Genomic DNA, 130,594 nt, shown 5'->3' with positions numbered 1-130,594 from the left:
AAATTTGTTCCTACCGCTGGTTTGTGATTTCAACATAAGGTCACAAACTTCCTCATTTTACAGCTTAACAGTCAGTGGGGGATATTTCTCTCCTCAAATGTTTTCAGAAATGTATTTTAGTGTACTGTTTATAGTGCCACACTTACGTCCTAGGTGGCTGCCTTTACCACCTATAGAAAGATCTGCAACTGACTGTTGAGCTGTAAAATGAGCAAGTTTGCAACCCCATGCTGAAATCACAAAGCACTCCCCACCAGCTGGAGCAGACTTTCTCATTTTACACCTAAACAGTACACAAAATATTTTTCTGAAAAATTTACAGCAAGAAAAAGGCAACGCAGTCACAGAATCTTGATACAAGTTTAATCAGCGCTGTCTGTTAAAACAGTTCGACCGCAGTGATTGACGTCTTTGCCTCATGTGCTGCTGTCAGAATATAGCTACAATTATAAAATAAAAGTCTGTCGTGGTGCAAAGAAAGTTACCTACTGTAGCTTTATGTGTTTTTAACATTAGCCAAAAACATTTTTATGTTACCCCAGTCTATTCTGTTATTTTCTATCCTTAAAGAGAGTGGTCGTGCTGTTGTGCCTCTAACGACTGGCTTTTATGACTTGGAATGGAAACATGCGCTCAAACACACACAAATACACACACCCAAGGCATAAAGCTTGTGTCATAAAGGGGGATGATAATGGGGCTTATCTCCTGTAGCTCCACCTTTTTACCCTCCACCCTCCAAATATATATTTAAACACTTTTTCCATTTGTCTTCTGCGACATTAGATGCGGGAAGCTGAGCTTCACGGGTACTAGCTAACAATCATCACATTTTCTTTTTCACAGGAGAAGACTTGACTGACAGCACCTATTTGAAGAGATTTTTTTTTGTTTGGAGCAGCAGCTGGGATTTTAGTTATTTTTGCCTTTTTGAGCGACCTCCATCTGCAGCCATCATGTGTACCGGAGCCTGTTCTAAATTCATTGCCATCCCGCTCTACATCCTGGCTTTGGTGTCCATCATCTGCAACATCATGCTCTTCTTCCCTGACTTTGATACAACGTATGCAGCGGAAGACCGGAAAGGAGAGGATCGAATCACGGAGGAAGTCAAATATATGTCGGGCCTGATTGGAGGAGGAATCATGGTGAGAAGATGAACATTCAATTTATTGTTTTCAATGGTTAAAGTTTGGTCAAGTTGAAGTAAATACTTGCTTAAAAAATAAAAGAAAGGTTATTAAAAAACATTTGTGAGTGATGAGATGTGATAAAAAAGTCATTTTTCAAAGCTTTAGGAGCATTTTACTCATCATGCCGGGTGTGACTCAGCCTGCCGAATCTGAATCTGAGAAAAAAACTGATGACGTCGCAGTGAAATCATCAGGGCTATCTCAGCTTGGACATTAAACCTGTTACATAAAGGGGGGGGACAAACTACTGTAAGACATGGAGTTTGAAAGACATGTTGCATTATGGGAATTGTAGGATTTTTTTTTGGATGATGACCCATACTAAGGAACTAAGAGTGCAGATATCTCAGCCTCTGCATGTTTGATTTTGCCCATTCTTTTTTAAATATACATCTGGCTGGTTATATAATGTTATGAAAATAATACTAATAATGGTAATAATGGTACCTCTTTAAAGTCAGTTAAGTTTATTTTGCGCTCGTCCAATTTAGACTTGTGCCCTTGTCTTATGCTTTATTTGATCTTTATTCAGATCTGTAGACCAGTATTTGCTTAGAAAACATTGCTTTCACTTAATTTTAGAATCTAACCCCATTGGGCTTCACGGTCTCACTTAATTAATGTTTCTTTGACCCCGTTTCCGTTTTTCTGCTACATTAAATATGTCTTTGTTGTTTCTTTCTTAAATCTTTTTTCAGGTCCTCATTCCTGCCATCCACATTCATCTGACCAGTGCTAAGAACTGCTGTGCCAACCGCTGTGGGGTAAGTGTGGGCAGTATTTCTAGTGTTGCCGTTTGTCTCCAGCCTCTTATTATCTCCATCATATTGATATATTATCTCCTAGGTGTTTCTGAAATACTGTGAAAGCAAAATATTCTTACTCTTAAACTTTTCAGACACAAAATTGCATATAAATGTAAATCAATACAGTGCTAGAACGAGTCAGACTCCAGTGCTGGAATGAAAAAAGGCCCTGTGGTAGGCAGCGATGTTCTGCTTCTACTGTATGTCCCACACTTTTACACTTTTTGTAACGTATTATATCACATTATATCATAGCTGAGTTTATTATAATTGCAATTATTGTGTAAAAGTGGCTATTGTAATGTAATGCAATGTAATTTAGACTGGGACAATCTACAATAAAACATTGACCTTATATAAAACAAAATGCATTGTACTAGTTTTTAGCAAAGCTGCTATGTTCCTATGCAGGTAGTTGGAACAAATGAATTAATGACATAATTTGATTAAATAAAGTAAAAAACATAAATTCATAAAATTTTACAAACATTATTATCCTCATATCCCACCCCACCTAATTATGACTGTTACACTTTAGGTAAAAAATTGCCCAGATTATAATAAAAAAATGATAAAATATAGCCTTATATAATATAGAGTCAAGGCGTTGCATAAAAGCATGTCATATATGACAAAATCAATAAAAAAACAATTAAAAAAAGCCAAATTTGCAGTTAAAAAATACAAGGAAAAGGAAAAAGATATAAGACAAAGTATATCTGTTTTTTTTAATAACATTAGCTCCACTGTGTGTTCTCCATGCAGATGTTCCTGTCCATCGGTTTTGCAGCAGCCGGTGTAGTGGGGGCCATCTACAGTCTGAGCGTTGCTGCCCTGGGTCTTGCTAACGGGCCAACATGCCTCTACAAAGATCCAGACACCCTCAATCAAAAATGGGGGACGCCCTTCGCTAACACGTACGGGCAGTCTTTCTGTGCAGATGTGACACATTTTATGCGATCGCTGTGGTGTTCTCCTGTTTATTTTTGACCGTTTTTCTTGCTTTGCAGTAATGGGAGTTACTTGTCTGACAAGGAGTTGTGGAGTTGGTGTATACTTCCCCAGAATGTGGTTGAATTCAACGTGGGCCTGTTCTCCACCCTGCTGGTGGCGGCCTGCTTTGAGCTCGCCTTGTGTCTCATCCAGATGGTCAACGGGCTGTTTGGATGTATCTGTGGCACCTGCGGCGGCAAAGAGGTGAGACCGGGAGGATCTCAACTAGATCTCAGTGCTGCTACCCAGCTAGCAGGGAACATTCCCACAACATTGGCTAATGTTACCTACAGGTTGAAATCATGTTTCAAAGGAAACGTTTTAATCTATAATGTTCAGAGATTGTTTTAAGGATGTTTACCATTTCAAATAATGTTCCTGTAAGGTTAAATGCTGATGTAAGATATAACGCTGTAACTGCAGCATTCTGACGATGTTTTGGTAAAGTTGAAGGGTGACAGATCATGTTCTTTTATAAAATGTTTCCACAATGTTATGAGAAATGAGAAAAAAAGGAAGAATGCTTCAAAGCAACATTCAGAAAATGTTATTGAGGACTGAGATTACAGTGCTTTTTGTTTAAGATGAAAATGTAATGTAATGGGTTATTTCAACAACAAAATTAACATTTTTTGATGTTTATAGAGAATGTTGCCTGAACTTTAAGAAGAACATTCTGGGAACATAAAGAAAACTTGCCACTGAAAACCTTAGTTAAACATTCAGGGGATGTTGTTGTACCATTCTCAGAACATTTTTAGAACCTCAAATTTCTAGCTGGTTAGGCTTTTGTGACACAGCCAAGTTCTTGGTCAAGTTGAAAACAACAATACCATGTAATTGTGTCTTACGTGTTGCCTGGCACAAATTTGCGTCTATTCCTGTCTCGCCGTGCAAAATGTTCAGTACTGTTTGATGTGTACACTATCACAACTAAACCCTGATGCAGTGTTTCAGTTTTTGAGTTGCGTGCCAGCTGGCAATTTTTGGTTATAAGAACATTTTGTTGTGGGTTGAACCTGCAAACTTGCAAACTTAAACCATTTAAGAATTTTCAAGTTGTAAACTAACCCCTGTTTCTCTGCCTTCTCTCAACAGTAAATTGAAGCACAAAACACCATGACTTTTTGAAGAAGAAATGACAGGAATCACCATCGTCATCGACTCAGTCGTCGCCATCATCTTCATCATCACCGTGATCATAATCTGCTGCACCAAGAAGTAATGACATTATGGTTGAAATGTGTTTTTCTTCAAGAGGAATGACTGGGATTATATATATTACACTGTCTGTCTATTATGTGTTTCATTATTCTCAGATTACACTGATTGTAGTCTGTGAGGAAAAACTGATGTATGCTGTGTTTGTATCTGTAAATTTGTATGTTTAAAATGTTTTTTAAGAGATCTCTGAAGATAAGCTGGCGGAGATACTTTTTAGGGACTGTACTTCATTTATCAGAGTTAGGGGGGTGGCAGCAGGGTGTCCTCGTTTTTTGTGACCCTCCACTGCATTACCTTCCCTCTATCAAAAATAACCATATTTCACAATTTCTGGCTATGATAAATTGTGTGCTTTTGACGATTTAAAAAAAAAAAAAAAAAAAAAAAAAGCCTTTAAAACCCTCTTGTGGGTTTGGTAGTTTTTTAGAGTATTTAAAATAAATACAAAATATAACCATTTAAAGTTAAATGCCCCATCCACAAAAACCTCCTTCCCTGGGGCTTAAATATTGTGAAGGTAAGGTAAGTGTGAAGGTAAAATGAGACCTCCCTAAACCCCAAAATAATAAAACATACCTTAAATAAAATACTTGTGATTTGATTTGGTTATGTCATTGTGTTTTTGGTCAAATAATCTTAATCTTATATAATCTTAAATATATAAATATTCACACCATAGATGCAGACAAAACAAAAGTGATAATCACATGTTAATAATGAAAATAAGCCTAAACAACAAACCACAAACAGCATGTTAATTAAATAATGCATATTATCAAATAATTAAATTAAATAATGCAAACTCATCTTTCTCATTTCTATACTTTCTATTTCCCAAAATAAAACTATGTTACTTGTTTTTTTTATCATCATATGAACATTTTTACAATGCATAGCCTACCTAATTTTTCCTTATACTATGTGTACGTACTCCACTACTAAAAATATGCAGTCCGAAATTTCTTCAAGCTACTAAGCAAGTCACACAGTTTCCATTACAAAAATGACGAAAAGGAATGACCCCGACGTGATTTGAACACGCAACCTTCTGATCTGGAGTCAGACGCGCTACCGTTGCGCCACGAGGTCCGCACTTTCGTATCCAATAAAAGTTATAATAACGTTTATACCATATTTTAGGAAATGACTTACTGATTTTTATATAGAATGATATATATGTAAATTTATGATGTTTTATTACAGTAAAATTTACATCTTTATTCATTACGGTTTGAAATGTTGTTCATGTATAAACCGCCAGAGGGCTCTCTCTATTAAAACATTGCCTGAACAGGCTTTTAAATCAGGCAATAAATCAATACTATACATCCATGCATGGCCAACAGAAACCAACCCGGGGATTTGGGATTTCTCCTCAGCTTCAGGTAATATATTGTGTTAAACAGTCACATTAGACCTGTGTTTTGAGAATATGCATCAAATTATGCTGCAGTTTTTTGATGAACTCTTGTTTCCTGTCGACTGTGATCTGTTCCTAATGATTCATTGAATCACAGCTGTGTTAGTTTGGGGCACTTTAAGATTTGGACTCCGTGAATCCTAAATTATGTAAAAATCTGGCAGTATATAACCCAAATTAGGGACTGTTTGTTATTTATGAGGTGGTGCAAAACAAGAGAGACTCCTCAAATAATTTTTGAAGCACTGGGGAGGGAGTTATGTTTTTATGTGCTTCAGGGAGGGACGTTTAACTTTAAATGGTTGTGTTTTGTAATTATTTAATATTCTCTCAGAACCCCTAAACCTGCAAGTGGGTCTTAAAAACATGTTTTCTTTAAAAATATCCAAAATCACACCATTTGTCTCAGCCAGCGACTGTAAAATACTGTTTATTTATGGATGCATTTTCATTCAGTCACTCAGAGGGAGTGCAGAGAAATATATTTGTAGATTTTAGGAGGGTGATGATATAAAAACAAAACAAAAAAAAATAATGTCACACCATAGGCAACCTCTTACTCTTGTAGATAAAGTACAGTCCTTAATGCAAATTTGTTTGTTTTTATAGAAATCATGATGTTTTACTTGTGTCTTTAGTTCCTTTATTCTCTCACAGTTAATATTATTATTTTAACATCCTGCAGTGGCGCATCCCAAGGGGGGACAAAAGGGGGCTGAAAATACTGAAAGGTATTTATTTATTTTTTCTTTTTGCATTTATTATTATAATTGGACAGCTGAGGTGAGCAGGGGGGAGAGAAGAAATGACATGCAAGGCCCACAAGGTGGAGTTGAACCCCAAACTACTGCAGCAAGGACACAGCCTCTGCGCTCCACCAAGTGAACTATGGGCACACTGTTATTGCAACATTCGGAAGATGTTTTGTCGATGTTGAGAGGTGACAGATCAACGAATGCTCTTTTATAAAACATTCCCACAATGTTATATGTGAACAAAGGAAGAACATTTTCAAATCAACATTAAGGATGAAGATTACAGAACATTTTTTAAGAAAATGTAATGTGATTGTTAGCAAAAATGTTTTTTTTTTTTTTAATGTTTATAGAGAATGCTACCTGGACTTTAAAAGTAACATTTTAGGAACTAAAAAAACAGAAAGAACACTTGCTGCTGAAAAGATTACTAAAACATTGCAGTGGTTGCATTATACCTCTCTCAGAACGTTTTTAGAACCAAAAATTGCTAGCTGGGGCCACCTTGCTTCATTCCAGGTGGATGTAGAAAGTGGCTTAGGGTGTCACAACGGTATGCCAAAAACATTGACTGGGTGGATGTGTTTGACAAGTTTGAAATATTCAGTTATGATTTTGGGCTTGGATAAGCCAGCCCAAGACTTTCTTTGGCCCCATCTGGCCACCCCATATGAAAAATCTCTGGGGGCACCCCTGACATTAGGAATGAGGATGTGTACACTTGTTGTTTGACCAACTTGTTTGTATTCTTCCGGTCTTGAGATGGTCTTGGACATTTTTGGACATTTGATTGGGAGAGGCAATCTGGGACAAACAGTTTATAAGAAAAAAGATAAACAAACCAAAAGATAAACAATGTGGAAAAATATCTGAAGCTAGAATGTAAAAGTTGTAGCTTTTCCCCAAAACAGGTCTACAGAGAATAGTCGACCTACATGAAGACAAACAGAGAGAGAGAGAGAGACCTTGAGATTGGTTAACTTCCTGTGCTGAATCTCCCACATCGAGTGAGAGAGACATGAGTATGTCAGTATGCTTAAGTGACAGACACGCATTCTCTCTTTGTCTTCCTCTGGATCTTCATCTCTTTTGATCATCACATAGGTAAAGTTGCATTTTGAGCTTGCTCTATATTTTCTATATGGCCTATATCAGCACTTTTAGTTTCATATCTTTTAATCTGTTAAACAGGAAAAAAGCACTTAGTTCTGTGGGAAATGACTCATTTGCGAGTGTTCTGTTACGTTATTGCGTGACAATCAAAGTTGTGGAGATGAATGCTCGGAGATGTGAGCGCGGAGGAACTGTTAGTGATAGATAAATACAAACCAAAAATCTAGAAACCTAATTGAAACAGATTCATCAAACTTTTTTTCATTTTTATTCTTTTTTTTCAAAATTTGTTTCACATAAAACCTGTAATAGATTAACAAACAAAGAGATATGCAAATTAAACTACTCAAATTAAAAACTAAAAGTTTTGTGAAACAGAGTTACATTTTCTGTAAATGAGGCCATGGAGAAGTTCATTTTTGTTGCAGAGGGGATCAGTGCAAGTCACACATGCGAGTTCTGCTTTCTGCCAGGAACTGCAGCACTGAGAAAAAAAAAATCTTGTTCCTCTTAAATGCATGGTGAATGTAGTTTTCTGGATGTTAAATAAGACCACATTTAAAAAATACACTATATTCTATGTTTTGGATTGAACGTATTGGATGTTTGATTGTAAGTATCAGTACATATGAAAATTACAGTGATTCTTCCACATGATCCAGATGATGTTAGGGACATTTCTTAAATTAATATTGATATATGTTGTATTGCATATATAATATTTACAAGGTACAAGGTAGATATTTTAGTCTTTTTTTAAAATGAGGTTGAAAAGAAAAATAAATTAAAATTTGTCCTTAAATCATGCTTTATTTGTTGAGTTGTTTATTTTTTATAAACAACAAAACGTATGAGGCCTATACTTTTATATAGCCCACATACAACTTTAAGACCTTTGAAACTGCAGCAAACTGGCTTGATTTCTTTCAAAAACATTGTAAGAAGGCAGTGATGGAATAAGAAATGACCAAAAATTAGCCAAAAAAAGTAAAAAAAAAACAAAAACGGAAAAAAACCCCAAACAAAGCAAAACAAAAAAACAACAATGACCTAGGAAAAGTGCTTTAAACATGACCATTTTGTAACATAATTTTAAATATGTAAATTATGATAATTAGACACATCATTTTTCCTAGAATTTTTCTTTTTTGTGCCTAAACATTTTTTCCCCCTAGCTTTTAAAAAATATTTTCTAAATGTACTAATTTCTTGCAGCTTGTGATACATGTATTGCCAAGTTGCCCATTGCTGTTTTCCATATTTTAAAAGAAATTGCACTAATGGGCTTAGAATTTAAAGCTTTAAATACTTCTGAAGGCATCTGAAAGCAGCTAAATGTGATATTGCTGCGGGTTTCAAAGGGTTAAATGTGTGTGTAACCTTTAGCCTTTATAAAATACAAACAGGTAAACTGTACTGTTTTTCTCTTTTCCCCCCTCTTTTTTATATATATAATTTTCTAATCTGCTAATTTCTCGCAAATTTGTGCAACATTTGAAGTTGCTCATTGCCTGTTGTCCCATGTTTTTGAGAGAAGTTGCACCAATTTGCTCAGTATTCAAAGATGCGTCTGAATGCGGCACAAGAAAGGAGAAGTCGCTGCAGGTTTCAAGGGGTTAAACCACATAACAGAAATAAATAGTCTTAAAATAAAAGCTAGCAGAGAGAGTGTAAAGGAGAAATGAATAACACTGAGAGTAGTTCAGACGGACACCTTGGTGCCTTCTGTGATTCACATGCAGCAGCAGATGATCACAGGCAGTGATAATCTTTGTGGGCTGTATGAAGAGTGAGTGAGTTGATGTAGGAAGAGAATACCGTATTCAACAGAGCGGTGAATAACAGCAGCTACAGCAGCAGGTAAGCCCCCAGCAGGTTTTTTAGGGAGGAACTGTCTTAAGAGTGAAGATATTTCTCATACCACACAGTATCATATCATATGGTGATGAAATGTCAAGAAAGCCAATATGTAGGTTTCACTTCATCAGTCAGTCTGAGAAAACACCCATGTCTTGTCATATACTGTAAATGAAGACCTTTGATGTCAGTCATATAAACTCATAGTGAAGTAGGCCTGTGCAGAGCTGAAAATGTTATTTTTACAACAACAGTGTATGACATTGCATTGAAAACAATGTTTATTGTGAAAGGAGCCGCTCAAACTGATGAACTCATAGAGAATTATCACCTGAATTTGCGGCTCCCTCTGAGAGTCAGCTCATGTTTTAGCTGTCCAGCTGAAATTTTACTCTAATTCATTTATTTTGTCTAGGACATATTTTGAAAAAGTGGTAAATGTTTAAATTGCCTTTATTATTTTACTGCACTACTTTATATAGTGGCTAATATGAATTCATTAATATTTCTTTCTTGTATCATTAATGGTCTAAGTATTCAGTAAAAACCACACAGTACAGTGAATATTTCTCTTGGTGTTGGTGGAGACCAAAAACAGAGCTAAAACAGAGTGAATATTTGACTTACACTCATCAGGTGGGCATAAACACGATTTATAGTGGTACTCTGTAACTGCTGAATGTGCAAAGAAGCAACTGTTTGCCATTAAAGATGATGATAGGTCATGTCAATGTTGTGTTCACAACTGGTTTCTACTGCTGCTACATGAAAATTTTTACTTTTTTGAAAATGCAGATTTAAAGATCAAAGTGGTGACCCACACACAGGGAGTTTAAAACGTGACTAAGGAGTCATAAAAAACACTCGTTAATCTAATTCAACTGACTATAGCCTTAATTTTATAATAATACTTATTCTGTATTAGAATTATTAACAATATTCTTTTAATTACTTGGAACATTGATTATCCAGGGATTTAAATCATTTTTGCTCATACAAGTGTGGACAAGAAGCCAACATAATCTGAAAAAGATAAACAAGCAAGGAAGTGTTACAACACACTTTGGGTGTTGGCAGAAATTTGAAGAGCGGGCAGATTTCAAACCTGATACAGTACCCATAAGCCAAGGATGCAACATTGCAGATGAGTAGGAAGTGAGTCAAAAAGGGTGAGGTGATTCAGCTAAAAATGATAATTCAAGACAGAGATAAATGCTTTCTTGCACCTTAAAGATTATTTTTTGGGGGGCTTTTACTTCCTTCAATTGACAGGACAGTGTGAGTCTGAAAGGGGAGGGGGCATGCAGCAAAGGGCTGAGACCAGATTTGAACCCACAGCCTCTGCAGCAAGGACACAGTCTCTGTATATGGAGCACCACTTTATCCTGAGCTACCAGGCACCCCTTCCTTGGACCTTAGATGGTGTTCTCATCTAAGGTAGCCCTCAGTGAAAACACCCCCCTCATTCATCTCAATGAAGCCAGTCCAGTGAGGATCTTTTGTGGTGTTGGACACAAGAATTAAGTATGAAGAGAGGAAAAGTCTCTGTATGATGGAAGGGTGGCGGTGGGTCAAACAAACAGGAGACTGCTGTTTGTGTCCTGTGTGAAACCAAAATTCTACATAGTTATATGACCTTACCGACTTCTGATTACGTTTACTCCAAATTTAGCTGTATTTACCTGATTTTATGAAGTTGGTGCAACTTAAAATTGATAAGTGAAATGAATGTGTTCTTTCTAGGTGTTGGCAACCTTAGTAAACTAAGTTAGTCTGACTTGATCAAAAAAAGAAGATATTGCCAATGATGAAGTCTGGAGATCTTTGAGTTCAGTTTTGTTACCATTGTCGTTGTTTCTTAAGCAGCAATGATGGGTAGACGATGAAGAAACCTCCGCTGACACTGACTTTGTTGTAATAAATTGATTCTTATGCAACCAAGTTCAGCATCCACCAGGCACCATGGTCTGCCTGGGAGAGGATTCAGGACCAATGTGAATCTCTCTCTCTTACAGCTCATGCATGTGTCTTATATAGGTACAAGCATCTACACATCTATCAGTAAACATTCCTTCACCTATTGTGTTCACTCACAAAAACCCCAAGGGGACACATTCCCTGTAATTTAAGCCAGGTGTCCATACTCCAGACATCAGACCCCAAGGCCTAACCATCCCTTAACCTCTGATCCCAAGATAAGACCCATATAAACAGAGCATAATACACCTCACCATATTTAAGAAAATACTAATTAATTGACTAGTTTCTAACCAGCAGAATATAGCACAGTAAACTCAGTTTACTGCAGTTGCTAAAACTTAGAGAGATTGTTTAAATTGAACTTGTCATATTTAAGTTGCAACAACCTAAAAAATATGTAAATATTACTAAATTATAAGTAAACTTCACAGTTATATATAAAGGGAACATAAATTAAGACTTATAGTTACATACATTTTTTAAAGCAATTGGTTTCCTAGATTTTTTAAAAAGTAAAATCAACTTACATTGTAGTTATTTAACCATAAACACAACCTCCTTAACTTTTTTTTCTCTAGATTTGACCAAGTGATTTTCCTAATCAAACCACAACCATTTCCCAACAAAACTGCAACCGTCATATTAGACTTTGCATTGGTATTGTTTTTATTTTACCAGCACTTAATTTTAACCAAGTTCATGCCTAACACTACATAATGCATTGTTAAGCTCGTAAGTCAATTTCACGTATTTCTGTGGGACTGTGTTGTGAAATGCAGAATGATTGTCACTGCAGGACCTGGTCATGCTTGTTCATTGCATTCAGCACTATATTTCAAGTTCCAGGAGAGATAAGGTCCAAAAAGAATGTCATTTTTCTGCAAAATTTTGTTCAAAGTTCTTCAAAAGTAACATTTAAGTTACTGTATACCTGCTACCCTACATAAAACAGTCTTACACACAATGCCACAGTTCTTTAGATCATGGCTTGATGCTTTGGTGTCAAACCACTGACTTCTTGACAGAAGAACAGAAGAAGTGTCATATATGTTCACAACTACAGAGCCACAACCCTGACCCCCCTCTTGTGTATCTTTGCTGCTTAGAGAGGACATACTTACTCTCATAAAGACTTTCTAACCCATTTTTTTCTCTCTTCCGTATCTTAGGTCATTATGTCCAACAACATCTCCACTGATTGCCACAACAGCACACAAGTCGACATCATTCCCGTGTGCATGTACTGCTTCATCTTTATTGTGGGTCTGATTTTTAATGTCTTAGCGTTGGTCTTTTTCTTTAGTCAGACCAAATCCAGATCACATACCATTGTCTACATGACTAACCTGGCCTTAGCAGACGTACTGCTCATCCTCACATTGCCCATGAGGATCTACTACCATCTGGGGTATGAGGGCCTTCCTCAGCGGCTGTGTGAGATCGTTGGTTTGATCTTGAAGGCCAACATGTATGGGAGCATCTTCCTCCTCACTTGCATATGCTTTGACCGTTGCATGGCTGTTACCTTCCCTATGTCAACTCGTGTCAAGGAAGGGAGAAAGAAAGCTCCTCTGGTCTGTCTCGGAATATGGATATTCACCTTTGGTGCAAGCCTGCCCATCTACCTTTCCAAGCAAGAAAAGGTGCAATGCCAGTGTTTTGATAGCTTGCCGATCTATTCCATAACACCCGTGATAGCTTACACCACTCTGTTTGTGGGGTTTGGTATCCCACTACTAATCATGCTGATCTGCTCCTGGGGTTTGGTCCGTGCTGTCCGAAAAAGCTCTGTGGCCCAGACCAACCTGGTGGACAGCAGAAAGATCCAGAGGATGATTGCCACCAGCATCCTCATTTTCCTACTGAGCTTCCTCCCATATCATGCCACCCTGGTTTTCCTCTCTCGGTATAAAGAAAATATAACATGCCGAATGCGGGCTGCATACAGTTACAGTCTGATTTTGGCATGTCTCAACACAGTACTAGATCCCATTGCATACTACTTTACCACGGATACCTTCAGGAGCACGCTAGACATGGGCGCTGTTTGGAGGATGTTGCCTTTGAATAGTCAAAGTTCTGATTTGAACAACAGGAGCAGAGCGCCTAATGGCTAAAGGACTTCTGATGCACCACTCAAGGGACACTGCCGTCCAAAAACTTCATGGCTGGATGTCAACAACTGTCGCCTCTAATTTGGGGATTGTATATAAGGGTTATCACTGTAGATAGCATCTCTTGGTCAAAACTATAACGTGTTACTCAGCTCAACTTCTCAATCAACAGTAGGTTGAGAGATTTCATTTTTTCCAAGGAATGACTGACTCAAGCTACCCACTTAAATCATTAGTGAAATATAAGAAAAAATATTGCCGTTCAATTTGAGGACAAACCGCTAATTGTAATTTTACTAATTCCTGTTTTGTATTTGACTTTTGTTACATTTCATAAGCTACATAAACACTTTGTAGGAACAAATTTGTACAAAGTGTTGTCTGAACGCATTAACTGTACAATTGGGGAAATCATGAACACTTCTAGACCATGTCTTCTTGTTAGATTGTTGGTTATATAAAGTAACAAAATGCTGGACACAGCCTCACTTCCATATTCAGAAAGCTGTAACAGGTGGGGGTTTGAAATGCTGTTCAACAAACCAACATCAATTGGTTCAAAGTCTAATGTACCTGTAGAACCCAGAGAGCAATTACATCTCCAACACCCAACAAATGATCTGCTCTATATTTAAATCTAGTTCCTTTTCCAGGTGACTGAGGTGAAAAGGTAATAGCCAAGAAGGCTGCCCTCTAAAGTGTCCAAGAGCCAAAACATTGATTTTCAACTACAGAAAGCTATAATACATTAATATTGTATGTGTTTTGAATTTTTATACTTGTATTTTCTATCACTTTGTATATGCATTTTTCATGGAAGTCCACCTGGACGAATGATTCTGAGCCAATAAATGATATAATATGCTATTCTTTTTTTTTTAAACTATGTTTTTTTCCCTTATAATTTAATGTTATATTAGCTATCAAGCCATAGATTAAGTCAGCTGAGATGAAATCAGAGTGACTCTTAAAGCTACAGTTGGTTACCTTCTTAGTTAACTTTACAAAAGTGTATTATTTATAACTGTTACTATATCCTGACAGTACATAAGATCAATAATCTTTAAATAAAATTGTCTCATCTCATCACCTCTACCTCCTCATAGTGCTCCTAATGGCATTTGCAAGAATCACGTAAAAAACAGATCTGAGCTGAAAAGTCTCAAACACAGCTGTCACTTATGTCTATCACTTCTCAAGAACTGTGATCAAACTGTCAAACTAGGCAGGACTGACCAAATATGAATGATGATTCTAGCACTTCGTTGCCTTTTTCTCACCTCAAATATTTTCAAAAACATATTTTAGTGTACTCTTTAGTTATAAAAGCCCAACGTTTGCTCCAGCTAGCCAGAAGGTGACATTTTTAATTTTACAGCTACCTTCCCAATATTTGGGTTCCACACAAATAATTTCATATCATTATTAAGTAGGTTGTTTACTAAATTGTGCACTATTTTTTGTTGGCGTACATACAAACGGTGCATGAAACCTCCTGAATAGGTGGCACATTTCATCACACATTTGGTCTGTGCAGACATAATGGCACCAAACCCGTCAACCTCAACCTCAACCACTGTGAGAACAGACTTCAAGACGCTTAAAAACGGAGGAGTGACTTCTCACGCTCAAAAAGAACACGAATAAGGAAACTGACTATAGAACCTGACTCTGACTAACCAGAACTGAGAAACTTAAAGACTTTCTTTCATTTGAACAAACTGCATATTTATCCAAAGAACCCTTGGGCGGGCAGAATTTACTTTATTGAAGCTATTAAAACTGGCCTCAGATAATATCGACAAATTAAGTCTGTTGGACTTCTGCTTTTTTACACCCCTTCCTTAAGCAAACCTCAAGTAGAAAGATTAAAAAAAGACATATGTCTACATCTAAGGCCTGAATGTGGCCTAGACAGTTCATGTAATTCATTTCCTAGAACTCAAGCAGATGGTCAAAATTAAAAGCATTTGATAAATACAAGATTAATATAAAAGGAAAGCAAAAGAGTATTGCTACACGACTGTCACAATGAAACTACACCAGGTGTAACCTGAGAACGACAATGTCCTGAATACACATCTCTGAGTTGTAATAATGCGTTAAGCACATTTATTAGAGGCCTTTTATTTTTGCAAACCTTTTGAGTGATATGAATGTTTTGTTTTTGTGTGTGTGTGTGTGTGTGTGGCTCCTTTTAATAGTCGGTTTTAAGTGCACCCTCTGTGTTGTTGCTCAATAAACCACTGCACCTGATCACATGTATGTGAGGTTAACCATATCTGGTCTGTCAGCTGAAATCCAGGTTAGTAATTGGTGGGCTGCTAACAGAAGTGTAGTGTCATATACATACATTTACAGTATATACCAAGTATTCGACAAACAGCCTAAGATGCTTATTGCCGTACGTATTGCAGAGCATAGATGTAGTCAGTCATGTTACAATATTCAATCTTACAATCTATGTCATTAAGTGCACTCAGGAGAACTTTGCTTCCTCAGCCTTCTCACAGGCAACATGTTTGTACCACCATGGAGAGAAGTTCTGTCTTCAGGGAAAACTCGCTGAAAAAACCTCTTCCATTGATAACTTTAGCCTATTCCCATTCCCAGGTTGTCATATACCAATGCCTGGTCATGTCCCTGGACTTGCAATATTGATGCCAAAGGTGGCCTTTAGGGTCTTTTTGAGACGCAGGCACCATTTTTTCAACTAACTCCAAGGCAAATCCATTTAGGCAATATTTGATGCTTAGAGCATGGACATAATATAAAAAGTAAGTGTCCAGTAGAAGGGGCGTGAGGGAGGGGAGTAAGACTTTCAGCCAGGAGACAGCAGTTCATGTTCTGTTTGAAACAAAAAGTCTGTTGTTTTAACGTAATGTTCTGCAACATATTTACCTATGTTCTGTATCATTTCCAGAATATCTCTCCACTACATTACATATTTTATATGTACAGAGCTGGAGAGATAGTCTCTTAACTCTGAGACTTTTACATGTTTGAAATGTATACGAAGTGTTGTTGTCTATATTTGTACTATCATGAAAAGATCATCTGAGAATAAGTAAAGTGTGAGTGAACTGGTTTTTGGGTCTGATGTACATACACAAGTCCAGTCATAGGAATTTAATGCATATCTCATCACTTATATCTCGGCTGAATGTCACAACAAAAGAGATAATGTTGCACATCTGGAGATGGTAATTTGTGTCTACTCTGTGTGGAACATTAAAAAAATTCAGTCACCAGTGCTGTGTTCAAAAGTGTATATGTGCAAATCAAATTTTCAGTCACACTAAGAAATGCCTTTTGCCAGAAACTACACAACATTATAGACCATAGAATATATAAACTAAATGGATCAATTTATGAAGAAAAAAAAATTCCTAGTACAATGCATTGTAAAAAGCAAAAGTCAGTGTTAAAACACATACAAGAAAGAGAAGTTAAGCAGTGTGCTTCAAGGACAGGAACACAGTGTTTGCAGAGTGTGGTAATTTGCTGCCTTCTGCTTTTGCTCGTGAGACTGATAGTGATGTTTGTGATGGAGAAGCACAGGTTATGCATGTCTATGGTTTCCGGTGTGTGACGCTTTTTTGTGCGCTTGTCTTGTTTGTGAGTGACCTGAACAAATAAAGACACGTACCCCACTTCCCCTAAACGACTTTTTAAAAAAAGAACATGTTTGGAAAGGAAGTGGGTTTACTTATGAGGAGAACTCCTTTGTGGTTGTGAGGGGTGCCTGCTTTAACCCTTTGAAATGTGAGCGAATTGGCTTGATTTCTTTAAACGACATGGGAGGAAGGCAATTAGCAATGAAAGAAGAAATGACCAAAAAAATGAGTAAAAGGTACAAGGAAATTTCCTAAAAATTGTAATAAATAAATAAATTAAAAAGAGAGTTGAAAAAAGAAATTACCTTTAGAAAAATTCTAAAAAATTATCTAAATTTTGGAAAATAATTTTAAAAATGTCATTATAATCATTTTAAATGTAGTTTTCCCCCAACTTTTCTCTTTGTTTTCTTCCTTTTTTTCTAGACATGATTCCCAAGCTTTTCAACAGTTTTCTAAATCTAATTATTTCTCGCAATTTGTGGAACATTTCTCACCAAGTTGTTCATTACCTTATTTCCAAATATTTTTTTAAAGTAATTGCACCAGGTGACCTTGTAAAAGTTTGTGGTTTCCTGTGTGTCATGTGTTTGTACGCTTGTGTTTGTGAGTGAATAAATAAAGACACGTACTCGCCTTCACCTAAATTACTATTTTAAAAATGCACATATGTGTAAAGAAAGTGGGGTTACTTGTGAGGAGCACCCTGATGTGGTTGTGAGGGGTGCCTGCTTTAACCCTTTAAAATGTGAGCAAGTTGGCTGCCTTTTTCCCTAGAGTTCTAAAAATAGCTTTCTAAATCCAATTATTTCTAGCAACGTGTAGAACATTCCTCACCAAGTTGTTCATTACCTTTTATTTTTTGAAAGTAATTGCCACAGTTGACTTTTTGAAATGCACACAGTTGTAAAGGAAGTGCATTTACGCATAGAGAGCGACCCCCTGTGGCTATGAGGGGTGCCTGCTTTAACCCTTACAAATGTGAGCAAACGGGCTCAATTTCTTTCAAAAACATGGGAGGAAGGCATTGAGCAATGAAAGAAATTACCCCATAAATGATCAAAAAATAAGTTACAAGAAAATTACCTGAAATTAAAAAAAGAGAAGAGCGAAAGAAGAAATCTAAGAAATGACCTGAAAATAGTGCCAAAATAAAATAAAATTAATATATGATAACAACATATATACATTTTTGTAGCACAGTATTAAATATATAGTTTAACCATTATCAATATACTTGTATCTCATGTTTTCCTAGTTATTTGACAATTTTGTAATGATTCTCTCTTTGAAACTAATTTTTGGCAATTAGCAGGACATTTCATGACAAGTTGCTGATTGCCTGTTTCCCAAGTTTGTAAAAAAGAAAAACAAACAAACAAACAAACAAAGAAATGACCTTCAAAAAAGACCTTAAAATTATAATTTGTAAAAATAATTTTAAATGTGTAATTATGATAGTAATAAATGCAGTTTTTCCCTAGACATTTCCCCCCTAGCTTTTTAAAAATAATTTTCTGAATCTAATAATATCGTGCAATTTGTGGAACATCTCTTACCAAGTTGTCCGTTACGTTTTTCCCCACGTTTTTCTCAGTATTTGCACTGCTCAGAGTTCAAAAGGTTAAATACTTGTAAGAGGCATCTGAAAGCGTCTCAAAAAAAAAAAACAACTGGTGAATATTCTGAGTGATGGTGACAAACTCTCTGTGGCAAAAAATGTCTTAAAATGCTCCATTAGACAGGAAGTTTTCTGGTTTAAGCAGACAATGTTACAAAACATTTAAATATACTCTGCGGTTTCCGATTATATGATTTCGTAATGTTTCTAGTAATAGTATTACATAATATTTCTGATAATACTAGTAAAATCAAAAAAAAAAGCGGAAGGATAAAATCAGAATGAGCAGAATACATAGTTACAAATTACAAATTAAAAAGCCATTGAGATAATATCAATAAAAATATAGCTAAAAATAGTGCATAAAATGCAAGGAATCAAGGAAAAATAAGACATTTTAAAGAGGTGCAGCACTCAATAACTATTGCACTCAGCAATTCTTATTTGCCATTATTTTTTTACATAATTCTTTTTTGGCCACCTGAGGGCAGCAGAGACAACAGCACATAATTGTTGGCATGGTAACCTGCAAACCACAAATATGTTACTATATGTTACATTTGCAGCTTTCATAGGCATCATATCAACATTTCTGAAATGACATTGGAAATGAGCTGACTTTGTCATTACCTGCCAAGCTGCAGAACTCTGTGAGAGAAGAACAAACAACAAAATCAGATGTCCTTTGCTGACCTGTTGCTGTTTTTACAGCTTCAAGTGCTCTCACAAGTGCTCTCCAAACCAGGCATTTTCAGCCTTGACATGATCTATTCCGAACCATAACGTAATTTTTTTAATGCCCAATCATAACCACACATTAACTACAGCAGTGTTTAAACATAAAATTCGACAAATCTGCTGCAAAACCATCCTTTCAAAAACTCACTTGTTCTCTTTGACACTTTGTCTCTGATAAAAACAATTTAGCCTATAAACCAGGGATACTCAACACCCTTTGCTTGGGGGCCACTTTTGTAAAATGACAAGAGGCCAGGGGCCACTTGCAGAGGCCCCATACATGATTCTATGATATTAAGACATTTCCAGGATTTTAGGACGTTTCTAGGATTATTGCTTAGGACTGCAGGACATCTCTACAGTTTTGGGATGTTTCTGGGATTTTATGACATTTCTAGGATTTCCTCTACTGGTACTTTTTTGATGAACAAGCTCTATTTTTATGCTTTTTAATGCATTCTGGCACCTTATGTAGCCTTAAAAAGTTAAAAGTACATCAGCAGCTCCCAGTATGAATCATTCAATTAGTTATTACAAAATGGTTGGGGGGCCACCTGGCACCCTACTGGAGGCCAGATTTGGCCCTCATAATTAATGTAATTCCAGTCTCATGGTGTGTGCATTATAGAGGGTCTGCAAAAACCCACTGAACATACTGAGATAAGAGGCTAAAGTCAAAAATCCTTTGAATGTGACAGGGGCAGACATGTCTCAGTGGGCTGCAGCAGACAAACCGGAGGGGGAGGTCGGCTACTAAAGTGGCCTGGAGGCGCTGGCAGCCTGGAAGGGGGGATGGAGGAGGAGGAGGAGGAGGAGGAGGTCAGGAGGGATTGTGGAGGTTTCAGATGACCGCTCCGCGCTGCACACGCTCCTTCTGCGCCAGACCGAGAAACGGAACTGAGAATAGCCGGTCTTTGTTACCAGCAGGACACGGTACGATGTTTGTCTCCGCGTCCGGGAGTTGGAAAACAAACCGGGGAGTTTGACAGACTTCAGCGGGGCTCTTCTGCGGCTGGAATCCCGCTGCAGAGCAAACACAGAGCCCGAGAGGAGGAGCTCATTGTTTATATGCACACTGCTGTCAGGTTTTACCACACAACACCACGTCGACGGCGCTCTCAGACAAGGTGAGTCCTCTGAATGTTTCTACGGTAACGCTGCGGGACAGGGTCGCGTGCGTCAAAGCGCATATAGCAACATAAACACCGGTGCTGTGTGGAAGACTGTTACTCCGTCAGTATGTGGCCCCCAACTCAACCCAACCCAAACAAGTTATTTTTTAAAATTGTTTGACACTTATCATTTTTTTTTGGTTTTCTTACAAATCTAAGTGTGTTTTATTGTGTTTAACTTACTTTAGTACTTTTTTTGTGGAGGAATGTATCCAAATCCTGTTATGTTTTTATTTTTTTAGTACTATTTTTACTTCGACATACATAGCCTAATTCTATTTTGAATTATTTCTATAATGTACATATCCCTTTTTTGTGTCTTTTATCTATTTTTATATGTGTATTTGTCTTAGATTTTTCTCTCCCCCTCTTTTTATGAAACATTCATTTGTTTTTTATGCTATATTTTATATTATTTAAACGGTCATTTGACAACAACAACTTTTATCAATGCACCCAAAAAATGGTAAGCCATAATAACTACATACAGTAACTGATCCTTTCTCTGTCTCTCTGGAGCATGTGGATTAAATACTTTTAATTTAATTCAATTTGATTTAATTTTTATTTTATTTCTTTTCTTTTAATGTAATTTTATTTTATTTTATTTTATTATTAATTATATTTTTTTCCCCAAAATAACCACATATGTTTTTACTAGGGAAAACTTGAATTATTTTACACTCAACTAGCCCTGTGCACCAGTGCCCCCACCAAACCTAACCACTGAGGCGGGAACTATGCATTAACGGGGACAACCACTTCGATGCAACACCTGTTGGGACATTCAGGATATTGCCCTTCAACATAAATTTCACTTTGATTTTAAAATGCTTGATGGGTTCTCTAGTAATTATTATTCATTTTTTTCTCTGTGTTCTAAGCCAACATGATTTTTACATTTTGTGAAATAAAAAATGTGTTAGTCCTAAATTATTTAATGTGTGGACCTTGACCTTATGGCAGAGGAGAATCTGGACCAGTTGGAAACCACTAGTCTACAACAACCCCATTCGCTGCAATGCATGCAGATAAATAGCCTACTGTATGTGCCCACATAAGAGTTGTTTTGTTCTAAAGGCTTTGACTGGAAGTGGCCTGTGTCATGTCTCTCAGAGGGTCGCACTTCTGTCTGTTACACTAACTAGTTCACCCTATTAATCACTTGTAAGGGACTTGTAACTTTTAATGAATTAGGGCAAACTATTGGACCTACAAACAGCATAGAAGTTGATTTGTCTTTTTCACTATTTGGTTCATTTCTAATTGTCACTGCCCTGCTTGTCTTGCCTGTCTTAAACACACACAAAGCACTTGTCGGCTTATTGTCCTGGCATTTGGTCCAACAGTTTGGGATAATCTTGTTTGACTGATCCTGTAGCATTAACCCGACCTGACTGGGCCAGGTTAAACCTAGTGCACCCAGTTACTGGATGAGAGGACCAGAAGGGGGTACAATCACAGGAAGAGATCAGTGTAGTAGGAATATTTACTGGGACATAATCTGAGTTGTTTCTCTTTATTGTGCTGCGTACAGTTAATTTACTCTTTCAAGGCACATTAATTATGTTATATATTGAAAAATACTATGAGTAAGAGTAAGATAATGGGCTGTAACTTTTAGCCTATAAATTAATGCACTTTCATTATTTAAAGTAGCTTTTCCACAGATTCAACTTAGTTAAAATAATAATAATAAAAATTAAAATGATAATTATTATATTTGAGAAATCGACATAAAGATAGGTAACATCTGTATTATAGTGGCCAGTGGTGTAGCGGTTGTTGATGAGGTGGGTGCACTTCTTGGTGGTTGAGTATTACCGAGGAGAAAGTGTGTATATACTCTTCTATACATTCCAATGATTATCACTTTTAGCCTCTAACTTAATGCACTTTTATTGTTTAAGTTGTTGTTTGTCTCCAGATTTACCTACAAAGCTTTGGGAGACTGATTGGTCAATTATCAAATGAATGTCAAATCTCGTGTCAACATAGTTAAACAAATCTTTTATTATTATATACTATATCATGTTATATACTCCCCTTTACATTAAAATGGCTTTTTGGCTGATAGCTGTATACAGAGGTGTGTATACCTGCATATACCCTCCACTACACCAATGATGATGGTGATTGATACAGTAGCGAGCACTTGTTTCATAGACTTTTTCTGCAAGTCCAGTGGCGTAGCACCACATTTTGGGCTCTGTGTCTCTGTGGGCCCCCCACCCTTCCTCTCTTGATTCATGTCTCTCATGCACCTTTTGACATTTTTTATACGAAATCTGTTTCTTTTCTTTTTTGGAACCTTAATTTCCCTTTCTTGGGGAAAGAATTGAAAGTGTGGGTTAATGCACGTTGGTAAGTTATCACTCGCTGCTTAGAAATGAATCCGTTGTTGTTTATATTAATCTTTCTTTGAGAGTCTTTTAAGTTTTTCATTTATTTGATGGTTTTAGAGCATGTTAGTTTAAGACAGAAACCTGAACAGCATTGTAAAAATCAGTTGTAAAATCATTGGAGTGAAACAGAAAGACTTTACTACTTACTGTATCCAACAAATCCTACAGAAGGCAGCAAGTGTCCTGGCCTCCCGCAGGGCTTGTCCTTGCAGGTGAATTTTCTCTCTTGCCATCAGGCCATCATTATGCAATACCTGCTTGCAAAACGAACCACCATTCCATATCTTTTATCCCTTCCACAGTTAGATTTTTAAATTCCCAGTTGGTGTTAAACACCCGTTTATTTTATGATTTATATTGTCCAGTATATCAACTACTGGCACTTAATTCTCATCCTGGTTTCCTTGGCTTGTGGTGCACTTGCCTGGTTGTTTATTATGAATGCTACTTTGTGTGTTTTTGTGCATGTATTTGTGGTATTAACATGCGTCTCTTAACTAAACTGAAATGAACTGGATTGAATTAAATTGAAGTGAATTAAGTCTAGGGGTGGACCAAACCATTTTGCATCTTTAGAGTTAAGAAGGGCCTCAGAGAACTTCCCCTATTTTTTAATACAGAGTTCGGTCCTTAAATCAATTTATTCACCTAATGTTTATTTACCTATGCCTCTAATTATTTAGCACTGAAAAAAATTAAAGACTTCTCATTCCAGGCTTTTCGAAGGCCCCCCTTCCATTGGGGCCCTGGGTAATCAGTCCCGCTTTTTCCCACACTACCCTGGCACAGTGACTGTCTTTTATGAGGCTGCCTCTGTTTATCAGAGAATTCATATTTGGACAGTTCTTGCGGGAATTGTCTTTAGCATTACTGTTTCATGAAGCTGATCCTGTTGTGCTCTGTTTAATTGTAACTTTGCCTTCAGTGCATGAGTACATTCTCGGATGTGGTGTAAGAAAATGTACTGTGGTGTTGTAGTAAGGGACTGTGCCACCAGGCGGTGCTGTCTAACTTATCTGATGAGATGGACATAAAAGAGAATACTGTGCTGTGTAGCTTTGGGCAAGTTGTTTAACAGATGAAAACAAATATGACTTAGAATTACAATTACAAGTAGCTTGTTTGTGTAGTCTTGGTTGGGGTTTGAGTGTTGGCTTTTTATCCCTGGTGTCTTGTAATTAGGTTGTCAATGTTTAGATGTTTAAAATGTTGCATTACGGTGATGAATGGTCATTTTGGAATGTGGGAATGGGAGGATATGTTGAAATACCAATGTTTGGGAAGTTACAAAACAGTTGGGGAAGGAGTTTGAAAGACTGAAATCTAGGGTGAGGGATATAAACTGTTGCCTAACTATCATTGTGTGCAACTGGGTGAGAGGGAAGAGAGTGTGTGGTGGGGGGGTGGGGTGGGGGGTTCCTCTGAATGATTCAATGGTTCATGCATGGGTTCAGCAAGCAACCTCTGCAATTAAATAAGATCCAGCTATGCATGCATGCATGCAGAGATTTGACTGTGTGGTCTGCAGCCCGGGGCCCTCTCCTTGGGGATTTGCCAACAAGTACTTCCTCCTCCACCTCCCTCAAAAGCACACCAACAATCAGATAGTAGACAAACTGATACAATCGCAAAAAGAAGACAGAAATGAACACACATGCACTGTGTGTTGTGTTGTGTGCTGCTGCAGCCCACGACAGTTTCAGAAAGCAACTTGTGCAAGTTTGTTTACATAAATAGTTGTGGACAGTTTATGGGATTGGCTCAGTACAGAAGCTCATGGCATTCACATAAGAAAAGATACTGACCAGATTGTCATGATACCAGCGTTTTAAAAAACAATACTCCTCTTTAGATACTATGGCAAAAAAAAAGAAATCCTTGGCACACAAAATAGGATTTATGGCAGCAAACTTTCCATTTTGGTTTTGTGTGTGTGTGTGTGCATATTTGTGCTTTGTATCATACTGTGTGCCATCTCTAAATCCAGACATTTTTGCGGGTCCTTTAAAGCAGCGTGGGCAGAACTCTTCATGCATTCTTTTCTTCCTCAGCAGCAGTTTGTGGAGTTTGAGTTGCAGGATGGATATTTGGACAGTTGATCAGATCACAGCTGCTCAGATTAATGGATGAGAGGAGCAGCTGCTTAGCTGAGAGGATGCAAACTTTCAACTTATAAGTTTCACTCTCTCTGCTTCTGGTGTTCTGCTACTCCGTCTGTGCCCAAAGCACACTCTGCGCTCCGAGATTGTGGTGCAATGTATAACTGTACGGTAGCCTAGAAACCCTATCAAAGTATTGATATATTAAGAACCATAAAGGGGAGGAGGTAAGAGTAATAAGTTGATTAGCAAAAAAGATGACCTGTCATAGATGTGTCTGTTTCACAGTCAACGTGCAAGCAAAATTCTACATTACTCATTAAAATACATTCATAACCCAAATAGAAGCATGCACGTAGTGTTGTGTGCAGTGCCTTTACACCTGACAAGCAGACCCAAATAGAATCTACAGATTTATTTATTTATTTGTTTGCGGTGATCCAGAATGAATACAAGTATTTCCAGAAGTCTTTACAACTTTTTTTTGTTTTGCTTATAATTTGACGTTATTTTCAAATCTAAAATTTGTGGATATGTCATCAGAATTTTGGTTGGGTGCAGACTCCCTGGTTTATACACACTGTGCAGCACCTCCTGTTTTTGACACAGTGCAATTTTCTGGGCCATATGGGTAAGGTGGAGGAGGACGAGGGGGAGGAAGGGGAGGCTAGTCAGGAGCAGCTGGTGCTGCGCTCCTTAACAAAGGCAGCAGTTAACCGATTAGAAGCTTTACCTCTAAATTTAGAACCAGAGCAGCGTCTTGCTGCGCACACACTGACTCTGCATCAGTGCTGATCTGGATTGTGTCTTAAAGTTGTTGAGCAAAACCAGTGCTCACTCTGCATTGATTGATGTAATACCAGATTGCTCTTTTTGTCCTGCACTTCACCCACTGAGTTAAGAAGTGTGTCAGTGTCTTGTGTCCACACGCAATGTGTACACCCTAAGGCCTTAAAGAAAACTCAGCGTGTTTACATAAATAGTGACAATGATCTTTAGAGCACACATTGCAAACAAGTATTCTTGTATTCTCATTTAGCACCCCCATGCAGTGTGAACACTCTAAAGCCTTAAACAAAGTCAGTGTGGACACTGAGAAATTAATAATGATCCTCCAAGTACACACTGCATATATGTAGAATGATTGATCACACCAGGCTTGTACTCTTAATTGTGGAGGAATGTATCCAAATCCTGTTATGTAAACCATTTATATTGTACATTTGTACATTTTATGAGTTTAATTTGTGGCAGAAATTTCAAAACTCCTTTACATTTCAGCAGGGTTTCACACACATTAATTTTATTTGTGGCGTCCCGCCATGATTAAAATATCTGCTGCCACAAAAGATTTTCTAATTTTGGAGCTGGACTGCTCAATAGGAGTGCTGTAGAAATATATATACCGAATTTGTGCACTCTGGGCACAGATGGAGTAGAAGAACATCAGGTGAAACTTCACCATTCATTCTGCTGGTTCTTAGAGTCTGCATTCACTAACAAAAAGCAGCTCCTGGCATCAATCCATGTGATCTGATCAGCTCTAAATGGATCGACAGATCAATTATTCACCCCACAAGTCACAAACTGCTGTTCTTGTATTATTACCATGTAAGATAATATATAATACATAGAAAAATATTATTAAATGAGATTAACACACAAATATTGTTATCCATATATTCAATTTCAACTGCATTTATGGCTTATTCCAGTACCAACAATTTACTTTGTGTGAATTCATGCAGCTAATTTTAATTCCACCGACAGCAAAGGTAGGCTAAACCCACTCAGGTCTCCCAGACTCGGCTCTTGAGGAGCTAAAACCTGCTCAGATTATTCTCATGTCCGGTGATGCCTTGTGGTGACTTAAACAACCACCAGCTTTAAATGAAGCTCAGGCTTGGCCGCTCATCTCACTCACTGCTCTCGGATATCTGATCCTGTAAATCCTGGAGGTGGAGTTAGTGAGTAAGTGAGAATAAGAGACAAGGACCTTTTCAGTAGTCCCCATTCACTAGCTCACATCAGACTTTAACTGATTCCTTTTCATTTTTTTTACATTAATAATAATACTATTATCATTAATAATAATAATATTTCTTGACATATTCAGACCTTTAACTACCACTCTAGCTGCTCAACTAAACTACATTCAGAGATTTCTCACTGTGTGCTTTGAGTTTTGTCATAATTTACATAAATGTAAATCAATTCTATATTAGCAGCCTTTAAATACAAATCACTGGAGGATGGCATTAGTGGTTGATGAGTAGCACCAGATCTTTTGCCAGACACACAGAATAAACCAAAGTATATCTATATCTATATATGTAACTGGAGAAGGTAACCTTGAAGAAATTGCAGTGTGAACAGTGGATGCTGAAAAGCTGACACTATAAGGCATTGCTGGCTTAAAATTGAAAGAATATGTAGATTTTTTTAAAAAGAGGCAATGGATTTAATTAGTATGAATATAATTTAAAAGTTGACAAATTCCCACAATATATGGAAGATGTGAAACATTGTTAAGCTTGAGTGGAGTTGCTAGCTGAATCAGAAGAGAAGACTTAAAAATGCTTTTTAAAAAGCCTGAAAATGTTGTTTAACGGGTCCGTGTGTAGGATTTAAGGGAATATGTTGGCAAAAATAGAATAAATTATAATATGTATTTTTTCATTAGTATATAATCACCCGAAAATAAGAATTGTAGGATTTTATTACCTTAGAATGAGCAGTTTCTATCTACTGAGGGAGCAGATCCTCGTCCGCCAGAGTCCGCCATGTTGCACCGCCATGTTTCAAACACGGACTCTAGATAGGGCCATTTGTTTTTTCGCAGTGGCTGTGTGATATTGCTTAATTGGTGCACCCCAAAATACTTCAGGTGCATGTTCACCAATATAAAAAAAAGGTGTGCTTTAGACACTTTTAGTGAGGTTTTGGCCTTCAATGACATAGAGATTCAGTTAAGGTGCAAAGCTCATACTTTAGCTTCCCATTCGAAAACCGCATCTAGTATCACTTGTATTTCACACCGTGAGAGAGAGGACACCCTGATGAGCATGCTATGTGAAATTTGTGTGTGTAGTGTGAACATGACAGTAGGTCAGAAGACTGTTAAGGTCTGCTTTCCTTCAGAGATTTCTGCTTTCAGTTGACATTAGTCTCCATGTGACAGCTGCTTGGATATCTTGTCAGTTTCAGGCTCCCATATCCAAAATGTAGAAGAATGAAGTTTTTGAAAAAATGAATATTTGAATGAAATATCTGTGTTGAAAATGTGGGAAAAGTTGAGTGCCAAAAAAATGTGGCAGAATAATAACAGTAAAAGAATTTGGCAGTAGAAGAAAAAGCGTGTGAATGCCTCCAGCGTGCACACCCAATAATATGAGGCTCATTAAATAGCAGGCAAACTCTAAAGTTCCTTTAACACTCTCCCAGCTCTGCTGTTAAAATAACCATTTAGTTAATGCTCAGCTGAAATGGACTGCAGAGAGTTCAGGGTACAGGGTTGGGTGGTTTCTTTGCCATTTCCAGATTAAGTTTAGAATTAATGAGGGAAAAGGAATGAGGGTTTTACACACACACGCACACACACACACACACACACACACACACACACAGACACACACACACACACACACACACACACACACACACACACATTAATCTAATGTAAATCATGCTATAGGTGTGTGTGTGTGTATTGTGTATTAAGGCTACAACAATTAGTGGATAGAAAAATTAATTGCCAACTATTTTGATAATTGATTAATTGTTTCATTTCATTTTTTAAGTAAAAATGTTGTTTCTTTGTTATTTATGACAATAAATGAAGAGTTTTTGGGTGTTGGAGTAATGGTTAAAAAAAAGAAGCAATAAGCAATTTGAAGATGTCACTTTGGCCTTTGGGTTCTGGGAAATTGTGATGAGCATTTGTCACAATTTTTTGATTTGAAATTGATGAATCATGAAAATAATAATACTATCGTGAGTTTCTATCTATCTATATATGAATTTATATATCTATATTATCTATACTATACATAGATATATGTACGCATGTTTATGCATGGTCCTTTTTTTGGCCTTATGTCAATTTCTGTGTAACTACTGAACGCAACCAAAAACCGGCATCAGATTCCTTGTATGTGCTCACATACTTGGCATAAACCTGATTCTGATTCTGAAGTTAAATATATGTGGGAATATATGTATATATGTACACTGTATACGTATCCAGCAGTACACAGTGTAAACAGGACTGTTCATACAATTGACACAGTTGAGCGCAGTGTAAACAGCAGTGTGAATAATGCATAGGGGTGGTGGGCTCCTGGTCTCTGATCAGCGGTGAGTAGCTGGTGGATAAAGTTGACATGTTGTAACAGCTGCAGCAGTGTGAGATTACTGAACAGCAGCAGCAGCAGTGACCTGCAGAGCTGAACTGCACTTGTCAACTCTGCAAGGAGTAAAAAACACTCTCTAGGGAACAAATTGTGCTCACGCTGATTTGAACTTTGTGTGTTAACAAAGTGCTTATTAGTTTGCCAGCTGAAATCCTTCCAGCCTTCTGAACAGTCAAGTCGAGAAGTGTGGCTTTTTTGGTGAAAGAGGTACTCATGCAGGATTTTCACAGGTAGATGCACAACACTTCAAATAAAGCAGACCACTTAAAATAACACTTAAAATAACAAACACTTAAAATGAAGCAGACCTTTATATAGCCTGAGGGAATTTGTCTTTGCAGCAGTTGCAAAAGTGCTAATGTACTCTGTAAATAGATGTTAAAAAACTGCTCATCACCCTCTGTGTGTGTGTGCATACACACACACACACACACACACACACATACATATATATATATAATATATATATATACACACACACACACACACACATATATATTTTATCTTCCCAATATCTAAATGTTTGTACAATGTAACTACAGTATAAATACATACACAGGCATAACAATAGTATTAATTATAATGATGATGATAACAATAATAAAGTTTATTTGTATAGCACCTATTAAAAGCAGTGTTACATTAGTGCTTTACACTTAAAATAACAAAAGGCACACAGGAAAATGTTTAAAACACAACCGTAAAAGAAAATTTTAAGAATAACAGATGGGAATAAAAAAAAAAAAAACAGAGAAAAAATTTATTTTAGTCAGTGGTTGAATTTAAAATCAAAACAGTACAGTGCACGACTTAAGTGCATTTCATGAGTAATGTATTAATAAATGCATGCATGCACAAGTGCATTCAATGCAGTCTGCACATGTACATGCACATAAATTCATAATTTTACATTATTTCCTGTTTATATACACAGGTATTGTTGTATGTTCTTAAAAATTATCTAGTTCCTCTCCATATACAATAGGCGTTGAGTACATAATTCGATTGCTGCCTTGTGTATTGCGCCTCATAATGTCATGTCCACATCAGGGAGTGGAACCAATGGGTTTTTATATATGGGAAACATTTTTTCTCTGGATGCCTTTCTGTCAGCATCACAGGCTGACGTCAGACTCAGCAAACCTGCTTTGTCAAGCGAACAGATGTGAAACAAAGCATGACAAAAATGTCACCAGTTTGCCTTCAAAATAAAAGCATGACATTTGTCATTTGAAAAATAAATGGCTTTGGCCACCAGAATTAAATACAATTGTAGAGGCTTTTTAAAACAACTACATCTTAGAAGAGAAAATTTACCAAAAAAGTATGATTGAACGCTTAAATTCATTTTTAAAAAGTCAGTAATGGGATTTCTTTTTATTTGGACTCACATGCTTAGATACTGTCAGTAACAACAACAAGAACAACAAGAACAACAACAATCATGAATATTATTTTGGAGGCGCAGGGACTTTTTAAAAAATATAATAGTTATGACACGTTTTATAAATAGTTTAATGTAATTATTATTACGTATTATCTGAGAGTATATGAACGTTTTATGGTTATTTGTTGTTGTTATTATTATTACTATTATTATTATAATCTGCTAGGTATGGCACTGAGTGTTGATATGAAATGTAACTAAAGTTTGTACATAAAAACCCAAGCAGCCATACTGAGAGAAAAAAACAACAAAGAAACTTTGAGACCTTGTGTTGGTTTCAGGTCAGAATTTCTTACATGACTCGTGCCCTCGGTAATTGTAAAAATCCCAAATATCGATTTTTCTGCTACAAAACAACTTTTTTTTTTATTTTGGAAGATACCGGAAGTGCTTGACGCACACACACGCGCTCTGCCTCCCTGTCTGCTCTGAGCTCTCTGAGTGCGTCTCGGCCGTCAGCAGAAAAAGCGTTAGAGCTGTCGCTGCACACAAACAGAAATAGTTTTGGAGGGACTCGTTGCACCGGACCCGAAGTAGCTCTCAGACCGCCTCCTACACACCGAGCCGGCTCCGCCGGGCCCTCTCCGGGTCCATGGCCTGATCTGTACCGGCGGCGGACCAGCTGCAGCTGAAGCCTTCGAGATGCTCCGAGCTCTCTGCAGCTGCACAATAACAAAGTCACCGATACCGGCCCGGGGTCCCAGCTATGCTTTTCAGACGGAGAGCCAGGTAACGTTAGGCTAAGCTAGCAGGAGCCGTCAAGAGTGGGAGGCAGGGACGGGGGGAGGAGAGGGGCTTTACCGCGGCGGGGATGCACTGATTGTGGGGGAATAAAGGGTGGCGCTGCGCTGTGATCCTGCAGAGAAAGAGGAGAAGGTGTGGGTGGAGGGGCTGCTTCAAAGGCCTTTCTCTCAACATTTTTTCACTCAATCTGCAAGACCCATTCTTGTCTTTTGCAGTGAGTGTGTGTGCGAGTGTGTGTGCGTGGGAAGGAAAGCTGTGATGTAAAGGCTTCTTTGTGTTGTGGTGGAGACTGTGGGGTGGTGGCCACCGCTGATTCCACTGTGTCTCCCAGCGCTCTTATTGTATGCCCGTACCACCCATCTGCTGCTGGGCTGCACCGTTTTACCGCTGCTTTCCACATGTTTACAACATGTGTGTAGCATTGCACGGTGACTGTGTGCACTGTTAATATTTACCAGCAGTGAAAACGCATGAATGTCCTTCTTATTGTTATTATTTTTTTCTGTGATGAGACGTCTCTATCACACACGCCACCGCGTGTCTCCCATTTTTTTCTGTGGAGACGTCTCTACATCACACGCCACCGCGTTTGTCTCCCATTGACGCCCACAGAAAAGTTCTGTCCCGTTTTGCTCACCAACAGCACCGTTTTCATCATATTCACTATGATGTTATTGCTCTATATCACATAGCCTAATAATATATAGGTCATCTAAATATAAAAACAGCTTCCATTGTTGATTAATATGCTGCACAATTGTTTAGAATTTAAGAACATAGTGAAGAATCCAATTAACGTTTTTCTATTAAAGGGTCATCTTCCAAGTCAACATATATTTACATATTGTCTAAATAGTTAATTTGAAAAAGTTATTTGAAAAGTAAATAAACAAAGTGATAACAATTACTGACGTTAATTAATAATTACTTGTAGTTTTAAACAATAATAGTACATTTTTTGGCAAATGTTGCTTAAACAACTAGTGAAATTAAAGGGACACATTTTTCCTCTCACCTGTAGTGCTATTTATCTGTCTAGATAGTTTTTATGTGACATTTTCTCATTTTTCACTATGGAGAAGGAAGGTTTTTTTGCATCTCTCATGCTATTTTTATGGGGGATGTAAACATTAATGGGGGGGGGGGGGGTTAGGGGGGCTTAATAACTATAGCAGTTTCTCTTTTCTGTGAGGTGATTTCTCTTTACTGAACTACACTTGTCACTATGGAGAAGGAAGAGTGCATCTACTAATCTGTGAACAAAAGGCTCATGCTTGAAACAGGGGATGTAAACATTAATGGGGTTGTCTGCTGAGCTGTAATGATAGCTAGCTTAATATTTGCAAGGTGAGCTAGCAGTAGATGCGCTCTTCCTTCTGTGAGGTGATGTGTAGCAATTGGTGAAAGAAAATAGTTTCCTACATGAAACTGCTCATAACAAGGTCTGTGGATAAAGTAATTGCATCCTGATTTATGGAAAGATGTTCAATTTATTTGTTTATTTATGTATTTTTGAAATTTGAGCACTACAAGCCCATAGAAATCTTCAATTACACTGAAAAAAAATCTACTTAATTTTTAGCGTCCAGGCTGCCTTTGGCAGTTCTGTACATTCACTTTTAGTTAAAGTTTATGGGATTCCAGGCTATTTAAAGCATTTACAAATTTTATTACAATGTTTTACTGTTTGAGGAAGGCAGACTTACACCAAAGTAATGTAGGTTGATACACAAACAGCTCGACATGTAAGAGGAAAAAATGCATATTTTTTTTTTTTGGGGTGAACAGGCCCCTTTAAGCAACTAGTTGTGTATCTACTACTGTATTTTGTTACTACAAATTAATAATTAATTAATGTTAGTTATTTTTATCAAAACATTTTAATGTAATTATTAAGGCTAGTATAAAAATGTGACACAAATTGATCACCACACATTTTTGGGTGAGTTAATTTGCTGTAGAAACTAAATGTACATTTTAGATTTAGTTTTTGGGGTGAAATGCCCCTTTAAGTTACCCATTGTTTAGGCACTATTATATTTTTGTGACTTCAAATTATCGTTAATTAACCTTAGTTATTTTTATCAAAAAACATTTTGAAATTAATTATTAAGGCTAGTATTTATTGGGTATAAAATTATATTATATCACCACACATTAAAATATTTTTAGCTCAGATAGAAGATTTTTTGGTACATACTCACTGTATTGTTTTGTATGCCAACATTTCAGAATAAAAAAAACTCCAAAAAAACAACCAATTCTTTATCTAAAAGGTAATTGAAGCACATTTACAGGCTGAGAAGCTTATAAGATGTATTTTATCATTTCTAATGGACAAATAGTTTTTATAAATAGTAATAAGTTGTTTTGGTCGTCTCTCAGGCAACAGAAAGGTAGTTGAGTGCGATGCGGTTTGAGCATCCACGTGTGAGAAAACCGTTAAGTGTTCTTATTGTGTAACCAGACAGAACAAAGCCTTTATAATGATGGCGTTTACATGGCCGGTAAATTTACATTGTGGTATGCAAACGTACAAATGTGGTCACAACACTCGCACACTGACCTCTGCGCGGCTGAGAAAAAGGAACGGAGCTGTTCGGGGAATTTCGTTTTTTTTTTTTCTACGGGCTTTCCAGATTGGGTCTTACTCTGTCCCAGTCTACGGGCTTTCCAGATTGGGGTCCCTGTTCACAGGGTCTTATCTGCCACTTTTATCAACACTGGCCATAATGACCTAACTCCCTGTTCACACACGGCCGTCCGCTTTCTCATCTCGCTCCAGCCTCGGGACAAGCAGGCATGTTTGCCTTGAGCATTTACATGCTCGCCTCTGATTGGGCGGTTATTTTCTCCCTTTGCCACTGTGCTGCCGTGCATTGAAGTCGCTCATATCCGGAGTGACCCTTTAGGTATCAGAGGAATAGCAGTTATTGAATATGACACTGGAAACATTTTTATCTCTGTGAATCAAAAAAATATATAATAAGAAACACAAATCATGAGCAGATATATTGATCAGACAAAAAGCAGCAGGTTGTGTTGTCTCTTAATGTTTCAGGCTGCTTTCCTCCCTGTGGTGATGATGATGATGGTGATGATGCCTTAGTCATATTTGCTTTATGACTCATCCAAATCTCTCCCTCTCTCCATCCCTCTTTTTGCCTCTCCACCCTTCTCTCCCCCACACTCTGCCCATCTTTCCATTTCCTCTTTTTATATGACATCATCTCCCCATTGTCCCCCTCCTCCCCCTCATCACATATATCATATCTCTCCGTCCACATCCGTCCATCTTTTCGTCCTCCCGTCCCTCATTCTACTCTGATTCACTCATCTCTTTCTTTATCCTTTTTTCCACTGCCCCTTGTCCATACCATCCTCCATGCTCCCCCACTTCTCTCTCTCCACTTTGAATTTTCTTCATGTCTATCTTTGTCCATCCATCCATCCATCCATCCATCCATCCATCCATCCATCCATCGACCCCCCTCCTCCCAGGATGTTGCGGTGGCTGGTTTGTGGTCGGGTGGGCCCAGTCTGGATGTGGAAAGCGCTGCTGGTCTTCGTTGCCATTGGGTTTGCTGGCCAGCTGTTTGGGGTCATCTTCAACAAGAGGTATCTCACTTCATTTACTCACCAACTACATTCACACCCACACGAGTATTTCACTTTTACTCTGAATTTGACAACATTCTGATTTTTAAGTGGTAAATAGTAGGAATGTGCGCAATCAGCCGACTAGTCCATTTGTTGCTCTCCTCGCTAATTGCACCAGAAATACAGTTTTTGACCTGAATATAGGATGACCCTGATTATAGGGCGACCACCCACCCTGTCGAAAACTCATCTTTTGGAAAAACAATTCTGAGGATCAAATGATGCAAAATTTCAGAATAATAAAACACATCCAAAACAGCAAGGAGATCTCTTTCAAATTAAACTTTTTAAACTTTTAAATAACTTTCTTAAATAAAAAATAATAATAATAATAATAAATAATAATAATAATAATAATTCAATTTTTAAATTAAATAGAAACCTGTTTGCCAAAATCATGATTATAAGTGAATGACTTAGGGTAGCCCTATTTCGCCCATATACCATAACAATTTCATTGTCTTTCTTTGGAAAAACGACAAAATGAAATATTTGTTTATGTAAATGCTGCCTTTTTAACCTAAGCTGTATTTTCAGTTCTGTCTTTGCATTACAGCTGTTGGCCTTACAAACAGGTCACACCAGCATTTTAAACAGTAATATCTGAGGCTGAAATACAGTAGTTTCTATTGACAAATATAGTGAATTGGCTCAGCCTAGCTGTCAACGCTAAATACCTGCAGGACATAACAGATGAAGTTGTTTTCAGTGACAGTTTACACACTTCATTTTCTCCACCTTTCAGGCACAAACTGCTCTTTAACATGTTTCTGAAGGCGGCTGTTGATCCTGTGTACTTGCACAGCTATTACCAAATAAGCATGATTTGACTGTTTTTCAGCTTGTGGCCATCTGCTCACCATGTGACAGAGGCAACCACAAGATCCACACTGAGGAACTGAAGAGAACAATACAGGAGCTAAATGTACGAAAACACTTAATCACAAGACACCGCCTTACCAAATATTAAAAGAAATTCATTGTGGTGACAGATGTCCATGGAACAATGATGGCTTCACAGTTGGATTATGTTCATGAAATTAGCAAGTCTGTCTTATTCCCAATATTACCACACTACTATTGTCTTTTTTTGTTTCCTAGAGCTGCAACAATCCTTCTTTTGTAAATTAACTTGTTAGTTTTCTTTTACTAGTTAATCTATAACTTAATCAAAGTGACATTCTCAAATGTCTTGTTTTGTCTTAACCAACAGTCCAAACTACTGCGCATACTCTTATTATGATGGCGCACCAGCTGATAGTCTCATAAAGTACAATGCTTTTTAGTGGATGTAATATTAATTCATAGTGTAAAATAAGAAAAATATCTCAACATACGGTTGATGTTTTGTACATGTTTACTCTGTCAATACAAAAAAGAAAACTGATTGATGATATCAGCAGATATCAGCATGTAGGCTGATTCCGATATTTTGTTATAAAGCCAACATCTACTGATACCTATGATGCGCCGGTATTATCGTCCATACCTAAAATATTCAATTAAACAAAGTCAAGTTCTTTAATCTTTCTCAAGCCTAAATCAAATCTAAACTCATAATTACTAATTCAAGGTCTTACAAAAGTCGATACATTGTGCAGCTCCAGAGGAAATACACACAATTAATGGTGAACCAGGAAAACATTTAGTTAGCTGGATATAACATTAGTTGTTATGCTTAAAACTTGATTTACATGCTTGATTGTCCCAACAACGTGCAGGATTACAACCATTTGTGTTTGAGAAACAGGACTAATGATATGCTGATCGTCAGTGAGATACACCATTCATTTTACACTTCAACAACACTTTGATTGTGGGGCTGATAGAGTTAATGCTTGTGTGCACACAGCCTTCTCCTCCCTCTTTGCTCATCTTACACCTCGGCTTTCGATGGTAATCACAGTGATCTCATCTAAAGCTCTGGGGATGAACCTCGGTGCGTCGTGGGGTTTCAGGCTCGTTGAATCCAAGTTCATTTTACACCCCAAAATCCACCGAGACTGAGCCGAGATCTCTTAGCAGCCTGCGTCAGCTGAAAAGAAGACTCCGGCTGCAATTCTGAACATTAAAACAATGCATAAATCTTGTAAAACAAGCTCATAGCAGCATGAGATATAAAATATTTATCTTGCAAATTGAAACAAGCTGCATTGCTACTTTCCTAAACCACGTTTCATTTATTTGTGTTTTCCATTGTCGTTTAAACACGTAAAAAGGTGAACGACAGAGATAAGGAGGTGATTGCTCAGCAATATGACTGCTAATGGACAGACTATGACTTTCTGGTGATAAGTGTTTTTTAATGGCGCACAGTGTGCTAAGAGCTCTAGTGCTGTTTTAAAGAATGCAGTGGCGAGTCTTATTTAAATCAGCATTTTTCTCATGGTTAGACAGTATGTTGTTCTTGTACAGCTGCTTTATGCTAAGATAACACACACTGATAGGTTTAAGATGTTTAGGAGTTTATTTTAACAGATTTTTGCGGTATGAAAAGCCACATGATTCTGGCTTTAATACTGACTTACCAAGACCACAATAGCGAAGTTAATTATTAACCCAGAAGTAGTCTTTGACTTCACTTTGACCTCTTTCTCCTTGTTGAGCATGGGGCCACTTCAAAGCTTTTCATTTAACTCCTTCGCTCTATCCTCTGAACATCTGGGTCCAAGGGCCCTGAGGGAGGTTCAGGTTGCATTTGCTCTGTCTGCTGAGAGCATTTCTGTAGTGTAGTCGGAGCATAACAACAACCTTTTTAAAAGTATGCTGCCCTCTAACTGACCCAGCCTGCTGGATTTTTTTGAGTGTCATTCCATATTTATATTTCCATTTTTTAACACTTAAATTTAGCTAGTGAAGAATTAAAGAATATGCCCTTTTGGAATTGAGTCATCATTTACCGGTCAGGTTCTATTATGCACCAGCCTGCAAGCCTCCACTCATACATCCCAAAAGGCCTTTTCATTTCACAGAGATGATGACATTGCTCGGCAGTCTGTAGTTTCAGTGTTACAAAAGATTAAGTCATTAATTCAATACTATTCTTTCTTGAGTTGTTGGATAAAGCATTTACTTCTAACATCAGAGCATTTTTTATTTTCAGTTTAAAACATCAATGCAAAATCCAAGTGACTATTACTGAAAAACTCTCTTTAACTTTGAGTTGAAGTTAATGTATTTATTATTTTTTTGGCCACTTTGTGGCTGCAGAGCAAGCGGTACTTAGCTATTATCACATTATTAAAGGGTGAATTTGATATTCTTAAACCTGTACTCTATTTTCACATGTTTATGTGACTAAGTGACTAATGGAAACAATAATTTAAAAAAATTGTTCAGTATTGAGCGAGACCACTGTACATGCTGCAATGTAACCACTCAGGGCATGTTTGCACCGCCTATTCGAATCCACCTAAATTTCTTTTTTGCCATATTAGCATTTTAAGTGCCTGACAACGTATGAAAGGTATCCTACTGATATAGATCCATTTTGTTGAACCAGAAACTGCTCCTAAAGTGTTACCACCAAAACCACCAGGCCCCGTTTAATTAAACAGTACTTTTATCGTTGTAAAAACACGTCATTTGAAGTTGACAGAAACCAAACACATTGCAGCTGGTTTCACAACTGCCAGCTGCAGCCCTTAACTTAATATGGGACTTATTGCAAAAGTAGTTGTTTTGTGTCACTTAGACACAAAAACATTGAAAAATACAGTCCACGTTGGAAAAAGCTTAACTTATCCTGAAGTTGTTTTGTTGTATGTGTTTTCAACAGTTGCCTATTTAGACATCCAGCAGACACACAGTGACATTGTCAAACATTTGGAGTCCTGTTTGTGTCTACCTGATGAATCTATGTCCAATATTTAAACTCTTTTAGCTCTATTTTGGTCTCCACCAACAAAAAATATTTGTCTTTTGCTGCTAAATGCTGCCCATTGCAGATTAGTGCAGCACTAAACTGTAGATTTTTAAACAGCTGGAAATGTGATCTAGACCTAAAATGCCCTCTTCCTTCTATCTGTCCTCCAGCAGTGTCCAGCCAGCTGGTCGCTCCATCTTCTCATCCCCTGATGCTCAGGGGCCCTCTCTGGGCTCCTGCCAGCCCCACACCCACATCATGTTCCTGAAGACCCACAAGACGGCCAGCAGCACCGTGCTCAACATGCTGTACCGCTTTGGGGAGGAGCGTGACCTCCGCTTCGCCCTGCCGCTGGGCTACCAGCTGGGCTACCCACTGCCCTTCAACGCCCACAGGGTCAAAGGTTACAGAGGTCCCAGAGCAGTGGAGTTCCACATCATGGGCAACCACATGCGATTTCATAAGCCTGAGGTAAGAGGAGAGGGGGAGGTGGAATGACATAGGGGGCGATGATAATGGGATGTTCTGTAGTGATGTGGACACATTGCTCCATAAAATGGTATAAAATGTCTTATCAATTGAGCATTCACTCGTTGGATTTTTGTATGAAATCTGTCAGAAATACAAACTTAAATGTTTTATATCCGCAGCTCAAATTCACATATATGACAATTGGGTTAAGTCTTCATTATGGTCATTCTCAAGTTTCCCTGATGTTTTTTTAAAAAGAGCCAAATATGATCAAATTTAACAATAGTTAACAATAGTCAATATAAATAATACTTTAATGGCCCTGTTTAACATGACATATCTGGTCAGAAAAGTGTTGAAATGATGGGTTTTGTAGAGCAGGGCAGAAACTTTACATTTTGATATTGTTGAGCACAAGGATTTACGCATATTTTTAAATGATTTTATGTTATGGAAATATGTATTTTCTTTCCATTTTTGCACAATGTATGTATTTACATTCTGTAATTGTCTCACTGAATTGCAGTTTCCCCGTACTCCTCAAATTGTCTTTTTTTAGTCTTCTTTATTAGCTGCTACACAACAATTCCCATTGTTCATGAATATGTTGCAAAACTGTTAAAAAGTATAGAGTATTGTGATGATGTCAATTAATGTTTTGTCCATTAAATGGTCAGTTTACCTTCCAAAGCAAAAAAAAAAAACACACACACACGCACTTATATATATATATATATATATATATATATATATATATTTTTTTTTTTTCCAAATTAATTAATAAAATAGTTCCATGAAAAAAATGTTTAATTTATAATGAGTCATAACTATAACTGACATTTATTAATAATTAATTGTAGACTCACAATAGAATAGTACATTTTTCACATATGTTGCATATGAACAACATACTCTGTTCAGTAGAAAGAAAATAGTTCCTACATAAAACTGCTTACAACAAGGTCTGTGGATTATCTTGAGTAGCGGGGTCATGTTTTCTGAAAAGAGACATTGCTGTTGAATATTTTAAATGTATATTTTTGGCGCTCTGAGCATCACAAACCGAGTGCCATCTAGTTCCATTACACAGGAGAGAGGGCAGACATCTCTACGGCTGATATCCCAAACACTCAGCAACTTGCACCAAAACTATCTAGACAGATAAATAGCCCTATAGGTAAGAAGGAAAATATGGATTTTTGATTTTGGGGTGTAATGTCTCTTTAAGCAGCTAACTAAGCCGCCTACTATCAATTTGTCATGGAGCTAAAGAGCAGAGTGTGTTTTATAATAGACGAAATATTGAACAGAATAATACAATTAGTTCAGCAAGTTTTGAAAAGTAGAATAAATAATGATGGGCTTTGAGTGTGATGTTGCTCTCTACATTTTTGTTTGCTCTGCTGGTGAAGAGGAGTCAGCTATGATTCAGTGAACTCAGGTACTTGTAAAATCTGCTGCCTCGCTGCAGTTTGGCTGATCACTTCACGGCAAATGGCGGTTTGTGAGCGCAGCAATCGCCCTCCCTTGGTGGTTTGCTGCTGACGTGCTTCTTTATAAGACAGCGGAGGCGTCAGCTGCAACTGCTCGCTGTCTTCAGTCTCCTTAAGTGTTTTCTCCTAGCTGGTGATTATTTTCCAAAAAAGGACAAGTTCAAAAACGATCTGCACAAAGCATCTGTTGCTCTTCTTGTACTTGATTAGATCACATTAACAGCACCTTTTTGTACCTACAAGCTCTCCTTCTTTGTTTGTTAGGTGGAGAAGGTGATGCCTGCGGACACGTTCTATTTCTCCATCATCAGGGACCCGGTCGCTCTGGCCGAGTCCTCCTTTGCCTACTATAAAGAAGTAGCACCTGCCTTTCGGAAAGCCAAAACCCTGGGCGACTTTGCTGACGACCCCAGGAAATACTATGACCCTCGCCTGCGCAACAACCATTACGCCCGCAACCTATTGTTGTTTGACTTCGGCATGGACCACAATGCCAATTTCTCCTTGGCCCTGGCTCAGCGCGCTGAGGCCATGATCCGCCGGACCTTCAACCTAATTCTAGTGTCTGAGTACTTTGATCAGTCCATGATCCTGCTGAGACACGCCCTCTGCTGGCCACTGGATGCTGTTGTGTCATTTAGCCTCAACGCTCGGCAGCAGAAGCCCAGCAACGTTGGGGGGTTGAGTGGTAGCTGGGTGGGCAAAGCGGCGGCGGCGGCAGGTGTCGGCAGTAGAGTGGCACGCACACAAGCCAAGGCACCAACTAACGTGACGGAGGAACAACGAGAGAAGCTGCGACAGTGGAATGCCTTAGACTGGCACTTATATAAAACCTTCAACCGGACCTTCTGGGAGGAAATCGACAGGTTCGGATACACCCAGATGGAGGAGGAGGTAGCTCTTCTCAGGACACGGCGGGAAGATCTAGCCCGGGTTTGTCTCAGGGATGGCGGGAAGCCTGTGGAGGCGCACCGGATCCGAGACAAAAACATCCGGCCGTACCAGAGTGGATTGGTGAAGATTCTTGGCTATGAGCTCCAGGTGGGGCTGGACAACGCCACCCGGACGGCCTGTCTGAGGATGATCAGGCCTGAGATCCAGTACAAAGATGTGCTGGATGCTAAACAGTTCCCACGGGCTGCGGCGGCCCCGGCCCAGCCAGGGCAACAGAACCTGGGCCCAATGGCAGCAGCCGGGGGCTCTCTTTTAAGACAAGGTTCGTCCAGGACAGGAGAGAGGTCTGTGGGGGGAGAGGCAGGGGGGAGGACAGTGGAGAGAGACTGGGATGGAAGCCGCTTATTGAGGAGGAACCAGACTTTGTTACGAGGACAAGATAAACCAAGGTTGAGATAGTTCGAGGTGAGTGTTGCTCCTGATTACGGTACCTTTGGTCTTTGAAAAGATGGACTAATGAAACTGAAAACTGAGCCAAGTGTGGTCTCCACATGAGAAAACAAAAAGCTCCTCCTTTGCACTTCCACTTTTTGGTTGTTTGCTTGTTTTCTTAAAAACTGTCTTTGCTTTTAGTTGGTGTGATTCTCGTGGACTTGACCCTTGACCTCTGAGCTCCTGGGATGCTCTCATGGCTGCAGTAAAAGGTCAAAGGAGCGTTGTATGTTATGTCTCAAAAGAAAGTGAAAGGATCGCTTTGGTTTTTATGAGGAGAAACAAAACACTCAGAGTGTTGGCAGGTACTTTCTTCTTTGTTGTTAATTTATAGACACTCAGAAGCCGGTTTTACTCCCTGCTCATATTGATACTTTTAAGAGTACAATAGTTTTCACATTGTCCTTGGTGCACATGCTTGAAACTTCTTAATATAAAGGTACACTCTTATGTAGTATTATTACATTGAGTCACTGAGCTAAGCACTTGTTTCTTTAAATGATAAACACCTGGCAGCCATCCAGAAATATTTCCCCAGAATCCTTAAAGACTGCTTTTGTAATCTGGCTGAAGAAATATTACACAGTAAAAATAATTACTGGCCTGTTTCTAAAGTTGTAATTGTATTTATTAATCAAAACAAGAAATGGAAGCTGGAAACATCATATTTATAAGGTTGGGCTGGTGAAACATTTTCAAACCGGTCTAATATTGAGCTGATCACTCAACTATTATACCAAATTGTACCAGTAGGTGTCTTTCTTAACTAAGAGACCAATCTGGAACATAATGACACCGCGTCCGAACAGCGAGCTAGTGTTCGACTATTGCATAGCATCGCGTAACTTCGGAGCGCTCTGCTCACATTGAAGTTGTTAAATTTTCACTTGAGTTGCATCATGTAAACAAACCTGGTGCCTATCAGCTGTGCGCTTGAGATCAGACAGGACATGTAAGCACTTAAAAGATGAGTGAGTACTTGCTATCTTCCTACGTTTATACTTTTTATACAGAAAACAAGTTTTATATTGTGATAAATACTGGAAATGAAACACAAAATAGCCAACAGCTATCACGCTGTTATTAGCGATGGTCAAAAACAGGAAACTTTAGCTTCTGGTGATCTCCCTTCAGCTAGCAGCCACCTTAATTTGGTAGTTCCTTATTTCAGCATCATGAATCAGCCGTTCTTCGCCCGTTGCGGCGCTTTCAAAGTCAGCGTCAGGTATACATAGAAACAGAGCGTCTAATAAAAGTTCAGCTTAAAACTGCTTACCGCATTGCTCATGGCAAGTAAGAACACCTCTTTCTTTAGCTTCAAATGCAAAGGGTTGTCATATTGCTGCAGTTTTAGTTTTCTTAAGAGACTAACTCTGCCACGTCTCATCTCGTCACACCAAAAAACACATGAACTTTTACGTGCCCCCCTGTCCCCTCTCCTACCGCCACTGAAATTTGATTTCCTATGTTATGTTCTTTAAGTTGAAATGTTGCTTATCACTAACTCAATTCAAGTTAGATTTAGTGCTGTGACGCCGTCAGTACAGGTTGCTGATGTAGGCTTCTTTTTAATTTACCAGCACGTGTCAGAATGAGAAATGCTGGTTCAGACAGTTTGAATCAAATAAAAGCAGTTTAAGCTCATACACCAGACCACACCGGCAAAACCAAAAATCGACCCAACTTTATATATTTCCCAGCTTAATTTATAAAAAAAAAATATTTAAATTGCCAGTCATACTTGTCTAAATTGATGTTCCTATAAATTATTTTATATGTTCATACAAACTATTGCTTTTTTATTGTATATAATATACAAAAGAGCAAGGAGACGTGTTTTCTCTCCACCTAAAAGATGGAAACAATTGCAACTTGGAAAATGGGTAAAAATGATTTTAATAATGCAGTGGATGGAAATCTTTGTGACAATTTTAAGTGCTGTTAATCACCTTCTGGCTTTTTCACACATTACTGGGTATTTTTCAGAAACTTGCATGCTTAGCTCTGTGACTCTAAATCAATGGTAATATACGAGAGGCCCAAGCTAGGGTTAGAATTGTATACAACATTCATTTTCCATTGCTGACACGGATGGTAGAGTCAGTACAGGCGGGTGCTTGTTATGGAAAAAAGAGCTTGGATAACCGCTATTTCTTTCTTGGAAAGACTCAGCTCAGACTCAGTCAGTATCGCGCCCTGTCCAGAACCACTAACCTGAACTGCTTCTTAAATATCTCTTAATAATACAAGAGGGGAAAATGATCCGAGGCCGCGCTCCTGTTCCCAAATGCGTCACACTCACCAGCCTGCAGGAGGCTGGGTAATGTCAGTGTTTGGGCACATTCCTTCCATCCTTCCACTATCTGCTTAAGTATCCATCTGTCTGACACATGCGCAGACTGTACCAATGAGACCCATTTCTTTGTCATGATGTAAGGTATTAGAAATGAAATTCACATCAGGGTGGGCCAAAATAAATCTTAAAGCAGCTGCATATTAAAGATGCACTTCTTTATACTGCACACTAATCTCCCCCAAAAATCTCCCCAGATAAACTTTGTACAATGAGTCAGTAGGGTTTTTCAGGAGTTTTTGGTTACACACTACAGTTTCAACACTAACACATTTTCCAAAAGAACATCAGTGCAGCCCCCCCACCCACAAAAGGATCAACCAAACAGGTCTTAAGCAATATACCTGAAAGCTTTGAAACCTGGAGCGACATCACTTTCCTTGTCCTGCCCTCAGATGCGTTGAGATGAGATTTAAACTGTTGAACTCGGAGCAAATTAGTGTGATTTTTTTTTTTTCAAAAACATGAGAAAAAGGAAAGAAATAAGTTAGTAATCTTTTTTTGTTTTTGTTTTTACAACATTTTAGCCTTAAAAAATATATTTTTTTAAATGCAAGGGAAAATGTCTAGTAAAAAAACTAGGAAAAGGGAAAAAAAGCAAATGAAAACTTTATATATGTATAAATTTTTTTTTATTATGTTACAAACTTTGCATAATTTTAAGCCCCTTTTCCAGATAATTTCTGGGTTTTTTTTTGTTTTAACTGATATTCAGTTATTTTTCTTGTATTTTTAACTAATTTCTTGCTAATTTGAGTCATTTCTTCTTTCATTGCTCAAAAAGTACTTGGGAACAACTGTATGTGGAGTTATCATATCTGAATATTTAAAATTATGTTACAAAATTTATTTATTATTTTACTAATTTTCAGGTAATTTTCATGTACTTAACTGAACTTATTTCTGCCTAATTTTTTCGGTCATTTCTTATTTCATTGGCCATTGCCATCTTGCCATGTTTTTGAAAGAAATCAAGCCAATTTGCTCAGGTTTCAAAGGGTTAAAATGATTCTCTTCAAAAAATTAAGCAAATATCACCTAAAGCAAAAAAACTTGCTTTATTCAGCTCTGAGTGAGAAACTCTTCATCATGCCTGGAGTTCAGTGTGCTTATCTCAGTCACATGTTCTTCACAGCCTGGTGCTGCTTGGTACTCATTGAAAACCTGCTGATATTTTTTCATTAACATGCTGCAACATGAAGATCCAAATGTAACAAAAACCCCTGTGTCGCTATCTCTCTATCAGGGACAAGTAACCAGAGACAGGTTCTCACTTGACAGTCTGATGCATACCAACAGTCCCACTCAGAATTCCTACATTTGCACATGTGTGTGCAAGCTGACATGGTCTGACTGGTTTTTGAGTGGTTCCATCAGGGTGTGCAAGCTCTAAAAGGGCTCTAAAGAGATTCCACGGTTCCTAAAGCAAAGTGAATTATACATTAGACTAAAAGCATTTCAAAGCAAGTGAAGCCTTGTTCTCTGCTTATTCTGTTTGAAGTTAACTCTTTGAAATGTCAGTAAATTGGTTTGATTTCTTTCAAAAACATTGGAAGAAGGCCATGAGCAACTTAAAAACATATGGCCCCAAAAAATCCCTGAGGAATTTAGTGAAACTTTCTGAAAAAAATCACTGAAAATGACCAAAAAAGACAATGTTTAATAACAAAAACAAGCAAGAAAAGTGCAGAATTTTTTTTAAAAAATCTGCATAATTTTTTTGTGAAACATAAATGTTAAACAAATAATTATGAGGATTTTCAATATAGTTTTCTGGACATTTTCTTTTTTTGATAATTCATTTTTCTAGTAACTCTAGTAAAGTGTTTTTTAAAACTAATTTTTCAGTTCATTTTCTTCATTGCCTCTTACTAATTTCTTGCAATTTGTGGAACATTTCTTGCCAAGTAAGTTGTGAGAAAATGAACTAAATAAATAAGATAAAAAAAATGAAAAAGAGACAAAATAAAAGAACGAAAAAGAAAATTTATAATTTTTTTGTAAAACATAATTTTAAAGAAACATTTATAAGGATTTAAAATACGGCACCCTTTTTTAAAACCAATTTTCAGGTCACTTTCTTTTCACTTTTACTAATTTCTTGCAATTTGTGGGACATTTCTTACCAAGTTGGTCATTGCCTTTCCGCTATGATTTTAAAAAAAACTCAGACAATTTCAGGTTTCACAAGGTTGAATAGCTTTTGAAAGACATCTGAATGCAGCACAAGAAAACTGGAACCAGGTTTTAAAGAGTACAACAATGCAAAATATTAATAGAAACATTTGGAAGCTTAGTTCATTGATTGTTTGGTAGGAAGTACATTCTGTCTGTAACAGCAGCTGGCACCTGTATTTGCCAATCTGGTTGCCCGTGTGTGCAGTGTAGGAGGAAAGCAGAGCACACAGGAAACCCATGCGAACGCCTCAGTCGCTGCTGTGGGACCGGATCGCAGACTGTGGTTTGTGTATGAACACTCAGAGCACTTTAGAGTGAGACAGCACGTCTGCTTTGGTTTCCGCTTACTGCTATCAGTCAGTGCAACAAAACACTGCCTTTCCTGTGACAACAGGAACCATCAAAGCACCGTGGTCTCATTTGTTTAATAGCCATGCGATCAGGCCATTTGATAATGAGAGATGAATATTTTACATGTGTGAAGGTCTGAAGGAACGGGAAGAGAATGTTACAGTAACAGATGTTACAGTTTAAAAGAGCTGCAGCCGAAATAAATAAGTGTGCCGATATTTGAAAATAATACACACCCCTCAGAATATGGTATGGATCCTATTAAATTAAATATGGAATGCAACAAGCACTTATTCTACATACATAAGAACTTATTTGCTAAAAGATAACTTTTTGAACACTTTGGGAAAATTGTAAATGTCGCCACCATGTCATACACAGACATCTTATTCAACCCACCGTCACTCCACATGATATCCGTCTAAGAGGGTTCAGGTGCAGTTATAGAATAAAAGCTTGGAAAATCTGTCAAAGCTCTGATTGTGTGGCTCTTTAAAACCTCCATCGTTGAACATTTGCCTGATTGATGCTAACAGTCCCAGACAAAGAGTCCTTCCACAGAACAGCAGAGGGTATTCTCCATCCAGTGCAGTGTGAATGGTGTCATCTTACGGCAGCCGCCCCTCCAGGGGGATTGGGTGTACTGCTTTGTGTTTTTATGACTACCTTCTCTGTTCCCTCCAGTGAAAAGGAGATCGTTAATCAGCTTTTACAGTCACCTAGTTTAGACTCCAAGTCAAAGGGATGATGAAGACTGAACTCAGATTTGAAATGAAGGTTTCATACCTGTGTGCATGCATTTTCCCTTCTTCTAGGCAATAATGAGTGTATATATTTATATATTTATTTTCACTATTATTTGAAACTCAACTTGCAAACAGCTTCAGTTACACAGTCCATCATGACAGCAACCACAGTATGAAATATGGAGCTTATAAACAATACTTAACTGGTCGAAAACCATCATAGGACATGGTCAATCACAAAGAACTGACACTAATTTGTTGCAACTGTATTGATAATTGAAATGTGGTATTATGTGTTTCTGCAAACCATGAGTATGTTACATTTGCATGTTACTTTGTGGCAGAATCATTGAAAAGTTATGTTTCAACAACTCTGATAAACGTACAATTCAGGTTAGGCCCCAAATCACATTCCTATGGTTGGGAAAAGATCATGTTATGGCTTATGATACTTCGTTTTGGGTGCAAAATCTCTGCTGGAGAGGCAGTGATTTCTTTGTGAAATTCAATGGCTATTTATGCCACTATTCCTGCTGAAAAAGCAGTGACTTTTAAGTAAAAAAAAAACCACTCTTTGTGCCACTGTCCCTGCTAGAAAGGCAGTCATTTCTCCTTAAAAAAAAGCCAAATTTCATGGCACTTTCGCCGCTGGAAATACAGTGATTTGTCTGTGAAAAGCAACTGCTTTTTGTGCCACTATCTCTGCTGGAAATGCGGTGATTGCTCAGTAAAAGTAACTGCTTTTGTAGCAGTCTTTGTGCTGGAAATGCAGTTATTTCTCTATAAAGAACAAATGCATTTCGTAGTACTCTTCCCACTGGAAATGCATTGATTTCTCTGTAAAAAAAACCCCAACTGCATGTAATAGCACACTCTCCACTTAAAATGCAGTGATTTCTTGAAAAAATACTATCGCATTTCATGGCACTATCCCAGTTTGAAATGCAGTGATTTCTCGGTAAAAACAACCACTTTTCTTGGCACTATCAGCTCGCATATGGCACTTTAGAAACATTGATATGCTGCAGGAAATGTGCAAATGTAATGTGTTCGCTGTTTGAAAAAACATTCAATGGCAACACCATCCTTAAATGACTGGGCTGTTTTTTTAAAGTCGATATTAACAGTAACTTTTTTTTTAAAGTAACTTTTTTTGCTTAAACATAACACTTGTAATAAGGAACCCTTATGTTTTGGTTTTAGATAATTGAGGCTCTTATGTCGAAACATATGTCTTGATTTTAATGACCCCATTTCCTTTCGTGCCACCATCAGGACAAACCTAATATGTTCTAGGGCTCTAAGAATAGTGAGGTCTGAGGTAGGGATAATATTTGCACCGTCATTTTACTGTGATGATATACCAGTATGTATATCATAACAGGCCCCACATGCTTGTATTACAGTGAGGACCTGGACTAAATCTAGTAGATGTTTGCTGCTCTGGGCCACCACTGTTTCATGAACACTTAATGCACAGAACAGTTGCAGACATAGAAACACAATAGTGTTTGTTTCATGCCTTAGGATGCAGTAGTATTGTGGGGCAGGGCTTTAAGACAATGTCCTTCTGTATTTATTATTCTAATTGCCATTTGTACATACTGTATTTATCAGGATTTCTTTTCTTAAGAGGTTCGTGATGATGAGGGAGAGGGTGTATCTGTCACAGTATGATAGAGATGATTGATGTTAATGAGAAAACATGGGATCTGCACACACACTATGTTCAGTCAGTGTTGAAACACTGAAATGCCACTCAGTAATTGTGGCTTGGTCATAATTCAGTGTTGTCATTTATTAGGTTTTCATCAACTGTTCGTATGGATACCTATGAAAGGTAATGCACCAGATTTCATTTAAAACCAATGTACTTATTAAAGGCTTAGGATCACATGACCAAATTGATGAGTAAAGAAGGAAGCAGTATGAGGAGTGAAAGTCTTCATAAGAATGCAGGTTGGGATAGTGGTTGGGTCTAACAGACACAGGACTTTTCCCCAGGAGGTGAATTTTAAGTTAATTTAAGGTGTTTTGCCACATTTTTCCGTCATGTTAACTAACTTTGTGTTAAATAGGTAATGTGACAACCACCAACCATCTTTCTCTTCCTAAACCTAACCCACGCAACCTTTCTTCCCTTAACCTAAACCTATTTAACAACCGTTAAGTATGTAACTAAAAGTTAAACTTCACTTAAAGTTAGTACTTGTATGTAACTTTACGATGCAGAAAAATTATTATTCTCCCAAGTTAACGACTACTTTCCAAAGCATAACCTTGGTAACTTCACTTCCCTAAATCTAGCCCGTGGAACGTTACGTTAAGTACGCTTACACAACTTTGTGTTAATTGTAATTTTAAATTATGTACTTGTTTGAATTCTCCTAACTTGCATAGCTTTACTTTCCTAAACCTAGCCCACAGAACTTAAAGTCGAGTATGCAACTTTACGTTAATCTCAATGTAAAGTTATGTACTTGTTTGAATGTGACAATGCCCAACTGTGGTTCTTTCCTAACATTTGTAAATTTACATTAACAATGCAACTTTATGTTAAACATTGCATAAGGTCATCTAATTGTACATAACGTTACAACGCTCAACCATTATTATTTTCCTAACTTATGTAACTTTACTTTCCTAAGCATACACTAGGTAACTTTACTTCCCCGAACCAAGCCAATGGAACTTTACATTAAGTACACAACTTTATGTTAAAATGAACATAAAGTTGTGTACTTGTTTGAATGTGACAACTCCCAACTATGTTTCTTTCCTAACATTCGGAACTTTTTATTAACTACGTCACTTTACGTTGTACTTTGCATAAGGTTATGTGCTTGTATGTCACATGACGATGCCCAACTTCGATCCTTTTTGTAACCAGAGGGGTTGCTAATTCACTAATTTGTAGGGTGCTAATTTGTTAGATATCATACGAACAGTAGTATGAGGACACAGATGGTATTTTATCTCATGACAACATGATGATTACATGTCAATCACCAGATAATGCTTAAAAATTATTAGTAAACACAGCTACACAATTATCTGGTAATGACGAGATAGAGCATTGTCTCATCAATATAACATTTTTTATCTGGTATGTGAGAGATATGGATCTTTAATATGATAGATTTTCTCTCTTTAAATGGTATTTTCTTTTAATTATAGATGTTATGTCACAATTAAAGAGACAAGTCACAAGTATTCATTTTGATTGGTGAGTGGAATGTGTTTCTGTACACACATGCACATACATCCCTATATACACTCATGTTACACAGACCGTCTGCTGATAGGTAACAGAAAGGAAAATGAAAACTGTGCTTGATTTTCATGCCTGTCTTCCCACTAATTTCTTTTGATTCTTCCAGGGGGAATGTGGTTCAAATGTTGTTACTCATATGGTACTGTGACTTCTTTTCTAGCTATTTACTAGTATCAGAGTTTTCATGTGAACATGTTGTATGTTACATAGTGTGTCGGAATAAAAGGTACATCTTGTGTCAAACCATTTCAATCTCACTTTTCAGAGGTGGGAATGAGCAGAAGCTCTGGTACACAGTGTGATTTATCTTTTATCTTGTTTTGTTTGAACAGCTTCCATGTCTGTTCTACTAATCCCAACACAATCGGCTGCTGACAGGAAATGCTTTATTGATCGGGTATTCTCTCAAGCTGTTACAGATTTCACCATACTGGAAGTGCAGGAGTTAATTCAGAAAGCAATGGAGTACTTTGAATCTTACTTGAAATTCTTTTTTTTTTGGTGAAACTTGTACTTAGGTCACGCTCTTTGTGTGCATCCATTAAGTTGTTTTCTCTCTTGTACTGAATAAAAGCAGCATTTCTTTAACTTCAATTTGTCTCTGTGATTTTCACATGCTGATTATTAACTTTCAGTTTGCTGCTGTATATAAAAACGTATGATTTCTTTACATTTATTTGTCTACTATTACGAGAGGAAAATGTACTTTTTATTTGTAACTGACTCTGTAGTCATATTACCAAATCCATATTTTACAAACACATGATTGGCTCTCAGAATATGTTACTTTTTTTTTCACTAATTAAACTGCCCATCGCTTTTAGTATAGGCATATTATATATAATAGTATAAGTCAAATAAATCCATTTGATCAGCTGTAACATCAAATTCTGCTTAGACATAAAGCATCTGTAATAATAATCTAAGGACACCAATGTAACACTATTAAACAGGCCATAGCTCATCATGACCACTTTAACACTGATAGGCTACTTTAAGCACATACTATTGATTAATAGAAGTCTAAATGCTGGAATTTAACTTGAAATTGAGTATTTTTATATTGCAATATTACTACCTTTACTCAAGAAAATAGGTAAATTCACCACTGGTAAAATCACAGTACAACTTTAAAGGTCTAGTGTTTGGGATATAGTGACATCAAGTTGTGAGATTGCAAAATTGAAACATTTTCCATGTTCTAAGAGTGTAGGAGAGCTATGCATCCAGATATCCCTGTCTATTTCTCCATTCTGGGCTACTGTAAAACAGACTCTGTGGAGGAGGACCGGCTCTATGTGTAGGCCTAGATATTGATTGCTAATTCAAAGATAATCTGGATGATGATGTTTCAGTTATTTAACCCTTAGATACTGCTTGGCATGTTTTACACAATTTTTATTCCTTATTTTTGATCATTTTGGCTGTGTTCATGCATTTGGCATACATTTTTGCAAGATTGTTTATTTTTGTTTAATCTTGGAATTTTCATCTCAGCTGTTACAATAGATCGAAAATACACCAGGGAAACACAACTGATAATTCATACTGCTAAGTGCAAAAAATGCGCCATTGAAACCCATTCAAACTGCAAATTTTGATCCCACAACCACCAAAGCACAAAAACATCATTCTGTCAGAATGAAAACAGTCATTTTGGGCTTTTGACAATGTGTAATTTTTACTGTTTTCTGCCCATGATGTCAAGTTTACCATATCTTGCATATGGAGAAAATACATGCTATTTCCACTAGGTACACTGTCACTGTTAAGGCAGTTCAAAATTGGGACCCAAAAGCAGACAACAGAAGACTGAACTGTTTAGACGGTTTATTTTAGGGAAAAGGAAAGCTGGTTGAAGGCTTGGCTGGAGTGGACAGGCTGAGGAGGTTGGATTCGGTGGAGCAGGGCAGGCGGTGGAGTGGAAGGTGGAGAAACCAAATTGGTTGCTGAAGACAGAGGTGAGGCAGGTCGAATCTTGTAAAGTGGTGGAGCTGGTATGGAGGATCTGAGGCATATACACTGCAGGGCTTGATTGGAGATTAGGTGCAGGTGAGGAGAACCAGCAGCTGCAGGAGATCAGATGGGCAGGCAGGAGGAGGGAACCCAGAGTCCACGCCCAGCAACACAGAGGCAGGAGGAGAGAGCCAGAAGTCCACACCCAGCAACACAGACAGACTGAGACAAACACGACACAATAGGGAGGGGAAAAAAAAGGAAAACACAAGGAAAGGGAGAGGCTAAGCCCAAACCCTAACAGTCACAGTCAATGTTGCTGCTAATCATTGACATATCCCAGGCTGTGATTATTTTAAAAAAATCTACTTAGCATGCATTGTATTGTGCTTTTTTCCCCATCTAAAAACATATTGACATCATGACAAAAACCTGGCATTTAAAGAGTTAAAATTTTAATCATAATAATATTAATAGATAATAGTAATATTTATTGTTAGGACTGATAGTGGGTAAAAAAAATAACTGAATGCAGAAAATCATATTAATGTCTAATATTTTTGATGTTATCCGTGCTGTACATTGTACCTTTCTATTTGCACTTTGCTCTGTGTTCGACCTTCTAGTGATTGATTAGTTCGGTCTGGTGAAACGCTCTGTTGCGTTTAGCCATCCTGTTGTTTGTATTGCTGGTAAACGGAAGCCGAGCGGTCAACATGAATATCAATCGTTTGGACGCTATTTTAACGCTGTTTTTTCGTTGTAGTGAAAGTTTTAAATCGTTTTAATTAGAAAGTTTCCTGGACACACTGACACGCGTTCATTTTACCACAAATGAAGGTACGGAGGCATTTCAGTCTCGCTTTGTTTACACTGCAGCAGCTGCTTAACAGCGTCTGCTAACTCTTTGTATTTGTAATAATGGAATCACACTGTGAGTATGTCATGTACTTTCCCGCCGCTCCAATATCGAGTCTGTCAGACCCGGCACAGTATGCGAGCCTACCGCGGCGAAACCACGTCTACCACGGGGAGGTGGTCCAGTTCCTGCTGGTCCTGCGGTCCCGGAGGACTGATGACAGCCCCGGTTTGGCACCCTGGAGGGAGCTGGCGGGGTCTCTGTGTGCTGTGGCCAGTGTGAGCGTCGCCCAGAGCCGGCAACAGAGACCCGAGGAGTACCAGGCGGACCTCCAGAGCTGCAGCGAGGATGGCGGGGAAGAGGAGCCCGGAGAGGGGGAGCCTGGAGGACAAAGCGAGCGGACTTTCAGACAGTGCAGCCCGCATCTCATTCACAACAGCTCGGCCAGTGAGGGGAGGCAGCACGGGAGGGGACCGGTGAAGGTAAGGAGGATAAAGTAAAGCTGTAATAAGAAATAATATGGCAGAACATTGACTTTTAAATAGGGGTCGACTGATATTGTTTTTTTTCCAGGGCCGATACTGATACCAATTATTAGTAGTAAATGAGACCAATAATCGATATTTGGAACTGATGCATTTACAATAAAAATGAAAATCTTTCTGTCAATATCTAGAATTCAGAATATAACTCTACTCCAACACAAAACTTTGTTTAAATGCCTTTAGCAAATGTTTAATCAAAACTGAAACGTTCAATGTCACGTACAGCAAGTTCCCAGCAACTTTTTTGTATTCAAGTGAAAATGTCAACGAAAAAAAAATAATATTGAAAATTGCTCCCTTAGGCTTTTACAAAGTAAAAGTTCATCCCATGCTGACACTTTCTGTGCACTTTTAAACAGGGGTCGACAGATTATTGGCCTGGCTGATTATCAGGGTCAAAATTCGGCATTTTGCTGATTATCTGTATTGGCATTTTATTTTAATGATCGCAGATGAATTGAATTAATTAAAAAGTGCAAAGACAGTGTCAGCATGGGATGAACTTATACTTTGTAAAACCCCAGCAAGCTATTGTTATTGATTCAATTTTTCAATTTAAAATTTCACTTGACTGTATAAAAAAACGTGCTGGGAACTTGCTGTATATATTGTTAAAAGTTTCACTTTTGATTGAACATTTGCTAAAGTCATTTAAACATTTAAACAGAGTTTGTTGTTGGAGTGTGATGTATTCCACATATTAAATAATGACAGGAAGATTTTCATTTTATTGTAAATTCATATCTGTTACAAATATCAGATATGGGTCTCATTAACTACTAATAATCAGTATTGGTATGGACCCTGAAAAACCAATATCGGTTAACCCCTACTTTTTAATCAAGTAATTTTATTGGTTATAATTGAATAAAGCGCTGATACAGATCATCAGAAAAATGCCCAATATTGGCTCCAAAAATTGGCAAAGCCAATAATCTGTCGAGCCCTATTTTTTAAAAATGTTTTCGGAGACATTTGGGATAACCTCAACCCTTACCATCACCTCTCATCGTTGGCCCACTTTCAGTGCAATAAGAAGTACCCGTCACATAGTTTCTGAGTCGAGATGAAACCAGACCACAGTCACATATACACTTCCTTTCTCAGCTGACTGACCTTTACTCCTCTGTTGATTTGATCCTGTTTCAGACAGAGCAGCCTTTGTTCTGCCTCTTGCAGTTGTGTTTGTGCTCCAGATGTGTACAGACTTGACAGTGCAGTCATATCTTCAGGGGCTTTATTCAAAACCTGTTTCAGTCTCCTGCCAGGCTGCACAAGGGGAGGATAATCTGCATCTGCTGAACACATCACAGATGACACTGACAGGCTGCAGCAAATTTAGATACCACTGTTTACAACAATGTCAGCACTGGTCTGTAAAAGACTGAGTGCAGAGCCTAAACCCCTCAGGTGCAAAATGCTTGGTCAGAGGTGGAATGTTAGGAAACTACAGTAACATGTATGGGTTTGTGTATTCTGACTTCAAAAGGGCATACGTTATCATAATTTGCAACAACTTTGATTCTCAATTCAGTCAATTATCCAGCAAAAATGCTGAATGCTGTCTATACATGCTGTCTGGGCTATCTGAACATGAATCGACGGTGCAAACATGCCCTGAGTGGTTACATGCAGTCAGTTTCGCTTTCTTGCTCAATACTGGACCAACTTCAAAAATTGTTTTTTTCATTAGTCACTTACACACAAAACATGTGAAAATGGGGTCTGTTTGCTTATTTATGCCACGTATTGTCACTGAAACAAAGACTTGGTAAAACTGTGTCTTTAATCTCTAACATCTTTTCTTGTGTTTGCCCTCCTGCAGTCTGCTCTGGTGTTGGATGACCAGGTCATCTTCTGTCTCTCTGTATCTTTGGACAAGCTGCCAGTCAACACACTGAAAGCCAAGGTCAGACAGTAGACCAGTATAAGTCTGTCAGCTATTCATGTTTTCCTGTGCTAACTATTAGAAGCTGACTGATATTGGATTTTCTGGGCCGATGCGATACCGATTTAAGGGAGCAAAAAATTCCACTATCGATATATCAGTGATGATATGCAATGATATGATATGCAGTTACTCAATGTAATTATGGCATTCATGCTCATGCAGCGACCAGCAGCAGCTTTATGCTATATTGCAGCATCTGCCTTTATGGCAACAGTTCTGATGCATTATTGTGACTGTCATGACCTGTTAAAGGTGCTGTATACTACATTGAAAATGGTTACAATATCAAGAGATGGATGGATTATCACTGGATTATTATAGGCCCTAAGGAGTTATGGTGGACATTTATTAATCTGCTCCTGTGGAGCTTAAATGTGCACAGGTGCAAGACACCCTGTGCACACATTAATGTCAACTGTTGTATGTTTCTGTGTCATATTGTTTGTGCTTTATGTGTTTTTACTATGTTTTTAAACTTGCTGCAACACAAATTGCCCTCTTGGACAAATAATACAATTGGAAAATTGAATTGAATTGAATTGAAATGTTATGGTTCATCAACTTTATTGTCAAAATGACATCAGTGCACTTAAACAGTAAATTTAAGTGGGAATTTTTCGTTCTACATTACTTTAAGCATGTTTTTCTGCATTTTGTTCTGTTAATTTTTTTTTCCTATCATGCGTATCGTACAATTTATAAGACAAAATTGAACAGTCATGTGACCAATCAAGATGTTTCAACATAAACATCAATAAATATATACCAATAAATCAACCCAAAATCACACATAAACTATATGTGTAAATATGGTTATGAATATTCACATTGTACCTGATTCTTCCTTCATTCATTATCTGATGAAAAATATATATAATTGAACATATTGGCCGATCATATATCAGTTGGGCTCTACTTACTATTCCTTTGATATCTCTGGTTGTGTAAGACTTTTGGGGTACAATCTTGCAGATCAGACTGTTTGGAAACAAACCTCCACTTTAACTTATTAGTTGACGAAATGAAGGTGAAGTAATGAATACCCAAACTTTACCGTGTGTTTGTCGCCTCTCTTTGATCTCAGATTATAGTGACTGTGTGGAAGCAGGAGGCAGAGAAGGTGGAGGTGAGGGAACATGGCTACCTCACTCTGCTGCAGCTCAGGAGTCCAACACAAACCTTCAAAGAGGACCTCAACACCTTCAAGGCACAGGGTACACAAATCCAAAGAGTTTTAACACTTTGTGGTCTTAAATCTGGATTTTAGCGTGTTTTGGGACTACAGAAATCGAAAGAATGGCTCACAAAATTAGACATAGAATGCCTAGTTTCAGTTCTTGTGTCTCATTTTCATTCCCAGTCAGCACCATCATGAATGTTCTTCCACCTCCCAGCGTCCAGTGTCAGCACATGGCCGTCTCTGGAAAATACTTGACTGTCCTCAAAGGTACACCAGCAGCTAACTCTCACACGCAGATTTTTAAAAATACACTCCTTGCCAATTTATTTCCTCCCCCTCTCTCTCCTCAGTGTTGAACTGCAGCTCTCAGGATGAGGTGTGTGTCAGAGATGTGAAGATCCTCCCTAACTATAACTCGTCCTACCTCCCCATGATGCCAGATGGTTCCGTTCTCATAGTCGACAATGTCTGGTAAGTACATGCTTATCTACTGTATACCATCAGATCAAAACATCCATGTTCAGGGGGTGGATTTTTTCTATGGAAGTGTACAAGCACAAAAAACAGCTCGGCATGGTTTTACATACTGAACATGCATTCTCACACCCCGCCCTCGCTGCAGTGCCAGAAGCTGCAGCCCACGCTCTTCATTTTAAAGAAAACTCAATTTTTCTTTATTTAGTACCAAATACTCAGCACTTGTAGTCTTGAAAGGTGGCTCTGTAAAGTTTGAACAGGCGCTGCATATGTACAGTCTATCTGCAACCATGATTCCTAAAAAAAGAAGTTGTGAGGTAAAAAATGAAATGTAATTAAATGCAGAATGCAATGATTTGCAAATCCCTTTTGACCTATATTTAGCCCTTTAAATCGGCTTGATTTCCTTTAAAAGCATGGGAAAGAGGCAATACGCAAGAAGAAATGACCCCAAAATTGGTAAAAAGTTAATGAAAGTAAAAGAAAGAAAAATAAAAGAAGAAAAAAAATGAAAAAGTAAAAAAAACAAAAAAAAAAACAACCCCCAAAAAGCAATAAAGCAAATAACCTGGAAAAGTTCCCTTACATTTAAAAAAAGATGTGCAACATCATTTTGAATATGTACTTATGATCATTATAAATACAATTTTCCTCTAGCTTTTCTCTTTTTTTCCATAAATATTTACCCCAGCTATTTTAAAACCTACTGATTCATTGTGATTTCTGAAACATCTCTCACCAAGTTACTCATTGCCCCTTTTCCGATGTTTTGGAAATAAATTGCACCAATGTGCTCAGGGTTCAAATGTTTAAATACTTATGAAAGGCATCTGAAAGCAGCCCAAGAAAAGTGATGCCACTCCAGGTGCAAAGACAATATATTTGATGTTTAAACAGATAAACTTTATTGTTTTTTGTAAATATGCACTCCTTCTGATTTCATGACTGAAACACATTCCAGAACTGTTGGGACAGGGGGCATGCTTGCCACCGTGTTACATCACCTTTCCTTTTAACGACACTCAGTAAGAGTTTGGGAACTGATGACACTAACCGCTGAAGTTTTCAAAGTGAAATTCTTTCACATTCTTGCTTGATATAAGACTTCTTGTGTCTCAGTGGTCTGAGGTGTCTCCTTTGTCATATTTTGCACTTCATAATGCACCACACATGTTCAGTGGGGTACAGGTCTGGACTGTAGGCGGGCCAGTCTAGTACCTGCGCCCTTTACCTACAAAGCCATGGTGTTGGTACATGTGCAGAATGTGACTCATTAGGCCTCATGCAAAAATGATATACAGACAAACGTTCTCTTATTTTTGATCAGATTCGTGATTTGTTCTTAATTTTGTTAGTACTCACTGATTTGTGGGGTTCACCAAAGTTTTCTTGTTTTTGCTCGTAAAGAGAAAATGTTGTGTGCGTTCAAGAGCACTCGTACCAAGATAAGAGACAAACAGGTCATTTTCACAGGCCACACATTGTTAAACATTTTTATATGTGAGCAACATTTAAAATGCATTAATATCATTTAATTATATTGAGTTGAGGTTTTAGAGTAATTATAATGAGTGGATTATCAAATTTCAGGGCTAAAGAGATTCTACTTTACTTGGCGCATTGATCCTAAATACTACAAGTTCAGTTACTGTGCATCCCTCGGCTGACTAGAGCTGGAATGTAACTACAATAAGTACATTTTTTCAAGTGTATTTAAGTACAAATCTGAGGAACTTTTATGTTACTTGAGTATTAAAATCTCATGCAACTTTCCATTTCTACTCCACTACACCATAGAGGGACATATTATATTGTTAGATAACTACATTACATATGATTTTTGTGCACAAACCACAAATATGAAAATATACAGATGAAGCTGAAACAATTTGATGAATATAAGGTATTTTTTTTAATCATGTAAGTCATTTTTCATGCAAAAACAAATTTCAAGGTTACAGCTCTTCTCATAATTTATTTAAACCTTTTTTCATGCGCACTTTTTACTTTTATTAATTCAATACATTTCCCTAAAATCACATTTACTTTTAGTTTATCTAATAGTACATCAGTTCCATTACTGTAAAAGTTATTCTTTCAGCCTTTTGGATGTTATGTCTCCAGTCTTGGCTATGTGACAGTCTTCACACCTGGCACAAAACCTGCCCTTATATAGCATTTAGGGGGCATTACATGTGCTAGCAGGTGACTTATGATCAGTGGGATTCATCATCGAGAACACCTAGGTAAGAGCAGATTTGGATAGTTGAGAATGTATGATGCATATGGACTTCTCTTATATTTTCTCTCCCAAGAAAATTAAGATCAAATTTAAAGAGAATGTTGCTGTATTAGGCCCATTGTCTTACTGGAATAAGCACGGATGTCCCTTGAAAAGACGTCATCTGGATGGCAGCATATGTTGCTCCAAAACCTGTATGCACCTTTCAGCATGGCACTCTCACAGATGTGCAAATTAGTCATGCAATGGGCTCTAACACACCCCCATACCATCACAGATGCTGGCTTTTAAACTTTGAGCTGGTAACACTCTGGATGGCTAGAACACAGCACACTTTTCCACTTTGTGTCCGTCCATCTCAGATGATTCTTATTAGTTCATAATGTTGGTTATTGCGTACACATGACATCTGTTGCCTGTCTATGTGCCCTAGGAGAGAGATCCCTCCTCTGCTTCTCTTGAAGAGGGTCAAAGATCAGAGGGAGTCCGGATTGTAAATCCTCTTGAGACAAGTTTGTGATTTGTGATCTTGACTGTGTTGTGCTTAGGTTCTCAGCAGCTGTTGTGGAGTGGTAATCCTGAGACATGGCAAAAAAAAGCATTAATGAATAGTTTCAAAACATCCTCAGAAGCCTCCAAAATCCCCGTTGCATCATAATCCATTTCCCCACTGTGTATTTACAGTGCTAACCGTGTGCCTGAGCATATTTAATTAATCATTTATTGGCGTCAGGGGATGCTGGAGGTCAACCCAGTGTGCTCTTTCACTGGAGGCCCTATCTTTCATGCAGTCATTGTATTGTAATGCATGTGAGGATTGATTCGAAACAGTTGACAAGAAATTTTTAGATCCTACCCTTTACATTCGAACAATCTTCCATTTTATTGTCATCACAAACTCTTGTTTTTTTGTATGTATATTTTTTGCGACAGTGGTTTCTCTAGAGCAGCCTGTCTGTCTCTCCCAGAGTTATCATAGGTTTGTTTTTTTCAAGATTGTTTAATTTGAGTCATTTTTAATGTTTGTTTTCAATACGGTTTAGTTTCACTTCGTTTCCAGAGTGGGTTTGCTTGGTTCAGTTTAGTTTACATTATTTAAAAAGTTTTATTTTTTGTTTTATTTATTGTTATTTACAAGTACAATTGAAAATCAGACAGCACAACAATAGTTCGTTGAAAAAGCCAGCAAGTGAACTAGCAAGAAACCAAAAAAACAAACAAAACAAGCAAACAACAGAGGTACAAATGGCAAGAACAGTACCAAATATTTTAATACAAATTAAAATTCTTGAGTTCTTACAATGAGTTTTTAGTTTGGCCTATGTCCTATTCACTGACATGGAGGGGCGGGCTCTATGACCTTTACTGCAGTCAGACACCCAGAATACAGAGGGATTGTTAATGTATCTTAAACAATTTAATACACTGCGTGTGGTCAGGAACTTTTTTGTGATCTTTATAGTCTCCTAATTAACATTTCTTTATTTCCACTTCCACTAAAGCCACCAATCAGCTGAGGTCACTGTGGCTTCATTCTATCGAATAGACAGCGGGTCATCACGTTTACCCAGCATGCTCAGCGCCCTGGAGGAGCAGAACTTCTTGTTCCAGCTGCAGCTACAAGACAAAGAAGAGGAGGACTCCAGTGAGGTGAGAAGACACGATGAAGGCGGTTTCCTTCACTTCAACTTTATTTAATCAGTCGCAATGACTGAGGTCATTGTTGTGATTACAAGTAAGATAAAAACGGAGGGAATTATTAAAATTTGAGTTAATCTGGAAGTTTTTGATCTTGAGCCATGTTTTGTAACAAGGCTTAACTCTTTAAAAACTTGAGCAAATTGGCTTGATGGCTTAAAGAAATATTGACGATGAGTAGCTTAATGAGAAATGGCTCAAAAATGTGCAAGAAATTAGTAAAACTGAAAGTATGACCTGAAAATATGAAAAAAAGAAACGTAAAAAAAAAAAAAACAAAAACAAAGAAGAAAAAAAGAAGGCCAAAATTTGCAGAAAACTGTATTTATAATTGCCTAAATTATATATTTTAATATATATATATATATATATATATAAATTATATCAGAAAAAAAGAAAATATATCTCTTTTTTTAGCATTTTCTTCATTTCATTTTCTCTTTTTCCATTATTATTATTTTTTTTTAAACTAATTTCTTGCAAATCTTTGGGCCTTTTCTTGGTAAGTTGCCCATCAACCTCTACCCATGTTTTTGAAAGAAATCTAGACAGTTTTTTAAATTTTTTGAAGCGTTATTGGTGGTATTTCATGATATATTCTGATACATGTGTTGTATATATTTTGTAGGGTTTGGAAATCCCGTTGGTGGCTGTGTTACAATGGTACATTCCAACACTGCCTTTAACAAGGTAACTCTTTCTCTTATGTACAACATTTGAAATGTAGCCAATTGAAATGTAGCCAAATTAAAATACTTGTATGATCTCCCTCCAGATACATCTCCAGTTTTTACTTGTTGCCCAGTATCCGCTTGGATCGTCCTCGGCTGGTGATGACAGCTTCCTGTCCCAGTGCTGTCAAGCCTCTGGAGCACTTCTGGGTAAAATACACCCTGCTCAACAACTTGCAGGACTTCCTGGCTGTCCGTCTGATCTGGAATGCAGACGGTGAGTTGCAGATTTTATCTTCACAGTGTCACTTTTATACCTCCTCATTTAAAAATCTGAGCAATTGATTTTTTTTTCTTTTAAAAACATGGAAGGCAGTGAAGCAACGTAACAATGCATTGCCAAAAAAAAAAAAACAAAAACCCCCAAGAAATTAGTAAAAAGTTACAAGAAAATTACCTTAAAACTAGCAAAAAAAGAAAAGTCAAAAAACAAAACAAACAAGAAAATAATAAAGTTCAGCAAATTTAAACAATATATGTTTAAAAAAATTCTTTAACATAATTTTACACATATTGATAGTATATGAATAGTATTTGGACATTTTTGCATAGTCATTTGATATTTTGTAATAATTGTCACCCCCTTTTTAAAACTAATTTTCAGGTAAGCTTTATCTTTATCTTTGACAAATTTCTTGCAAATTGTTGGACATTCCTTGCCAAGTTGGTCATTACATTTTTCCTTATGTTTTTAAAGAAATCAAACCAATTTTACTCAAGTTTCAAAAGGTTAAATAGCTTGTGAGAGGCATCTCAAGGCACGACAAGAAAACTGATGTCCAACCAGGTTTTTAAAGGGTTAAAAGGCCTCTCTGGTAGACATAAGGTTTTAAAATAATCATTGCTGAAATCTAATGCTTGTAGTTAGCTACAGGCATTTTAGGTAGTGTCTCAGCCCTGGGATCATAATTATTTTAATAATGAGAACATATTCCAACTATCAAATTTAAAGAAAGATACTGTTGTACTGCAGTATGTCTATTGCAGACCACAGCTTGTCATTTCTAGGATGGTTAACTCTTTGAAACCTGGATTGACATCAGTTTGTTGGGATTGCATTTCTGACGCCTTTCTCAAGCATTGAAATCTTTGACAAGAAATGTCCCGCAAATTGCAAGAAATTAGTAAAAGGTGAAAAGAAAAATGACATGGACGAGAATAGAGAGAGAGAAAGAATATTATAAGAAAACCAGAAAACAGTATTTATTATGATATATTTAAAATTATGTTGTAGAAAAATATCATATCTGTGTGTTTTTTAACAGAACTTATTGTCTTCTGCTGTGTTCATGAGAGGAATCAGGTCAGTTTGCACAGGTTTCAAAGGGTTAAAATGCCATCCAGAATGATTAGGTTAATGACTGAGGAACAAAATGATTTTTTTTGTATTTTTCATCTTTATTTGTGATGCTAATTGATCTGAGGATCAGGCAGGGCTTTACACAATCTCCACTTGCCTTTTAGACATCTGATCTTGGAGCATCATCTCTCAGTCCAAATACCAGTAATACCTAGCTTTGTAATAAAAACCTTGCGTGTTTGCACCTGTCCTCCCACCTTTACGCTGTGTGCTTAAGCTGTCACAGTGCTGCTTGCTTTAGTCTTTGCACTGTCATGGAAATACAGCCTTTAATCACGACTTGTCAGTGGTTAGACATGCGGCCAGCTGCTGAGAGCCGCAGTGCTGCCAGCAGTGGGTGTGTCACCACCTGCTAACTTGCGTGGAAATGAAAGAGCTAAGTAAAATGTATAGCCAGTATTGATTCATGCAGTCACGTTACAATAGAAGCCTATTCATCAATCTGACAGGCAGATCAGATAGGATTAATTCTATGGAGCAAAAGCTGTGACTCATTTTTACAGTCAACATCTGATCCGGCCACACCAACTTCTCATTGCTGTAGATATATCATCATTTCATTAGCAGTGTAAACAATTAAATAAAGTGTATTTCATGATTGCCATTGCTTTTCATAAGTATGCGCCAGCTGACTGATCCTTTCTATTTTTTGGATTTGGGAGAGTTGTTTATGTTTACTAATATTTTTGGACTGTCTTAGACCACAGGAATAACATGTATTTTTGAAATAGGCGTAGTCACCCATTAAATAAAATCCATGAGCCTCTTGGGAAAAGTCAGACGCCCCGATCCAGCTGCGTCCATGACTGGGTCAATGTCCAGATGTGTAATCTTTGGTGCAGTCAGCGTGGAGACATTGTTTCGCAGCCTTTGAGATGTGTTTGCTGGGTGTGTCAGGGTAAACAGCCAGCTATGATGAAACGCAACAGAACAGTAGAGAACAGAAATGCTACAGTGTTCAAACAGGTCTGGTATCTGTGTGGGTGGACACCAAGCAGCAACTTCCAGAGCTGAAAAGTGAAGCTAATGTGAAGTTCCAAAAACTGCAGTTCATCCACTAGAGGCTGGCGCCAAAAGCAGGTCAATCCTCAGCGTTACAGCAGACATAAACATGTCTACAGCCTGGTACCAAAAAATAGTATTCGTCTCTATAGCTAATTTAAACATTATAAATATGTGTTTTTAATTTCGGAAAGTGAACTGACCCTTGAACGGACAAAAAACGTTACTTGACTTCTTCCTTATATTCTGAAATTTTCAACAATTTTGCAACATATTAATCCGCAAATGGAAATTGTTTGTTTATTGCTGCCATATTTAGATTGACTATATAGTATTATGTGATATAGTGAAATAATACTCTTCTTTCTAATACGCTAACTAAACCAAAACTATCTAGATTGATAATAGCACTACAGATAAGATGGAAAATGTACTATTTTTGGGTGCGCTGTCCCTTCAAGGAGACCTCCTTTAGGTTTTCCAGTTTTTAATCTTAATCTACTTTCACTATTTTTCTTCCATCCATCCATCCATCCATCCATCCATTAACCAGCTGATAGAGGGGGCCAGCAGGACCGTAGAGTGGGGGCAGTGGTGTGCCAGTCTCCCCTCAACAACCTGGGACAGTGCAAGAAGGGCTCCACCCTCTCCTTCACTGTGGCCTTCCAGATCCTCAGGACTGGACTTTTTGAGGTACTGCATAATTACTTCATCATCAAAACAAACACTGCTACACACAATAATACTTTCTCCTCTCTCGTCCATCCGTACCTTGCTGATTGATAACATTGTAGCTGAGCCAGCACATGAAACTGAAGCTCCAGTTCACAGCCTCGATGTCCACACCACCCGTGGAGCCTCGATCGCCGCTGAGGAACTCTCCATCATCGTCATTGTCCAGCCCAGTGGCCAGAGAGCTGCTGGAGAGACACAGCCTGGGACGATCTCAGAGCTTCTCCCACCAGCAACCGTCCAGGGCACACCACGTCAGGTACAGCCAGGGCGTCAGCGTGCTGCTTTCAGAATCTTTCTCTTAAGACTGAGTATTGTTTTACCAAGACAAATTTTCATTATCACAGTGACGTAAAAGGTCATGAAATAAGCTTTTGAAAAAGCATTTATGAGACACTACATAAATCTGTTCTGAAGCCACATTTTAGGAAGATTAACAGCCTCTTGATGTTTTTTTTTTTTTTTTGGGAGTTTTTTTAATTTTCTATTTTTTTTTCATGTTTTCAGGTTGTCAGTGTTTATGTAAATCCATTCCATTCTTGTGAATGCGATATCTCAAGAGCACCATGAGGGCAATTTCTGAAAATATGGCAAAAAATGATAGAAACGATGAAGTGTTTAGATTGTGGTGGTCAAAGGTTAAAGGTCAAGGTCACTGAGACCTTGTCTGTCTCATTCTGATGAGTGCGATATCTCAAGAACACCTTGTGGGAATTTTTATTTTCATATTTGGCATAAACGTCTGCTTAGATGCAAGGGTGCACTTATTAGATTTCTGTGGTCAAAGGTCAAGGTCACTGGTCTTGCGTGCTTTGCACTTTCGTGAACGTGATATCTCAAGAACATTTTGAGGGAATTTTCACAAATTTGGCACAGGAGACACTAGGACTCAACAATTAACTGTTTAAAAATTTGAAGGGCAAAGGTCAAGGTCACTGTGACATCGCATGTTTTTGGCCATAACTCAAGACTTCATACGTCATTTCATAAACGCACCTCATTAGAGATGTGTTATTGTAGGACAAACACTATGCAGGACAGGAGAGACTTTTACAGACAGATCGTAACATTCATGTCTTTAATCATGTGCATGACACAGTGTCTCTTCTGGCTCCAGGTCGGGCAGTTTGATGGAGCGTCGAGCCATCACCCCTCCTGTGGGACCTCCAGCGGGCAGAGGCCTGCACCTGCCTCCCGACCACACTCTCATTTCACTGGACAAAATAGCCAAGAGAGAGTGTAAGGTGCTAGTGCTGGAACCAATCCAGGAGGCACACAGCAGGTAAGATATTACTTTTACAGTGTATCATGAGCTCTAGATAATGACATAGGTTCATTTAATTCACTTTAATGTGTATCAATGTGAAATAACAGTAGTCAGGAGTGGTAATTCTTTACTTTGAGTGAGTTCAAAAAACTACATGTTTTTGACACCTGTTTGAAGTGTCCAGTCAAAGTATAAAGGAGTGGGTTAAAAATTGTTAAATTTATGGAAAACCTAATGGCAAACCAGGTTTCGTGTCACGCAAGTGTCTCGAGCTCAGTAAGTTGCAACACAGTATACCCTGACTTTTTATTTGACTTTTGTAAAATATATACGTACAAAGTAAACACATATTTGACAGCTTTGTCACTTTAGTTAAAGGTACTGTATGCAGCTTTTCAAATGTATTAATTAAGGATGCACCAATTTATTGGCAAAACATTGGTATTGGCCGATATTCGCCTTGTTGACTGCCATCAGCCTATCGGCAAAGAAAATGATGTTCACTGATGGCAGTGGCTGATGTTTTTTCTGTTTACCTGCATTGATTTTGCCCAGACTAGTTAGGCATAAAACTAATGTCGCCCGGTCATCCCTCAGACAATACAAAACTTGTTTTGGAGAAACAGAGATCAATACAACAGCGGAACTAATTGTTAACATGTTGCATGGATCTACATTGTGATGTGTTGAGTATTGTAGTTTTTCAAACACGCATAAACCTGCTGAGAACAGGCTATAGGCTGCTTTTCCATCGCCAGTTGAGGAGAGCTGTGTACACAGCTTTGCAGCTGTCAATTGTGCCTTTTGTGTGTGTGGGGAGTTTTGTTTTGATGTGTCCGTGAGACGTCATGGTAGACGGCAACATGGACAGAGTTGGTTATTTCTCTTTATATATCTCTTACTTATTCAGTCTGTCTTTTAAACTTGATGCAGACTGATTTGAATTAGTGCTTCATTGCTCCTTAGAGACAGGCAGTAATTAGCGGCACAGTAATTCAAAATAGATATGAGACGGAATTATGAGGTGCATCAAAAAAGATATTAGATTATTACTATTTCTTAAGATTATTTTAGCCCCATCCGGCGGGGCTGGTTTTTAGTCCGTTTAGACCTGCCACCCTGCTTCCTCTTTCTTTCTCTTCTGCTCTCTGGCATTCATATTTAAGTCATAATTGCTGATCAGTCACCCTAGGATCTTCATTGAGTGCTTACCCTTTTCTGGAGCAAAAGTTTTTTGTGTTTTTAGTTGAATAAAGGTTGCTTTATAATTATGTTTGATGTCAGAAAACAGTGAGAAATTCCCAAGATAATTTCAAGGGTATAACTTCAATTGTCAATTGTCTAAGTTTACAATGATATAAAACCTTTAAAAAAATAAAATAGGCATTAGTATTTTGACTGCATTTGAGAAACTTTAGCTCTTTTATTTGATGAGAATTTGGCAGAAAAACATGTTTGTATTGGTCAAAGGATGTTATTGAGAAACTACTGAATATAATATAATATAATATAAATATTTCCAAAGATCCCCAGGCCTTTTTTGGCATTGGTCGGTATCAATCAAATTTGTCTAACAATGTACAAACAGGGCCCCCTTGTGGAGAATCTGCAGGGTGCTGCAGGTTATGTGAAATGGGATTTGTTTGGTCTTTGGACTGTTTAAAAAGCTTACCAGGCATCTGCAGGCATCACTTTCCTTTTAAAGACAAATGAAGATGTACACTTATAGCAAACTGATAAACACCCATGGAAACACATATTCACTTGACTCTTGGACAGAAAACTGTAAAGCAGGGTTACTCAACTTGCTTTGCTTGGGGGCCACTTTTGCAAAATGACAGGGGCCAGTCACAGCAGCCCCATACATGTTTAAAGGATTTTTATGACCTTTCTAAGACCTTAGAATGTTTCAGGGTTTTTGGACATTTCCAGGGTTTTTAGGACATTTCTAGGATTTCAGTACATTTTTAGAATTTTTAGGACATTTCTGGGATTTTAGGATGTTTCTAGGATCTTTGGACATTTCTAAAATTTCAGGACACTTGGGGGATTTGAAGACGTTCTTAGAATTTTTGGACATATCTGTAATTTTAGGACATTTCTAGGATTTTAGGACATTTCTAGGACTTTAGGATGCTTGTAGGACTTTAGGACATTTCTGGGTCTTTAGGATGTTTTATTAGGATTTTAGGACATTCTTTAGGTTTTACGGTGTCTCTAAAACACCCATAAAACACAAATTTTCAAGACTTTTGGATGTTCCTAGGATTTTGGACATTTCAAGGATTTTAGGATGTTTCTACGATTTTAGGACATTTCTTGGACTTTAGGATGTTCCTAGGATTTTAAGACATTTTAGGGATTTTAGAAAGTTTTTAGGATTTTGGGACATTTCTGGGTCTTTAGGATGTTCCCACAATTTTAGGACGTTTTTAGGATTTGAGGTCATTTTTAGGATTTCTATGATTTTAAGATGTTCCTAGGATTTTAGGACATTTCTAAGGTTTTAGGATGCTTCTAGGAATTTAGGTCATAGGGGCTTAGCAAGGACCTCTATCAGGGGGTGCGTGGATCTTCCACTGGTACTTTTTGGGATATTTTAATGCATATGTTTTATGCAATCTGGCATGTTATGTATACTTAAAGCACAAAAAAAAATGCCAACATTAATCACTTTATTTTTATTGTGAATTAGATGGCCAGATTTGGCATGCGGGCTGTAAGTTTAGAATCACTGCCATAAATGATTACCTGTTATCACATGAAATCTGCACTCTGTTTCTCCTCAGATGACACGGAGAGGAAGGTTTGACTGTAGACACAGTGTTTGGTCCCTCTGTCCAGCCGCCAGAGACTCATCCTCTGCCTGAAGGCAGCGAGATGTGGATGGAGTGATGGAAGAAGGAGCAGAGAGGGATGGTGACTGGCCAGAGGGGAGGAGTGGTGCTGATGTGATGAGAAGAGACGGGAGAGAGAAGGTGATAGAATGATGCTGCTGGCTTGAGATGATGAAAAAAAGCCACGACAGGTCTTCATTTCACTGGTTTATCATTTCATTTTTTAAAACATTTTCTATTCATTCCATTTTACTCAGTGGGGTATTTTTATTACCTTCCTAAGGTTGTGTAAATGTTGGGTATTTATAGTTATTAGTACACTTTTAGGAAAATCGCTACTGACAGTTTTTCTTTTCCTTTTTTATGGCAGCTCTTGTTTTCGTGTAGGATATAATCAGGAAAGCCCAGATTGCCTGCTTGTGTCAGGCCTTGGAGCACAAATGAAGCTGTGCTAGTTGTTTCTCTTTTGATAATATAGTCCAACATTTTGTAAAATTTCCTTGTTTACAATCATTGCAGTTTGAGAAAATGGCAAGCCTAGGTGCATCTGGAAACATAGACCTTGCAACAGTCATATTGCCACCTCGTGCACGACATGGCCCTGTCCTGTTTCAACATGACAGTGCCCCAGGCGGAAAAAAATCTAATTCTTTTCAACATCAGGTAAATAGCCTGAAGCTAGAGGCTGTTAGAGCAGCACATTAAAGCAACTATGAGGAACTTAAATTTTGTGTCAGTTTTGACAACCGTTGTTTACAAAAGTGGTAGCATTTCCCGTGATCAAGACTACTTTCCCATAAGCACCACCGCCTCGTGTTGCAAAAATTTTATATTGACCTTTACAGTATTCAATGATGGCCTTGGAAGAAAGACGCAATTTGAATTTTTTTCACCTCGTTAGAGGATGCAAAGCGATGGGGTACTATTTGTGGTTACATAAGTTTAATAACAACAAATATGATTAAGGTTTAAAAAAGTAGGGCTGCCCCCTGAAAGTTGAAGGTTGGAATCATCAGTCTCAGACCAGGCACCCAGGAAAACAGCTCAGCCTTGCAGCAAATTTTTGGTGGCCAGATTGAAAAGCAGCTTCTTCTGTGTCACTTTAGCTACTAGGTGGGACCTTCTGCAAGGCCGAATAAACCCATATGCAGACTTGGTAACTATAGGCTTAGGGAGTATGTAATATTTCATACCTTCATACCTTCCTGAAATTTCACTGTATATGACCGTTTCAGTGGCACTAACACACCCCAGACAGTGACAGTATTACTTACTTTCAGCTTTTCAGACTAAAACATACACAAAAGAAACCCACAAAAATGTAAAGAAAAGTAATATTCCGACACCCTTTTTCCTTATTATGAGTAGGGCTGGGTATTGATCTTTAGCTCCAGTAGAGACCAGAGACTGAGCTCTGGTGGTGCGGGCTGTGCACTACATACAATGAGTTAAATAGAAAGAGGTGCACCTGTATGTATGATGGTTTTGAAAAACCTTTGGAATTCCTAAATACTCTTATATACCATAATACTGTGGTACGACCCCTATTGGCGTTATGTATGAAAAATACATTGAAGTATTATAATTTTTCATATATATATATATATATATATATATATATATATATATATACACACACACACACACACAACACAACATATAAATCCACTCCAATTGACATCATCTTCACAAGACCTAGAATGTGGGTGAGAACAGTGTATCACACTTGCATAATTAGATGGTCTCTCATATTAACTTCAAATTAATGAGGCCACATATTTCATATTTAAAACATTTGATGTGACTTAATTGGCTCACGTGCATGATTAGAGAGCGCACGATGACAGGAGGGATTACTCACTATGTCATCCTTTAAACACCACATCTCGTTTGGCCTGGGATCGCCTTGGGGTCCCTCAGGAGGAGCTGGAAAGCATTGCTGGGGAGAGGGACGTCTGGAATGCTCTGCTCCGCCTGTTGCCCCCATGACGATGGATGGATGGATGGATGGATGGATGGATGGATGGATGGATGGAATTAGAATAATTTCAAGTCTAGAATTATAGTTTTTTGTTATAGTTCTTATTATAATTAAAACCAATGATTCATTATTATCATTATATAGTTATGATACATAATTATTATACTTATTCCCAAGTATTTTCTTGGTCTTTTAAAAACAAAACAAAACAAACAAAAAACAAACAAACACTTTTAACTAATTAAGTATTTGAAAGAAATCAAACCAATTTGCTCAAGTTTCAAAAGTTCGATTGCTTGTGAAAGGTGCCTGAAATGTCGCACAAGAAAACTGATGTCGATCCAGGTTTCAAAAGGGTTAAAGTATTTAAACAGAGGTGACACAAATTACTGTTTATTAATGTGACCGTTTTGGACCAAACTATTTAGTGAAAAGTCTCCATGAAGGCAACTGTTATTTTAATGTTAATACATTGCGTGACGAAATATGACTCTGTGACATTACAAAATTCTCCTAGTGTGCGACATCAAAGAAAAGTGTCACGTGTTTTCTGTTGAAAATAAATCACTTTTCAAAAGTGTCAAACCCCCAACCAGTTTTAGGTTTCCCCTGCTTCCAGTCTTTGTGCTAAGCTAAAACAAACATTTTCTGAAACAATCTTTGTGCTTAACATGGAAATGTAAATCAGTATCTGACACAGTTCAGGTTCTACTTTTTTTTTTTTTTTTTTTACATTTCCTAGTTGTATTAATAATTACAATTAATGTTGTTAGATTTAATTTAATGATGCAAAAATGCATTTTTTTTAACTGACTTACAAACATGTTGTAGTTTACACTGGATGATGTCTTGCACCTTTCCTAGCACAAAGTGGTTTGCACTCAGATTAACATCTGCTGGTTTATTTTGAAAATAAGATTTAGAAAGAAGATAGGAACGAGTGTGACCCAGAACCATACATTAGTCTTTACACTGGCTGATTTATTTAAATGTAATTGTCTTAATGATACATATTTATTGTCAGTGGATGTTTTTTGTCTTTTATTTAACCCCAAACACACACTCCATGGTGACAATTCGGCAGTGTACCAGCACCCTTTTTAAGTGTAGTCTTGTTATTTTTTTTTTAAAATTGTCCAATAATTCAAACCCAAGCAGTGTGTTAAACAATATAAGACCGTCTAGCTGCAGACACACAGACCTCCGTAAATTCATGCACGAGATATCAGCACATAACATGAAATCACAGCATCTGACCAGCAAAAGTTGGTCTTCTATGTGTTTTATTTCTGGTGATGTAAAAAACAGATTCAAAGGCTAATGTGTGAATTTTCTAGAGTTTTAAAATTTAATATAGGCTCTATATAATATTCCAAATTTCAGACTTTGCAAGTATTAAATGTATGTTACATCAAGACGTTAATTACATTAGATCTTAACAGTTTAAAGTTAGTCAAAAACAAAATTACTTATATCTTCACCGGTTCAAATGTTTGCAGTGCTTTGATCAAATTAAATTATTGACATTTTTTCTTAGAAACAATGTGAATAGGCTAATTGGAGGACCATAGATGTATTTTTTTTAAAGACAGAAAGAAAGAATGAAACACACTTTAAACCAATAAAACAGTTTATTCAGATGACAACAGGATTCAAACAAATGATGGAACGTACAAGTACATTTACAGATAAAATCTAGTTTTGTGTTATATCTCTCAGTGACCTCGTCTCGCTCAGCACAGCACGGCCTCCTCCTCTCTTGTCCTTCGTCAGCAGCATGGTTAACACATCCATGATGGTAACGTTTTTGTGCTTTTCTTCTTCGTTTATGATGCTAACAACAGCTACATTTGCCTTATTTTTGAACAACAATTCCAACAACAACAAAAAAAACACTCCACAAAACTCCAAAAACGCTCTTGCCGCTCTCTCCATTCTTGCCACACTCTCCAACTTCCGCTGCTTAGAACATGTGATTTCATTTTCTGTCAACCACGACTCTTGCGACTCCTGCCGAGATGCCTATCGCGCTAGCTGTGTCTGCAGCCGGGTGCCTCTCAATCAAAAGCTGTTTATTACTTGCATGTATGATGTGAGCCTAGTGTATCTGCTGTGGAAACAGGGTCCAGCTGCTGTGATATTGCTGACAAACAGTTTCTTTTACATTCCTAAAATCGACATTCACAGACATTCATCAGTCAGTGTTAAAATAAGGAAACTACGAGGGAACTCATGGCACCAAAAATAAAATGTAACTAAGGTAAAACGAAGATGTGGTTAACAGAAAGTAACTGCGCTGTGATAATAGTTTTTGTCAGGTTAACACGTGATATATACTAAACAGTTTCAGTGGAAACTGTGTTGTTAGACACATTAACTTCATTTCATTTCCGCTAGAGTGCAGTCACGTAAAATGCCACTGATATAGCCTAATATAATGTTGGTTAAAGGGGACCTATTGTGCTCCGTTTTTAAAGTCATAAGTTTCTAATAAAACATGGTAACATTCTTTAAAGGTCAAGTGCCCAATAAATGACCAAGAAAAGTCCCTAAATATAACCGGACAAGCTCCATCATTATGTGAAATTTGGGAGAAATTTACAACATTGGCAATCAAGTTTTCATTTGTTAGCATGTAGCTATATGTAGGTTAGCAGTGTACTTGCAGCCAGGAAATGACTGTAAGGGAGAATAGCGTCACTTTCTACTGTGAAAAATCACCAATAAAAGCTTCAGGATGTCTTTCAAGTGCAGTATGATCTGCATTTTGGCAAATTAACAATATCCTCAAACAAGATCATATGTTTTACTGAAGTTAACATGTAGCGTACGTTGGCAGTGTACTTGCGACTGGGGATTAGCTGTAATAGAGAATAGCGGCATGTTTTACCATGAAAAGTCACCCTCACAAGCCTGTTGCACAACCGGAAATGTTCCAGCAGGAATATGATCCTAAATCTTGGAGGAAGTTAACCACATCCTTAACACAGAATATTTTTTCCTGCCATGCATGTGGCTACATGTAGCAGTGTACTTGCAGTCTAGGAATGACTGTAAAAGAAAATAGCGGCATGTTAACCACGAGATATCCCCAATACAAGCCTTTAAACACAACTGGACATATTTCAGCAGGTATATGATCCAAAATCAGGGAGGAAATTAACAAAATCAGCAATAAAGAATACATGTTTTCCTGACATTAGCATGTGGCTACTTGTAGCACTGCACTTGCAGTTGGGGAATGCCTATAATGGAAGACAGCAGCACTTTTTAGTGTAAAAAGTCACCAATAAAAGCACAACCAGACATGTTTCAGCAGTAATCAGGGAGAAATTTACAATATCTGCAACTAAGTTTTTTTTTTTTTTTTTTTTTTTACTTAACGTTAGCATGTAGCTTCATTTAGCAGTGTAGCTACTTAATGTAAACACTTGAGGTCGTGTCCCTGAGGTAGATGAAAGACATTTGGTACACTATGATATTATACTCTAGCCAGGATAGATAGATAAGAAAGTTGTAAATAGAGATGCAGGAATTATCTGTATTTTGAGACTTACATATATTAAGTGTTCAAATAAAGGATACTCATATTAAATGTGGCCAAAGTTTCAAATAAAGTAAGCATAATAGGTCCTCTTTAATGTAAAAGATGGATTACAAAAACCTACATGTGGCACCTTGAGACTGAAATGTTCATTACACCTGCATTATTATCGACTGTTGGAAAGAAAGACCAAAGTACTGATGATTATAATGTAAATCTGACTTAAATTTGTCATAGACCGAAGTGTTGGTAAGGGGCAATTTTGAGCTGAAAGTAGCACCAAACAAAAAGTTTAGGAGTCAATAAAGTCATAGGATATTCCTCTAAGAACCTTGAACACGTACACAAAACTTATTGTGATACAGTATGATTATACCATCCCAGTGTTCAAGCAACTGTACATTATAGACATAATATAGACACCTGACATATCTCTTTAAAATCTTTAAAATCTTTAAATTTGAGGCTGTCAAATATGTGGAATTTTATAAGCTAGACTGGTATTGCATGCTGGAATTTTAACAGCTGGATGCTTTGACTTCTGTTGAGTCTAGCTGAACACAGCTGCTGTTCTGAGAATGTGCGTTTTAATTTCGTTCCCTGGTATTGAACCTGCTTTCATAATATTTGAGCCATTAGAAAGCCACACATTTTCAGTGTGTGAATAAGCTCGTTGTGTAACATTTGATTGGATTCACCTCTTTCCTGCTTACTTTGATGACAAATAAAGTATTGCTGGGTAATGTGGCTGCCTCATCATTAGTCTGTTGAACATCTGGATGTTCAGCTGCATATATTTCAGTCCACAGACTTCTGTGAAAACATGACAGTCTACAATCACTGTGGACGCAGATGGAAAAGTTATTAGTTTCACAGTTTTACAAGAATGTTGGCCGTTTGATGACTTTAGGTGCATTACAGAACACCTTTCAGTTATTGTTACAAATATTAAACATTTAAAACCTGAGAAAATAAGCGTTAAATCTTGCTAAAAGATGGGAAGAAGGTGATGAGCAATGAAAAAGAAGTATCTGTAATTTAGGTTAAAAAAAGAAAAAGAAAGTTAAAAAAAAAAAAGGAAATTACCTGAAAAAAATGTTTAAAAATTACAATAATTTTGGAGCAGAATTTTATATATGTAATTACAATAATTATTTCCCTAGCTTTTTTTTTTTTTTTTTTTAACTTTCCCTAGACACTTTTCCTTTTTTTTTTTGTTTCTTCACCAAGACATTTTTCCCTAACTTTTTGAAAACAGTTTTCTAAATTTACTAATGTCTTGCATTTTGTTGAAATCTTGTGCCAAGCTCGTCATTACCACCCCCCCCCCTACGTGTTTTTGGAAATAAAAAAAATAAACAAAAAAAAATCATCGATTTGCTTAGGGTTGGAAGTGATGGACTCAACCTGTCTAAGGGACAGGGGCCAAAAAATGTAATGAAAAAAATGACAATACTTATAATACTCATTTTGACCACAAGAGGCTGAAGCGCACCACTGTGGACTTTTCATTTCTCTCTCACTCTAAACACAGCGTGCATCTCTTATTATTAAAATTCTGATATATGAGCACTTTCATGTTACACAAAAGGTTATGGTCATAGTGGTGACTGTCACTTGCAGCAGTTACAGTACACTACGTTTGTGTTTTCTCTTCTATCTTCAAAATGCAAAATGCAAAATCTAACATCAACAGTAGTAGTTACCAGCAGCCTCCAGCGGGGAGCACTGTCAAAATTTTGATGCTAGACTGGATGGGCCGAGTCTAGCATCAAACTTCCTGTGAAATATGAAACAATCAAAAATGAGCTCATGGGCCTAAGTGGTGATTTAGATTTGATGATTCAATAAACAGCGTCCATGCATGTTGCGTTTGGAGTGCAGAGAGAAATGAAAAGTCTCTTGGTGGTGCGCTTCAGCCTCTTGTGGTCAAAATGAGTATTACAAAAAGAAACACTGAGAAAAATGAGCCTTATTTTCCTCTTGAAAATGTGTTTTTTTTTTTCAAACATGCAAAAAGTTGTTGTCTAGTGTGTCTGTTAGCCATACGGTATTATATTATATACGGTATCATGTTTTCTCACTTTTAAGGCCACCCTTCAGGGCACCTTATCAAACTTTCTTCACTGGGGAGGCCCCTTAAAGAGCACTTAATCATGTCTACATCACTGAGGGCACCCTGGAGGGCACTTTATCACTATTTCATAGCAGGAAGGGCACCCTAAAGTGCACTTTTATCATGTTTTCTTCATTTAAGAGCACCCTGGAGGGAACTTCATGACATTTTGTATATTGGAAGGGTACTTCATCATGTTTTTCCCACTGAAAGGGCACCCCTCTGCAAAACAATATAATGAAGGCATATGAGCTGGGAGAACAGGGAGGGGAACGGGCACAGTGAGAAGTGAAACAAGACAGATTGGCTGCTTTTATGTGTGTGTGACTTTGTTTTCTTGATGTGTTTCTTTGTTCTGTGATGTGTGTGTGTATTTTTTCAGACTGATCTGTTCGTCATTCTTGTATTAATTCCTGTTTGATTTGATAAAGGTGTGTATGGTGTATATGTATATGTGTATGCAAGTGTATATATGTGAGTGTATGTATGTAGGTATTTATGTATGTGTGTATATATATGGATATGTGTATCTATGTGTACATGTGTATATGTATGTATATGTGTATGTGTATGTATGTATACGTAAAAATTGGGGAAAAGGGGGTTAGGATTTGCTAAGTATTTAACATACTATGCTATGACGTTTTTATTAGTTTTTAAATGACAATCTGTACTATGAAGTCTTTGTCATTTTTTGAAACAGATACTATACTATGGTATTTATATCAATTTTTGGACAACATACTATACAAATGGCATTTTCATCAATTTAATCTTTTTATACAATGACTTTTTCACATGACTTGACCACACTATGATGTTTTTATGCCATTTTTGATCAGTTTGGGCAACATACTATACAATGACTTTTTAAATGGTTTTTAGCTGTTATTTGGACATGTCAAATTGTGACATTTTTGCCATACTATAGCCTATAGCCTTGCTCCTTTGGTCACTTTTTTCAACATGCTATTTTATGGGTTTTTGGCTGTTTTTGGATGCTTTTTTCAACACTGTATACTATAAAATGCCTGTACAAGTTACTAAAGTTTTTCAGCTGATTTTTTTGATATGTCTGATGTTTTGACATTTTGCCATACTATTGCTTTGCTTTTTTGGTAATTTTTCTATCATGCTATTTTACAGGTTTTTGGGCCTTTTTAGATTTTTTTTTTTCAACACTGTACACGATAACATGCCTCTACATGCTATACTAAGTGGTTTTCAGCTGATTTTTGGACATGTCAAATTTTGACATTTTTGCCATACTATTGCCTTGCTTTTTTGGTCATATTTTTCAACATGCTATTTCAGGGGTTTTTGGGCCCTTTTTGGATGTTTTTTCAACACTTTACACTATAAAAAGCCTGTACATGCTATACTAAACGGTTTTCAGCTGTTTTTTGAATATATCAAATTTTGGCATTATACTTTTATAGCCTTGCTCTTTTGGTAATTTTTCCAACATGCTATTTTATGGGTTTTTAGGCCATTTTTGGATGCTTTTTCAACACTGTATACTATAAAATGCCTGTATAAGCTATACTAAGCGGCATTCAGCTGATTTTTTTTAGGCCTATATTATGACGGGTCTCGACATGCTATGTTAATGCTATTTTGGACAATATACTGTACTGTGTTTACGTAAAATATCATTATCTACTTGCAACAATAGCAGCGAGGAGATCTCTTTAAGTTCTCTTCCCAACACAGCAGCAGTTGTTCAATGAGCTCCTACTCTACTGCACTTCAGAGGAAATCAGAGGACTCATAAAAGGGATAATGGCAATGTTCTGGAGGAAAAAGTGTGGTATTCTTCAAAACCAGGTGGTATATATATAGGTACATGGAAAATGGTAAGAATCTCCGTTACTACAGGGAGTGCAGAATTATTAGGCAAATGAGTATTTTGACCACATCATCCTCTTTATGCATGTTGTCTTACTCCAAGCTGTATAGGCTCAAAAGCCCACTACCAATTAAGCATATCAGGTGATGTGCATCTCTGTAATGAGAAGGGGTGTGGTCTAATGACATCAACACCCTATATCAGGTGTGCATAAGCAACTTCCTTCCTTTGGCAAAATGGGTCAGAAGAGGGACTTGACAGGCTCCAAAAAGTCAAAAATAGTGAGATATCTTGCAGAGGGATGCAGCACTCTTAAAATTGCCAAGCTTCTGAAGCGTGATCATCGAACAATCAAGCGTTTCATTCAAAATAGTCAACAGGGTCGCAAGAAGCGTGTGGAAAAACCAAGGCACAAAATAACTGCCCATGAACTGAGAAAAGTCAAGCGTGCAGCTGCCAAGATGCCACTTGCCACCAGTTTTGCCATATTTCAGAGCTGCAACATCACTGGAGTGCCCAAAAGCACAAGGTGTGCAATACTCAGAGACATGGCCAAGGTAAGAAAGGCTGAAAAACGACGACCACCACTGAACAAGACACACAAGCTGAAACGTCAAGACTGGGCCAAGAAACATCTCAAGACTGATTTTTCTAAGGTTTTATGGACTGATGAAATGAGAGTGAGTCTTGATGGGCCAGATGGATGGGCCCGTGGCTGGATCGGTAAAGGGCAGAGAGCTCCAGTCCGACTCAGACGCCAGCAAGGTGGAGGTGGGGTACTGGTATGGGCTGGTATCATCAAAGATGAGCTTGTGGGGCCTTTTCGGGTTGAGGATGGAGTCAAGCTCAACTCCCAGTCCTACTGCCAGTTTCTGGAAGACACCTTCTTCAAGCAGTGGTACAGGAAGAAGTCCGCATCCTTCAAGAAAAACATGATTTTCATGCAGGACAATGCTCCATCACACGCATCCAAGTAGTCCACAGCGTGGCTGGCAAGAAAGGGTCTAAAAGAAGAAAAACTAATGACATGGCCTCCTTGATTTACAAGGAGGGAAAACAGTACACCTCTCTGAACAGTGTCTGGGAGGCTGTGGTTGCTGCTGCACGCAATGTTGATCGTGAACAGATCAAAACACTGACAGAATCCATGGATGGCAGGCTTTTGAGTGTCCTTGCAAAGAAAGGTGGCTATATTGGTCACTGATTTGTTTTTGAATGTCAGAAATGTATATTTGTGAATGTTGAGCTGTTATATTGGTTTCCCTGGTGAAAATAAATAATTGAAATGGGTATATATTTGTTTTTTGTTAAGTTGCCTAATAATTATGCACAGTAATAGTCACCTGCACACACAGATATCCTCCTAAAATAGCTAAAACTAAAAAAGCCCCACTCCAACTTCCAAAAATATTCAGCTTTGATATTAATGAGTCTTTTGGGTTCATTAAGAACATGGTTGTTCAATAATAAAATAAATCCTCAAAAATACAACTTGCCTAATAATTCTGCACTCCCTGTATAAAAATACAGACAAAAACACATTTTCTTTTTTTGCACGCATTTCATTCCAAAAATACATACATACATACATACATCAACACTCAGAGGCACACACAGAGGTTTTTCTGTCAATTAAATGTACATCTGACTAAAATCACATCTCCAAAAGCATAAGTTAAGAAAGCAAAACATAATATTCACAACTCTTACAAGAAACATTTATGGCTTTTATACTTTTTTCGAGGCCTGTTGAGTTCCCTTCACAACGGGTTGTTAACGTCCGCCTCATACTGCAGGTTTGTCATCACATTGGAGTCACTTTATATGTTTGGCCATTAATGTTTGTATATGGGACACCTACAAGAGAGAACAAGGGATTCATGTTAGAGCTGCACAGATAATCATCTCCAGGAAGCATGATATCCTTTAAAATGTGTCTATAGGCTGCAAACACAAATACAGACTGAAGTTGGCATTCAAGGAGATTTCTCCATAAATAAAAAACTGACTCACTTACTCACTTAACACAACCCATCAATCCTGAGACCTGAGAAAATTGGTCTGTGTTTTTTCTTTTTTTTTCCAAAAACATGGGCAGAAGGCAATGAGCAACTTCACAAGACACAGCCCAAAAATGAGCAGAAAATTAATAAAGAAAATTACAAGAAAATTACCCATAAATAAGAAATATAAAATAAAATGAAAAGAATAAAGAAAAGAATATTTTAAAAAATAGAATATATTAAAAAGTGCTAAAAATCAAAAAAAATGTATTTTCTTTCTGTAACATAATTTAAGAAAATAATTTTAATAATTAAAAATAGGGGCATTTTCTCTATTTTTTAAATGCCCCCTTCTCTTAAAACTTGCCTAAATTTTCAGAACATTTTCTTTTTCATCTCTTACTTATTTCTTACAATTTGTTGGCCATTTTTTTGCGAAATGCTCATTGAAAAGAAAGTAAAAAAACTAACTATAAAATAAAATAAAATAAAAGTAAAAAATAAAATGAAATCAAATGAATAAAATAATGGGCCTAATTGTTGACTTCATGGCAATTGCCATAGCTACTGTAATCTGTTTCACACTATACTATTTTTAATGTTGTCATAGTCGTTTGACTTTGAGTCATATTATTTCACTATAACTGTATTTCACCATGAACGATAACGACTGTTCTTACTTGTCGATTTCATGCTGAATTTCTTCTCTTCGCTCTTCTTTTTCCTGCAGACAGAAACAAACAGCGAGGTGAGACAGTTCAGCACAGGATCAATAACACATGCGTGCCTGCAGGTCAGAATACAGAGACTTCAGATAGTGAAGGCACCCTGTCCCTTCCAGTGCTGATAAAATATGCGCCCAGAAATTCCCCAAAAAGGACACTGTAATTTTCTCTCACCCAGTGTCACACGACTGCTGCTTCTGTATTACATAAACGTGTGACCTGCAATGGAAATCAGACTTTGATCTGGGCCTCGATATGAGTGCGTATTTTGTGTTCAGCAGAGGACAGCGACAGTGTCCTCAGGCTGCTGCTGAAATGCCAGTCAGGACATTCTGCAAATGTTAGTCAGCAGTCGTGACACACACACACACACAAACACACACACACACACACAAAAACACACACACACACACACCATCAAATGAGACTCACTTAGATTTTTTGCTGCAAGCACAAGAGATGGCGGTCACAATGATGACGACAACAACCGCGACCAGGACGGCGATTAGGATAACCCACTTTGTTTCTGTAACAAACAATTACAATTAAAAACAAAATACTGACAATGGAAGCACGTTTTTATCCATAAACAAACAGACAAAAACAAAAATTATTAATTTAAGTGTAGGAGAGGATTGCGCAGCACGTACCCAGTCCTTCTTTTTCTGTTATCTCCACCTCGCAGTTTGTGCCCTCGTAGCCCTCTGCACACTGACAGGTGTAGGTGGTGTTGGTGGCCTCCACACATGTTCCCCCATGGAGACATGGGGAACTGAGGCAGGGACTCGCTGTAACACGAAATGAGACATTATTATAGATAGAAGCGAGATGATAAATAAACGCAGCAGGATGGATAACAAGAATTTTCCCCTTCTTTGTAGAGAGCTTTACTCTTTTTTAACCCTCTAGTTCCCTAATAACATTAGCTCAAGAATGCATCCTAGGGACAAAAATGTCCTCCTCTAAAACTGCTATAAAAATGATATAAATTAATATTATTTTCCACGTTCTGGAGTTAAATCCTAAGACAACTAGTACTAGTACCAGCACTGATCTTTGTTACAAAATATTTATTAATTTTCTGAGTTTTAATGCTTTAAATGCCAGTGTCTTTACAAAATGTCACTGTTTTTAAATGTAAAAAAAGAACCCAAAACACAGAAAATGAATTAGTTAGGAGGATAATTGAAACACTTTTGATTTAACAATGTACTATAAAATCATTATAAAAGCTAAGGTTGAAATTCTAAAATTAACCAAAAATCACACAGCCTTGCTAAAATCTATACCCTTTGAATTAACACAGAAAAAAAATACTGAAAAATCTAAATCCAAAAGGACAAAAATGTCCCTATATTCGTGGTATCTTGTAAAACCACACAACGTAGGGCATCTATTGGTACCAACCATATCATGCTAGCTTGTCAGGAATATGTCTTTTTCAAATCGCCTGAAATACCACCTCCTGAAAGCATAAACACTTTTGGGCGATAAATGGGAGTTTTTTGGAAACTGTGTGTTCACATTGCGCATCTAACACAACCAGAGTTGGTGGTTTGCAATCAATTTAGTGTTCTTGCATGGACATGTTTGGAGATATTTTGCAAAACAACAACAACAAAATATTCGTATATGTGTAGACGGGGCCGGAGTCGGTGGAGTTTTTTTCCATAGAAGCACAAACACATACCTTTGAAGCAGTCCCGTTTGAAGTCATAGATGGTGCAGACGTGTCCGGCCTGGCAGGTCTTGGGCTGGCACACGGCGCCCGTGCTGGTGCATTCACAATCCTCAGAACAGTCCTCAGTCACAAACTTCTCCTTTAGCTGCAGGACGGAGGGAGAGAGATGAGACGGAGGATGTGATGACATCATCACGCAATGACACACACAATGACTGCTGTCACTTACAGTGTAGTATCTGTTGAGGAAGGTGCAGCCGCACTGTGTGTATGGCACACAGTTTCCCTCGCTCATGACGAAGCCGGCGGCACACTGGCACCCCTCCTGGCAGGAAGTGGTGTCACACTCGGAGGGGGCTGCCAGGTCGGCGCAGGAGGCGGGGCAAGGTGACATGCAGGGGGAGTAGGTGCTGTTGGCACCACAGGAGAGGACTGGGAGACAGAGGGAGAAGTCAGGCTCATTATTTCCACTTTTACAATTCATGTAAAAAAATAAAATGTATTAAAAATGTACGGGTGTAAAGTTTTCATAAATGTTGAAAATAGCTATAGAGACCAAAACCATTTTTTTTGCACCAGGTTGTAAACATGTTTATCCCTGCTGTAAAATTAGGCATTTTAGCATGGCATTTTTGGGGGATTCACTCTCTTTTGGAGCCAGCCTCTAGTGGCCATTAGATGAACTGCAGTTTTTGGCACTTCCATGTTGGTTTGATTTTAAGCCTCAGAGGTTGCTGCTTGGCTAAAACAAGCTCCTTATTCCAACATGTGTCTCGCACTCAGAATCTCTCATGATGTGGATGCAGTGTGACTTTGCGTGTGTTCAGCATCTTACCACAACCCAGCTGCTGCCTCCAGGACCCCAGTTTCACTCCAGCTTCTTGACAGGCTGCAGTGTACGCCTCGTAACTGGCACAACGCAGCGCTGTGCTGCCATCCTCAGCACACAGGTCAAACACACAGTCACTGAGGGATACACACACACAGATACACTGAGCATGAGCAAAGGTCTGACTCATACAAAATTATGCCATATTTAGATTTGGAAGAAGGGTGTGAAAGGTATCATGTGATGTGCGCAAATTAAAAACGGTATGCCTCTCCACAGGACAATTTCATACACTCCCAACACACACACACACACACACACACACACACACACACACACACACACACAGAGTCTACTCACTCCTGGTAGGATTTATGTGGCACGGTAGCATGGCAGGCAGCAAACGGCCCCTTGGAGTCAGAAATGGCTCCACACTGACTCACACTGTTGTAGTCATTGAGCTGAGACTTAGAGCAGTCAGATGTCTCGAATCCTGAATCCAGATCAGTCTCCACCTCTCGCCTGGAGAAAGGTGGCAGGATGGATGGAAGGAAATAGAAATTTTTTAAAGGTGCAATGCCAATAACAGTATACCACACAAAAAGCTCCTTCCCAAGGTCACCCTTGGATTTTGTACACCTGGTCAGTAAAAGAGACCCAACCTTTCAATTGAAGTTTTGCGGTAGCCAGAATTTTGAACTTTTTTGTGGCATATCAGCACAATGAATTGCTAACTCAAAATACACTCAATTTAACCAGACTGGAGACGTTTCAGCACTTCTTGGCACTGGGTTATTTTGGCTGACACCTTAAAGGTAGTGAGTACAGATACCTAACTACAATACAAAGTGTATCAACAGCTAAAGCAGTGACCCCGGTACCTGTAGACTGTGTGAGGAAGGTTGGAGATCTTCAGTCCATCAGCCTGTCGGTCACTGACCCTCCAGCTTTCTCCAAACTTGTTCAAGTCCCTGACCACGGTGCCATCCGGCTTCATATACTCATTTCTGGTGAGGCCGTCATAGTTTCCACACAGCCCTCTGACAGAGTTCTTATAGGTACTGGGCAGGATGATTTCTGTTTAAGAAAGAGAGAGAGATGTAATAGGGAAATTAATGGATTGACAAAATCAAAATCAGATAGTGAGGGAAAAAATTTCTTCTTCTTCTTCTTCTTCTCTGACCTCCGCGCATGTTGCCATCAAAGCGCACAGTGAGTCCAAAGTCAGTGGTGAGCTGGACCTCCCTGGAGTTCCTTGTGATAGTCAAACCATCAACGGGACTGAGAGGAGCTGCAACACGCTCCCCATTCACCTGAAGGGGACACTTATGATGTTAATATGTTCCTTTTTACTAAAAGCAAACAATACTTCAGTGAGACAAACTACTGACCAGGATGGTCTTCTTATGCAGGAAGCGAACGTTGACGCCGTAAACATCGATGTACATCTGATCCAGGAACGACACCCTCCTGTTCCCCCCACGCCTGATGTTCTTGCCCCGCACCACCAGGGGAGTCAGGGAGTTCTGAAGGTTGTGGCCCTGAGCCAGGATGTAGGTGTAGGGACCCTGGAAGTGATGGGTGAATCCGTCGAATGTTCGGTAGTGAGGATCCCCAGAGATGCTGCACTTGTTGAACTCTAGATGATTAATGAAATGGTGAAGATGTGTTAGCGAGACTTATATTTTTAAGCTTTAAAGTTTAAAGCATTGATGCTTAACTCATTGCCCGTGAGCCAAATCTGGCCCGCTATTCAGTGTCAGATGCCCCCCCCCAACCATTTTTATAATTAAAAATGAAAATAAAGTGATTCACAGTGGGCATTGCTTTGTACTTTTAGTATACATAAGGTGCCAGCGTGCACAAAACAGCATCAAAATAGAGCTTGTTTATCAAAAGCCAGTGGAGGATCCCCTGCACCACAATACAGGTCCTAAAATCCTAGAAATGTCCTTAAATCAGAGAAAAGTCCTGTAATCCAAGAAACATTCTAAAATCCTAGAAGTCTCCTAAAATCCTAAAAATATGCTAAAAATCCTAGAAATTTCCTCAAACAAATGATGCATTCTAAAAATCCTAGAAATGTCCTAAAATCTTAGAAGCACCCTAAAAACCTAGAATGTCCTAATATCCAAGAAATGTCCAAAAATCACAGAAATGTCCTCAAATCCAGGAAACTTCTAAAATCTTTGACACATGTATGGGGCTGCTGTCATTTTGCAAAAGTGACCCCTGAGCAAATCAAGTTGTGTATGCCTGATTTAAAGTATCTGCACTGCACGATGGAATATTACACATGAAACTGTTGAGGCGGTGCACTCACTGGCTGGTTTGCAGTACAGGTCTCCATATTTGTCCAGGGCACACACCGAGTTGGAATTACAGCTGTGGTCCTTGCATGTGATTTTGCCACCGAGGTTACAGGTACACGACTCAGCACATTTATCAGTCAGCCATGAATCTCCCACCTACACACACACAAGCAGCGTTATTGACATGTATGAACACAGTGGTACGTTACTGTGTGTAAAAATCCTTCCTTACAGTCTGCCGCGGCTGGATTGCAACTGATAAAAATCAAGGGCCTGCGACTGATGAGACCATATCAGTTTTTTTTTGGGATGCTAACCTGGAGCTAGTCTGCTAGCACTATCAAAATATTTAATAAGGAGTTGCGCTTGGATGGAAATATTGACTCAAACTTGCCATGGGGATGTCAAAATAAAAGCCTGGCTAAGAGAATATGCATCATGTTTTCACTTTTCATCAATAATTTTGGATCAGCAATCAGTGAATGCATATATTGATCTGGATCAATGTATTGTTGCCTTCCTATGTATGGGTGGGATATTTTTGAGAAAGAAGGAACTGCTGCTTTCAAAAATACCTGTATCCATGTGGAATGTCATAATAATTAAGCTTTTTATTTCCAGGACATACTTTTTTTTGTTTGTTTTTTTTTAGTAATTTACACAGAATACATTGTTCTTTTCATGACAAAGCATTGGAAATAATTGCCAAATTTTATACAGTAGAAATTATCCACCTGTTCAAACAAGTGGTAGCTTTTCTTCTTTTTAATTCCTTCTACTATTTTGTGGACTTTCAGAGATATCTCTGGAAAAGGCAATAAGCAACTTGGTTAGAAATGTTTCACAAATTGCAAGACATTAGTAGATTTAGAAAATGATTTTTGAAGAAGCTAGGGGAAAATGTCTTGGGAAAAATGATGATACTTACATATTTAAAATGGTGTTACAGAACTATTATAAATTTTTTGCCCTTTTTCCAGGTCATTTTTTATCCTTTGTTTTGTAAACTTTCTTTTCTTTTTCTTTTTTTTAAAATTTTTATTTATCTATTTATTCTTTTTTTTTTTTAACTAATTTTTGATAATTTTGATAATTTCTTCTTTCATTTCTCAGGGCCTTCTTTCCATGTTTATTTTTTTTCAAAGCGAAATCAAACTAATTTGCTCAGATTTCAAAGGATTAATGCTTCTCAGCCTGCATGTGTCAATATGGACTCTGCTTCACTCACATCATGGTACTCTCCATCTGTGTCCAGACAGCCACATTTATCCAGACGAACACACTTGCTGTCACTGAGGACGTAGCCGGCGTCACACTGGCAGCCCTCCACACAGGTGGTGGGAGGAAGGTGGCAGAACATGGGGAAGAGGTCGGAGCAGGTGGGGGGACAGGGCGCGGTGCAGTCTGAGTAGTGGCTGTTGGGGGGGCAGGGCACGGCTGCAGGGAGGGAGGACAGTTAAGTTTGAAAAGACTAAAACTAAAATCTTTATTTGACGTGTTATTCAGCGTGACTGTGACGTACGACAGAAGGTGTTGTTCCTCCAGCTGATGGTCACTCCGGCGCTCTGACAAGCCTGAGCGTACGCCTCCACGTTGTCGCACAGCGTCGCCTGCATGCCGTTGTACTCGCACATGTCGTAGATGCAGTTACCCAGGAAGGCCTCGGGGGGCACCAGAGAGTGGCAGGGCTTGAAGCGGTCAGAGAGGATGACCTCGGCGCACTGAGCCTCGAACAGCTTCTCCTCTTCTGCCGTGCAGTTGGGGTGGATGTCTGGACGAGTGTCGGGCTGACAGCTGGAGGGAAGACAAAGTTTGGACCAATGGTTTAGTCGGGAGTTGCAATGTTGTTTCTGAGTGACTGAACTGATATATGAGCTCATGCTATTTGAGTGACACTCCGTTTCAGGTTAAGATATTTTGTCTGATTTTTTTTTTTTTGCAACCGCAGTACACCGAGGAAGACCGTGATTATGTGGTTAAAAGCTCTGAAAAAGCCAGTTAAATCTGGGGTGGGCAGCATCACTGGGCAAGAATCTTAATAAACTTTGAGCATTCAAGGGAGCTGAGAGAAAACCAGACCACCCCTTCTTGCCTCTGTTTTCAGGCTTTAGAAAGAAGGTGACAGGAGACTGAGAGTGTGCACGTCTTTTTGGTGAAAGTCTGATTAAATTGCGGAGAATCCTGCAGAGAAAGTTGCTATTTCAGTGTTGGCAACAACTGCAAAGCAACCCAAAAAAAGAAGGACAGGTGGGTGTATTTTCAAATTCTGCGTTTTTTTTCTTGCCTTTTCCAAAGTTCTGTCTACCCCAGCTTTAATGAACTTTGACATTAGTTTGACTTTCATGAAATATGCCTCAAACTATCCAGATGATCGTAGTAAAAATAGCTGTAACCCACTGACCCAGGATCACTGTCTCCTTCTGATTTCCAGCTGTTGCCCAGCTCGATCACGTCCTTGGCTGGTTTCTTGTTGGGCATCAGAAAGTCATCGGAGGAGTTGTGGTTGTAGTTTCCACACATGCCACACAGCTGCAGAGGAGGGATGATGGAACTGGTTTACTACAGTGTTTCATACACAGAGGAACTTAAAAGGTTGCATCTTATTTCTACTTATCTCATTAAAAGCACAAAAAGCAAGTCAATCCAATTGACATAAGAAATGATAGCATGTGATGTTTCTGCAAACTATGGATATGTTGCATTTTTATGTTAAAAAAAGACTTGCTAAAACTGGGTTTTGTTGATTTTTGGTCTTGATCAGTGATCTGTAGGTGGGTGTAGGTGTCACACCTTTCACCATCCCTTCAAACTCTTGACGACAAAGGTAGCTCATATGCTACATAATTTAGAAACACTGATTTGATTCATATGAAACGTACAATGCCAACATTTTCTTTTGGTGACTGAGTGGAGCTACTACAATTAGATACAAATGTTTAAATCTCCTGTCTTTGATTGCCTGAGACACTGAGACATTTAGTAAAGTCACAGTAAGACAGTGAGACAGGTCTTATGTCTTGATACCTTGTTAAAGTATTCTCCAGGAACGGTGATCTCCAGGTGATGAACTCCGTCAAACTTCACCTGCAGACCAAAGCTTGTGTCCAGCAGGCTGTAGGATCCGCTGGTTATCACCTTGGTTCGGGATGTGTCGACTGTAACTGGGGTTCGCACCCGCCGTCCGTTCAGCTGAGACAAGACAGAGACAACACAGACGTCAGTCAGCCGCTTGATCATTTCACTGTTTCCCATTTGTTATCTGTAGCTGTATGATATAATAAAAAAATGAAAAAATGTTCCTTACCAGAACTCTGCGGCTCTTTTGCAGCTCAACCACATTGTCATGAGGCAGGAAGACTTTGACAGAGCGGACGTAGGAGGCCTCTGGTTGACCACGCTCCTCGTTTTTAGCCACTATCCTGAAGGGAGTTACCTTGGTGGCGTTACACACCTAAAGCATTCAGAGAAATCTTTTGAAAATGTTTTCTTTTTTTGATCAAAACTGGCAAAACAGCCAGATGTACAACACTTCAGATATGGCGCAAAGGTCAAATTATGCCCGTACCTCTACCAGAGTGTAAGTGCAGGTGCCCATGAACGTGTGCATCACACCATCAAAGGTGTAATAGTGAGGATCTCCAGCCACGTGACACACTCCTTTACCTGAGGGGGGAAATTAAGGTTCTGTGAAATATGACGAATATATTTGATGCCTGGATCTAGAGAAAGGATGAAGAAAAACTACAAAAACAATATCCTTCATGTCTAAAAAGAGCTTGAGGTGCAGTGAATGTTACCTGTGGAGTGGCAGTCCAGTACTCCCTCTACAACCTTACACTCCTGCGCAGGGCTGCACTGCCACGGCTCGCAGGTGATGTTGTTGTTGCCGTTACACCTGCAGCGCTCTGAGCAGTCTGTCTCTGTGAACCAAGAGTCTCCCACCTACACACATACGCAAAAAGTACACATAATAAAGATCCATGCATTTTCTTGCAAAAAACTTACAGATAAATAAAAATCATAACACCTGAGCGAACTTACCGGTCTGTAGTGTCCGTCCTCATCGGTGCACCCACACTTGCTAAGTGGCACACATTTATCTCCGCTGAGGACAAAGTCTTCGTTGCAGAAGCATCCCTCCACACAGGGCTGGTTGCAGGAGCCGCCGGGGCCCGCGGGGTCCTGACAGCTGGGCTGGGTGCAGGCAGGGCCGCACGGGTTGTAGTGACTGTCTGGGGGGCACTTCAGAGCTGGAGAGAGGAGGACAGATGCAATGGGGAGGGGGAGGTTTATATACATCTTTTTTTTCAAATCTAAAGCTGCAATTGGGAGTTTTCTCATGCTGGCAACTCTAACTCTAATATTTATAGAGAATGTTACTCTAACTTTTGGAAGAAGGTATTGGAAACTGAAAGAAAACTTCACAAAAACATTTAATTAGTTGGATTGTACCATTCTGAGAACACTTTTAGAATCCAAAATTGCTTAATGGGAAGTGGCAAAACAATCACGTAAATTATGTGTTGTTTTATTAATAAACTTGGGTAAGATCTCTTTTGTTTTCCCGCACAGACACAATTACAGACTTACGACAGAAGGTGTTGTTTCTCCATGTGATGGAGACTCCTGCGGCAGCACACATGTCGGCGTAGCTCTCGATGGCCTGGCACAGAGCCACGGTCTGACCTCCAGTGGCACACATGTCGTACACACAGTTTCCAAAGTGTGGCTCGGGGGGCACGACCGCGTGGCAGGGCTTAAAGATACCTGAGGACCAGGTCAGACACACAGAGGTGTAGAAGTGAGCATCAGAAAAAACTCATTTTATTCTGTTCAAGTAGGCTTTATAGGCATGACCATAATCAAAGAGTATTGCCAAAGCACATCTTAATAGTTGCTTTTAACATGGAAGAGTATAGAGAAATAACAACAATTATCCAAAATATAATAACAATACAAATAGGCCTTGTAAAAAATAATTATAATAATGATAACAACAGTAACGGCAATAATATTAATAAACTCTGTGTGTGTATTCTTGTACATGCTATATAGTGAGGACCAAAAAAAGTACTTTTGAAGCAGAATGAGGACATTTTTTGAAAATGAGGACATTTTGAAGGTCAAAACTTATTTTTAGGGTCCGGTTTGTAATAAGGGTTAGGAATTTAGCTGTGATAGTTAAGGTTACGGTTACGGGCTAGGGAATACATTATTTCAATGAAGGTCCTCACATATAAGATATAAGTACAAGGATATATGTATGTGTGTGTGTGTGTGAGACATACCATTAGGATCAGTGATCATGCCACAGCTGGTGGGCTTCTTGGCCTCCTCCTCTACCTTTTCATCACAGTCTTCCTGTCCTCCTCCGTTGGAGCAGCTGGAGAAGAGGTGGAATAAAGTGATGAGTCCTTATTATGGATGTTTGTGTACACACAGATGCTTTTTCATGATTTATTTTTGGTGACCTCACAGAACTGCCAAATCTCAAAAATATTATGTGTTGTGCTGTGTGACTCACTCAGGCCGTGGGTCAGGAACCTGCCAGCTGTCTCCCAGTTCATTGGTGTTAGCAGCCTGTGTGTTGTCTGGTTTCAAGTTGTCGTCTTTGGAGTTTCCGTTGAAATTTCCTGCCGGGAAAGCAAACATTAAAATATGTTACACAGTTTTCGCCATAAAGTTGGCTATTGAGTGGAAATAGCTGTCATGAAGAAAATCGGGACTGGAATCACTTGTGGAAATAGTGATATGGAAATAACAATTAATAAATGATACTGGTTCTTACCACACATGCCGCAGAGCAGGCCGTTGTAGGAGGATGGCAAGGTGACGTCAGCATGGTGGTTGCCATCGAAGCGCACCCTGAGGCCGAAGGATGTTTCCAGGACGACAAACTTGCCGCTGAAGAAGATCTTAACTCCGCTGATGGAGGTGATAGGTGGGACAACCACTGTGCCATTGACCTGAGGAACACAGAGACGTTTAATCTGATGACTGAAACAGGAATCACTGATTATCAGGAAGGCTGCTTGTTAATCATCTGTCAGTTAACTTATTTTTTAGCCCATAATATAACAAAAACATTTTCCTAAAACCAACCGTCTGTAGGCAGGTTTTCATTACAGATTTGCACATGTTTTACCTACCACGTTAATCTGGAGCCTCAGGTGACAGGTGAGTCTCAACCACAGTATGATTTACGGGCTGTGTTGCCTATTCTCAATTTTATTTTAACGAAATAATTACAAAAGTCCGTCACTGGTGATGTTGTGAAATATCACTCTGGTGCACGTTCACATGAATGCAACACAAAGCGGGTTTCCATCACAGGTTTGCGCAAAAAGTTAAGCGATATTTTTGAAATGTCAATAAAAAACAATTGTGAGATGACTGCATATTAACTGAGTGCTGTTCTGTGACTTCTCCTCTGATGATAACATTTCAAGAAGCATGGTGATGGATGTCCAAAACATTAGCAGCTTTATTTCTATTGCAGCCACCACACTAGCCGTCATTATTTACAATCCAAGGCCACGTAGGTGTGTTTAAGGAGCCATAATGGAAAGGCGAGCCCCTTATATGTGGGAGCTGCCTCATATGAGGGATTTCTATCACTCATGCAGGCGTAAAATCCTTTTTTCACATGTTTTATTTGGCAGATTTTATATTCAGTTAATGAAAATCTGCCATTCTTTCAGGTAACATACCTGGACATTGCGGCCCTTGCCGAGGATGATGGTCACACCGTTCACATTGATCACCACAGCTCTGACGTAGGAAACCTTCTTATTGCTCCCCCTGTGCTCGTTCTGGGTGTCCACGGTGAAGTAGGGCATGCCGGAGGACTCGTTGCAGGGTTTGGTCAGGGTGTAGGAGCAGGTGCCCATGTAGTGGTGGGTGTGTTTGTCAAAGGTGGTGTAGTGGGGATCACCAGACACTGAGCAGATACCACTTCCTGCAAGAGAGAGCGAGGAATTTAGCCAAACTGTGTGAAGTCTCGACTGTTTGCTGATGAATTTCACACATTGTCTTCCCAAAAAGTGCCACTGTTAGCATGTAGTACACTGTTGTAAATCACGTAAAACATACACAGACACTTGTATGGAGCTTTACAGACTTTGTATACGTCAGCATGTATGTGTAACAGTGTGGTCATTTGATAGAAACATGCACCATATATGTCAGCTGAGATAATGAAGGTCTTAAAAGGGACTGTTCACCCCAAAATCAAAAATACATACTTCTTTCTCCTACCTGCAGTGCTATTAAAACCCGGACAACCCGACTATAAAAGCACTTTCTACTCCAGAGCAGTGTTACAGTTAAACAAAGAAAAATGTTCTTTTTATAGTTCATACATGTCTGAAGCATGACTTGTATGTCAGTAAGATTTTAACTCTGGTTTTATGAACTACTTAAGTTATTAGTTGTCAGACTACAACCTCACTGTCATTTATTTATTATCACTGTTGCTTTATTTACTGTGCTCTTATTTTTTCTACTTGGCTGTTTACTGCTTCATATTTTGCACCAGGCAGAGTTGCTGTTGATATTTTCTGTTGTGTGTTGTACATATAATGACAATAAAGTCTGTTTCAAAATCAACTTATTATCACTTTAGATTGTTTTGGTTTAATTTTCTGTGTGGCTACTCAAGATTATTAACAGACCTTGTTGTGAGCAGTTTAATGTTTTGCTTGTAAAGGGACCCCTTAACTTAAATTGTTAAATTTTAGGGGTGAAGACTTGGGTTAAGGTAAGGAAAGGCTGAGTAAAGCTTCGGGTTAGGGTTAAGCAAAGTGGATTAGAGTTAAATCTTAGTATTGGGTTAAAACACAGCAACTCTTTTTGGGCTTATGGGGACCATGAGCACTGAAAAAAAATTATTTAAAACCTCCTTAAAAACCCAAATGCTTTATAAAAGCTCTACTAAACTAATACTGAAAATTGTATTTAAAAAAAGAATCAGCTGGGCCACTGAGCAGGTGAGTTAGCAGGAGCTTTATTGTTAAACAAGTACTCTGGTCGCCCCATGTCCTATATGTAAAATGATGTTAATATGAGATGTGTTGATGAGAAAGATCTCATAACAAGTGCTTTGAAACCTGATATACTGATGTATCCATATCATATTATTCAATGGGTTGGTGAAAGAAGTAAGTGCTAAAATTATATTAAGTCAATGTAATGTCCTGAGGTGATGGAAACATGACTCTCTCTGTGTGTGTGTGAGTGTGTGTAAAACATACCCAGAGGGCGACACTCATATTCTCCGTCTTGCAGCTGGCAGCTCTCGGTGGCTGGTTTACAGCTGCTGTTGTGACACTGGATCAAACCTCCACTGTGACACACACACTTCTGCTCACAGCCCTCCAAGTACCAGCTATCATCCACCTGATACACACACACACACACACACACACACACACACACACACACACACACACAAATGCAAATTACACATTGTATAGGAAGATACAATACAATCTTAATGCATCAAGCCTCCAGAAACGTCATTGTTTAGCTCATATACAAGACAGTGTGGTTAACCCTTTAAGACCTGGATCAACATGAGTTATCATTTGTTGCGTTTGGACGCCTTTCACAAGCATCTAAACTTTTAAATGCAAGCAAGTTGTCTGCTTTTTTTTTTTAAATTGGCAAGAAATGTCTTGCGAATTGCTGGAAATTAGCAAAATTATCTGAAGTTAAAGTCATTAGTGAAATTATCTGAAAATGAAAAGAGAGAGAGAAAATTAACAAAAAATAAGGAATATTTTCCAGAAAATATAAAATGTACTTTAAATTAGATTTGTCATATGAGCTTAATATTTTCATTTAAATTCTATTTGTTATATATGTTTTTGTTTACTTTTCTTTTTTTGTGCAAATTGTCAGGTAATTTTCTTATAACATTAATTTCTTGCGATTATTTTAGATCATTTCTTGTAAAGTTCTTCACTGCCTCCTTCTTATGTTCTTGAAATGAATCCGGCTAATTTTCTTTGGTTTCAAAGACTTAACTAAAAACAATGCTTTTCTATTGTCGAGTTTGTGCTTAAAATATGATTTATTCATAATTTATTGGGAGGTTGTTGCCACTTACAGGGTGATAGTCTCCACTGCTGTCCACACAGCCGCAGTCCTTCAGTGACACACACTTGTCGTTGCTGAGGATGAAGCCCGGGTTACACTCGCAACCCTCCACGCACACGTCCTCACAGCCGGGAGGACCAACCACGTCAAGACACGTCTCCGGGCAGGAACTGGCGCACAGAGTGTAGGAGCTGTTGGGAGGACAGTCCAGGGCTGCATGGAGGGAGGAGAGGATATGTGATGAACAAAGAAAAGGTAGGGAGGATCAAAAAAATGATTTAGATCAAATGGAACAGGATGTCCTCTGCCATCAGCAAAGAGACAATGATCTTTGGAAAAAAAAAAGTTCATCACATAAAAATAGTAAAGACATACGGCAGAAGCTCTGGGTTCTCCACGGGTGGACTTTGGCTCCGGCGCTCTGGCAGGCGTCGGTGTAGGCCTGCAGCTGGTCACACAGAACATGCTGCGTGCCGTTGAACTGACACATGTCAAACACACAGCTCTTAAAGAATGGAGTGGGGTTCACCACACTGATGCACTCCCTAAAACACAAAAAAAAACACACTGAAAAATCACAACTAATGCTGCTGATTACACGTGTACCATCCACTTAAGTCCTTGAAAAGAAATACAAATGTAACAATGTATAATGTTGAGAACATTTATATGCTTTTATTGGAGAATGGAAAAAAAAAATACACATATAAAAACAAAATATATGAATGTGTGTGTGGATATCATGGGTTTATTTTTTTTGTCAGATACCTAACTCTTTATTCTTACGACTTTTAAAATTTAGATATCTTGTGGAATTTCAAATGTCACAAACAATGTTTAAGGCTAAAAATAACCTGCTACGAGGAAATATTAAAAAAATGTTCAATGATTGAGAGTGGGGTTATAATTTAAAAGGGAAATTTAATTTGATGTGGCTGCTTTTTATTTTTTTTTTAAGTTTTTGTATATCAGCCTGTGGAGCAAAGCTATGGAACAGTTTTAATGTTGAGCTAAAACAATGTCTAACCATAAACCAGTTTAAAATGATGTATAACACATGATTTTCACTGAGGTTTTAGCAATCAGCAGGTGTTTTAAGGGGCTACGGTTTATTTTTTTTGGATACATTTTTTTCTGTAAATAATAATAAAAAAACTGAAGATATTTGATTTTGGGTATGTGTGTATGTATATATGTTTAGTTTATTAGGGTATAGGTTTGAATTAATAAGGAAGCTCTTTAATTAAAATTCAAGGATTTATGGAGTAGGGGTGGGATTAAATAAATTCATGCTTATTGTCAATCCTTTTTGAATATCTAAGACATCATGTGTTTGACCATTTCTTTTGCTTTATGTTGTTCATTGTCTGTATATTACTTTTTTGTCTGTCTGTTTGTATAATCACTTACCTATTTTCTTTTTTACACGACCGAAATAAATCAAATCATGTAAGAATGTCAAATATGTATTTCATTTGTTATTATGTCCTGTTTTTAATTATTTATTTATTTTTCTTTTACTTGTCTTTCACTGCCCTGATATTTATGTATTGTATATTGAAAGCAGTTATTAGTTGTTGCATTTAAAATGGATAAAAACAATCGGTAAAAAAAAGTGTGTGTGTGGGTGCTTTGATTTGGTTCAGAGTCCAGTGTTTTCCATGTGATTTTCCTAGAACGAGTGATATCTGTAATCTGAAACAGATAAATGAGTGAGATAATCTGTGTGAAGATATCACAAACACACACCTTCTGTGCAGCTGTAAAGTCCAAAACTGAGCCAATAAACTATCTTTTGAAACTGATGTTAGTATCTATTAAGACACCCTCTGACTTGCCTTTATCCACAGTGTGTTATCTGATACACATCCACTCCGCAAGATAAACATGTGCTGACTCAGCTCCGACAGGGAGTACATCCATCCATTTATTGTGAACAGCTAAACGTTGCTATAGTAAAATTAAATATTATATTTTATTGTTGACTAACTTTTTCACTGATTTCTTGTTCATATTTGGGACATGTCTTGTTAAAGTTCTTGTTGCCTCTTCCCCATGCTTTTATGTTTAATATTTGGTTATTTGTGATGCCATGTATCACTGCAACTGCAACAGTTGGAGCAGGTCAATAATTCGTTACAAATTCAAAAAAAAAGAGAAGGTGCTTTCTTACTTGAAGGGTCCGGCAGGGTCTTTGATTTTGCCACATTTGTCTGGTTTGACGACCTCAGCCTCAAGTTTGGGGTCACAGTCGGGGTCAGGCTTGGTGCCTGGGGTACACCTGATCAACACAAACACAACTGCAGGGTCACAAACTATTTCATTCATCCTCAGGAATTATGGCGGTATCAATTTTTGATATATGTTCCCTCAAAATTAAAATTCTTTGCAGAATATTATCATATTGTACCTGTGTACACATATAACGGAAGAGTTTTCCCTGGTGTCATGCTGTGTCACACACAGTTAATGGATTTTTGTTTTGAAATGAGCTCTGACCTTCATAGATTCCTGGTATAATGTTTATTTCTGTTATATAATATTCCCTTTCTCATAAAATTCTGACTTTATTCTTGTAAAATGCTATCTTTTTTCTTGTAAAATTCAGTTTATTCTCATAAAATGAAGATTTTTCTCACAAAACTATGACTTTATTCTTAGAATTCTACGAGTTTAATCTCGAGATTATAACTTTATTGTTGTAATATTATAACTTTATTATCAAAATCCATAATTTTTTTTCTTGAACGTGGCCCTAATCCTCCATCGTACATGTATAAATCCATACACAGAATTTGTTTGTTTTATTATAGTTATCAAACTATAAGCAGCTGAGCATGTGCACAGATTATTATTCACATGTAGTTATACACATGCTTAAATTTCTCCAGACATTTAAAGGAAATCTATAAATTCCCAGATTTCAACACAAAAGTGAAAAACTCACGAGTCATCCTCATCCTCCTCAGTTTGCCAGCTGTTCCCAAAATCGTTGACGTTTCCCACCAGAACACCATCTGGTTTGGTGAAGTCATTGTCTGGCTTTCCGTCGTAGTCTCCGCAGAGGCCGCACATCTGGTCACGGTAGGAGCTGGTGGGGACGGAGACAGCGCGAAGACGGGATTAAGAGATGAAGACTAACGTTTTAAGAAGACTTAAAAGGTCAAATAGTGTTTTGTCTCTTTAATGGAATTCTAGAAACAAAGAGACAGAACACAAAAATCTTTTCATCTGATGCTTTTAGTCCAGGCATTGTCATCATCGATGGAAGGTTTATAAGAAAAGTATTAAGAGTGATGAGAGGATTTATTAAAAATAGCAGATCTGTGTGACCTTTGATCTACAGATTGGACAGATGCCCATCTGATTTCTGTTTTCATGACATATACCTCCACTCAGATTAAACTATGGCCCTCTGCAGTTTATAGCAACATCGTATATATTAACTGCTGACAGCATTCTGTCTTTCAGGGTGTGCAGAGACTCCTTCATGTCCAGGCTAAATACACTTTCAATTTTCAACATTTCCGCCCAAAACAAAAGTGGGTAGAGAATGGATTCACAGGTACAGAAATTGTCTTAACAGAAGAACAATCATCTTATATGTTTCTTCATTCTTTGTTTCACATATAAAGATAAACAATTCACTTTTAGGCTGTTTTATCTGTGCAAGGTAAGTATTGATTTGTGTGTTTGAGACATCATGTTGGATAGACTTTCAGTGAACTTAATGTTACATTAAAGGGGTAGTTTTTTTTAAATAGGTTTTTATGAAGTACTTATCCAAAGTCAGTGTATTACCTACAATAGATGACAGTCCACACTTAAAAGAAGCACACAAGAGTGTTGACATGGCAGCTAAGCAGTGTACTGCTTTGGATGAGGGCCTGTAAAAAAATGTATTTTGGCCACCCTAAAAAACATCAATATCAAGTGTATGCTATATTGAGAGTATTTTCACAAATTCACCTTTTAGTTCCCCTCTATGCTTTTATCCAAACCACCAGACTCCATTGAGAAAAAAAGTCATTTTAGCTCACTGAACACAGGAGCTACTTGTCTAGTGCTGCCTCCATCAGTTAGTTTTTTTGTGTTACTGTGTGACTTTGGCATTCTAAAGGATTTAGATTATTAAATCTGAATGGATCTCTAACCTGGGGACTGTGATCTGGGCGTAATGGTTTCCATCCCAGCGCACCTGCAGGCCGAAGGGCGTCTGCAGGGTGATGAACTGACCGGCCAGACTGAGAGACATGAGGGGAGAGGGGAAGTGAGGGAGGGACACTCTCCGTCCGTTTACCTGCCGGGATGAAAGAGGAAAACACGGTGTGAAGACGATGTAGAACAAAAGCTCAAGGTACACTCAATTTTCACATTTTCCTGTCAGCTTTACAGATGTGAATAAAAGCCAGCACACAGGGATTTACATCTCGGGCTGGATAGGATGACGGAGCATTGACACGGAGAAAACCCGTTTGATCTGTGGACGGATCAAACAGATGAGTACAGGAGGCGAAGAGGAGAAAGAGTACGGACAGATTTCTGGGATTAAAAAGAGATCAAAGTGAAGGATAAGATCAAATAAAAAGGCGAAGAGAACGAGGAACAGGCTTTGGGTTGTAATTTCACGAAACCACAAGATTAAGATATAGAGAGGGTAGTACAGCTGGTATCTGTGTGTGAGTGTGTGTGTGGTACACGTATATACGCATGCCAAGTCATCCTCTTGTGATACTGACAGCTTGTGGAGAATACTTTGTGCACAGGTGTAAATGTTACTGACCAGCGTCCTCCTGGCTTTCATCAGGGTCACAGTGATTCCGTTCACAGTCACGTAGAGTTTTCTCAGGTAGGACAAACCTGACAGTCCTCTCTCCTCGTTCTTCCCCTCCACTGAGAACCACGGCCCTGCACACAGAGCAAACAGTTTACTGTGTGCTTTTTTTGATGCTTAAACTGCATGTAAATGCAGATTTATCACATGTAAAATGTCTAAAAACCACATGTGCTAAGAAAAGAAAAATGTGTTTCTCATTGAAATACAGCTTTATATAAGTTACACTAATCACCACTATGGTTGATTTCATTTATCATGTAGTTGCAGTGCCACCCCCTGGTGTAAGATTACCAGACTTTACAGGAGTGATACTCAACTTACGGCCCCCAATGGGGTGCTGGGTGGCCCCCCAACTACTTTTTGATTCACAGTAAAAATGAAGTGATTCACACTGGGAATTGTTTTTGTACTTTTAGTATACATAGGGTGCCAGAGTGCATAAAACAGCATAAAAAAAATCCTTGCAACATTATGAAATCCTAGAAATGTCCTGAAATCTTAGAAATGTTCTAAAGTCCTAGAAATGTCCCTAAATCCTAAAAACATTTTGAATTTCCTAGAAATGTCAGAAAATCCTTGAAACACTACAAAATTCAAGAAAAGTCCTAAAGTCCTAGGAAGGATAAAAATAACCTCTTTCACACTCACACTGTTCCGGGAAAAAAACAAAAGCAATTACAGCCACCCTCAAAAAAATAATAAAAATAATATATATATATTTGTAATAATTAGTATAATTATTAACTATTTTATCTATATATTTATTTTTTTTTATTTTTACATTATTATTATTTTATTTTATTTTTTACATTTTTCCTTTCATTTTTTGCTTAATTTCAGGTAATTTCTTTGTAACTCCTTCTCATGTCTTTGAAGAAAAGAAGTAAGAAAAAAAAAGAAGAAAAACAAAATCAAGCCAATTTTCTCAGGTTTAAAAGGGTTAAGAGTTGTGGCAGGTATAATGGACGTTAAAAAAAAACCCAAATTAATAAATATTTAGGCCTGCTCCTACCTGTGTTGTTCTTGCAGGTTCTGGCCAATGTGTAGGTACATGTCCCCATGAAGCTGTAGAACTTCTTGTCAAATGTGTTGTAATGAGGATCTCCAGACACCACACAGTCCTGAGAGCCTGAGAGACACAGACGACATCAGAGTACAATACAGCTGAGCGAACAGTCAAGAACAGCTGACTGACTGCTCTCCTGAGCTTCAAACTCTCAGTAAGACAACAGCTAAATAACAGTTCTCCTCTGCTTTTGACTTTGACTGAAATCTCAGAAAATGTCCTTAAATCCATCCATCCAGCCCTTAAATATTGGAAATGTCCTAAAATCCTGGAAATGACCTACAATCCTAGAAACATCTTTAAATCCTACAAACGACCTAAAATCCTAGAAACGTTATAAAATCTTTGAAAAGTCCTAAAATCCTTGCAAAGTTCTAAAATCCTAGAAACATCCTAAAATCCAAGCAACATTACTAAATCCCAGAAACGTCCTATACTTGTGCAGTAGTGGGCATTTCATAACAGATGCATCCAAGCGTAAATTATTCACTTACTGGTGGGATAGCAGCCCAGCTCTCCCTCCTGGAGTTTACACTCGTGCAGTGGGGGACAATCAGCAGCGTCACAGGTAATTAGGGGAGCATCACATCTGCACTTCAGTTTACAGTTGTCCACATAAAACTCATCTCCAGGCTGACATACACACACAGACACACACACACACACACACACACACACACACATTTAACTTTGTTAGTTGCAGGAAGCTTAAATCAAGGCCACAGTATCCTCAAAATGCAGAAATGGCCTCAATAAGATGGTTTAAAAATGAAATTAGTCCCAGTACACACACCACATTCCCAAGTGACTTATCACACCCACTTCACTGTACCTCATAATACTGGCCGTTGGTGTATGTGCAGCCACATGAATTCTTTTTGACACACTTGCCGGCACTCAGCACGTAGCCAGGATCACAAACACAGGCTTCAGAGCAGGGCCCGCTGCAGGATGGAGGTTTCCCAGTACACGTCTCCTGACAGGGGTCTGCACAGGGCTCATAGTGGCTGTTGGGGCCACATTTCAGGGCTGGGGGAAGGACAGGAGGCTCAAGTCAGTAACAGGGCGAGCACAGAGGCAATTATCAAGACAAGATTTGGAATGCAGAAAATGGCACCACTTTTAATGTATAGGTAGCAGGCTATAAGTGTTGGCTATAGGAAAATAACTTATCAGGATTATGTGCAAAAAATATGATGCCAAAATCATTGAAAACTCAAAATAAATGCAGAATACATAGTTAACTGGAGGTAAAAAAATATAAATGTAGCCCATGTAAAATAAAACACTAATAATTTGACTTGTGAAATTGTCCTATCAGTACTGTACAACCAATTTATTTTACCCAACATAACATACATTACGTAAATATCACATAAATCACATTGTCATTAACTTACTTACAGTATATGAAGTTGATGTGACACGTGTTGTGACAAAGGTGATATGACCATTGAGATGTATGTAATGTATATGAAGTGACATCTATGATGCATGCAGCGTATGTGATGTGATGTATGCGACCAATGTGACATGTCTGTCACATTATGTTGACCATGTTACATAGTTTATAAACCTGAATGCCTCACACTGGACCTGAACAGTAGACTCCTGGGTTAAAGTCCTGTGTTTGTTTGACCCATCCACCATTTAGACTTTCTTGCTCTTTAAAGGATACTCCATCATTCCTCACTCCATCCAACCTACATTTCTTATGCTTATGGTACTCACGGCAGAAGGTTTCATTCCTCCAGGGTCGATATTAACCCCGCGGTCCTGGCATTCATTGACGTAGGCCTCTATGGCTTCGCACAGAATTGGTTTGGCTCCATCCAGCTCACACAGGTCAAAGACGCAGTCCCTGAAGTAATTCTTAAGAAACACACATAGTTCAAATTAGAAATTCTAATTTCTGTGTTACTTTTTCTTACTTTCTTACTTTTGGCTCCTTATTTGATTTAACTGCATCATTTGTATGTGTACTGTATATGTGTGTGAATGTGAATGTGGGTGTAATGACTTACGTTTGGGTTGACTTTAGGGTGGCACACAGCGAAGGGGCCCTTTTTGTCCAGCAAGATGCCACAGTATCCAGAGCCCTCATACATTTCTTGGTCTTCTTCACACCCAGGGATTGTGGTGTTGGGTTTCTTATTACACCTGTCAACACAGACAGTCAGTTAGAGAAGTTTTGCGTGCTGGTTGATTAATTGTTGTCACAAGAACATGTGATGAAGCAGTAATGGGTCTATTACTTGTTAGTACGGAAATAACAGGTATCCAATATTAAAAACAAAAAAACATAATAACTTAATAATTATGCAATCCTAGAAATATAGGTGCTATCTAGAACTATATATGTTCTTGAGTTTGTCCCCATGTTAGAACCCTTTTTAGTCATTGGTGCAAACGTTTATAGATACAGCCCTTTCAGAAAGTTAAACCTAGAGCCCAACATTATAGGGTTATACCCTACATGCTCCCTGGTACAAACATTTACAATTTTTCCACAAGGAACCCCCTCAAAAGGTTCTATCTAGAGTCTAGCATCAAGGGTTATACCTAGAACCATCTGTAAAAGGTTTAACCCAGAACACCCTCTGGGAGATTCTCCAGAGAACCCTTCTATGGGGTAATGTTTTTTACAGAGAACCCTCAACCTTCTAAGGGTAATAACAAGAACTCACCCATACCCCTTTTTCTACCATGATAGAACATGTATCATTCCAGTCCCAGTACCTAATTTTGACTTCTTGAAAGCACTTTAGCCAAAAAATAAATTGGTTCAGAATCCAAAAAGTTGATTCTCAGTTGGAACCAAAAAATAGCAGCTTTTCCTTGACCTGAAGTGTGAGCCGTGATGACATGAGTAGGTGTGTCATATTCTAAAGGTACGAAGGCAACAATGGAGAAGTCAAGTCAGAAATCATTGACAAAAAGAGCATGCAGAGATCTCGTTAATGGTTGGTCTGGGTGTGTTTTTGGATTAAAAAAAAAAAAAAAATACAGTATCTGTAATATTAACAGAACAAAAGTTTGATGCAAACCATGCAATCTAACAACTTGCTATTATTGTCTGCTTCTGTTGTGCACTGTGCAACACCCTCCATTGATGATGAATCCTTGATTACAATAGTTCTGATCAAAACTAATGGAACCATGCTGGTTTGCTAGATAGCACCAAGGGTCCAAGAGCCCTGAACGGAACCGTTTTAAGAACTAGTGCTAATATGGGGAAAAGGGCTACTCTTAGGGTTCTACCAAGAACCATATTATATTCCAAAGGTTTCATCTATATTCAGTCTAGGGGGTTCTTATTTGAAAAGGGTTCATCGGAAGCAAATGGTTCCAGATAGAAATAAGGTTTCCAAAAGCATTTGTCCTGAGGGGCTGAGGTTCTAAGAGTGTAAAAATAAAAGACTAAATGATTGAATCGATTTTAAACTAGTCAGATAATGCTTTTTTATGTGGTATGCTTGTGGAAATATAAATATATGATACTGACTCTGGATCAGTGCTCCAGCTGTGTCCAAATTCATTGGCATCGGTAGTCAATGATCCATCTGGTTTACGGAAGTCGTCCTTGGCATTTCCATCGTAAATCTCCACACAGTCCACACAGCTTGTCTTTATAGCTGCAGATTACAAGAAAATTTGCAAGTTAGTGATTTATGGAAGTAAGAGCAACAATTCAGGTGTTTTCATAACCTTGAAAACAGTGTTCTGTATGGGATTGGGGTAGGAATGTAAAGAGAGTGTCTCCAGTGACACCACCTTTTACGTCTTTACTCACTCTTTGATCACTTTGATGTCCATGAAGTGGTTTCCATCATAACGAACTGTCACGCCAAAGTTCATGGACACCGTGTGTAGTGCTTTCCGGACTTGAAGACAGACACACCAGTGGCTGGACTCACTGGCAGGTTTACGTTGGTCCCATTCAGCTATGTGAGAAAAGCAGGTGCAAATAACATAATGGGGGATTACTGAGAAAATAGAAACAACCAGCTATAAAAACACTCTATATAAAATCTTAAATTTTAAAATTTACAATGGCACTGGCAACTGTTGTCATTCTGCCACCTGGTCTGTTACAAAACTAAGTAAGTTTCTCCTCTCATTTTTTACCTGCACAGTACCACCTTTGAGGATGGAAATCTTCACTGATTGTACATACACATGTACAGCCTTTACATAGGAGATGGTGGGTCTGTTGAAGCGGTTTTCATTGTCGGCATGGACCTCGAAGTATGGCAGATTGGTTGTATTGCAGGGACCAGACATCAGATAGCTGCAGTTCCCCATGAAGTTGTACTTGCGTTTGTCAAAGGTTGTGTAGTGGGGATCACCAGACGCTATGCATGTAGATGTACCTGAGGTATAAAAAACTCTATTTTAGAAACATTTAACCAAAGTGCATTTGTTTCCTGAACATGACAGACCACGAGTCTGGATGCAAAATTGTGGCGTCATGGTCTGCACTTTGTATTCCCACCATCTAACCCCAACCATCTCTTTCCAAAGCCTACACAGGGGTATCATGTAGTGTTTTGTTACCTGAAAGAAACTTTGTCTTCGAACATAAAAAGACAGCAACAACGTTGCCACAACAGCACAATTAAGAAAGCTGTTGTGTAACATACAAACATAATTTTCTCGGAGACAGGGTTGGAAACCCTTATCAATACTGAAAGCAATCCAATATGCAAGCTCTTAAGCTCTGTCATTTCATTCCTCTCACAGCCACTGTTGGTTTTGGTTTTGGTTTTGGTTTTTTCCACCCCTTGATAGTGGTCATTAGAAACAGTTCTAAACCCTTTTGCTTTCAGAAGCGGATGGACTTCACATTCTCATTCAGATCCTTTCCAGCATCGCACACAAGTTCCTGTACCAATTCCTTGACAATCTACCGGACATTATTACCTTTAGGATAGCAGCCTGCAACACCATTGACCTCGCGACATTCTTCAGTGGGTTCACAGGAGTTATCAACACATTCCAAAGTGTAGTTCCCTGCACAGCGACACAGCTTTGAGCAGCCATCTCCAAATATAATCTCGCCAGGCTAAAAGAAAATTGAACAAAGGATCAGTATTGCTGAGTGCAGTGTAGGTCACTAGAACTACTTTCTTATCATTAACTGTCAGGAATGTTGGTATATGGGTATAAGAACTAGGATCTGACCTCATAATAGTTATTATGCTCATCCAGACAGCCACATTTCTCCAGTGGAACACAGCGCCGTCCCTTGAAGACATAGCCTGGTTTGCAGAAGCAGCCAGTGATACAGGACCCAGTGCAGTTGGTGGTGGAGGGTTCCATACAGGTGGGGATACAAGCTGGACCACAGTCTATATACTCTGCATTAGGAGGACAAGGGTCTGTGCAGAGGAAGGAGATAAAAATGGTTGATGAAAATAGGAAAATTAATGTAAGAAAGAAAGAATTAAAAATTTGGAAAAAGTATGGACATGTCATACTTGGTGGAGTAGATGGTTTTGGTGTTGTTGGGGGCCTGGAGTAGATGGTTTTGGTGTTGTGGGGCCTGGAGTAGATGGTTTTGGTGTTGTGGGGCGTGGGGTGGATGGTTTGGTGTTGTTGGGGCCTGGAGTAGAAGGTTTGGGTGTGACCATTATAAAATCCTAGAAACATCCTATAATCCTAGAAACATTATAAAATACTAGAAACGTCCTTAAATCCGCACAACTTTATAAAATCCTAGAAACGCTTTCAAATCTCCGAAAGGTCCTATACTTGTGCAGTAGTGGGCATTTCATAACAGATGCATCCGAGTGTAAATTATTCACTTACTGGTGGGATAGCAGCCCAGCTCTCCCTCCTGGAGTTTACACTCGTGCAGTGGGGGGACAATCAGCAGCATCACAGATAATGAAGGGAGCATCACATCTGCACTTCAGCTTACAGTTGGCCACATAAAACTCATCTCCAGGCTGACAAACACACACACACGCACAGACACACATTTAACTTTGTTAGTTGCAGGAAGCTTAAATCAAGGCCACAGTATCCTCAAAATGCAGAAATGGCCTCAATAAGATGGTTTAAATTGAAAATTAGTCCCAGTACACACATCACATTCCTGAGAGGCTTATCACACCCACTTCACTGTACCTCATAATACTGGCCGTTGGTGTATGTGCAGCCACATGAATTCTTTTTGACACACTTGCCGGCACTCAGCACGTAGCCAGGATCACAAACACAGGCTTCAGAGCAGGGCCCGCTGCAGGATGGAGGTTTCCCAGTACACGTCTCCTGACAGGGTCTGCACAGGGCTCATAGTGGCTGTTGGGGCCACATTTCAGGGCTGGGGGAAGGACAGGAGGCTCAAGTCAGTAACATAGGGCGAGCACAGAGGCAATTATCAAGACAAGATTTGGAATGCAGAAAATGGCACCACTTTTAATGTATAGGCAGAAGGCTATAAGTGTAGGCTATAGGAAAATAACTTATCAGGATTATGTGCAAGAAATATGATGCCGAAATGATTGAAAACTCAAAATAAATGCAGAATACATTGTTAACTGGAGGTAAAAATAGCTTAAAAATAGATGTAGCCCATGTAAAAATAAAACACTCATAATTTGACTTGTAAAATTGTTCTATCAGTACTATACAACCAATTCATTTTACCCAACTTGTCAGTTAAGGCAGGTTGGTCAGTGGCCCTATGCTTCAAACACTGATGCTCTATAGATACCCCTCTAATGTCAGTTTGAGGTGCTCAGGGACAGTGGGTCACTTGTTACATGCATCATGTCTTTTCAAAATAAAGTTGTGTTCACAGGAGGCATATGTTTTGTCAACAAAACATATGACATTTTTGATGCTACGTATGTGATGTATATGACATATGTGATGTATGTGACATATGTGATGTATGCGGTGTGACACATATGTGTCATGATGATGATTATGTTAAATAGTTTATTAATCTTAATGTTTCACACAGGGCATGGACAGCAGTCTCCTGGGTGAAAGTCCTGTGTTTGTTGGACCCAACCAACATTTTTCATTTTATGCTTTGATCCAATACTCACGGCAGAAGGTTTCATTCCTCCAGGGTCCGATATTAACCCCGCGGTCCTGGCATTCATTGACGTAGGCCTCTATGGCTTCACACAGAATGGGCTTAGCTCCATCCAGCTCACACAGGTCAAAGACGCAGTCCTTGAAGTAATTCTGAAGAAAACACACATACGTAGTTCAAATGAGAAATTCTAATTTCTGTCTTCCTCTTACTTTGGCTCCTTATGTGAATTACATTGTTGTGCGGGTGATTTACTGCATGTAGGGACACTCAAATTCTTTTGAAAGAGGGAACTGCTTTATTTGTATGTGTACTGTATATGTGTGTAAATGTGAATGTGGGTGTGATGACTTACATTTGGGTTGACTTTAGGGTGGCACACAGCGAAGGGGCCCTTTTTGTCCAGCAGGATGCCACAATATCCAGAGCTCTCATACATTTCTTGGTCTTCTTCACACTCAGGGATGGTGGTGTTGGGTTTCTTATTACACCTGTCAACACAACCTGTCGCTTAGAAAAGCTTTGTTTGTTGGTTGTTTAGTTTTGTCCCAAGTACATGTGATGAAGGGGTAATTGGTCGATAACGTATTAGTAAAGAAATAATAGGTATTCAATATTAAATAAATCAATAAGACATTATAAAATAAAAAATATGCTATCTTAGAAACACAGGTGCTTTTCAGAACCATATAGGGTTCTTCAGTTTGTTCCCATGGGAGACCCGTTTTTTACTCATTGGTACAAGCTTTTATAAAGGTACAAGCCTTTCAGAAAGTTATACCTACAACCCAACATAAAGGGTTACACCCTACGTGCTTCCTGGTACAACCTTTTACAAAGGTTCCATAAGGAGGTCTTTCAGAGGGTTCTACCTAAAGACTTACATAAAGAGTTATACCTAGAACCAACTGTGAACGTTTCAACCCAAAACCCCCTCTTAGAGTTTCTCCAGACGACCCTTTTATGGTATATTGGTTTCATCCAGAACCCTCAACCTTCTAAAATGTATTGACAAGAATGCACCCATACCCCTTTTCTACCATGATAGAACGGGTTTCATTCCAGTCTCTGCACTAAATTTTTGAGTTTTTAAAAACATTTTTGCCCCAAAAAAACAGTTTCAGAATTCTAAAAGCCATATTCTAAAGGTCAGAAGGCACGTCAAGTCAGAAATCATTGACAAAAAGAGCATGCAGAGATCTTGTTAATAGTTGGTCTGGGTGTGTTTTGGATCAAAAAAAATACAGTATCTATAATAATAACAGAACAAAAGTTTGAAGCAAACCATGCAATCTACCAACTTGCTATTATTGTCTACTTCTGTTGTGCATTGTACAACACCCTCAGTTGATAATGAATCCTTGATTACAATAGTTCTGATCAAAACTAATGGAACCATGCCGGTTTGCTAGATAGCACCAAGGTTCCAAGAGTCCTGAATGGAACCGTTTTGAGAACCAGATATAATTTGGGGGGAAAGGGGTACACAAGGGTTCTACCAAGAACCATATTATATTCCAAAGATTTCATCTAGATTATGTCTAGAGGGTTCTTATTCGAAAAGGGTTCTTTGGAAGCCAATGGTAACCCTTTTGTTAACCTTATTTCTAAGAGTGTAAAAATAAAAGACAAAAGCATCCAATCCGTTCTAAAACTAGTCAGATAATGCATTTTTATGTGGTATGCTTGTGGAAATATGAATATATGATACTGACTCTAGATCAGTGTTCCAGCTGTGTCCAAATTCATTGGCATCAGCAGTCAATGATCCATCTGGTTTACGGAAGTCGTCTTTGGCATTTCCATCGTAATCTCCACACAGTCCACACAGCTTGTCTTTATAGCTGCAGATCACAAGAAAATTTGCAAGTTAGTGATTTATGGAAGTAAGAGCAACAATTCAGGTGTTTTCATAACCTTGAAAACAGTGTCCTGTATGGGATTGGGGTAGGAATGTAAAGAGAGTGTCTCCAGTGACACCACCTGTTACGTCTTTACTCACTCTTTGATCACTTTGATGTCCATGAAGTGGTTTCCATCATAACGAACTGTCACGCCAAAGTTCATGGACACCGTGTAGTGCTTTCCGGACTTGAAGACAGACACACCAGTGGCTGGACTCACTGGCAGGTTTACGTTGGTCCCATTCAGCTGTGTGGGAAAAGCAGGTGCAAATAACATAATGGGGGATTACTGAGAAAACAGAAACAACCAGCTATAAAAACACTCTATATAAAATCTTAAATTTTAAATTTACAATGGCACTGGCAACTGTTGTCATTCTGCCACCTGGTCTGTTACAAAAACTAAGTAAGTTTCTCCTCTCATTTTTTTACCTGCACAGTACCACCTTTGAGGATGGAAATCTTCACTGATGTACATACACATGTACAGCCTTTACATAGGAGATGGTGGGTCTGTTGAAGCGGTTTTCATTGTCGGCATGGACCTCGAAGTATGGCAGATTGGTTGTATTGCAGGGACCAGACATCAGATAGCTGCAGTTCCCCATGAAGTTGTACTTGCGTTTGTCAAAGGTTGTGTAGTGGGGATCACCAGACGCTATGCATGTGGATGTACCTGAGGTATGAAAAACTCTGTGTTAGCAACCACGGTGCTTTTTTTTCCTGAACATGACAGGCCAGGAGTCTGGATGCAAAATTGTGGCATCATGGTCTGCACTTTGTATTCCCACCATCTAACCCCAACCATCTCTTTCCAAAGCCTACACAGGGTATCATGTAGTGTTTTGATACCTGAAAGAAACTTTGTCTTCGAACATAAAAAGACAGCAACTACGTTGCCACAACAGCACAATTAAGAAAGCTGTTGTGTAACATACAAACATAATTTCTCGGAGACAGGGTTGGAAACCCTTATCAATACTGAAAGCAATCCAATATGCAAGCTCTTAAGCTCTGTCGTTTCATTCCTCTCACAGCCACTGTTGGTTTTGAGTGTACAACCCAGTTCGAAGAAAGTTTCTCGTAAAGTGCAAAACCTTTACACCTATCTGAACAAATGTCCTGCATATTTCACTATTCTCTACTAAGACAGACTTTCCACCCCTTGATAGCGGTCATTAGAAACAGTTCTAAACCCTTTTGCTTTCAGAAGCGGATGGACTTCACATTCTCATTCAGATCCTTTCCAGCATCTCACACCAGTTCCTGTACCAATTCCTTGACAATCTACCGACATTATTACCTTTAGGATAGCAGCCTGCAACACCGTTGACCTCGCGACATTCTTCAGTGGGTTCACAGGAGTTATCAACACATTCCAAAGTGTAGTTCCCTGCACAGCGACACAGCTTTGAGCAGCCATCTCCAAATATAATCTCGCCAGGCTAAAAGAAAATTGAACAAAGGATCAGTATTGCTGAGTGCAGTGTAGTTCACTAGAAAAACATAAAAACAACTTTCTTATCATTAACTGTCAGGTATGTTGGTATATGGATATAAGAACTAGGATCTGACCTCGTAATAGTTATTATGCTCATCCAGACAGCCACATTTCTCCAGTGGAACACAGCGCCGTCCCTTGAAGACATAGCCTGGTTTGCAGAAGCAGCCAGTGATACAGGACCCAGTGCAGTTGGTGGAGGGTTCCATACAGGTGGGGATACAAGCTGGACCACAGTCTATATACTCTGCATCAGGAGGACAAGGATCTGTGCAGAGGAAGGAGAAGAAAATGATGGATGAAAATAGAGAAAATAAATGTAAGAAAGAAAGCATTAAGGAACTGAAAAAAAGCATGGACATATCATACTTGGTTTGGTGTTGTTGGAGTTGGAGTAGATGGTTTAGGTGTAGTTGGCCTGGGAGTTGTTGGTTTGGGCGTTGATGGTTTTGGTGTGTTGGTTTGGGTGTTGTTGGTTTGGGCGTTGTTGGATTTGGTGTTGTTGGTTTTGGTGTTGTTGGCTTGGGTGTTGATGGCTTTGGCGTTGTTGGATTTGGCGTTGATGGTTTGGGCGTTGACGGTTTTGGGTTGTTGGATTTGGCGTTGTTGGTTTTGGTGTTGTTGGCTTGGGTGTTGATGGCTTTGGCGTTGTTGGATTTGGCGTTGATGGTTTTGGCGTTGTTGGATTTGGTGTTGAAGGATTTGGAGTTGTTGGATTTGGCGTTGTTGGTCTGGGAGTTGTTGGTTTTGGTGTTGTTGGCTTGGGTGTTGATGGCTTTGGCGTTGTTGGATTTGGCGTTGATGGTTTGGGCGTTGACGGTTTTGGGGTTGTTGGATTTGGCGTTGTTGGTTTTGGTGTTGTTGGCTTGGGTGTTGATGGCTTTGGCGTTGTTGTTGATTTGGCGTTGATGGTTTTGGCGTTGTTGGATTTGGTGTTGAAGGATTTGGAGTTGTTGGATTTGGCGTTGTTGGTCTGGGAGTTGATGGTTTTGGGGTTGTTGGATTTGGCGTTGTTGGTTTTGGTGTTGTTGGCTTGGGCGTTGTTGGATTTTGTGTTGTTGGTTTAGGCGTTGATGGATTTGGCGTTGTTGGTTTTGGCGTTGTTGGCTTGGGCGTTGATGGTTTTGGCGTTGTTGGCTTGGGCGTTGTTGGATTCGGCGTTGTTGGTTTAGGTGTTGTTGGATTTGGTGTTGTTGGCCTGGGTGTTGATGGTTTTGGTGTTGTTGGATTTGGCGTTGTTGGTTTAGGTGTTGTTGGATTTGGTGTTGTTGGCCTGGGTGTCGTTGGTTTTGGTGTTGTTGGGTTAACCGGTGGTAGAGGAGTTGTTGGCTGAGCTATAAATGAATAATAAATAAAGTTTCTCATGAAAATATTATCATTGATACAGCATTAATGTATTTATTACAGTGCAGACAGTAACTTAAATTCCGTCTGGTCAGTTTCTCACCTTTGCAGGCCATTACACACACCGCGTCAACAGCAATATCTGTTTGATGAGTTTCTCCATAGGTACCAACAATCACAAACTGAAATCCACATGCGACAAGGATGTTAGTCTAAACCTACATACACATATATACACACATACAAAGACACAAAAGCTCCTTTTCCACAAACATGGAACCAGTTCTGTTTTGGTTCCTGCACCTAGTGCTGTACCTTTCTGAGCTTTTTAAACAAAAGTTAATTGGTTCAGAACTCAAGAATTTCGTTCTCAACTTGAACAAAAAGATAGCAGGTTTTTCTTGACCTGAAATGTGAACTGCGATGACATCAGTACATATTCTAGCAGTTGAAAAGAGGGGATGGAGGTCAATAGAGAAATAGGGCGTGCATTGTTTTTATTTATAGTTAGACCATGTTTGTTTTTTGGATAAAAACAAATATCTGCATTAAAAGAGCAAAAGTATGCGGGAAATCAGTATAATTTGCGATTTAGCCATTACCTTCCGTTGATGACACATCCTTGATTACAATTGATCCACTCAAACCAGGTGGAAACACAGGGTGGTTCATTAGGCAGAACCAAGATTCCAAGATTCCCAACAGAACCAGTTAAAGAACAAGAGCATATTTGGTGGAAGAGGGGTAAGAGAGTTCTAGTTTTTACCTGTATGGCAGCCGTTCCCAAGTACTGGACCTCTGCAGGCTTCCAGCTTTGACCCTGGTTACCCTTGACAGTGAAGAGAGCAGGTCCAAGGCCTCCACCTGATGAGCAGAATTCAGATTCAGGCCAAACAAACATTTTCATGCAGTCTGGGCTTTTGTCTGTATGGACATCACAATAAATGCAGTCTTTTACCTGCGGTCATGGTGTGGACACTGATCTCCATGTTAGCGCTGGTGCCATAGAGGTAGTAGTGGAAGGTGAGGTCCAGACATCCAGAGGTGGGGGTTATTACAGGACTTCGGATCTGAGACTGGACTCCAGGGACAGCCTCAAAGGAATCCATCAACATGTAGGCGCCCACTACATGCAGAAGCATCAACATCAACAATGACAAATTATTTGTAGAGCACCACTCTGGCAGACTCTGTGGCACATAATCATTCCCATACAGACTTTTGAAAAGAGGACCCACTTACATCCAGGTTTGGAGAAGTCATCATCAGGGCCAGTGCCTTCAGTGTCGGTTGGCCCATTCCACTGTTCAAAGCCAAACATGTCAGGATTCTCAATGTGACTCGTCCACCCACACAGGTCACCAAGAGTGTCAAAATCACAGCCAGACACACACGCTGTGAAAAAAAAAAACATTCGGACAATCAGTGATACAGCAAGTTATGGTTGTGTGGTGAGAGTGTGTGTATAAGCTTACAGGGACATGCTCCTTCAGTGATGACGATGTTGTCCAGAGATGTGTCACAGGAAGCAGTGAAGCCTCTCTCAGCCTCGAACCCAATCTATATACACAGATCATACATTATCACCCAATGAATACAGCAGTTGTACTGTATAACAAACTTTTGACACGAGTCACATGTCGTGACATTGAGATGCATAGTTAAGTCAAGCTATGGTTATAGTGTGATTAGGTCATTTCATTGGACTACTGTCCTTGTCCCGGTATACAAGCACCGGGGGAGAATTCATTTATTGAGGGAAGTATGCCTGACTCTGATGCGGTAGGTAATGATATGCCAGCATTCAGCTAATTGATATTGGACGAAACAAGATAGCAAGCAGCAATTAGGTGTCGAACAGTAACAGTATGGATTTGTCTTGTTTTGTTTTCTTCCATTCTTTTGGGGGGGTTATACAAATGGACTTCCAGGTCAAAGCCCAGCGTGGCAACTCTGAGTTTGCAAAGATCACTGAGGCCAGGTCAATTCCGGTTGCGTAAATGTGAATGAGTAGCTTGATTCTCAGTCAGATTATCTTGCGTTAACTTTCCACTCAGTATGATTTCGGTTGGACAAACATGTTAACATGTATATTAAACGTCCAGTTATAGTCGGATTAACACAATAATTCAACTTTATCAGACATCATGCAAACACACTGATAGACTGAGTTAAGATTTGCACTCTGGTTAGATTGCCACTTGTCTACTACTCTGATGGCAGCAGTAGACAAGTGATTTCTGAAAATTAGTTTTGAGCCACTGATGTTAGGACAAACTGCTTTAAATCTAACTTTTTAGTTTCAAATGACTAAGATCTGAACAAAAACTGAAAAATTAAAGTAACTTTTTCTCTTCATGACCCAATTGCCAGAATGGATACCAGTTGCCATATTGCTTCTCTCTGAATAATCCACCATAATTAACCATTAAAGCAACACCAACAGTGAAAAGCTGACACTCACAGTGACACTCTGACTGCTGGGCTTGGACACGGTAACAGAGCCCTTCAGCCAGGATGGACTCTGTATGCCTGTCTTCTTCCAGACCATGTCTTCACCGTCGGGCCTCACAGCCAGAACCCTTAACTCATTCTTACTGTCTGAGCCATACATGTAGTATCTAAACTGGACGCAGATCTGAGTGGCCGGTGACGAGAGGGCAGGGCTCAGCAGACGAACTTTCTGTCCATTCGGCACATTGTCGCACTCCTGGTAGATATAGAAGCCCTCTGCAGACACACAGAGACAGAATGAAGATGTGTATTTTTCTTATCATTAGTCAGATTAATTAATTAACCCCAATCATAGCCTAGTTACTAATAAGGTAACTGTATAGAAATGAAATGTCTCAAATAAACCATGCATTCAGGACTGACTTCCATCAGGGTAGTCTCCACTGGGGCCGGTGCCAGGTGTCGGGGTTGGACCTTTGTGTCGGGTCCAGTCACCATTATCTGTGTTGTCCTGTCTGAATCTGCAGAATGGATCACTGTCCTGGTTAAAGTCGCAGGAGGTCAGCACCACTGCTGAAGAAACACAACACAGGGAGATAAATACACAGATGTTGGAGAGATCTGTAGCTCAGAGGTAAAGGGGGTTGTCCTCTAATCGGAAGGTCAGTGGTTGGATCCCCGGCTCCTCCAGTCAGCATGTGTAGGTATCCTTCAGCATGATACAGAACCCCAAATTGCTGCACCATTGGAGTGCCCGTGCAAATGAATGGTTACTGAGTAGCAGGTGGCACCTTGTACAGTAGCCTCAGCCAGCAGTGTGTATATGTGTGTGTGTATGGATGAATGTGGCATGCAGTGTGAAAATGCTTTGAGTGGTCAAAAAGATTAGAAAGTTCAGAATATGTGCAGAAGTGCAGAATATGAACGTGTGTCCAGTCGTCCTGTCTTGTAATTAAATTTTGTAACAGTGGGCTTTTACAAAAATTGTCAGTTATCACTTATAGCCCCCCTCCAAGTAGAGCTACGTCAGCTTTCTTTAAAAAAATTAAAATAAAATAAAAATTGTTGGTAGCTTTGTAAGCACACCAAAAAGTCATTTGGAGTCATTCAGATATGTCTTTTGTGCTTTTTTTTTGTAGTTATGACATACAATAAATTTGCTTAAAATACAATAAATGTAAAGACAAGGGTACCATAGTTTAACATTGCATATATATCAATGCTGGGCTATGGTGGCCCACATTAAGCATGAGACGTGATGTTCCAAGCAGGTAAACGAAAAAGGTGAAAAAATGTCCATGAAACATTTGCTGCTGCTCCGTCAGCTTATTTTGTGTCATGACAACACAGAAACACAGACTTTGAAATGAATTGGAAATATCTGATTTTCTGCCAAAGTGAAGAAATAATATAAAGCTAACATAAACTATATTTTATATAACACTGATTTCACAGTGATTTGAATGCTCTGAGTGAGGAGTGATATCTCTGTGGTGTGCCGCGTGTGTGTTTGGGCTGTATTAACACATCCACACAGTGTAAGTGTTTGTTGGTTATGGATAGTGAAGATAAGAAAGAGTTAAAGTCCACATCCATGCCAAGGACAGTATGATGGGGTCACATGCTGTGCCACTGCTCTGTGGGAGTAAGCCATCTAACTTATATTACATTCAGATTATATTTTAAACTTTACTGCAAATAAAATCAACCTACCATCTTCTCTGAGTGTTCTCTGCAGGCTGTAAAAGAAAGAAAGCGACAGAAACAGATTCAGATTAAAGTTTGATTGACAGCAGTTTATTTACCTTCAGTAAAATAAAGAATCCTAAAAATACCATTTATATGCAAATATTACCAAGGTTGAATTATTACCTAAAATACTTTATGTCTTAGAATGATACAATCAGATGCATATCATAGAAGAATAGAAATATGCCTGAAATGTATAGATTTAAACAAAATCCAGGACAAATGTAATAAAATAAAAAAGGCTCAATTTATCAAAACAATCAGCATAATTGCGACTCTTGCATTAGCAGCAGAGAGCCCTTTAGGACTTTTGAAATGGCAAACTGCCACCATTGGTGATTCGATATAAGCAGATGATAAAAAGTGTATTATGGCATCTCATAAAAACATAACTGAGTAAAATAAAAGCCCCCTTAAACTCTTTATTAACAAAGGCACTATCTTTATAGGGTTTTAATAGGAATACACACTGATAGCAGTGAACAGCAGCTGCCAATCTAATGGTCTGAAATCTCACAAATTGCCATGTGATTAGGAAGCCTGTTTCTGCTAATGTGATACAAAACAAAGATCCTGTAAGTCATTGAAATATGATTTTTTTTAAAGTAATTACTAACACATCTAGAAATTAAAAGCTAATATATCAGAATAATCCGGTATTATCTCAAAATAATGAGAAACATTTTCAAAATTATGAATTGCTTATGAGTTAGTATCTCAAAATAATACATTGACAAATATGACATTTTCTCAAAATAAAGACTCAACTTATTCAAAATAAGGTAGTATCCTAAAATAATACATTATGACAAAATAAGAAACTTTCTCAAAATAATGACTTATTTCAAAAATAATGAGTATCTAAAGATGATGACTCAGTTTATTCTAAATGCTTTAGTATCTTAAAAATAATTTATCTCAAATGAATGAGTTGAGTGATGAGTTCTAGTCCCAAAATAATGAGAAACTTTCTCAAATAATTACTTACATATTTCAACATTTTAAGCTAGTATCTCAAAAATGTATCCCAGTATAATTTAAGACTTTCTCAAAATAGTGACTTATATAAAAATGTGTTTGTATCTGAAAATTATTCCTATTGAATTGTTTCTCATTATTTTGAGATACTAAAACATTTTATCAGGAAAGTTCCTCAAAATGACTAACAAGATATCTTTATCGACAGAATTTGGCTGGATGAGTGGAAAAAGTAATATTTTTTGCAACAAACCTCCTCAGGCCTCAATTTATTTCTTATTCAAATGAATAAGAAATAAATTGAATGAAATCATCATCAAGTAGAAACTACAGAATATTTATGACTATCTTGATATTGAATCCAGTTATACATTTAAAAATTTGCTACTTAAAAAAAAACCAAACATTTTAATGTGTTGGTATGACAAAATTATAATACATTTTCAATCAAGTCAATCAAGAGTGATTTGCTGTGTCTTAGATTTGTTGGACGTGCTATTTTTTGCCAAAAAAAAAAAAAGAAAAGATTTTTGGGGGGGATGACTCACCTGTGCTGTGCCTGTCCTTCACACATCCATAAGAGCAGAATGAGAAACTTTAAAGTATCCATTGCTAACTGTTAGTTAGCGGGAGAGGAAGATAGAGGGGCAGAGCAGAGGCCTTTATATAGAGGGCTAGGATGGTCAGTGGGGGGGTTTGCTGAGAGGAAACTGGGGTGGATGTGGTGGGTGGGTGGTGTGGATGCTAAATTGCTGCATTACTTGATGTTGCAAAATGTGTAAATGAGTAACTGTAAGCGATAGGGTTAGGGTGTGTTGTCTTTGGGTGTGAATTTGTAGGTGTGTATCTGAGCCTGTGTGTGTGTGTGTGTGTGTGTGTGTGTGTGTGTGTGTGTGTGTGTGTGCTTTTTGACCCCAGCAGTTTCACAGGGTGGGTGGGGATGCCCATCAAACATTATATTACAAATAAGCATTTGTACTGTAAGACATTATGTAGCTGATTGTGTAATAAATGGAATACTTTGATTACTTGGGCACACCTTTGCAGAATGTACTGTAAAATGATATGTGCGAGAGAACAAGGCTTGCCTCCCATATATATTGTATGTAATTTTAACTACTGTTTTTGACCTATGATCAATTTATCCAAGCTGTTATATTTTGTTCATTATTATGAGGCTTCAGACTTCATAATGTTTAACTGAAAAGGCTTCTTATTTCGGTCTGGTTCTGTCTTGGTCCTATATTTTCAACGTCATCACTTCTGTTACACTGCGTTTTTAGACACATAGCAAATTGTTGTCAAGCTTATTTTTCCATAGCAACCAGACTGACTTAACTTTCCATGAGCACTTGGACCTTGGGTTTACTCCATCAATAGTGACGCTCACACTGCTGAGCTTTATCTGTGAAAGTGACATAATCACTACCCTAAAGGACCATACCTAAGGCATAATTTCCATTTTGGCCATTTTTAAGAAGCCCTAATTTCCCCAATTAAAAGCCTGCTCTCCACTGCAAGCCACTGTTTAGACAACAAGACTCTCCTGCAAATACTTCACAACACAAATCTAAGTTTTAACTAATGAGGAATTATGTCCTTAGAAATGTTGTCCCACGGCTTTTATTTTGAAACAGGAAGCATTGAGATAATTGTAGCATTAAAAATGTTTCCTATCTGTGACAGTTGTAGACTTTGAAACTATAGTGAAAGGTAGTACGATGTCAATTTGAGTATCAGTAGACCATTTTCACTCTCTTTTTTCTGAAAACTGCAAACGTCACACGAGGAAAACGGCAAGACTCATATTCTCTAGATATGCCACAGCTGAGCTGCACCTGAGCAGTGCTGCTCCACATGCACACACATTGCTCATTTAGGTCGTGTGGCCTAAGTGTAAAATATCGCTCTCACATATTACATCCCTGCTATTATCACTTCTACATTATTAATTTATGATTATATCATAGAGATGCACCCAGGTTATGACTGCACGACAGCTATGCTGTAATCAGGGGTGGAAATTACCACCAGCCAAATGCTGATAAAATATGCAAGTGGCTACTAATTTGTTTCACTCACCAGCCAAAAAAAACAATAGTTATCTATTTAGTGGCAGGTAGAGTCCACCAGCCAAGGTGGCAGTAGACAAAAAATTAATATTCAACCCCAGCTCTAATTATATAAACGACATGGGCGAGAAAACTTTATTTATTCACTGTTAAATATGAAAGTTATGTAACTGCTTTAAATTGAAATGAAAAAAAAAAAAAGCCATTAAAATGGGGGCCCTGAGGGTTCAGGTCTCTGGGGAAGCTGGTAATCCATGCTGGGGACTCAGCAGAGTGCAACCAGTATTTGAATATAGGGTGTGTATAGACAGGAAGTTCTTTCTTTGTCTCCTCTGATCTTTAGGGCTTTCTGACAGTTTGATTTTGTTTGAGTCATGTGAGTGTAATGTATGGTGAGCAGTCACACCATGTCCTTTCTTATGTTTGAACTCATGTTTGACAGTGTGAGTGCAAAGTGCTTTTGATACATCTCGAGCTTACAGTGAAGCTGTTTCGATCATATTCAATGAACTAAAATGATAAGCAAGTCGTGCTATGCGTCATTTTAAAATGAGTAAAATCACTGAACGATTAAAAGCAGTTCTGTTTTTACTTGTCAGAGCAGCATGTAAAAATGAAACATAAAAATAACTTTTAACCTCAGCTGTTCTGAAGGTGGGGACTGGAATTGAATCATAAAATGATAGCATCATCAACATGAGACCGTTATCTACAGGTGTCCCTGCTTGTGTGGAAGTCTCGGCCTCATAAAGATATGAGACAGGAGGGAACTCCCCTATGGTGAGGACATTTGTATTGAGTCTCATCATGACAAGGCTAGTTGTTCCGACTGATGTTGGTGCTTGGTGCAAGTTTAAATGTCTAAATCTAGGGGAAGTGACATTTGCCTTCAAAATTCATACATTTATTTTTTATATGTAACAAAAATATGTTGAAACTTTCCGTTTCTTTATGTTTCAACAGTGCTGAGGTTAATGTGTTTATTTAATGGCACAAAAACCACTTCGGTCAGACATACATCACATTGTCATCGAACATCTGGTGAAGGATAGTATGGACTCAGTTTGTTAAAAGAAAAGAGTTCATGAAAATGTGTTCAGAGTAAAAATCGACAACTCATGCAGTCAAGTTCATTTAAGGTACAAGGTAGATTTAATGTCATTTTTCTTAAACATGGTTTAAGAGTTGAGGAGTCTCACAGCCTGGGGAAATGAGTAAAGCTCAGACGGGCACGGAGGACAGCTAAAGGGGTCGCGCAGGCGTCAGTGTGTGGAGTAGGAAGTGTGTCGCTAGAAAAACGTGCCTGTGTGTGTGTGCACCTGTACCAGAAGAAGAGAAACAGTAAAGTAACTCATTAAAACTCATGCACGCCTGGAGCCTTTTTCTGTCCAAGTGTGCAACATATGCACAAGTTACTAGCTCATCATTATTTGGGTAATATGCAAATCCTGATGCATTAGTTTTTCACAGAAAACTGTGTGCAGTGCAACAGTGCATGACAACATCCTGAAATGTTACATATCCATGGTTGCCAGAAATGTACAACGCCAACAGTTTTCCTCTGGCAACTGGGCTGCAAGGTTAGAGAAACTACGTTTGTGTGTGTGTGTATCAGCACTGTAATCTGTGTATGTTTGTGTGTTACATGCTAAACTTGTTTTAAACACCCTTTTTGTTGTCAACTAAAAATGCTCTTGCTCTCTCTCTCTCTCTCTCTCTCACACACACACACGCACGCCCATTATTAGTCACAAGGTTGATAAAATGTTTTAGGATCAAGGTTCGTCAGGACTGCAAAACTAAATGTTGCAGCCACTATTAGCAGAATAGGGCAGGGATATGGCCACGACATGGCAACTCAGCTGACTAGATCGTTTAATGTGACAGAGGTGAGAAATGATGAAAGTATGTGAATAAGTAACGGGATAGTCAGATGTTAAGTGCTGTTGAGTTGTAATTGATGGAAACACCCCGAGGGAGTGGTGATCAGGTGACAAATCCCTGATCTTTGTACCAACATACAACACACTTCCCCTAAACATCACCTTGGCAACAAGCTGGGTGCGTCTAAGATGTGTCCATGAATGTAAAGCAAAGTGCAATGTGAAAATGCATAAAAATTTAATTGTCGTGGCTGCCACTTAATGATGGCATAAGTAGAGATATTATGGATAGAACCTTGAAAGATAAGGATCGTATCTGGAGGAGATAAATCTTACTGTGAGGCACACAAAATCATAAAACAAACATTTAAAAAAGTAAAGTAATTGTACTTATTGGTAGGCATCTTTCCCCTTTTTTCAGTATAACAGAAACTTTGCCATTTTTTTCACAGCTGTCCTTGTTATATTCAGCGCCACATTAATTGTGTTATTTATTTGAAAAAGTAATTAGTTGCATGTCTAGTTACTGTCGGGAGTAGTCAATTTAAAGTTCCACTATGATTTAGGCTACTCTCAGCACTGTTGATTATGAAAAGCAAGAGAAACAGTTAAGGTGAGTTATGAAATATGATGGGAGATTCATTTTTCAGATTATTGTGACCTTACATGAACGCAGCACAAGGATGCTAAGGATGCTGGGCCTTCTGCTACTTGCCCAGTGTTGCCAGATCTGCTGTTTTGGTGGGCTTTTGGGCACGGGATTACTCTACTCAACTGTTTTGGTTGGTAGACCTATTTTGCATGAATAATAACTGAAATCCGACCAAAACTGACTTCAGATCAGAACACGCACACACACACAGACGCGGGACTTATCACAACACCCACATAAACACACACATTCAGAGTCTATGCTGTTTAAGTCTCAAACCCAGACAAACACCATCTCATCCCTGCTAATGAAGCGAGTCACTTACAGTTACTTACAGTCTCCTCATGATCCCAACGCAGCCAGTCCCAAATGTGCAAATGAAAGAGGTATCAGAGGCAAAACAACAGCTAATTAGCTGTGAGGAGAAACATGATGCCCAATAAGTAGGCAAATTATGGACAAAATATACAAAAGAAAGAGAAAGTGAAGATGGAATAGGACATGTGGCTGGGCATAATAATGCAAATGCCAGATTTGCGGGCACCACAGTGACCTTCAGAACCACTGCAAAACGCAGAGGCACATTCAAAACGCTGCTGCCTTCTCTGGCTTGTAAAGGATATAGGGGAAGAACTCTTTAATTGCTGATAAAAGTATTGAACTTTATGCAAGAATCCAAATTGTGTCCAAAACAATGCATCAGGCACGCAACAGACTGATGCGTCGTGCTCCTTATATTACGTTGTTAGTGGCAGCGTTTCAGCCTGCCGCTGTCCTGCTGTATTTCATGCAGGTTTTGTCCAGCTACATTTTTAAGTGACATCTGTGCATGTACCGTGCGGGCGTGGACGTGGTACTGGCTGTTAGGCATTGTTTAGTAACACCGAGACCAGTTCTGTCCGGTTGCATGTCATGCTGACCAGCAAAAGGTGGCTTTTGGCATCGCGATCTTACGCCAAAAGCATGATCAAAGTTTACGTCATTTTACGGGTTTGAAATGAGAACTGTCACAGGGTAACCTGAAATTATTTAAATCTAGCATACATTAGCCTGTTAACTTACATATGTAAATGAATATATTATTTAAATGTAGCACATTAACATGATACATTGTGTCAGTTAAAAATAAGGTAAATAAAATTTTGCTACCAGTAAATACATGTTGCGATGTATTTACAATAAGCTAAAGCGAGGGCATATTTTGAATTCGGGTGTAAAGCTGTTTTCGTGTACTGGTTTTGGTTTGGCCAATAGACTGGTTTTGTCACGCAGATCTGGCAACCCTGGACTTGCGCCATGACCATGGACAGACGGTCATCGGTTAGCAGTGTATGGTTCGTTACTAGAAAATGCGATAAAATAGTCATTATTCGTTCGCTGCTCTTTTCAAGTTTTTTCTACCATGCAGTTGTACACGGTAAATATCCAGTTTTAGCTGTTTTGCAAATGTAAAACTGCAGTTATCGAAGCCGAGAAGAGCTTGCCTTTGGTGGGGTGTCGGCTATTTCCCTGGAGCTTCACGTCGTTGCTCTGTCGGTCGCTACAGATGTTTTTAGAGGTTTTAGGGCGTGTTTTTAACAGGGACTTATTTCAGTACCACTCAAGGCACAAACGGTGTTTTTGTCATCTTTTCTCCCGTAAATATCAAAGAAATTGGAATATTTCCAGCCGTTGAAGGTAAGCATTTCCACCTTTCGTACTATCGTTAGCTTGTTACTTGTGACGTGCTTGCGCAGCGCGACCATCATGAAAATGAATCCGCTGATGTGTGTTAAAATGAAGAAAAAAAACAAAAACACAACAATATAAATATAGTGGTATGTATATAAACTGTAGCAGAGTGTTACGGAGAAATTAACACCATATGTTACAAAAAATATCAAAACTTGAAAGGTTCGAAAGGTCACTAGTCAATGAGCTTCGTGAGCTCAGAGAGCGGGACTATGTTAAGTACTTGTATTTTCAAGCCCTATCGCTCTGTAATCATGCTGAATTGGGCTTAGTTGTGTAGAAAATAAATCGTCAGGCCTCAATGTTACGGTATTAACCCCATACTGAGTAAACAGACGAACATAAAACATTCTGCATGTGAGTGTTTTTTTTCATTCGGTGAAAATGAGGAAGCCATGTTGTTGTGACGTGAACGTCCCTAGTGGGCGTGAACGTTACTGCATTTTGGGTTACTTCACGGACCCCAACTTTCGTCGTACAAATGTGAATACACTTGCCAACCAAAATATATACACCCCGGCACCATGTGAAATTTCAAATTGGAACATTGGTACGTAAGATGTCGGCTGGCTGCGATGGCCGAGTGGTTAAGGCGTTGGACTTGAAATCCAATGGGATCTTCCCGCGCAGGTTCGAACCCTGCTCGCAGCGAATTTATTTTCCCTTTAATGATCTTTTTTTTTTTTTACAGCAAAGACACGAGAGCGACCAGAAACGGAAGAGACTAAATTTACAAGGAGCAGTAGAAATAAACTCTGGAAGGTGATTTGTTATTTTTTCTCATAATAGAAAATTCTCCTGTATGCGCAGTCGTTGTTTAACCAAAGCAGTCAACAGAAATGTAAAAATAGCTGCTGAAGCTGTAACAGTCATATATTGGTAATATATTATATAAAAAAGGCACCGCTGGGATTCGAACCAGGATCTCCTGTTTACTAGACACAGGCGCTTTAACCAACTAAGCCACGGCGCCACCTATGTGTCTCTCTTGATATAACCACTTATATATGTGTCATAGAGGCACGTATAATATGGTTTTTTATCTTCGTAGTTGTATGTTTATCCGTATAAATTAATTTCAGGGGCCCTGGTTTGCATTTAACAGCAAATACACTAGAAAAGAAACCGTATTTGGCTCGAACTGCTCACGGTGAATGTTCTGCAGTATCTTATGGTACCACAGGGTGGCGCTTAGAAACCGTGAGATTTACATTAAACGTTGTACAGATGTTTGTACTGTTCAGCTTTTTAGTGTCTCGTCTTTAAGAGCTCAAACCTGCCTACAAAAGGCAGACAATGCCATTCAAAATGTATATATTATATTACTGTAAGTCTTTGAACCTTTAAATCTGACGGTTTTTTGTGACACATACTTTTGCAATGCTTTAGATAAGGGTTTATATGATATTTTGTCAAAACACAAAGGCTTCATCCACTGTGGAAGACACTTAGGAAGAGCTGAAAAAAGGTTAAAAAAGCTATACGTGTGCCTTCTTGTGTTTATTTATTAATTTAATTTAATTCTAAAAAATCCAATATGTGGACCATATTTATTTATTTTTTATTTTATTTTATTTTATTTTATTTTATTTTATTTTATTTCATTTACTATCTTTGTGTGTGTGTGTGTGTGTGTGTGTGTGTGTGTGTGAGAAACCTGCTTCAGAAAGCACTGTTTGTCCCTGGCATATTGTCTTGAAATATGTTTTTAATCACAGAGTTGCATAACTGCAAAAAGCACATTCTTACACAATCCACAATAATGCCTGGAAACTGAAATCGATAAACATAAAAAAACCCAATATATCATCTTTGTGCTGGTAACTGAGATCAAATGCACATCTGTGTCTGATTTGGGACCTGCAGTAGCTTTCTCTGTCTTTTATCCATGCAGATGGGATTTATTATACTCTGGATTTATCACAGCCCACTTGTGAAGACCTATAGACCTTCAGTGACTACATTAAAATAGTGTGGGGGTCAAAATATTTTCAATTGAGAACATTTTTATAATTAGGACACATGCACATTTTTTCTCCTGTGTGTAACTTTCATTTTCCATGAGTTACTTCCTGTTACTAATCATCCTCAACCACCAGGCCAGCTCAGCTTCCTCCTCTAACCACAGTCACTCTCTATTAACGGGACATTCCCTGTTACGAAGGAACTGTGAACACTGAGTTCACTCTGTAAGTTCAAAGTCTGCACAGACAGGAAAATAAATCTCTATTTGTAACAATCTCAGGTCCATTTAGTGGCTCTGTCATGTGCTCTTTATCAGCTGGCGGAGTTGTGCAGGGGTGTGTGAATTTCCAAGCAGTTTTATTCATTAATTTATTCATTTAAAATACAAAGTGAAAAGCCAACTTTAACCATTTGGAACCTGGAGCAGCATCACTTTTCTCGTACTGCTTTCAGTCACCTTTCACAAATATTTAAGCCTTTGAGCTCAAATTGGTGCGACCGTCGGAAAAGGGGCCATGTGCAACTTGGTGAGATATGTAGAAAGTGGTAGATTTTGGAACAGTATTTTAGAAAAGCAAGGAAAAATGTTTAGTGAAAAAAACAATTGAAAAAGTGCATTTATAATTATTATAAATACATATTAAAATAGTGTTTCCGATTTATCATCATATTTAAGCACCTTTCCCAGGTCATACAATATTTGTTTATTAACTTTTTTTTTCTATTTTTTGTTCCTTTTTTTTTCTTATTTGCGTATTTTCAGGTTGTTTTCTCGTAGTAATTAAAAATTACTTGCTTATTTTTTGGTAATTTTTTCCCTTCTTTGCTCATTGCCTTCTTCCCATGTTTTTGAAAAAAAAGAAAGAAAAAAAATCACTCAATTTATCAATATTTAAAGGGTTAAATCTCAGCAGGTCAGGGCATAATGCTGTTGTGTTCTTGTCCTCTAGGCTCAGACATGATGACTGTCATTAGCAAGAAATTAGTAAAAATTATAAGATCTTTATCCGAAAATTAGTGAAAAGAAATGAAATTAAGAGACCTGGAAAAACAGGCTAAAATATAATAAGTCTTTAAAATAATTTAAATGATAAATAATTATATTTAGCCATAAATATAAGAGATTTTTTACTCCTAACTTGAAAATTTTTTTTTTTCCTTTTTCATGTAAGAAAACACACCCACTTGCTAAGGGTTAATAGGTTAAAAAAAAAAAAAAAAGATAAAAAAAACCATTTTAGATTTTATTTCATATATTTTAAATTTTTTATGGGAAACATGGACACCAGTATGCTCAAATCCTGGCTACGGGCCTTTTATTGTGAATATGGTTTCAGTAAAAAACAGTGTGCAAAGTTCAAAAGTTGAATGAAATTCTGAGGCATGATTCAGAGTCCAGGCTGCACGCGTGTGTTTGGTGTGTGTGTGTATGAGTGTGTCTCATCACCTGGAGTCACAGGCTGCAGGGCTGCTAACGCTTGAGCTTGGCCCCACGATGGAGCTCAAGTTATTTCCTGCACATGTGTATCATGTAACAAGCTAAATATAGAACATAGTATGTTTTTACACACAGGAGCTGATGAGTCAGATTCTCTGAGAGCGTTTGTCATGTTAAATACAGACATGGAGAATACATTAAATGTGACACAGCACGATTGTGACTCATCTTTACATCATGATGTGACCCACATCTTCGTCATCCATCATCACCTTCGTCTCCTCCGCTCTGCAGTTTGCTTTACACTGATTCTTGATAGTCAAACCAACTGAAGGAGCTCACTGTTTGTAATGTTGCATGTTGTATATGTCAAATTTTATGACTGACACTGAATCAACGCAGATTCCCTTGTTATATATTGTAAAATGTTATACAAATTAACTACAAGAAACCAGACCTTTTTATATTGTTCTCAACTTGTAAATAAAGTTTGAGAAAAGTTTTGCCCACATTGAAATAAATGAATAATTAGCTATCTATTAATCTTTTTAAAATGTCAAGTAATGTGTACAAACAAAATAATTAAATTTGCCTCTGATTATGTTCTTAACCCCCTAAAACCTGGATCAACATTACTTTTCTTGTGCTGCATTCAGACGTATTAGTATTTAAACGAATCATGGGAAAAAGGCAGTAAGCATCTTTGTAAAAACTGTTCTGCATTTGCAAGAACTTAAAAGTTTTAGAACAAATGTCCAATGTTTGTATAATTATGATAAATCTATATTTAAAGTAATTTTACAGATTTTTTTAAAAGCTTTTTTAGGTCATTTCCTTAATTTCTGTGTTTCTTTTTTTATTAGTTTTTTCCTTTTTAAAAAAAAATTATTTATTTTTTTTACTTTTTTTTGCTAATTTTGTGTCATTTCTTCTGAACTTATGGCATTTTCACCATGTTTTTGAAAAAATCAAGCCAATTCCCAGCTTTAGTAGGATTAAAGATTAAATATATAAAGTGAAATACAGTTATAATTTATCTTACTGAAGCTAAACCCAATCAATAAAATCAGTCCGAGGCTCAAAAGTAACCCCAGAGCTCCTTTTTTTAATTACACAGTAACTCTGATAGATTGGTGCTGTCCTCCAGGTGTCTCTGAGTGCAGACAGCAGGTGAGAAAAGCTGATGAGTATGAGGCCGAGTCACCCACTAATCTATAATTTCGGACAGTTTGTGGGGACAGACCGGGGTTGTGGCCTGAGGTGGATTCTGGCTTTCCTGTAAAAAACACGTCATTGTAATTCTACACAGTACTGGAGCCCATCTTAAACTCGGCCATCATTTTGATCTCAACCTTAAAGTTTTGTGATCCTGTGGCGTAAATCGATCTCAGCGCCATACAAGGCCGTACGCAGGGTTTTACAAATACTGAGGTTCAAAAACCCAGCTTGCTAGGGGGATTTGGGGGCATGCTTCCCCAAAAATGTTTTATTTCCCTTATCTAATTA

At 38.3% G+C, this 130,594-nt stretch overlaps 5 protein-coding genes and 3 non-coding genes across 8 annotated transcripts; 5 read left to right on the top strand and 3 right to left on the bottom strand.

The window, feature by feature from the left end:
• Nucleotides 1-478: 478 nt before the first annotated feature.
• tm4sf21b (transmembrane 4 L six family member 21b) lies at nucleotides 479-4,782 on the top strand. Its single transcript, XM_042512535.1, has 5 exons — nucleotides 479-1,148; nucleotides 1,892-1,957; nucleotides 2,765-2,916; nucleotides 3,010-3,196; nucleotides 4,091-4,782. The coding sequence occupies exons 1-5, from the start codon at nucleotides 957-959 to the stop codon at nucleotides 4,091-4,093; spliced, it is 600 nt and encodes a 199-aa protein (XP_042368469.1). The 5' UTR covers nucleotides 479-956; the 3' UTR covers nucleotides 4,094-4,782.
• Nucleotides 4,783-5,233: 451 nt separating this feature from the next.
• On the bottom strand, nucleotides 5,234-5,305 carry trnaw-cca. The gene has a single exon. It is a non-coding gene; the product is annotated as a tRNA-Trp (tRNA).
• Nucleotides 5,306-7,394: 2,089 nt separating this feature from the next.
• Nucleotides 7,395-14,322, top strand: LOC121962376 (lysophosphatidic acid receptor 6). The gene is made up of 2 exons (XM_042512637.1): nucleotides 7,395-7,495; nucleotides 12,511-14,322. The coding sequence occupies exon 2, from the start codon at nucleotides 12,517-12,519 to the stop codon at nucleotides 13,456-13,458; it is 942 nt and encodes a 313-aa protein (XP_042368571.1). The 5' UTR covers nucleotides 7,395-7,495; nucleotides 12,511-12,516; the 3' UTR covers nucleotides 13,459-14,322.
• Nucleotides 14,323-31,611: 17,289 nt separating this feature from the next.
• On the top strand, nucleotides 31,612-45,401 carry gal3st4 (galactose-3-O-sulfotransferase 4). Its single transcript, XM_042512247.1, has 4 exons — nucleotides 31,612-31,695; nucleotides 35,212-35,328; nucleotides 39,406-39,706; nucleotides 41,464-45,401. The coding sequence occupies exons 1-4, from the start codon at nucleotides 31,673-31,675 to the stop codon at nucleotides 42,550-42,552; spliced, it is 1,530 nt and encodes a 509-aa protein (XP_042368181.1). The 5' UTR covers nucleotides 31,612-31,672; the 3' UTR covers nucleotides 42,553-45,401.
• An 8,652-nt stretch (nucleotides 45,402-54,053) lies between these two features.
• Nucleotides 54,054-70,450, top strand: trappc14 (trafficking protein particle complex subunit 14). Its single transcript, XM_042512381.1, has 12 exons — nucleotides 54,054-54,784; nucleotides 56,673-56,756; nucleotides 57,883-58,012; nucleotides 58,159-58,245; nucleotides 58,329-58,449; nucleotides 62,200-62,347; nucleotides 63,024-63,085; nucleotides 63,171-63,343; nucleotides 66,042-66,181; nucleotides 66,283-66,479; nucleotides 67,338-67,502; nucleotides 70,277-70,450. Exons 1-12 carry the CDS (start codon nucleotides 54,365-54,367, stop codon nucleotides 70,278-70,280), a joined length of 1,731 nt encoding a protein of 576 aa, XP_042368315.1. The 5' UTR covers nucleotides 54,054-54,364; the 3' UTR covers nucleotides 70,281-70,450.
• Nucleotides 70,451-81,649: 11,199 nt separating this feature from the next.
• zanl (zonadhesin, like) lies at nucleotides 81,650-119,921 on the bottom strand. Its single transcript, XM_042512652.1, is given in 69 exon segments — nucleotides 81,650-81,671; nucleotides 82,473-82,541; nucleotides 82,975-83,068; nucleotides 83,193-83,330; nucleotides 84,233-84,368; nucleotides 84,453-84,655; nucleotides 85,059-85,189; nucleotides 85,413-85,574; nucleotides 85,934-86,129; nucleotides 86,236-86,365; nucleotides 86,444-86,691; nucleotides 87,376-87,520; nucleotides 88,593-88,801; nucleotides 88,887-89,158; nucleotides 89,766-89,893; nucleotides 90,389-90,553; nucleotides 90,669-90,815; nucleotides 90,930-91,027; nucleotides 91,162-91,306; nucleotides 91,406-91,614; nucleotides 91,955-92,131; nucleotides 92,653-92,747; nucleotides 92,889-92,997; nucleotides 93,153-93,330; nucleotides 94,075-94,322; nucleotides 95,617-95,761; nucleotides 96,474-96,676; nucleotides 96,839-97,008; nucleotides 98,637-98,744; nucleotides 99,411-99,554; nucleotides 100,618-100,763; nucleotides 101,247-101,371; nucleotides 102,313-102,429; nucleotides 102,861-102,999; nucleotides 103,199-103,395; nucleotides 104,098-104,124; nucleotides 104,127-104,238; nucleotides 104,391-104,526; nucleotides 105,872-105,966; nucleotides 105,968-106,001; nucleotides 106,160-106,233; nucleotides 106,236-106,310; nucleotides 106,495-106,739; nucleotides 107,290-107,431; nucleotides 107,551-107,747; nucleotides 107,847-108,008; nucleotides 108,178-108,232; nucleotides 108,234-108,317; nucleotides 108,499-108,650; nucleotides 108,653-108,694; nucleotides 109,428-109,569; nucleotides 109,773-109,908; nucleotides 111,133-111,261; nucleotides 111,420-111,568; nucleotides 111,754-111,794; nucleotides 111,797-111,997; nucleotides 112,625-112,766; nucleotides 112,897-113,090; nucleotides 113,402-113,713; nucleotides 113,761-114,156; nucleotides 114,270-114,348; nucleotides 114,933-115,030; nucleotides 115,125-115,292; nucleotides 115,409-115,561; nucleotides 115,642-115,726; nucleotides 116,631-116,896; nucleotides 117,044-117,193; nucleotides 118,334-118,359; nucleotides 119,896-119,921. Coding segments are annotated over 69 exon segments (9,873 nt in total).
• A 6,333-nt stretch (nucleotides 119,922-126,254) lies between these two features.
• trnas-uga lies at nucleotides 126,255-126,336 on the top strand. The gene has a single exon. It is a non-coding gene; the product is annotated as a tRNA-Ser (tRNA).
• Nucleotides 126,337-126,583: 247 nt separating this feature from the next.
• Nucleotides 126,584-126,658, bottom strand: trnat-agu. Its single transcript has one exon. It is a non-coding gene; the product is annotated as a tRNA-Thr (tRNA).
• Nucleotides 126,659-130,594: the final 3,936 nt, after the last annotated feature.

Source organism: Plectropomus leopardus, chromosome 23, assembly GCF_008729295.1.
Source record: "Plectropomus leopardus isolate mb chromosome 23, YSFRI_Pleo_2.0, whole genome shotgun sequence".
NCBI classification, from domain to species: Eukaryota; Metazoa; Chordata; class Actinopteri; order Perciformes; family Serranidae; genus Plectropomus; species Plectropomus leopardus.
The sequence above is the reverse complement of the archived record's forward strand: the minus strand, read 5'-3'. Positions and strand labels throughout refer to the sequence as shown.

Bases quoted from the DNA above. Each gene is read 5' to 3' on its own strand.
- tm4sf21b (XM_042512535.1), top strand. From the start codon at position 957: ATGTGTACCGGAGCCTGTTCTAAATTCATTGCCATCCCGCTCTACATC. The intron at 1,149-1,891 runs GTGAGAAGATGA...ATCTTTTTTCAG, and splicing joins TGATTGGAGGAGGAATCATG to GTCCTCATTCCTGCCATCCA. The intron at 2,917-3,009 runs GTACGGGCAGTC...CTTGCTTTGCAG, and splicing joins GGGACGCCCTTCGCTAACAC to TAATGGGAGTTACTTGTCTG.
- LOC121962376 (XM_042512637.1), top strand. From the start codon at position 12,517: ATGTCCAACAACATCTCCACTGATTGCCACAACAGCACACAAGTCGAC.
- gal3st4 (XM_042512247.1), top strand. From the start codon at position 31,673: ATGCTTTTCAGACGGAGAGCCAG. The intron at 35,329-39,405 runs GTATCTCACTTC...TCTGTCCTCCAG, and splicing joins GGGGTCATCTTCAACAAGAG to CAGTGTCCAGCCAGCTGGTC. The intron at 39,707-41,463 runs GTAAGAGGAGAG...TTTGTTTGTTAG, and splicing joins TGCGATTTCATAAGCCTGAG to GTGGAGAAGGTGATGCCTGC.
- trappc14 (XM_042512381.1), top strand. From the start codon at position 54,365: ATGGAATCACACTGTGAGTATGTCATGTACTTTCCCGCCGCTCCAATA. The intron at 58,013-58,158 runs GTACACAAATCC...TTTCATTCCCAG, and splicing joins CAACACCTTCAAGGCACAGG to TCAGCACCATCATGAATGTT. The intron at 58,450-62,199 runs GTAAGTACATGC...CTTCCACTAAAG, and splicing joins CTCATAGTCGACAATGTCTG to CCACCAATCAGCTGAGGTCA.